Source organism: Saimiri boliviensis, chromosome 14, assembly GCF_048565385.1.
Source record: "Saimiri boliviensis isolate mSaiBol1 chromosome 14, mSaiBol1.pri, whole genome shotgun sequence".
Taxonomy (NCBI): Eukaryota; Metazoa; Chordata; class Mammalia; order Primates; family Cebidae; genus Saimiri; species Saimiri boliviensis.
This window is the reverse complement of record NC_133462.1, coordinates 8,802,639-8,924,534: the sequence shown is the minus strand read 5'-3', so window position 1 is coordinate 8,924,534 and position 121,896 is coordinate 8,802,639. Positions and strand designations below refer to the sequence as shown.

The 121,896-nt window shown below is 52.4% G+C and overlaps 5 protein-coding genes across 11 annotated transcripts; 3 read left to right on the top strand and 2 right to left on the bottom strand.

Annotated features, from left to right (window-relative positions):
• The first annotated feature begins 1,476 nt into the window (after nt 1-1,476).
• On the top strand, nt 1,477-5,696 carry LIN7B (lin-7 homolog B, crumbs cell polarity complex component). The gene is made up of 6 exons (XM_039466301.2): nt 1,477-1,562; nt 1,945-2,063; nt 2,356-2,427; nt 3,522-3,731; nt 5,102-5,265; nt 5,588-5,696. Exons 1-6 carry the CDS (start codon nt 1,526-1,528, stop codon nt 5,607-5,609), a joined length of 624 nt encoding a protein of 207 aa, XP_039322235.1. The 5' UTR covers nt 1,477-1,525; the 3' UTR covers nt 5,610-5,696.
• Nucleotides 5,694-6,372, bottom strand: C14H19orf73 (chromosome 14 C19orf73 homolog). The gene has a single exon (XM_010351182.3). It carries the CDS (start codon nt 6,369-6,371, stop codon nt 5,694-5,696), a length of 678 nt encoding a protein of 225 aa, XP_010349484.3. The 5' UTR covers nt 6,372.
• On the top strand, nt 6,284-40,338 carry PPFIA3 (PTPRF interacting protein alpha 3). 3 transcript variants are annotated; one of them, XM_010351052.3, is made up of 30 exons: nt 6,284-6,361; nt 14,112-14,366; nt 14,618-14,719; nt 15,112-15,276; nt 15,642-15,716; nt 16,256-16,330; nt 16,637-16,858; nt 19,497-19,643; nt 19,733-19,867; nt 20,279-20,362; nt 20,516-20,647; nt 21,123-21,185; nt 21,305-21,384; nt 22,237-22,381; nt 23,187-23,374; nt 25,184-25,406; nt 26,656-26,819; nt 26,947-27,074; nt 28,735-28,828; nt 29,725-29,806; nt 30,380-30,580; nt 35,487-35,549; nt 35,704-35,730; nt 37,463-37,638; nt 38,017-38,114; nt 38,340-38,515; nt 38,604-38,672; nt 38,862-39,033; nt 39,395-39,466; nt 39,551-40,338. In XM_010351052.3, exons 2-29 carry the CDS (start codon nt 14,127-14,129, stop codon nt 39,451-39,453), a joined length of 3,585 nt encoding a protein of 1,194 aa, XP_010349354.1. In that variant the 5' UTR covers nt 6,284-6,361; nt 14,112-14,126; the 3' UTR covers nt 39,454-39,466; nt 39,551-40,338. The 3 variants fall into 3 exon arrangements, with proteins under 3 accessions (XP_010349354.1, XP_003940389.1, XP_010349355.1); XM_003940340.4 differs by lacking the exon at nt 6,284-6,361 and adding an exon at nt 6,563-6,954; XM_010351053.3 differs by lacking the exons at nt 6,284-6,361; nt 35,704-35,730 and adding an exon at nt 6,563-6,954.
• A 162-nt stretch (nt 40,339-40,500) lies between these two features.
• HRC (histidine rich calcium binding protein) lies at nt 40,501-44,867 on the bottom strand. Of its 2 annotated transcripts, none has more exons than XM_074386088.1 (6): nt 42,663-44,867; nt 42,517-42,587; nt 41,647-41,715; nt 41,339-41,393; nt 40,824-40,895; nt 40,501-40,638 (listed from the first exon to the last, which is right to left on the bottom strand). In XM_074386088.1, exons 1-6 carry the CDS (start codon nt 44,638-44,640, stop codon nt 40,523-40,525), a joined length of 2,361 nt encoding a protein of 786 aa, XP_074242189.1. In that variant the 5' UTR covers nt 44,641-44,867; the 3' UTR covers nt 40,501-40,522. The 2 variants fall into 2 exon arrangements, with proteins under 2 accessions (XP_074242189.1, XP_039322234.2); XM_039466300.2 differs by having other exon boundaries at nt 40,824-40,860; nt 42,663-44,866.
• A 25-nt stretch (nt 44,868-44,892) lies between these two features.
• Nucleotides 44,893-93,479, top strand: TRPM4 (transient receptor potential cation channel subfamily M member 4). 4 transcript variants are annotated; one of them, XM_003940341.4, is made up of 25 exons: nt 44,900-46,734; nt 47,034-47,101; nt 53,451-53,625; nt 54,604-54,784; nt 54,942-55,105; nt 55,272-55,455; nt 60,080-60,141; nt 60,292-60,483; nt 60,714-60,813; nt 66,453-66,565; nt 67,340-67,684; nt 67,853-67,987; nt 71,767-71,896; nt 72,038-72,183; nt 73,669-73,781; nt 74,156-74,233; nt 76,754-77,188; nt 86,555-86,687; nt 86,882-87,056; nt 87,660-87,837; nt 91,737-91,939; nt 92,228-92,360; nt 92,644-92,716; nt 92,804-92,909; nt 93,139-93,479. In XM_003940341.4, the coding sequence occupies exons 1-25, from the start codon at nt 46,444-46,446 to the stop codon at nt 93,141-93,143; spliced, it is 3,918 nt and encodes a 1,305-aa protein (XP_003940390.3). In that variant the 5' UTR covers nt 44,900-46,443; the 3' UTR covers nt 93,144-93,479. The 4 variants fall into 4 exon arrangements, 3 of the variants coding, with proteins under 3 accessions (XP_003940390.3, XP_074242187.1, XP_074242188.1); XR_012513796.1 differs by lacking the exon at nt 92,644-92,716 and having other exon boundaries at nt 44,893-46,734; XM_074386086.1 differs by lacking the exons at nt 53,451-53,625; nt 54,604-54,784 and having other exon boundaries at nt 46,638-46,734.
• Nucleotides 93,480-121,896: the final 28,417 nt, after the last annotated feature.

The window sequence follows — 121,896 nt, the reverse complement described above, 5'->3', positions numbered from 1 at the left end:
TTTTTTTTTTTTTTTTTTTAAACTCTCTTATAGTTTCTCCCACCTGGGTTTCCTCCTACATTTTAGGCCATTCTCTGCTGTCTCCCTTTTAAGTGTTAGAGAGGTTTGGGGACCAGTCCTAGGCCCTCTTTATATTCTCTTGCCCCTGACGTTCTTATCCACTCCTGTGGTTTCATTTACCACCTGTGCCCCAATACTCAAGGATGCCTGAAGACCAGGTTGCTCTTTTGAGCCCTAGACGTAGATCGACTGCTTCTCCCCATGGATTGTGCACAGGCTCCTCAAATTCAAAATACCCAGTATCCGCCGGGCAAGGCGGCTCATGGTTGTACTACCAGCACTTCGGGAGGCCGAGGCGAGCGTGGTGGTGCATGCCTGCAGTCCCAACTACTCGAGAGGCTGAGGCAGGAGAATCGCTTGAACCCGGGGGGCAGAGGTTGCAGTGAGCTAAGATCGCAACACTTCACTTGAGCCTGGGCAGCAGAGTGAGACTTCGTCTCAAAAAACAAAATATCCAGTATCCCTCCTCCCGTGTAGACCATCTTAAAAATGTCACCAAAGCTGGCCTGGTGCGGTGGCTCACGAGGCCTGTAATCCCAGCACTTTGGGAGGCCGAGGCGGGTGGAGTTTGAGACCAGCCTGACCAACATGAAGAAACCCCGTCTCTACTAAAAACAAAATTAGCCGGGCGTGGTGGCGCATGCCTGTGATCCCAGCTACTCCAGAGGCTGAGGCAGGAGAATCGCCTGAACCCGGAAGACGGAGTGGCGCCATTGCACTCCAGCCTGGGCAACAAGAGCGAAACTCCGTCTCAAAAATAAATAAATACAAATTTGAGTGCCATATTTTATACTTAGGAGTTTGCATGAAGCTCCAAATCCTCAACACACATGCCAACGCAGGAGCCCGAGCATAAACTATCCTGTCGGCCTTTTCACCTCATCATCAACGAATCCCAACTCTGCTTCCAGCCACGTGGGCTCTTTCTGCGTGCTGGGGGTGTTCATCTTACCTCCCAGGACTCTGTGAAGTACCTCCTCTAGGATTTCCTTCGTCTTCTGGATCATCACCTCCCCACTCAGCTCTCATCACAGTCGTGGTTGGCTGTTTACCGCCCCCATAGACTGGAAGCTCCGTTCGGGCCGTGGGCTTGGCTGTCTTGCTCACCACGGTGTCCATGCCTTGGGCCCAGAAATGTTTCACAAGAGTTTGTTGAATGAATGTGGGAAAAGGATGGACAGGGGGTAGACAGGTGTGGAGGGCAGGCAGACAGGGATCGTGAAAGGGACGCACAGACCGAACCTGCAATGGGAGGGCTCGCCAACAGGACCGACCGGCCGGGACGGAGGGCAGGGCTGCGGGTGGCGCGCGGCAGCGGGTCGGGGCGGTCCGGCGTGGGGGAGCGGGGCGCTCTCCCGGCTGCGCCTCCGCAGGGGGCGCCCGTGGCCCGGGGCGTGGCCTCGCGCAGCCCCGCCCCCCTCGCAGGCGCCGGGGCAGGCGGGCGGCTGGCAGCGGTGGCGCCGACATGGCTGCGCTGGTGGAGCCGCTGGGGCTGGAGCGGGGTAAGCGCGCGCCAGGGGGCCCTGCCCACCGCGGCCTGCGTCCCCAGTCCCCGGTCCCCTCCCTTCCCGGGCCTGGCCGGCGCGGGTGGGCGGGGCGGGCGCCGGGGCCGGGCGGTCGGGGGGTGTGGGAGGCTCCTTGGGCGCGGGCCGGGGCGGGGGGCGCCCGCCTTACACCCCGGCCTGTGGAGCGGTCCCGGGGCCGCAGGGCGCCCGGCTGGTGGCGGTTTCTCCTGCGTCACCCTGGACTCTGCAGGGCGTCCGACTGGGCTTCGGCCGTCCTCCCAGGGCTGTGCGCTCGCCCTCACTCCGCCGCTCTCCTCGCTCCTCTGCGTCTCGGGGTCTCTGACACTCGCGGTCTCTGCGCCCCGCCCCCGCCCCGCAGACGTGTCCCGGGCCGTCGAGCTCCTCGAGCGGCTCCAGCGCAGCGGAGAGCTGCCCCCGCAGAAGCTGCAGGCCCTCCAGAGAGTCCTGCAGAGCCGCTTCTGCTCCGCTATCCGAGAGGTGAGGGGCGCGCGGCGCAGGGGCGCGAGCTGGCGACCGCCGTCCTCCTCCTCTCCCTTTTGCTCGCCTCCAGCTCGGGGACTACGCGTCCCGGCAGCTCCCGAGGCGGCCCGCCTTGGGGTGCCTACTCTTCAGCTCAGGGGCTCTTCGGTAGTTGTAGTTTCCTCGGGCTCTGGTTGCGGGGGCGGGGCGGATCCTGGCGTGGGATCGGGAGAGGGTCTAGGGGCCCGGACTCCTGTGTCCAGAGCCGGAGGGGCTGGCGGCTCCCTGATGCGGCTGCCTCTTCACCCAGGTGTATGAGCAGCTCTATGACACGCTGGACCTCACCGGCAGCGCCGAGATCCGGGCCCATGCCACAGCCAAGGTGGGCCCCTCACCCCATTCCATTGCTTCTGGTATCTGCGTAGCTGCCTGGTGGAGCTCAGTTACCTCCTTCACGCCAGTCATTTGTTTCCTCCCTCAAGATTTTTGCCAAATCTGTGTGCCGCCCTTCCTATTATTAAATAATTGAACATTTTAAACTTAAAACAAATGTCATACGAAGGTATCTTTTTAGCAACTGCAAATGGAAACCAGTGTGGCATGGCTGGCTAGAAGATAAGGTTACTTCAACATCTGTACAGTGCAAACCAGGAAAGTCATGGCGCGCTGACATCCCACTGCGCCATAGTGAGATGCTGCCACTTGCTTCTGCCCGGAGGCTCTGAGCTTCTTCCAGGCCTGGCTTTCCTCAGTTTAAAAGTAAGATGGAAGAGCTGGGTGCGGTGGCTCACGCCTGTAATCTCAGCACTTTGGGAGCCGGAGGTGGGCGGATCGCCTGAGGTCAGGAGTTTGAGACCAGCCTGGCCAACATGGTGAAACCCCACCTCTAAAAAAAAAATAAAGTAAGATTGAGGCCGGGCGTGGTGGTTTACGCCTGTAATCCTAGCACTTTGTGAGGAGCACTTTGTGAGGCTGAGATGGGTCCTGACTAGAGGTCAGGAGTTCAAGACCAGCCTGGCCAACATGGTGAAACCCCGTCTCTACAAAAATACAAAAAATTTAGCTGGGCGTGGTGGTACACGCCTGTAATCCCAGCTACTCGGGAGGCTGAGACAGGAGAATCGCTTGAACCCAGAAGGCAGTGGTTGCCGTGAGCCGAAATTGTGGCACTGCACTCCAGCCTGGGAAACAGAGCAAGACTTCATCTCAAAAAAAAAAAAAAAAAAAAAGATATGATTGGCAAGCGTGGGATATTCAAGACACACTCACACCAAATGGACAGACACATTCTCTTGCAAAGTGAAGGGAAAGGGGCGCACAGACATTTCAGGGGGATCTTGCATTGTGTCATGGCAGGTGTCCCAGGCTTGGGGATAGCAACCCAGGCTAAATCGCTGTCCTCGGTCCATATTCCCCTCTCCAGCCTTCATACCCACCTTGGAGGGGTCTCACCTCCAGCTACTTTCTCTCTCCCAGGCCACAGTGGCTGCCTTCACAGCCAGCGAGGGCCACGCACATCCCCGGGTAGTGGAGCTGCCCAAGACGGATGAGGGCCTGGGCTTCAACATCATGGGTGGCAAAGAGCAGAACTCGCCCATCTACATCTCCCGGGTCATCCCAGGGGGCGTGGCTGACCGCCATGGAGGCCTGAAACGTGGGGACCAACTGTTGTCCGTCAATGGTGTGGTGAGTGGGGGGCTGAGGCAGGGCTGGGGGACACAGTGTGTCCAAGGTACCATAGCCTCTGCTTTTGACATTGATTCAACACACACTGAGCGCTGCCTCTATGGCCAGCCCTGTGCTGGGCCACGTTACAGATCCTGAGAGACGCTGGCCTCAGCTCCTACACTCAACCTTCCCTCTGTGGGGAGGGCAGTAGGCCCTGGCTCAAAAAGTCCTAATCCAGAGACATAACAATGAGGAAGTACAAAGTATTGTGACAGCCCAGATAAGGCACCAGGCTAGTGTAGATGCAGGAAGGTTTTGCAGAGTAAGGAACATTTGGGTTGGGTGTTGAAGGATGAGTAGGAGTTCTCCAGGCAAACAAGGTAAAGGGTGTTCCTGCTGAAGGTACTGTGAAGGATACTGACTTGGCATACCTCCGAGCTGAAAAGAAAGGGCTCGGTTCTCATGGAGGTCTGGGCATGCAGGTAATTAAAATCATTGTGGTTAGGTAGGGTCCAGTGGCCCACACCTGTAATCCCAGCACTCTGAGAGGCCAAGGCGGCTGGATCACCTGAAGTCAGGAGTTTGAGACCATCCTGGGCAACATGGTGAAACCCCGTCTCTACTAAAAACACAAAAATTAGCTGGGTGTGGTGGCAGACACCTGTAATCCCAGCTACTTGGGAGGCTGAGGCAGGGGAATCACTTGAACCTGGGAGGTGGAGCATGCAGTGAGCTGAGATCGAACCATTGTAATCCAGCCTGGGTGACAGAGCGAGACTCTGTCTCCAAAAAAAAAAAAAAAAAAAAAAAAAATCACTGTGGTTAGATTTGAGGGAAGCGTAACTGGAGAGGTGGCTGGGGTCAGCCTGAGAAGCTGGGACTTTGTCCCATGGGCGCTGGGGAGCCATGGGAGGCAAGGAGTGAGTCAGGGATAAGCTCAGCTTGCAGGCACAGAAAGACCCCTCTGGGAGCCTATGGGAGATGGACTGTGGGGAGAGACTGGAGGCCAGAAGGCCAGGGAGGAGGCTGGGGTAAGACTCCAGAGGAAAGAGGACAAGGCCTGAGCTGGGGCCAGGGCTGTGGGTACAAAGAAGAGGAAGTCAGGGCAGGCAGGCATGAGTGGGCTGTGGGCAGGGAGGCCATAAAGATGGGCCTGGACGTTTGGCCAGGGACTGAGGGAATATGGGGCTTCCCCTGACATGGGGAGCCTGGCAGGTTTTGGAGGACACGGAACCAGGAGTTAATGACTCTTCCACAAGGAGGACATGAGGCATTGGCATCTCAGGGCTGGCACCAGGCTCACCAGCAGTGGGTCCCCTCTCCCTGGGGGGAGGGGGCTGGGCAAGGGCAGCCGGCCCCAGGCCCAGCATCTGTGTTGGGCACCACAGAGTGTTGAGGGTGAGCAGCACGAGAAGGCGGTGGAGCTGCTGAAGGCGGCCCAGGGCTCGGTGAAGTTGGTGGTGCGTTACACACCTCGAGTGCTGGAGGAGATGGAGGCCCGGTTTGAGAAGATGCGCTCTGCCCGCCGGCGCCAGCAGCATCAGAGCTACTCGTGAGTTCCTGGGTCACCACACCCCTGGGGCCTCCACTGGCTCCCTTTAGCCCCAGGCTCCCAAACCAGGCCAGTGCTTCCTGGACATTCCAGCCCTGGCCCCTCCTCTGGGATCCTGACCCTTGACCCCTGGCCCAGGCCCTCACCCCAGGCTCTTCTGGCCGAATCCCCTGGGGACCTCTTAGCTTCCTTCCATCCCAAGATGTGGAACCTACCGTGGCTGGGATCCCTCAGCCCACCCACCTTGCTTCTGCGTCCCCAATCCTGCCTCTCTACCCGGAGCCCCCGTTGAACCCAGGTCCCTTCTCTAACCCCCTTGCAGGTCCTTGGAGTCTCGAGGCTGAAACCACAGATCTGGACGCTCACGAGCACCCTCTCCCTGTACAGTATTTATTGTCCCTGGCACCTTATTTAAAGATCTTTGACCCTCACTGAGTGTCTGTGTGTCTGTCCCGCACCCCTGTGTTGGTGTGTTGAGATGTAGGGGAACGTGAGGAGCTGAGGTCGGGCCAAGTCTTTTGAGAAGCCCTTTTCGGAGTCTGACAGCAGAGGTTGAGACCTCTCCCTAGGTCTAAAGGCGGAGACAGGCCGGCTTCCAAGGGGCTAGTCCGAGGGCGGAGGCCGGGACCCCGTCTGGGTCTGAGTGCAGGGGAAGAACTGAGGACAACGCCGCCTACCCTTAAGAGCGTCTGAGGGCGAAGGCCAAGTCCCATCCTCCGGAGTCCTGAAACGCAGCCGGAGCTAGTGGGCGGCCTCTGTGTGGGCGGGGCGGAGCGAACCATTAGCCTCTTCCGCCGGGGGAACCCTGCAGGCCGCACTACCGTCTGCGTGGGAGTCGCGGGTGGAGGTGCCGCGTGCAGTTCCCGAGGCGGGCGCAGGGGTGCAGAATGAGGTGCCCTCGCCCACCAGGCGCTCACTCCACCTTCCAACCAGAGCGCGTCTTTCCGGAAGCTGCCTCCGCCTTGAAATCCAACCTCTAGCCTCAACCCGCTGCCCGCCCAGCCCTCGTGTCCCGTGCGGCGCGAGGGCCGGCGCGCGCCACTGCCGGGAGCCGGGGTCGCGACACGCGTTCCACGCCGCGCGCTACTCGCTCCAGGTGACATCATCCCCCTGCCGGGCTCCGCCCCCCGCCCCAGCCGCCTCACGCCGCGCGCCTATTGGCAGACAGGCCTTATGCCCCGCCTCTCGCCCTCCGCCCGCGCGACCCCTCCCTGCCGGTGTGGAGGCGGGGTCTAGTCGCCGGCCGGCGCCGACGCTTCCTCCCATTGGCCGCTTGTCGCCGTCTGTCAGTCTCCTGTTAAAGGGGCCACGACCGCCCGGGAGCCGTGGTGGGGGGAAAGGGGGAGGGAGGAGAAATTTTTTGGGGGGGAAGGTGGGATTTGGGGGGCGCTGGTGGGCACCCCTGGATCTGGCGGCTGCGGCCTCGCGGGGGGAGGCTGAACAGTGACAGGGGCAAGGGGCTATTTTGGGGGTAGAAGGCAGTGAGAACGTGAGGGGGAGGGGGGTCCCCAGCGCCCGAGCCGGAGCCAGAGACGCGGAGCCCGCGCGAGCGGCGGAGACAGGGCTCCAGGGCTCCGGAGCGACAGAGCCGGGCCCCGGCCGCTGCCAGGGGCCCCGCCCGGCCCCCGCACTCCACCCCAGGTCCCTCCTGCAGCCCAGCTCCGCCCGCAGCCGCCGCGGACCAGGCAGGTAAGAGCCCGGCCCGGCCCTCCTGGCAGCGCCCACCCCGGGGACCCCTTGGCGAGCCTCCCCCGCCTCCCCGAGATCCCTGATTCCCTTCCTCATCCCCGGGGACCCCCGAGCCCCGATTTCACAGCCCAACCCTGGGGACCCAGGCGTGCCCCTCCCGGCGCCCAGAGTCCCCGACCGAACCCTAGAATCCCGGGCGCACCGCCGCCTCGCGCCTCCTCCAGGGCCCAGGAGCCTGGATTTCCCGGTCCAGCCCCGGGACCCCCTTGAGCCTAGATCCCCCTTCCCGGCCCTGTTCGGGGAGCTCCAGACGCCCGCCGCGGCGGTGCCAGACTCCCCCGGTGCGTCCGCATCGTCCCCGCTTCGCGAACCCCGTCTCCCGTCGTCAGCCTCGGGCTTGCACGGCCGGCCGCGTCTCTCGGTCCAGGCAGGCTCGGCGGCCGCCCTGGACACAGGCCCGCTCTGGAGCTGTCCATGGTCAGCGCGCTCGGCAGCCTTGCCTCCCCCCACCGCCCGCCGCCGCCGCCGCCGCCGCCGCCAGGGAGGGGGCGCAGGCGGCGCGGGGATCCCCCCCGCCGCGTCTTTGACCCGGGGATACCCGGGCCCTCCCCGACCCGGGCGCCCCGGCCTCGGGGCTCCGCCGGCCAGGCTCGTGGCCCGGTCCTCGGCACCCCAGGTTCCTGGGACTCCAGCAGCTCCCTGAGGAGCCAGCGCTTCTGAATTTTCCTGTTCTGGTCGCCGTGGGGACCACGGCACCCGGGCGTGCGGCTCCCACCCTGTTCGGGAAGCCTGTCCGTGCCTACTCCTGTGCTGGCCCCAGGTGGTAGCCCTCACCCCGTCAGAACCTAGGAATCCTGTTCCCCAGCGTTGCTCTGTTTAGAACCTGGTTCAACAGCCCTTGTGTCCCGCAGACCCATAGACTCAGGCTCCTGGCACCCAGCATCTGCTCCCTGAGGGACTCAGGCGCCATGACTCCCTTCCTTTGGGGGATCCGGAATGTGATTCTTAATGCAGTTCTCTGATTTCTGTTTACACTCTCCCTTGGGAACCTAAATGTCCCGGACCCAGTCTTGTATCCTCTCAGGGACCCAGGAGTTCAGACCCCAGCTTCTGTACTGCCCACCAGCTTTTACCGAGGCTGTCCGCCCCAAACCCTCTCTCCAAACAAGACCTCAGGCTGTCAGCTTCCAATCCCTCATCATTTACCTTCACAACGATTCAGGAGTCCAGGCTCCTAGCTCTGTCCACTGCCTTCCCCAGCAGGTATCTGGTTCCTCAGCTCTCGCTTTTACGGACCAGGTCTTCTTCACACCCTCATCATCCTGGCCCATCAGCTTCACATCTCCTGTGGCCTTAACAAACCCCTGTCTCATCCTCATGTCACCCCAGGTGGTGGCTTTGGAAGTCTCTACTCTCTCTCCCAAGACTCAGCTTCTTGAGATGTTTCCAGCACTCCATTGCCCCCTGAGGCCCGTATGAGTTCCCATTCTCCGCGTACACGCTCCCAGGCCAATGAGCCGAACACACATCACTTCCTCCACATGTATTCGGTGGCGTGGGCTCATAAGGAAATAGAGAAGCGACCTACCATCATCCAGATTTCTTTCTTCTTTCCTTCCTTCTTTCTTTCTTCTTTCCTTCTTTCCATTTCTCTTCCTTCTTCTTTTCTTTTCTTTCTTTCTCTTTGCCTCCCTCCCTTCTTTCTTTCTTCTCTCTCTTTTTCTTTCTTTCTTTCTTTTCTCTTTCTTCCTTGACAAGTTCTCTCTCTATTGTCCAGCCTGGAGTGCAGTGGCATAATCACAGCTGACTGCCGCCTCCACCTTGCCGGGCTCAGAAGATCCTCTCACCTTAGCCTCCTGAGTAGCTGGGACCACAGGCACACATCACCAGGCCTGGCTAATTAAAAAAAAAAAATTTTTTTTTTTTGGTCAGGTATGGTGGTTCACACCCAGCAGTTTGGTAGGGCTAGGCAGGCAGATCGCCTGAGGTCAGGAGTTCAAGACCAGCCTGACCAACATGGAGAAACCCTGTCTGTACTAAAAGTACAAAATTAGCTGGGCATGGTGGCGCATGCCTGTAATCCCGGCTACTTGGGAGGCTGAGGCAGGAGAATCGCTTGAACCCAGAAGGTGGAGGTTGCAGTGAGCCAAGATCACGCCATTGCACTCCAGCCTGGGCAACAAGAGTGAAACTTTTGTAGCGATGGCGGTTTCGCAATGTTGCCGACTGGTCTCAAATGCCTGGGCTCAAGTGATCCTTCTCCTGTGGCTCCCCAGAGTGCTGGGATTACCGGTGTGGGCCCTCGTGTTCAGTCCAGCCACATTTCCTGTTGCACATGTGCTCTTGCATTGCTCCGTGTTCTAGACTCCTTCTAAACACAGGAACACTCCCAGTTGATGTCTGTTCTGTGTTCCACTCTCACTCAAGACATGGTCTGAGTTCTAGGCCAGATGCCAAAGTCTAGGCATGTCTTTTCTCATTTGTTGTTTTCAAATATTTAGATAAGACCCCTGAGCCAGATTCTGATCCCACTGTCTCCTCAGACATGTTCCAAAGTTCTAGCAACCAGTCCTTCCTTCTTTGCTAAATGTTCACTTTAAGTGTGTTCTAGGTTCTAGCCACATTTTTCTAGATTCCATTCTCTTCCGAGAGGCAATCTAACTTCTAAAATGTGTGTGTTCTAAGTATGTACCCTAGGCTTCCTAATTTGTGCTGTTGATTCCAGAATGCCCTTCCCTGTTTCCCTGTTTTACGTTCTAAGCTCCATTTAATTGCACATGATTTGTTTGTTGTTGTTTAGTTTTTATTTTATATTATTTTGAGATGGAGTCTTGCTCTGTCACCCAGGTTGGAGTGCAGTGGTGCTATCTCGGCTCACTGCAACTTCCGGCTGCTGGGTTCAAGCAATTCTCCTGCCTCAGCCTCCTAAGTAGCTGGGACTACAGGCACATGCCACCACGCCTGGCTGATATTTTTGTATTTTTAGTAGAGATGGGGTTTCACCATGTTGGCCAACCTGGTCTTGAACTTCTGACCTAAAGTGATCCTCCTGCCTCCCAAAATAGTGGGACTACAGGCACGAGTCAATGTGCCTGGCCTGTGGTTGTTTATACATTGGGTCTCGCTATGTTACTGAGGCGTTGTCTCGAACTCCTGGGCTCAAGCGATCCTCCCACATTGGCCTTATAGGCATGAGCCACTGTGCCTGGCCCTAATTTCACATTCTGAAATGTAAAAGATTTCCAACGAAGTGCTCTACATCATGTTTTCCTTCCCCAGTTTCCAGGTTCTAGGACCATTCATTTTCTGTCAGTTTTTCCCCAGTGCAGCCTTAGTTTAGAACTTGTCCCCTGGTAGATCGTGGGTTTTCTCCTCCATCTGCCACTCTGGCATTCTAAGCTTGTTCTAGGCTCTCTCCGCTTCTGGAGACTTCAGCCTAGAAATGTTCTTATTTCCAGAACAACCCCCCTCCTTTGCCAGCTCAGTCTTTATTCCAGGAAATGCTCAATTCTCAACGTGCATTCTTTTGATCCGTCCCCTGCCCCTCCCCATGGACACTTCTAAGTTCCTAGCAAACTCTTAGGCACATGATAAAACCAAGGATGTGACCCCTGCTATATTCTTTTGAAAAAAATGTAACTAAGGCCAGATATGGTGGCTCACACCTATAATCGCAGCACTTCAGGAGGCAGAGGTGGGTGGATCACCTGAGATCGGGAGTTCAAGACCAGCTTGACCAACATGGAGAAACCCCGTGTCTACTAAACATACAAAATTAGCCAGGTATGGTGGCACATACCTGTAATCCCAGCTACTTGGGAGGGTGAGGCAGGAGAATCGCTTGAACCCGGGAGGCAGGACATTGTGGTGAGCCGAGATCGTGCCATTGCACTCCAGCCTGGGCAACAGAGGGAAACTCTGTCTCAAAAAAAAGAATGTAATTAAATTTTTCAAAAAATCTATTTATTTATTTATTTTGAGACTGGGTTATGAGACTGGATAATTTTTTTTTTTTTTTTTTTTTTTTTTGAGATGGAGTTTCACTCTTGTTGCCCAGGCTGGAGTGCAATGGTGTGATCTCGGCTCATTGCAACCTTTGCCTCCCTGGTTCAAACAGTTCTCCTGCCTCAGCCTCCTGAGTAGCTTGGATTACAGGCATGTGCCACCACACCGGGCTAATTTTGTATTTTTAGTAGACACAGGGTTTCTCCATGTTAGTCAGGCTGGTCTCGAACTGCCAACCTCAGGTCATCAGCCCATCTCGGCCTCCCGACGTGCTGGGATTACAGGTGTGAGCCACTGCGCCCTGGCCCCTGCTATATTCTGTTATACTTTCATCCCTAGTAGGTTCTGAGTTCTAGATTGTATCTGCTCACTATGTTTGTTATGTATTGCATTAGGTGTATTTATGGGTCTCATGTATGTCGGGTTCTGGGGTGACCTGGACATTAAATTATGGGGTTGCTCTTGGCTGATTCTAGATTACAGGCTTCAGAACTTAGTTCTAGAATACACCCCTCTACTTAGTCCTATGGGCCGTTGTTACCCAAAGTCATTGAAAGCGTGGAAGCATTCTGCACCCTGTCCTGTGTCTTCATGCCAGTAGTTTTTTAGGTTATATGTACAGCCTTGCTGTGTTTTATTTCCTTCTAGGGGAATTTAAGGCTCTGGGACAGCCTCCCTAAAACATCTGTGTTGCATCGTCTGAGTGAGTTGCTGGTTTTGGATATCATGTTGGTTTTTGGCCGAAGGCTGGCCTGCCCTCTTAGAATCGTTTTCCTGAATCTTTCCTCTGAGTGCTGGGATTCACCTGTCTAGATTCTCAAACGCACCTCTTCCAACAACCAAGGGGACAGGAACCCAGCTCCCTCTTCTCCCAGGGCCCAAAGCCCTCAGGCCCTCAGGCCCTCCTCTCCTCACGGGAGTCCGAGGCTCCGGTACCAGGCTTTGGACACAGTCCGCATATTGGGCGGGGCTGGGAATTATCCAAGCTCAGAACCGGTTATGTGCCGCCCGCAGGGGGAGAAGGAAAGGAAGGAACTGAGTGAAAGTCCCTCCTGCTTTCTGCCGGGCCAGCTGGACCCGTCGGACCTGATGTGTGCGGAGGGAGCGGTTCAGGGGGCCTGGCTTCATCTCCGCCCTGCCCCTGGCTCCAGGGACCCAAGTCCCGCCTTCTCGCCCAGAAACCCCGCCCCTTTCTCCTCCCCCGCCTCTGGCTATAGCCCCAAGGTGGCTGGGGCTGGGGTTGGGGGGCAGCTCCCAGAATTCCTGGGTCCTGGAGGAGTAGCTGTGCCCCAGCGGCCGGAGGGAGGAGGAGTCTGAAGGCTGGGATTTCTGGGTCTAAGCGAGAAGGCCGAGAGCCCAGACTCTTGGGTCTTAGGGGAGGAGAGGGGTGCCGTCTCCGACTCCTGGGATTCGGGAGGTGGAGGCTGGAGGTTCAGCCTCTTGGGGTCTGGGGGAACCAAAGGGACCGGGGACCTGAACTCCTGTGACCTGAGGGAGGCGGGAGGTAGTTCTTGGACTTCTGGGTCATGAAGAGGGAGGTGACTATAGTGGTCTTGGCCATGCCGGTTTTTTTTTTTTTTTGGAAATGGAGTTTTGCTCTGTCCCCCAGGCTGGAGTGCAATGGCGCGATCTGGGCTCACTGCAACCTCCACCTCCCGAGTTCAAGCGATTCTCCTACCTTGGCCTCCTGAGTAGCTGAGATTACAGGCTCCAGCCACCACACCTGACTAATGTTTGTATTTTTTTTTAGTAGAGACGGGGTTTCTCCATGTTGGTCAGGCTGGTCTTGAACCTCCAACCTCAGGTAATCTGCCCACGTCGGCCTCCGAAAGTGCTGGGATTACAGGCATGAGCCACAGCTCCCAGCCACCCTGTGGCCTTCTTAAGGCATGGTTCTGGTCTGGGCGTCAGTTTTCCTACCCATGCAGTGGGTTGAGGGTAGAGACTGATTTTAAACACGCATTCTCTCAGACAATGCCAGGGTCACCCAGCCGTTGTTCCTTTGAGTGGGCCAGGCCTAAGTTTGCTGCTGCCAGTGTCTGATGGAGTCTGACTTCAGTTTTCCTAAATCCTCTCAGCCAGGGCTTACCTAGAAGTTTCAGTTTATCCTGGGCCACGATTAGAATGGCTAGGCCTGGCCAGGTGCGGTGGCTCATGCCAGATAAATAGATGGCTCAGGCACAGTGGCACACTTTGGCATGCCGAGGCGGGAGGATCCCCTGAGTCCAAGAGTTTGACACCAGCCTGGGCAACATAGTGAGATCTCGTCTCTACAAAAAAAAAAAAAAAAAAAAAAAAAAAAAGTGGGGCGCGGTGGCTCATGCCTGTAATCCCAGCACTTTGGGAGGCCGAGGTGGGCAGATCACGAGGTCAGGAATTCAAGATCAACCTGACCAACACAGTGAAACCCCATCTCTACTAAAAATACAAACAGTAGGCCGGGCACGGTGGCTCACGCCTGTAATCCCAGCACTTTGGGAGGCCGAGGCGGGTGGATTACGAGGTCAAGAGATCAAGACCATCCTGGTCAACATGGTGAAACCCCGTATCTACTAAAAAATACAAAAAATTAGCTGGGCGTGGTGGCGCGTGCCTGTAATCTCAGCTACCCAGGAGGCGGAGGCAGAATTGCCTGAACCCAGGAGGCGGAGGTTGCGGTGAGCCGAGATCGCGCCATTGCACTCCAGCCTGGGTAACAAGAGCGAAACTCCGTCTCTAAATAAATAAATAAATAAATAACAAGCAGTAGCTGGGCATGGTGGCGAATTCCTGTAATCCCAGTTACTCGCGAGGCTGATGCAGAAGAATTGCTTGAACAGGGACCTGAGAGGTGGAAGTTGCAGTGAGCCGAGATTGTGCCACTGCACTCCAGCCTGGGCGGCAGAGTGACTCTGCTTAAAAAAAAAAAGAATAGGCCTCAGTTTCCCCTGGCAGCACCTGGTGGCCAGTATTTGGTTTTCCTAGTGGAGTGACAGGTTGGTGTTGCCTGTTTCCCTGTGTCATAATCAGAGTGGCTGGGCCTCAGTTTCTTCTGTGCAGTGCCTGCTTTGCCCCAACTGTTTCTCCTACGTGGTATCCGAGTGGCGGTGTCTCAGTTTCTCCGTTGTGCCTTGACGAGGCCGGTGTGTTCCTTGCCCCACCCCGCCCCGCAGGCCCGCACCGCCGCCATGATGTGCGAGGTGATGCCCACCATCAGCGAGGATGGCCGGCGGGGCTCGGCGCTGGGCCCGGACGAGGCGGGCGGGGAGCTGGAGCGCCTCATGGTCACGATGCTCACGGAGCGCGAGCGCCTGCTGGAGACGCTGCGCGAGGCACAAGACGGGCTGGCTACGGCGCAGCTGCGGCTGCGCGAGCTCGGCCACGAAAAGGACTCGCTGCAGCGTCAGCTGAGCATCGCGCTGCCCCAGGTCTGGGAGGGGCAGGGGCGGGGCCCGAGGGGGCGGGGCCTCGGTGGAGAGGGCGGTCCGGAAGGGGCCGGGCTTGGCGCCTGGCAGGGAGGAGTCTGGGCGAGGCTTGCCATTAATGGGCGGGGCGTGAGTGGCAAGGGAGAGCGGGACTTAGCAGGGTGGGCGGGGCTCTCAAACTTCCAGTCCCAGGGAATGGAGGAGATAGGGAAAGGATTGAGCTGAATGTCCTGATCCTGCCAATGTCTGGACAGGAGTTTGCAGCTCTGACGAAGGAGCTGAACTTATGTCGGGAGCAGCTGCTGGAGAGGGAGGAAGAGATTGCAGAGCTGAAGGCGGAACGGAACAACACGCGGGTGAGGGGTGTTGAGGGCGGGGCCTAAGTGGGGGCGGGGCCTCGCCGTGTTGAAATAGGGGGCGGGGCCTCGCGGTGTCGCAGCCTGACCTATTTTTCCCTCCATCTCGCCTTCCTGTCTTTTCTTCCCTGCTTACATTTCCTGGCTGGTCTCCCACTCCGGTCCCACTCCTTCCTCCCTGTCTCCATAACTTTTCTCTCTTCTGTATCACCCCTTCCTTGACCCTGACTCCACCTCTGCTATCCTCCTCTTTCCCTGACCTGTCTCTCTCGGTGCTCCTTTGTTTGGCTCCATGTTTTCCTCCATGTGTCCGCCCTACCTGTCACCCTTCCTCTCACCCCTGCCTCCTTTCCCTTGCCTCTTTTCCTTGACCCCATGTCCTGTGCCTGTAGCTGCTCCTGGAACACCTGGAGTGCCTCGTGTCCAGGCACGAGAGGTCACTGCGCATGACCGTGGTGAAGCGCCAGGCCCAGTCCCCGGGAGGGGTCTCCTCGGAGGTAGAAGTGCTCAAGGCTCTAAAGTCCCTCTTCGAGCACCACAAGGCCCTGGATGAGAAGGTATGAGAACTGGAAGAGCAGAGGTGGAGAATGGAAACCCTTAGTTGACTGGGGCTGTTCTGAGTGGGAGAGGTTCTGGCTGTGATTGGTTGGGGATGTGCTGAGTTGGAAGAATGTTGACTGCGATTGACCGGGACAGGCTACAAAGACTGGGACCTGACTGGTTGATAGCAGAAAAATAAACCAGGATGGGGGCTACCAGTGGATGGGGCAGCCTGGTAGCTGGTTGCGGCTGCATACCGGTTATGGAGAGAGGAGCCCCAACGCTGCCCTGTCAGACCCGTCCTAGGGGTGTTCTGGGCCAGGAGCAACTGTCCTAAATTGGGTTTGGTCTCCAGCTGACTATTGCCCTGCCCCATCCCCAGGTCCGGGAGCGGCTGCGGATGGCGCTGGAGCGAGTGGCAGTGCTAGAGGAGGAGCTGGAACTGAGCAATCAGGAGGTGTGGGTGTGGCCAAGAAGGGAGGTTGAATCCAAGGGGAGGGGCTAAGGGACAGTCCAGTGGGGCGGAACCGATTGGGTGGGTTCCAGAGGGTATCTATTGGGGCAGGACTGGGGCAGACAACCAATGGAGTTGGACTATGGACAGAAACCAGTGGGTTTCCTAAGTGGGCACATGTTGCGCAGGGCTCCGGGGAGAACTTCCCGGTAAGAGTGAGATTAAGGGTAGAACTAGGGACTGGGGCTCAGGCTGGGACTAAGGAGGAAGTGATTGGATGGGGAAAGGTAGGGCTAAAGCGGAAACCTTCCCCCAGAGGCTAAGGGGAGGAGTAAGGGTAGACGCCCTCCACGGTGGCGGCTAAGGAGGGATGTAAGGAGGGTACGGGGCCTAAGAGTAGATCGTGGGGTAGGTATCACCCCAGCAGGAGCAAAGGCATTTCAGATGGGGTCCCCCATCCCCTTAGAGGGCCAGTGCCAGTGGGAAGTAGAACTGGGGGTTCAGGGAACCCCTGTGCTCTGAATTCCCTTTGACGCTTCCAGACTCTGAACCTTCGAGAGCAGCTGTCTAGGCGGCGGTCAGGGCTGGAAGAACCGGGCAAGGATGGGGACGGGCAGGTGAGACATGGAAGTCCCCTCCCCAGGAGCTCCATTCCGCTCCCTGATTTCGTGATGGTGTTTGCAGGGTTTGGTGTGATCCAAACACTTAGACGGCTGTACCTCTAAGACTGTCACAAACCTTTGACCTCTGATCCCGGTCACCTAGCTAACTTCTGTGACCATCTCACTGATCCCCGTGGACTCTGACCTGCATGATCCTTATCGATCTTTGATCGACTTTCAGCTGATTGACTTTCTCCTTGCATTCCCTCTGTGTCTCTGGGAGACACTCTGGGATGTTGTCCCTTGCTTCTCTCCCTCCAGACTCTTGCCAATGGCCTGGGTCCTGGCGGGGATTCCAACCGGCGCACAGCAGAACTGGAGGAGGCCCTGGAGCGGCAGCGTGCTGAGGTGTGCCAGCTGCGGGAGCGCCTGGCGGTGCTGTGCCGTCAGATGAGCCAGCTGGAGGAGGAGCTGGGCACTGCACACCGTGAGCTGGGCAAGGCAGAGGAAGCCAACTCCAAGTTGCAGCGCGACCTCAAGGAGGTGAGGCCCAGGGAGGTGGGCTGCCTTCCATAGCTCACCTTTCTGTAGCCCTCTCTCTTGTGCATTGCTCATGAATGGTGGAACTTTGATTGGTCCACAGGCTGGGTGGCTCCTCCTCTCAGATTCAGTTTCCTTAACTGTGAAAGGAGATGTGTGATTCTCAGAGGGTGAGCCTGTGGCGCAGAGTAGGTGCTCCATAACTGCTCGTCATTACTTTGTTACCTCTGGGTCCTTCTCTGGTGCCTCTAAATTAATTATTATTATTTTTTTTTGTTTTGGGCGGGGACAGAGTTTTGCTACATAGCCCAGGCTGGAGTGCAGTGGCCTGATCTCAGCTCACTGCAACCTCTGCCTCCTGGGTTCAAGTGATTCGCCTGCCTCAGCCTCCTGAATATCTGGGATTACAGGCGGGTGTCACCATGCCCAGCTAATTTTTGTATTTTTAGTAGAAATGGGGTTTCATTGTGTTGGCCAGGGTGGTCTTGATCTCTTGACCTCGTGATACGCCCACCTCAACCTCCCAAGGTGCTGGGATTACAGGAGTGAGCCACCATGTGCCCAGACTGTTTTTTTGTTTTTTGTTTTTTGTTTTTTTTGAGATGGAGTCTAGCTCTGTCACCCAGGCTGGAGTGCAGTGGTGCGATCTTGGCCCACTGTAACCTCACTGTAACCTCTGTCTCCCAGTTCAGGCAATTCTCCTGCCTCAGCCTCCTGAGTAGCTGGGACTACAGGTGTGCCCCACCACTCCTGGCTAGTTCTTGCTTCTTTTTGTTTGTTTGTTTGTATCTTTAATAGAAATGGGGTTTCACCATATTGGCCAGGCTAGTCTCGAACCCCTGACCTGAAGTGATCTGCTCACATCAGCCACCCAAAGTGCTGGGATTACAGGCGTAAGCCACCTCGCCCAGCCTGTAGCTGGAATCTTTTGTGGTTATTTCACCCCTTCCTGGCTTAGGCCCCTTTATTCTAAACCTGGTGACCCTAGGGAGCTTCTGGGATATTCGGAACTGGGTTTTTATTTATTTATTTATTTATTTGAGACCGAGTCTTGCTCTGGAATGCAGTGGCGCGGTCTCGGCTCACTGCAACCTCCGCCTCCCAGGTTCAAGTGATTCTCCTGCCTCAGCCTTCCGAGTACCTGAGATTACAGGCATTTGCCACAACGCCTGGCTAATTTTTTGTATTTTTAGTCGAGCCGAGGTTTCACCATCTTGTCCAGGATGGTCTCAATCTCTTGACCTTGTGATCCACCCGCCTCAGCCTTCCGAAGTGCTGGGATTACAGGTGTGCGCCACCGCGCCTGGCTGGACCTGGATTCTTGACGGCAGTGGATGAGCACTAGGACTAGGCTGGGCAACATAGCGAGATCCCTTCTCTATTTAAAAAAAAAAATTAGCCGGGTGTGGTGGTAGGGAGGCTGAGGCATGAGAATCACTTGAGCTTGGGAGGCAGAGGTTGCAGTGAGTGGAGATGGTACCACTGCACTCCAGCCAGGGTGATAAGTGGGACTATCAAAATCCAGCCAGGGTGACAGAGCTACACTGTCAACAACAACAGCAACAATAAAGAGGCCAGGTGCGGTGGCTCACGCCTGTATTCGCGGCACTTTGGAGGCCGAGGTGGGTGGATCACTTGAGGTCAGGAGTTCAAGATCTGCCTGGACAACACGGTGAAACCCCGTCTCTGCTAAAAAATACCAAAATTAGCTGGGTGTGGCGGCATTCCCCTGTAGTCCCAGCTACTCGAGAGGCTGAGGCAGGAGAATCACTTGAAACTGCTAGGTAGAGGTTGCAGTGAGCCGAGACTGTGCCACTGCACTCCAGCCTGGGTGACAGAGCAAGACTCCCTCTCAAAAAAAAAAAAAAAAAAAAAAAAAAAAAAAAAGGGCCGGGCGTAGTGGCTCACGCCTGTAATCCCAACACTTTGGGAGGCCGAGGTGGGTGGATCACTTGAGGTCAGGAGATGGAGACCAGCCTGGCCAACATGGTGAAACTCCATCTTAAAAAAAAAGAAAAAGAAAGAAAGAAAAGAAAAGAAAAAACGAAGAGAGAAAGAGATAGACAGCCTTCATGTGGGATTTTAAGCCTGGATAGCTGCGGGGGCTGCTGGGAAATGTAGCATGTAGCCCACCACGTGGGCTACCAGATTGAGGGTCCACCTGTCATGAGACCTTGGAGCACCTCTTTTGGGGTTCTAAGCCTCTGCTACCCTTGTAGCTCTTGGGAGGTGTTGCCTTCTAGGTAAAAGGGATCCTTATTTCTCAGGAGACCCCGGGACACTGGTCTTTGATTCTAAGTCTGCGCTGTTCCAGAAATTAGTGAGAAATCTAAGGCCTGGGTTTTGAGGAGACGGCTGGAGTGGAGCCTTCACATCCCAAGGGCCTCAGACCCTGTACACCTAGAGGATCTGAGCCTGCAGTGCCCTAGAAGCTCATGGGAGGTGTAGCACCAGCATTTTAACTCGCAGGTGGCAGGGACTGAAGATGGGCGATTCCGGGGAGCTCTTAGCAGGTGTATTACCACCATTCTGACTCCCGTGTCAGGGCACTTGGTTTCCCAGGGCACCGCGGGGTGCCTCGTCCACTCCCCCAGGGGCTGACAGTCCACACGGCCTTTTGCCCCTTTTGCCACCTCCGCAGGCGCTGGCTCAGCGGGAAGATATGGAGGAGCGGATCACGACGCTGGAGAAGCGCTATCTGAGTGCCCAGCGCGAGGCCACGTCTCTGCACGACGCCAACGACAAACTGGAGAACGAGTTGGCCAGCAAGGAGTCGCTGTACCGGCAGGTGGGGGCTCAGCCCGGGAGGGGCGATGGGGGCGGCGCTGGGGCCCAAGTAACCCAGCCTGTCTTCTCCCCCGCCTCTCCCTCCCTCAGAGTGAAGAGAAGAGCCGTCAGCTGGCCGAGTGGTTGGACGACGCCAAGCAGAAACTGCAGCAGACGCTGCAGAAGGCGGAGACCTTGCCGGAGATAGAGGCACAGCTGGCGCAGCGCGTGGCGGCGCTCAACAAGGTGTGGGGACGACTCGGGTGGGGGACGGGGCGGGGCCCAGAGGAGGTGGGATGGTGAATCTGGAAGGGTGGGAGCGAGGCCGAAGCCTGGATTTGGGGGAAGAGGTAGGGCCCAGGGAGCTGGGAAAGGGACAGAACTTAGAATGGGGAGAGCCTGGAGGTTTGCACGGGGGACACATGAGAGCCGGGTTCTCTAACCTGGACTGAAAGGACGGGTGGCCTGGGACCTGAGAGGGAAGGACCAGGTCCTGAAAAAGTGGACTAGACGCAGGTGGGGCCTGAATCAGCGGTGCAGGGGAGGAGCCTGGTGCTTTGGGGGCGGGGCCTGGTGTCCATCCTTGGAGGAGGTGGGGCTCGGAGCCTGACTGATCCTGGAAGGGTAAAGCCACAGGCCATGGGTTCCATCCTCTAGGCCGAGGAACGTCATGGGAATTTTGAGGAGCGGCTTCGGCAGCTGGAGGCCCAGTTAGAAGAGAAGAATCAGGAGCTGCAGCGGGTGAGGGGGCAGAAGGCTGCATAGAGGGTGGGGCTTCGAGGCTGGGGCGGAGCTTAGTGGGGTTGGGCGTGGCCCGGGGGCGGGGCTTAGAACGAGGGCGGTGCTCTGGGCGGGGTGGGCTTGAGCACCGCCGCCCCACTCTGCTATGCGCAGGCCAGGCAGCGGGAGAAGATGAACGACGACCACAATAAGCGGCTGTCCGAGACGGTGGACAAGCTGCTGAGCGAGTCCAACGAGCGCTTACAGCTTCACCTCAAGGAGCGCATGGGGGCGCTGGAGGAGAAGGTGCGCCCCCACCGAGGACTGTGGGGACTCGGAATTCTGGGACTACCTCTTGCTGGAATCCTGGGTCCTCAGGCCTTTCCCCCAGATCCGTTATTGGAGGCCTCCCTAAACCCCAGCATCTTGAGTCGGGCAGGCTTCTGTGCTCTATTGCGCAAACCGCTTTTTCACCTATTCTAGACGTTTGCAAGAGCCGAATTCTGGGGAACCCATGCCTTGAGTCCTTGAATTTTCCCAAAGCCTCCAACCCCATGGGCCCCCAACTCTGAACCCTCTGAGATTGCACAGGATGTCGCATCCCGAGGCTTCTCTCCCCCGAAACATTGTTGCCTCTGCTCCCCCGAAACTCACCATTTGTCTCCATCTCATTCTTCCTGGGTCCCCTCAGGCCCATCTGTGCTCCTTGGGAGCTGCCTGCAGCTCCAAGGACGTGCCCCCCCTCAGGCCCCACCCCCTCACTTCACCTCTGTCCCCACAGAACTCTCTGAGTGAGGAGATTGCCAACATGAAGAAACTTCAGGATGAGCTGCTTCTCAACAAGGTAGGGTGCCTGGGGGAACAGGAGGAGGATGTGGGGCAGGGGTTGCTGAGGCTATGGCAGGGACTGTTCCTCCCGGGTGGAGCAGATGCTAACCCGACACCTCCAACCCCGGCCCCCAGGAGCAGCTCTTGGCCGAAATGGAGCGGATGCAGATGGAGATCGACCAGCTGCGAGGGAGGCCGCCATCCTCCTACTCCAGGTGACAGCAGCCCTCCTGCCCTGCCTCTGCCACTGAGCCTTGTTGGCCAACCTCCTGCCTTCTGATCCCTGCTTCCTGTCCTCCCAAGACTTCCACTGACCCCTCTGTTTTTGTTGTTTTTTTTTTTTTCCCCAGACACAAAGTCTTACTCTGTCACCTGAGTTGGAGTGCAGTGGCACCATCCTGGCTCACTGCAACCTCCACCTCCCAAGTTCAACTGATTCTCATGCCTCAGCCTCCCAAGTCGCTGGGACTACAGGCATTCGCCATCACAGCTGGCTAATTTTTGTAGTTTTAGCAGAGATGGGGTTTCGCCATGTTGGCCAGGCTGGTCTGGAACCCCTGACCTCAAGTCATTCTCCACCTTGGCCTCCCAAAGTGCTGGGATTACAGGTGTGAGCCTCCATGCCTGGCCCCCTCTGATTTTTGACCCTGACTTCATTTTTTCTTTCTTTCTTTCTTTTGAGATGGAGTCTGGCTCTGTTGTCCAGGCTGGAGTGCAGTGGTGCAATCTCAGCTCACTGCAACCTCCATCTCGCCTGTTCAAGCACTTCTCCTGCCTCATCCTATGGAGTGGCTGGGATTACAGGTGCCCACTACCATGTCGGGCTAATTTTTTTATTTTTAGTAGAGACACGGTTTCCCCATGTTGGCCTGGTCTTGAACTCCAGACCTCAAGTTATCTGCCCACCTCAGCCTCCAAAAGTGCTGGGATTACTGACCTGAGCCACCGAGCCCGACCCCTTGGCCCTAACTTTATGACCCCTGACCCTAGGTCTGTCTCTGCGACCCCTTACCTCTGTTCCCTTTTCCTGATCCCTTGGTCCCTGACTGCCTTCCTCATGCCCACAGGTCTCTCCCTGGCAGTGCCCTGGAGCTCCGTTACTCTCAGGCACCCACATTACCTTCTGGTGCCCACCTGGATCCGTATGTGGCTGGCAGTGGCCGGGCAGGCAAGAGGGGCCGCTGGTCGGGGGTCAAGGAGGAGCCCTCCAAGGTTAGCAGCTGCCTCTGGGGCCTGGACTGGGCAGGGCTTAGGCCGGCAGCGGTAGAAAGTGGAGCTAAATCCGTGGGGTTCTGGGAGGAAGCTGGGTTGAGAGGCAGGATCTCCTGGACTCACTCACTCACCCTTTCTTCTCTCCTTCCCCGAAATCGTATCATCCCCTCTTGCCTGGATTTCTCCTCACATGGATGTACTGCCACCTGGTGAGAACCTGACAGTAATGAGACAGGGAGGGGCGTGCAGAATCCCAGAGTGGATGGGGTTAGATGAAGAACATGAGCCGGCTGAGTCTTAGTAATCAGGGGAGGGGGTGGAGTCATGGGTGTGGGTGTGGCTTAGAGAGGTTTGTGGGAAGAAGAACAAAGGACCTGCCAAGAGAGGAACTTGGAGGCTGGGCGCGGAGGCTCACACGCCTGTAATCCCAACACTTTTGGGCACTGAGGCAGGCAGATCACTTGAGGTCAGGAGTTCCAGAGCAGCCTGGCCAACATGGCGTCTCTACTAAAAATGCAAAAGTTAGCCGGGTGTGGTAGTGGGTGCCTGTAATCCCAGCTACTCAGGAGACTGAGGCAGAAGAATCGTTCGAACCTGGGAGGCGGAGATTGCGGTGACCCAAGTTCGCACCACCATGCTCCAGCCTGGGCGAAAGAGTGAGACTGTCTCAAAAAAAGAAAAAGAAATAGTGTTGGGCTGGGAAAAGCATTAGTGAGGTCGGACAGGGTTAGGGTTATGAGTGAAGACCCAGTGCCAGCCTCGGCCCCCACCCACCTTATGTCCCTCTGTCCCCACACAGGGACAGGATTGGGAGCGATCTGCCCCCGCGGGCTCCATACCACCCCCGTTCCCTGGGGAGCTGGATGGCTCCGATGAGGAGGAGGCGGAGGGGATGTTTGGGGCGGAACTGCTGTCCCCCAGTGGGCAGGCCGACGTGCAGACGTTGGCCATCATGCTTCAGGAGCAGCTGGAGGCCATCAACAAGGAGATCAAGTGAGTCGTGGCCCTGCCCCACCCCACCCTGCCCCACCTGAGCTGACTCCATAGCCCTTTTGGCTCTGGAGATCCTGAAAGCCTGATTCCATCTCCTCTTACACCATCAAGGAATTATTCCAGCCCAATGCTTGTCCAGGCATCCCCTAGGATACACCCAGAAGTCTTCCATGTGCTACCTATATGTATATCCCCTGGCCAGTACTCACCAGTCCCCAACACACCAAAGACCACATCCCAGAATACCCCAGTTTCATTCTAGATGCATCAAGAATCGTCCATTAGGCCAGGCGCGGTGGCTCACGCCTGTAATCCAAGCACTTTGGAGGCCAAGGCGGGTGGATCACCTGAGGTCGGGAGTTCAAGACCAGCATGACCAACATGGTGAAACCCCATCTTAAAAAAAAAAAAAAAAAAAAAAAAGAGACTCTTCCATTACACCATAGATTTTGTGGCTTCACATAACCAGTGCCCAGAGTCTCCCCCACTACCCCAAGAATCTCAAGACAACACAAGGTTCCCAACCCCTAACACCAAGAATGTCATCCTAACACATTAATCAATACCTTCAGCTCCATATACGAAGAATTTTTATTTTATTTTATTTTATTTTTTGAGACGGAGTTCCACTCTTGTTACCCAGGCTGGAGTGCAATGGTGCAATCTCAGCTCACCGCAACCTCCGCCTCCTGGGTTCAAACAATTCTCCTGCCTCAGCCTCCTGAGTAGCTGGGACTACAGGCGCGTGCCACCACGCCCAGCTAATTTTTGTATTTTTAGTAGAGATGGGGTTTCACTGTGTTGACCAGGATGGTCTCGATCTCTTGACCTCGTGATCCACCCGCCTCGGCCTCCCAAAGTGCTGGGAGTATAGGCTTGAGCCACCGCACCAGGCCCTCCAAGAATTTTTAGTATAAAAAAGTCTCCCATGGGGCTCTGTGGCTCACACCTATAATCCCAGGACTTTGGGAGCCCGAGGCAGGCAGATCACCTGAGGTCAGGAGTTTGAGACCAGCCTGGCTAACGTGGTGAAACCCCGTTTCTACTAAAAATACAACAAATTAGCTGGGCATGGTGGCACATGCCTGTAATCCCAGCTACTCCGGTGGCTGAGGCAGGAGAATTGCTTGAACCTGGGAGGCGGAGGTTGTGGTGAGCCAAGATTGTGCCATTGCACTCCAGCCTGGGCAACAAGAGTGAAACTCCATCTCAAAGAAAAAGGTCCCTAACTTATTAAGACGCCTTCAGTGATGTAAAGTCTACCTGGATTCACCAGCTGTGTCCATAGTTGGCAATTCTTCTACAACACACTCCCCAGAAGCCTTTGGCAAATATACCAACATGATATGTGACCACTGTCTTCCATCCACACTGACTTGACGCTCCATTCTCACATACTGAAAGACTCCATCCCCTTCCCAGGTCCTGGATTAACCCGAGTCCCTGATCTCAGACTGTTCCTGTTACGACCTTGCTCTTGCAGACAATCTTGAACTTGACCTTTTCTCCATAGTAATCCCTTCCTGATTTTCCAAACCACTTGGCAGTCATATCAGGGCCACCCTGATGCAGACCCCAGTCACCTTGACAGCCCTAATCCCGCCATGACTTCCCGAGACTATCATGACCTCTTGACTCTCCTTGAGCCTGGGAGGCCTTCAGAAACCCACCGAGGCCCTCTGATGTCATTGCACCTTCCCCAGAATGCCCCTTGCCCCACCAAGCCTTTCTGGCCCACCGTCCTTCTGGATCCTCTCTCCTGCTGTCTGCTGCAGCTCCTTACCCCATTTCCCCTATATTCCTCCTCAGGCTGATCCAGGAGGAGAAGGAAACAACAGAACAGAGGGCAGAGGAGCTGGAGAGCCGGGTGTCCAGCTCTGGCCTGGACTCATTGGGCCGCTACCGCAGCAGCTGCTCCCTGCCTCCCTCCCTCACCACCTCTACCCTCGCCAGCCCCTCTCCTCCCAGCTCTGGCCACTCAACACCCCGCCTGGCACCCCCTAGCCCTGCCCGTGAGGGCACCGACAAGGCTGTGAGTGTTCTGAAGTCTCCCCGGCCTGGTGGGGGGAGGGAAGAGGTCAGAAGCAGGGCTCCCCAGAGAACAGCAACGATAACCGCTCCCACCAGTGGTTTTCCAAAGCAACCTCAGCTTTCCCTAAAGGTTCAAACTCAAAGGACAAAGGCAAGGCTGAGTCACTGGGTTCTTGAACCCTAACTTTTACTTTAGTCAGTTCTGGTCTACTTTTATTTCTTATGCATCAAGTTTCTGCTTAAGATTAAAAAAAAAAAAAAAAAAGTTGGGCACAGTGGCTTACGCCTGTAATCCCAGCACTTTGGGAGGCCGATGCAGGTGGATCACGAGGAGTTCAAGACCAAATTGGTGAAAGCCTGTCTCTACTAAAACAAAAAATTAGCTGCGCATGGTGGCAGGTGCGTGCATTCCTAGCTACTCCGGAGGCTGAGGCAGGGAACTGCTTGAACCTGGGAGGTGCAGGTTGCAGTGAGCCGAGATCACACCGTTGCACTCCAGCCTGGGTGACAGAGCAAGACTCCATCTCAAAAAAAAAAAAAAAAGTTTCTGTGACAACTTGCATTTGAGAACTACAAATTAGATCCTCAGAACTGACCTTTGGTGAAGGCAATGAGATATTGGCCCTATCTTACTCCCTTAAATTCAGCTTTCCTGTGTCCAGAACCTGTGACTCATTAGCTTGCTTTGAGGCCAAGCATTTCCCAATCCTGACAACAGAAGTGAAGATACTATACCTGTGAGCTTGTGAAGCTCCAGGGGACCTACAGTCATCGCTTTTCTGCAACTCAGGCTGGGGGTGGTGGCTCATGCCTGTAATCCCAGCACATTGGGAGGCCAAGGCAGGTGGATCACCTGAGATCAGGAGTTTGAGACCAGCCTGGCAAATACGGTGAAACCTCATCTCTACTAAATACAAAAAAATTAGCCAGGTGTGGTGGAACATGCCTGTAATCTCAGCTACTCAGGAGGCTGAGGCAGGAGAATCTCTTGAACCCAGAGGGCAGAGGTTGCAGTGAACCGAGACTGTGCCATTGCCCTCCATCCTGGGCAGCAAGAATGAAATTCCATCTCCAAAAAAAAAAAAAAAAAAAAAAGCTGTAACTCACCCTGACTTGAGCTAGGCTACCTTTGGATACTGTGTTCTAAACCAAGGTCACCCCACACACCCCTTAGTAGACATCCCAGTTAATAAGGAGCCCCCGACATGACTCCTTGAACTCAATCCAGCATCTGTGCCCTCTGTCCTCAGAATCATGTCCCTAAGGAGGAAGCGGGAGCTCCACGAGGGGAGGGACCAGCCATCCCAGGAGACACCCCGCCACCCACTCCCCGCTCTGCTCGTCTTGAAAGAATGACCCAGGCCTTGGCACTGCAGGCGGGGTTGCTGGAAGATGGGGGACCCTCACGGGGAAGGTCAGCAGGGACAAGGCATAGGGACGGGGAGAGACTTGGAAAAAGATGAGAAGGGAGCGGACAAGGACTTGGGAGGAGAGGGGGCATCCCAGCCAGGATATGCACTCATTGACTCCTGCTTTCCCAGTGAGGGCACCCCAGATTCCCTGCACAAAACCCCCAAGAAGAAAAGCATCAAGTCATCCATAGGCCGCCTCTTTGGCAAGAAAGAGAAGGGACGGATGGGGCCCCCGGGCCGGGACAGCTCTTCTCTGGGTGAGTGCCCCACTCCTTTGTTCCTGCCTCTCTTCCTCCCTCCCTTTCTTTCTTCTTTGAATATTCATTTGACATTTATTCATGTCTTCATTCATTTAGCGATTCATTTAGAATTTGGAAGGAACACAGCTTGCTAAGGTAGAGGAGGAGGAGGAAACGGGCACTCTGGGGCTGCTTGGGTGACTGGGTGGGCAAATGAACTTACTTCATCTACCTATTTTTGTTGTTGTTTTTTCTGTTTCTGTTTTTCTTCTTCTTCTTTTTTTTTTTTTTTTTGAGACCAAGTTTCGCCCTGTTGCCCAGGCTGGAGTGCAGTGGCAGAATCTTGGCTCACTGGAATCACCACCTCCTGGGGTCAAGCGATTCTCCCGCCTCAGCATCTTGAGCTGGGACTACAGGCGCCCAGTACCACACCTGGCTGATTTTTTGTTTCACCATTGTGGCTAGGCTGGTCTTGAACTTCTGACCTGAGGTGATCCACCCACCTTGGCCTCCCAAAGTGCTGGGATTACCAAGTCATTTCCCTTTTTTTTTTTTTTTTTTGAGACAGCATCTCACTCTGTCACCCAGGTTGGAGTTCAGTGGTGCAATCTCAGCTCACTGCAACCTCTGCCTCCCAGGTTCAAGCAAGTCTTCTGCCTCAGCCTCCTGAGTAACTGGGACTACAGGCATGCGTCACCATACAAAAATTAGCCCAGCTAATTTTTGTATTTTTAGTAGAGACGAGGTTTCACCTAATTGGCCAGGCTGGTCTCGAACTCCTGACCTTGTGATCTGCCTGCCTCGGCCTCCCAAAGTGCTGGGATTACAGGTGGATTTCCTGACCTCATGATCTGCCCACCTTGGCCTCCCAAAGAGATTACAGGCGTGAGCCACTTCGCCCAGCCTTGTTTATCTTTTTTTTTTTTTTTTTTTTTTTGAGACAGAGTTTTGCTCTTGTTCCCAGGCTGGAGTGCAATGGTGTGTTCTCGGCTCACCGCAACTTCCACCTCCTGGGTTCCAGTGATTTTCCTGCCTCAGCCTCGCGTGTAGCTGGGATTACAGGCATGTGCCCCATGCCTGGTTACTTTTGTATTTTTAGTAGAGACGGGGTTTTCTCTATGTTGGTCAGGCTGGTCTCGAACTTCTGACGTCAGGTGATCCACCTGCCTCAGCCTCCCAAAGTACTGGGATTACAGGCATGAGCCACCACAGCTGGCTATTTACCTATTTTTTAAATAGAGGAATAGGGTGGGGCATCTTCAAGGCAGGGCACCGTCCTATGGTGTCCTGGAGCCTGCTTGCACTGGCTCAGGAGATCCGCTATTTCAGGAACTGGCTGATAACACACTGGGAGCTTGAAATTTGCCATGGTGGGATTATCTACACCATGGAAATTGGCAAATGCTACAAATCAGGGCTACCCAAGGAGCCACTTGTTAGGCATTTACCAGCACACACTGCCACCTCACCAAGGCCAGCCCAGTGCATCCAGCCGGATTTTGGGGATGTCTCCAATTCATGGGCACTTCTGTCTGGCTGTATCGCTTCCTTGATGTGGCCTCACTCCCTACTCCCTCAGGACCTCTGCCTTTCTGGCATTTTCCTCATCACCTCGAGCATGAAAGATTTTACCTCCCCATTGAGATTTTTCCAAATTTTTACCCCTCCCTGCCTCCAGCTGGAACACCCTCAGATGAGACACTGGCCACTGACCCTCTGGGACTAGCCAAGCTGACAGGCCCAGGAGACAAGGACCGAAGGAACAAGAGGAAGTGAGTGTGTGTGTGAGTGTGTGTGTGTGTGTGCACGCGGGGGTGGTTGTAGTGAACAGAAATGAGAATTCAATGCTGGAAGTGGGTATCCGTGATTCTGAACTTGCTCGCCTGGAAATCTAGGAACTCCTGGAGTTTTTCTTTATTTTCTCTCTTAAAAAATTTTTCATCATGATCATTATTGTTATTATTTTGAGACAGAGTCTCACTCTGTCGCCCAGGTTGGAGTGCAGTGGTGCATTCTCAGCTCACTGCAACCTCTGTTTCCTGGGTTCAAGCAGTTCTCCTGCCTCGGCCTCTCAAATAGCTGGGACTGCAGGTGCGTATCACTATGTCCAGCTAATTTTTGTATTTTTAGTAGAGATGGGGTTTCACCATGTTGTCCAGGCTGGTCTGGTTCTCTTGAACTCGTTATCCGCCCACCTTGGCTTCCTAAAGTGCTGGGATTACAGACGGATTACACTCCGTCCTGCTGTTTTCCTTCTTTCATTTTTTCTCTTTTGATAGGGGTTGATGGGGAGAGGAATTAGAGATTCACATGTATTTTTGACCTTCTGCTATGTTTTTGTTGTTGTTGTTGTTGTTGTTTTAATAGACGTGATTTCACCATGTTGGTCAGGCTGGTCTTGAACTCCTGACCTCAGGTGATCCGCCCGCCTTGGCCTCCAAAGTGCTTGGATTACAGGTGTGAGCCACTACGCCCGGCCTTTTTCTTCTTTTCTTTTCTTTTTTTTTTTCTTTTTATAGGACCTTCTGCTATGTTTTATACATTCATAAAACGTGCGTGCCTGCGTGCGTGCGTGCGTGTGTGTGTGGTGGTGGTGATGGGGGCCATCCACAGGGCAGAGCTGTCTCCACCCCTGACAGCTTCTATCCCGGCCCCTTCACCCCCACAGGCATGAGCTTCTGGAGGAAGCCTGCCGCCAGGGCCTGCCTTTTGCTGCCTGGGACGGGCCCACCGTGGTGTCCTGGCTGGAGGTACTGGGGCCCAGAAATGCCCTGACTGTTGGTCCTCAACCCCTCGGACGGCCCCAGTGGTAGGGGCTGCCTGGTCCTCCTGGCACCACCCTGCTTCTAGCCTAGAGGTGGGGTGGCCATGGGCTGGGCAGGTGAGGACCCGGGAGGGCTGAGCTTCCTGTTCATCTAAACAGCTTCTTTCTCCTTCCCCGTCCCCCCCTGCCGTCCTGGCCTTGCCCACCCGGGTCATGGTCTCCTGTCGTTCTCTCTACTCTCTCTTTCTGGATTCTGTCTCTATTTTTCGGCATCTCTGACCATGCTTTTGTCATTCCCCATATTTCTCCTCTTGTCTCCGACGGCCTTGCTGACGTCCGTCTCCCCCTTCCTGTCTCTCCCCACCCTCTTTCTTCCCCCCCCCGCCCATTTGTCTCCCTCGGACTCTGCCTTACCTTGTCCACGTGTCTTCCTCGTCCTGTTTTTGCTCCCTGTGCATTTTCCCGTGCATCTGTTTCGCCTCCCCTTGCCTGTCCCCACCTGCCTGTCCCCCATCTCTCTGGTTTTCTCCTCCTCTGTCCCTCTGTCCCTCTGCTGCAGCTGTGGGTAGGCATGCCTGCCTGGTATGTGGCCGCCTGCCGGGCCAATGTCAAGAGCGGTGCCATCATGGCCAACCTGTCAGACACAGAGATCCAGCGTGAGATCGGCATCAGCAACCCGCTGCACCGACTCAAGCTACGCCTCGCCATCCAGGAGATGGTCTCGCTCACCTCGCCCTCGGCCCCCGCCTCCTCCCGCACCGTGAGTGTCCGGCGGCCAATCCCAGCCTTCGCTTCCTCAGGGCCCCGCCTCTTTTCCTCAGTCTAGCCAATCCTGGGCCTGCTCACTCCAGCTTTGTCCCACGACCCTGCTTCCCATTGGTTCTCGGCCCCCTCAGGCTCCCGTTTGCTCCCAACTCCGCCCTGTGGTCCACCTGGCCTCTTCCCTGACTCTCCCTCTCCTCGGCATTTGCTGTCCCACTCAAATGTCACCACCTCCAAGAAGCCTCCCTTAAGTCATCAGCTAAACTAGTTTCCTTCATCATTTTAGCACATCAACACCTTCTAATTTTCTCCATAGCATTTATTGCCTTCTAATTATTTTATCTTTTTCGTTCCAACTTTTTGTTAGGAGAAATTTCAAACATACAGAAAATCATGTGTACCCAGTTCAGCAATTCTCAACCCTTTGCTGTACTTACTCTGTTGTGTATGTTTGGTGGGGGAAGTGGAAAGTACGGGTTGAGTATCCCTTAGCTGAAATACGTGGGACAAGAAGTGTTTAGAGTTTGTGATTTTAAAGTTTTTCTGGAATATTTGCATATAAATGAAATATCTTGGGGTTGGAAGCCAAGTCTAAACATGAAATTCATTTATGTTTCATATGCATTTCATACACATGCCTAAAGGGAATTTTATTATACAATGTTTTAAATAACTTTGTGCATGAAACAAAGTTTTGACTGCATTTTGATTGTGACCAGTTGGGGGATTTTCCTCTTGTGGCCTCATGTCAGCGCTTAAGAAGTTTAGGGGCAAGTGCCAGGGCTCACACCTGTAATTCCAGCCTTTTGGGAGGCCGTGGGTGGCTGATCTCTTGAGCCCAGGAACTCAAGAACAGCCGGACCACATGTCGAAACCCCGTCTCTACTAAATGTAGGGCTGAGGGCCCCACGGGGTCGTGGGGTGAGCCTTATGCTCTGCTGAGGCGCAGGATCCAAGAAATAAAGAGACAGGACACAGAAGTACAAAGAAAACGCAGCTGGGCTCGGGGCCACGCCACCTATGAGTGGAGTCAGGTGAGGCCCCGAATATCCAGAAGCACGAGTATTTATTGTGCATAGGTTAGAGGGCAGGGCAGTGAATGAAATCATCTTTAAGGATTGTGATAGGGTTCGTGAGCAATAAAACATGGGGTCCACCCCTATTAGGTCACCTAGGCCAGGAGGTGGACAGTACACAGCAAGAGGTCCGTTCCCATGAAGGCAAGGGCCGTGTGCAGTAAGGGGTCCACCCCCATTAGGTCACCAAGGCTTGAAGGTGGGCCGTGCACAGCGAAGAGGATGCAGTGTGCGATACTTCTATCTATGGGAAACTACTTCTAAGAAGATGTATAGGAGGATGCTTTAAGTCACGTAGAAGTGACAGAGCTGTCAAGGTTACTGCCACCTGCTGGCAGCTTCCAATGGCTTCTATGGGAAGATGCTTTTCAAGCAGCACAGTAGCAAGAGCTGATAAAGTTCACAGTCACCAAGGTGGATTGCCCGTCTGAGGGCAGCCTTCCCCAGAACTGGAGCAAGGTCCTACAACTCCTTTATCAGGAGGAGCGGCTCTCGCCCCAAGCCTGCCATACAGCGGGTATCTTTACGATACTGAACGCTGCCGCCTGGGCCATGGATTCTTGTCCTGGTAAAACTGTTTTTCCCTTAAATCATGCTCTGCACTGTGTCTGCTCTAGGCATTCCTCTGATTATAAGCTGCTTGTTCCTTAATTCATGCACTGTACTGTGTCCACTCTAGGCATTCCTCCGATTATGAACTAAGAAAGAGTTATAGGTATATATGTAGGGAAATATTCTTTTTTTTTCTTTTTTCTTTTCTTTTTAAAAGATGGGGTTTCACCATGATGGCCAGGCTGGTCTTGAACTCCTGACCTCAGGTGATCCACCCACCTTGGCCTCCCAAAGTGCTAGGATTACAGGCGTGAGCCACTGCACCAGGCTGGGAAATATTCTTTAGGCACTCATACTATCAACTATTATATGATCATATATAGAGGATTATATAAAGGGATTCTTCAAGCCCTATTTCTATAAACTAATATATGATTATGTAAAGGATTATATAAAAGGAAATAGCTGAGTAGTAACACTATAAAGTGAGATATTCTTCAAGCCTTAACTGTGCCAGGGTTCTGCTTAGCTCTCATTCCTGGGTGCCAACACTAAAAATACAAAAATTAGGGCAGGTGTGGTGGCTCGTGCCTGTAATCCCAGCATTTCTGGAGGCCAAGGCAGGCAGATCATGAGGTCAGGAGATCGAGACCATCCTGGCTAACACAGTGAAACCCCCGTCTCTACTATAAATACAAAAATTAGCTGGGTGTAATGGCACACGCCTGCAGTCTTAGCTACTCCAGAGGCTGAGGCAGAAGAATCAGGTGAACCCAGGAGGCGGAGGTTGCAGTGAGCAAAGATAAAGCCACTGCACTCTAGCCTGAGTGACAAAGCAAGATTCCGTCTCAAACAAACAAAAAACAACAAACCCCCCCCCCCCAAATTAGTTGGGCATGGTGGCTCACACCTGCAGTCCCAGCTACTAGGGAGGCTGAGATGGGAGGATCTTTTGAGCCCAGGAGGTCAAGGCTGCAGTGAGCTGTGATTGTCCCACTATACTCCAGCCTAGATGACAGAGAAAATCTGCATCCAAAAAAAAAAAAAAAGTTTAGAATTTTGGAGCATTTTGAATTTTACATTTTCAGGTTGGGGATTCTCACAGACCTATGCTTGAATGTAATTTGAGGATATCATAACAGTTTAGCCCCCAAAATTACTTTAGTGGGTCTTTTTCTTCCTCATAAACACCACATTCTTTATTAAACGTAAGGGCATTTGCATTGTTAATTTTTTTTTTTTTTTTTTTTTTTTTTTTTTTTTTTTTTTGAGGCAGAGTCTCACTCTGTCACCCAGGCTGGAGTGCGGTGGTGTGATCTTGGCTCACTGCAACCTCTGCCTCCTGGGTTCAAGTGATTCTCTTGCCTTGGTCTCCTGAGTAGGTCTCCTGAGATTCTCATGCCACCATGCCTGGCAATTTTTTTTTTTTTTTAATTTGAAACAGAGTTTTGCTCTTGTCGCCCAGGCTGGAGTACAGTGGTGCAATGTCAGCTCACTGCAACTTTCACCTCCCGGGTTCAAGTGCTTCTCCTGCCTCGCCTCCTGAGCAGCTGTGATGAAAGGCATGCACCACCATGCCCGGCTAATTTTGTATTTTTAGTAGAGATGGGGTTTCTCCATGTTGGTCAGACTGGTCTCAAACTCCTGACCTCAAGTGATCCGCCTGCCTTGGCCTCCCAAAGTACAGGGATTACATGTAGAAGCCACCGCACCTGGCCTAATTTTTGTATTTTTAGTAGAGATGGGGTTTCACCGTGCTGGCCAGGCTGGTCTTGAACTCCTGACCTCATGTGATCTACCTGCCTCCACCTCCCAAAGTGCTAGGGTTACAGGTGTAAACCGCCATGCTCAGCCTAATTTTTGTATTTTTAGTAGAGACAGGGTTTCACCCCGTTGGCCAGGCTGGTCTCAAACTCCAAAAGTAATGTGCCCGCCTCAGCGTCCCAAAGTGCTGGGGCTACAGGTGTGAGCCATTGTGCCCAGCCACGGTTGTTAATTTCATCTACTATTCAGTCTGTATTCAAATTTCCCCAACATACTTACAATATATTGATTGTTTCTGCCCGACTGTGATGAAAGGGTCTGTTGTGCCCCTTGCCATATCCCACACCTTACTAACAGTGACTGGTGACTGTGCCTGACACTCACCAGGAGATACGTAAATGTTTTTATCCTTGCATGGATATCTAACTCGTGGGGTTGTTGGGAGCAGTAGCTCAAAAAATGTGAAACCTCCCCACCCCTGAAACGTTTGCCCCATGACTGTGTAGGTGTCTGCCCCGACTTCTTTTTTTTTTTTTTTTTGAAAGTAACAGTTACTATTTACAGGACCTAGCATCAATCTCCAAAGTCCCGGTATTTTTTTTTTTTTTTTTTTTTTGAGACGGAGTTTCGCTCTTGTTACCCAGGCTGGAGTGCAATGGCGCGATCTCGGCTCACCGCAACCTCCGCCTCCTGGGTTTAAGCAATTCTCCTGCCTCAGCCTCCCTAGTAGCTGGGACTACAGGCGTGCGCCACCATGCCCAGCTAATTTTTGTATTTTTAGTAGAGACGGGGTTTCACCATGTTGACCAGGATGGTCTCGATCTCTTGACCTCGTGATCCACCCGCCTCGGCCTCCCAAAGTGCTGGGATTACAGGCGTGAGCCACCACGCCGACTTTTTCTTCTTCTTCTTCTTCTTCTTCTTCTTTTGAGACAGTTTCGCTCTTGTTACCCAGGCTGGAGTGCAATGACACTATCTCGGCTCACCGCAACCTCCGCCTCCTGGGTTCAATTCTCTTGCCTTAGTCTCCTGAGTAGCTGGGACTACAGGCACGCGCCACCATGCCCAGCTAATTTTTGTATTTTTAGTAGAGACGGGGTTTCACCATGTCGGCCAGATCATCTCGATCTCTTGACCTCGTGATCCACCCGCCTTGGCCTCCCAAAGTGCTGGGATTAGAGGCATGAGCCACCCTGCGCGGCCTTGCCCCTGACTTCTGAATCTTCACTCTGTACCTCCGTGTGAGTTCAGCGAGGTGACATCATTTGCACAGGGCCACACAGCAAAATGCACAGCAAGGTCCCAATTCTGACCTGAATTTATTCAACTCCAAAGTCACATTGCCTGGTACATGGCAGGTGCCGTATAAGGATCACTCATTTTCTCTGTTACGGTTTGTCCCAGAAAGCAGGAGGGACATGAACGAATGGCCTAGAGCATAGGAGCCCACCCTCCTTCCTTTACCCATGCGAAGCCCTCTCCCACCATCCATTAACACTCTCTGCCCCTCAGTCCACAGGAAACGTGTGGATGACACACGAGGAGATGGAGTCCCTTACAGCCACGACCAAGCCCGTGAGTGACCCCTGCCGGCCGCCTTGGGGGTGGCACTAACCCTCTTCGGGGGTGGGGGCGGGGACAGAGTCTGTGGCCATCCCTAAGTGTGCTCCCTGAGTCCTCCTCTGCCTGCCCCTTAACTCACCCTTCTCTCTTCCTACTAACGGGTCAGGAGACCAAGGAGATCAGCTGGGAGCAGGTAGGGGGCGCGGGGCGGGGCGTGAGCGCATGAACAGGCTGTGCACGATGCATGGTTGCCCCTCCTCCGAGCCCTGCCCCGTTCTCACCAAAACATGCCATCATCCCCATGGGGGGGCGCCGTGCTGAGCTCTGGACTGTTCCACTATGGCTTGGTGGAGGGAAGGGTAGAAGGGATGCGATGTGGAAGCCCAGACTGTTGCATAGTCAGCCTAATGCATGAACCATTGCATAATCGTGGGTTGCGGGGGCTCTAAGGCGCTTCAGTTCTGTAGGTCAGGAGAGAGGAGCAGCCCGTGTCCCTGTGTGGAGGGGGAGGGGGCTACAATGGACTGCTCAGTGTACCAGAGCCAAGGAGGAAGCATTGGTTGTGGTGGTGGTGAGGTAGCCAGGCTGAATGAGAAGTGGGAGAGGAGCAGCTACACTTTGTTCTCAAGCGACAAGAGGTGGCCGGGCGCGGTGGCTCACGCCTGTAGTCTCAGCACTTTGGGAGGCTGAGGCGGGCGGATCACCTGAGGTTGGGAATTCGAGACTAGCCTGGCCAACATGGCAAAACCCCGTGACTACTAAAAATACAAAAAATTAGCTGGGCACGGTGGCCAGTGCCTGTAACCCCAGTTACTTGGGAGGCAGAGATTGCAGTGAGCCGAGATTGAGCCATTGCACTCCAGCCTGGGTGACACAGTGAGACTCCGTCTAAAGGGTGTGGGAGGGAACCAAGAGGCATGAACGCCCTGCCCACGGAGGAATTATAGTGGGTTGGCCCGTGATCATGGATCACATATTTCCAGCCAGGGAGAAGCATGGATTTTGTGCTGATGCTGAAAGGGGTGGCGGGTTTGGGACTCATCTGGAATGTTGTCCTGGGCCAGATATAGCATTAGACTAGTATTGCAAAGGTGATGGCTCTTTCTTAGTGGGAGAGCTGCCCTGAAAGAATCCATTGCCCTGACTTGCGGGTGTAGCAACGTTGGACTGCAGTGAGACAGAATTAAAGCAGTGCTTCCCAAAATTTAATGTATAGTGGGGTGGCACGCACCTGTAGTCCCAGCTACTTGGAGGACTGAGGCAGGAGGATTGCTTGAGCCCAGAAAACTGAGGTCAACCTGGGCAACATAGCAAGACCCTGTCTCTAAAAAATAAAGAAATACGGTCAGGTGCAGTGGCTGATGCCTGCAGTCCCAGCACATTGGGAGGCTGAGGCGGCTAGCTCCATTGAGGTCAGGAGTTCGAGACCATCCTGGCCAACATGGTGCAAACCTGTCTCTACTAAAAAATACAAAATCTCAGCTACTTGAACTCAGGACGGGGAGTGTGCAGTGAGACGAGATCGTGCCACTGTACTCCAGCCTGTGTGACAGCGAGATTCTTTCTTAACAATAAATAAATAAATATAATGTATATTTCAAGTCACCTGAGGGTCTTGTGAAAATGCAGATACCGACTTCAGTAGGTGTGGAATAAGCTCTGAGATTCTGCAGTTCCACCAAGTCCACAGGTGATGGTGACGCTGCAGGTCTCAGGACCACTGTTTGAGTAGCCAAGAGTATATGCTGTCACGAAGATCTAGGAGACAACTCTGCATCAGTCCGTTATCCTGAGCAGAGATGGGTCATTATCCTGCTATTGGGTGGGCAAAAAACCTTGGACAGGGGGGCTGGACTGTACCCCTGTCATGCACCTTGGAAGGGGCCAGAGGGCCTGACTCCTCCCTCACCTGCCCATGGCCCCAGATCCTGGCATATGGCGACATGAACCACGAGTGGGTGGGGAACGACTGGCTGCCCAGCCTGGGGCTGCCCCAATACCGCAGCTACTTCATGGAGTCGCTGGTGGATGCCCGAATGTTAGATCACCTTAACAAGAAGGAGCTCCGGGGCCAACTCAAGATGGTGGACAGCTTCCACAGGTGGGGGCTGCCTGGTCAATGGGGATAGTCCAAAGGGAAGCCCCGCCCCAGAGATTCCTAGGCTTATCTTGGCCCTTTTAGCCTGGGTTCTCAGGATATCCTGACTCTGTGTCCCTTTCACCAACGCGATGGTCCACAGGAAAAGTTCATTCAGATCCTGAGACGGCTTGGCTAGTTAACCCCGTACCCCTTTCCAGGCTGGCCAATAGGAATTGCCTGCTGAAAATGCCTCACCTCCAGAGGGGGTCAACAGTCAATAAAACTGATCAGCTCTCTACCCTTTCCAAGAAGAGCATAGTCAGTGGGGAGGGACCCGTAGGATCAGCAGCCAGGGGGATTGGAAGGCTCATCCGTGACTCCCCTTCCCCTGCTGCTCAGGGTGAGTCTACATTATGGGATTATGTGCCTGAAACGGCTCAACTACGACCGGAAGGACCTGGAGCGGAGGCGGGAAGAGAGTCAGACCCAGATCCGAGGTGAGTGGAGTGTAAGGGTCCCTCTGGGAGCCAGGTGGAGGTTGTGGAGCTGGATGGGGAGGAGACGTGGGGCGGGGGGTGGGGGGAGGCCGGAGAAGAAGATTGGCACGTGGAACCAGTGTAGGGGGCGTGACCCGAAGAGAGGAAATGGAGGTGGAGGTATGGGCTAAACTGGACTCTCCAGGCCACGGGACGGACATGGCTGAGCGTCCCTTCCATCCCCAGACGTAATGGTGTGGTCCAATGAGCGGGTCATGGGTTGGGTGTCCGGGCTGGGCCTGAAGGAATTCGCCACGAACCTCACGGAGAGCGGGGTACACGGGGCACTGCTCGCCCTGGACGAGACCTTCGACTACTCCGACCTGGCCTTGCTCCTGCAGATCCCCACGCAGAATGCACAGGTGAGCTGCCGCTCGGCCCGGAGCATGCTGGGCGTCCCCAGCTCGCAGACTGCACGCTCCAACCGCCCCCTCCACCTCCCCTTTCCAGGCCCGGCAGCTCCTGGAGAAGGAATTCAGCAACCTTATCTCCTTAGGCACAGACCGACGGCTGGACGAGGTGGGCGCTCTGCTCCCAGCGGCGAGCTGAGGGGGCGGGGCCTGACTTAACAAGGCCCAGTTGGAGGCGGGGCCAGGAGAGGGGCGGGGTTAAGGGAGAGGTGAGACCCTGAGAAGGGTGGAGTCAAAGGAAGGGGCGGAGTCAGACGAGGCCCGAGTTCCTCACCGGCTGCCCGGCTCCTATACCTAGGACAGCGCCAAGTCCTTCAGCCGCTCCCCATCCTGGCGAAAGATGTTCCGGGAGAAGGACCTTCGAGGCGTAACTCCCGACTCAGCTGAGATGTTGCCCCCCAACTTTCGTTCGGCTGCAGCAGGAGCCCTGGGCTCTCCAGGTCTCCCTCTTCGCAAGCTGCAGCCAGAAGGTGGGGGCTCCCAAATGCGACAGCCCCTCCTCCCTTCCCTAGGGTGGGATATGGACCACCTCAGTAGTCTGGGTTCTGGAATGGCCTAGTCCTTTCTCCCCTACCCCTGAGGAATGGACTGCTCCAACGTTCCGGCCTCCCCACTCAGGATGGAATGGATGAATCCCACTCTCCCTTCCCAGGGCGGAGCGTGAACTCGCCCAAAGCGAGTTTGAGTCCTTGGCTGCAGGGAAGGGAGGGAAACCCACGTGGAGCCCGGCGAACGTTTTGACGTCGGGAGGGGAAGTCCAAAGGGAGGACTCCTGGAGAGGAACAGGGAGGGGGGTGCTCCAGGCTGAACCGCTGCTCGCTCTCCCTCCAGGTCAGACTTCTGGGAGTTCCCGGGCAGACGGCGTTTCGGTCCGGACCTATTCCTGCTAGTGCAGGCCTCCAGGTGAGGACCGCGCTGGGCGACCTTGGGGGTGCGGGGCGGCACGGTGGGTCTTCACTGCTCCACGCGCTGCCCGGCGTCATGCAGGTGACCTCACTCGGACGGAAGGATCTTCCCGAGGCTGGGCTGTTCCCTCTCCTGCCCAGTGTGGCCTCGCCGGGGAGAGCGGGCGGGGGAGCTCGCGCCGAGGACTGGACCATCTGTACAGCCCAGCGGGAGTTGCGCGCGCCCGCCTCGCACACGGCCGGGGCCTGGACCAAACCACATGAACTGTACTGAGAGGGGGAAGAAGCGGGCAGGAAGCAATCCCGCCCCAAACGTCCGCCTTCCTTTTCTCTACTTTGTAATTTATTGATCAGTTTCTGTTGGGAGACGGGTGTCCTTACCCGCGGGAAGTGGGCGAGACTTCCCTCCCGGGCCGCATGCGGGGAGAGGCTGCCCCCTCCCCTTTTCCTGCCCAGTCGCGGGGCCCAAGTCTTCCTTCTTCGTCCGAAAGGAGGGGAGGGGGGACTCGCTGCTACAAGCCTCGCCCCCTGTGCCACTCAGCCCCGCCCCGCCGCGTCCGGTCGCCGGTCCCCCGGGTCATCTGCGGGCGGGGTCCCCTCTCCCTCCCCCGTGTCTCGTGTCCCCGGGGCCTCACCGCCCCCAGTGCTGTGGCCATGTCCGTGCCCCGGGGGTAGGGGGCGCTGAAGTGCTCTCCCCCTTCCCCTCTGGCTCCGGGGTTTGCATGGGAGAATCCTCTTTCCACGATGCCGCTGGGCGACATGGCGTGGGGGCAGGGGGATGGTGGGGGAGCCCTCGCCCCCGACTCTTGGTCGGCCTCCCCGCCCCAGGCGTCACTCAGTGATCACGGGTAAAGAGAACTGTTTCAAAAAGCTCCCTTGTTGACTGATTTTTTGGGGGGCGGGGGGGTTCAACCAAGAACTTCGAGGAGCCAGGATTCCAGGCCCCTCATCCCTCAAGTCTGGGTCCAGGTCCCTAGACCCTACCCGCATTCCCTGATGCCCTCAGATTCTCACACCCCACGTCTGACAATGGAGTTTCGGGGAGCACGTTTACTCAGAGAAATAAATATGGCTCGTGGAAAGGGCTTGGAAAGCAGAAGGAGGTACACCTGCGTCGCAGCCGCGCAGCTGGGTCAGGGTTCCGGTGTTTCCAGCATGTCCGCCAGGGCTCTGGAGAGGAGGACGCCAGAAGTTAGACAGTTGGTGTCCAAAGCTCACCCCAGGACGCTTAGAGATCATCAACCTGCCCATTCCACGGACGGGGAAATGGAGTCCCAGAGCCATCCATTAACTCATAGCGAGACAAGCACTTCTCTAAACTGGGCTTTTACACTCCCCCCAGCCCATACACTTACTGATACAGGGAGGAGGAGAAATAGTCGACGTAGCTTCCTGTGGGAGAGCAGAGAAGAGAGGCTTGTGGAGTACTGCACGAGCAAAATTAGGGGGGCACTCAGTATGGCGTGCGAGATTATTGCTAGCTCCACGGGCTTTTCCCTAATTCCTTCTTCAAACTGAATCATCTTCTACCGGACTGCTTTGGGGGCACGCCCCTTTTTCGTTCTCAGTGATTCCGTTATCCAGTGACCCCGCCCCTTCGATTCCTACTTGAGTTGGCCTTGCCCATTAGGTTGTAGGCCCGCCCCTCAACCCTCCACTGATTTCTGTCCCTTGGTTTCAGCAACTCCACCTGGGTTCCTTGGGCCAAGTCCCGACCCACGTGCTCACAGCCTTGGCCACGCCTCCCTACTTGGCCCCGCCCACAACCCTTCCGGGCCAGTCCCTCAGGTTTGGCTCCGCCCCCACCAGGATTCCCCACACTGGGCCTGGCCCCCGCCTCGGGTTTTTCCAGGGCCCCTCCCATGCTCACCCGGAGTGCAGACCGTTTCGCAGACCAGCGGGCAGAGATAACAGAACTGACAGTGCTGGGGGGCGGGGGACAGGGAGAGAGACAAGTGAGCGTGCGGCGTGGCCGGGGCGGAGCTAGGACGGGGCCGGGACCAGAGCCGGACAGAGGAGAGGTCTAGGTTAAGGTTGGAATCAGGATTGCTTGTGGAGTCGGGGTTGCATCAGGGGTAAGGGGTTGGGTCAGAGACCAGGATTTAGGGCTGGGGTCCTCAGAGCGTCCCGGTGCATTGTGAAGCCCAGTGGAGCCTTGAGTGTGAGGTGAGGTCTCACCTGGCACTGGTCGCAGTGCTCACCCATGCTGTCCTCATCACAGTGACAGCTCTCGCATTCCGTGCAACGCTGCGGACCAGGGGAGCCTGGTTAGACGGAAAGTCTAACCCCACTTGGGACATACCCGCCCCTGGTACACTCTTGTACCCTGGACGTTTCCCCAGACTCTAACCTCTGCAACCTCCGCCTCCCAGGGTTCAAGCGATTCTCCCACCTCAGCCTTCCGAGCAACTGGGATTACAGGCGCACACGACCACGCCTGGCTAATTTTTGTATTTTTAGTAGAGACAGAGACGGGGTTTCACTGTGTTGGCCAGGATGATCTCAATCTCTGACCTTGTGATCCACCCACCTCGGCCTCCCAAAATGCTGGGATTACAGGCGTGAGCCACCGCCCCCAGCTGACCCTACACTCTTTACCTCCAACACTGAGCTCCGTATCTGCCCCGGAAACCAGCCTCTCTCTCCTCTCCAGCCCCTGGTTTTCTATCTCAAGGTGACCCCATCTCCCCCAGTCAGGGTGGGCTGGACTTCAGATACTCTCTCTCTCCCTATTCTCCCCCTGGCCTTTCAGCTCCTGTGCCGTCCCTCTTGCCCTCTGACTCTCTTTGCCACAGACCCCTGTCTCTGTCCCCACATCCTCAGATGCAGCTTGCGTCTTGTCCTTTCCTTCCCGGACCATTGCTCCAGCCTCTTCCCCAGCCTCTAGCCTCCGGTCTGTCCTCACCTCACGTCCCTGCAGGAGTATCTCCTTCCACTCAGAACTGACCCTGGCCCGCTCTTGCTCTGAGGCCTCCCATGGCACTACCCCAGGGCCCTGGGACAGATTCTGGGGACACCTTGGTGGGTGGATCTGGGCTGGGGACATACATTGCAGAAGGAGCAGTAGCCACACAGGGACCCTGGCTGGTAGTTCCCGTACTCCTGAGCATCCTGTGGACCTGCGGGGACAGGAGGGCAGCAGTGACCCAGGCTGACTCGGTTCCTCCCCACCCACACCGGGCTGGGCCATTTACCTGTGTCCTGCCCGCTTTCCTCCTCACTGGAGGCACCTCCAGCCTCCTCTCTCCCCTCCAGTGGGTTGGGGATGATGGTGAAGGGGAGCTCATCTTCCTCCAGCCCCTCCTCCTTCTCTTCTTCCTCCTCCCTGTGGTCTCGGCTTTGTGGGGCCCCAACCTCAGCCCTCTCTTCCCTCCTCTCCTCCCCTTCCTCCTCCTCCTCGTCCTCCTCTTCTTCCTCCGCCTGGTTCAGGTGGAGGCCATGACCTTCCTCCTCATCGTCCTCATCTTCCTGATCCTGGCTGCGATGGTGGGTGCCTTTCTCTTCCTGCTCTGAGCTTTCATCATCTTCCTCATGGGAGCTGGGGTCCTCTTTCTCCTTTTCCACCTCAGAATCATCCTCCCTATGGTTTCTATCCTTAACCGCTATGTGTCCTGGGGGGGGGTGGCTCATCTCTTCAATGGACTCTGCTTGACCGTGGCCAGTTTCTTCATCTTGGTGGCTTTGCTTGTGGCTGGGGGCCTGGTGGCCAAGCTCAGCAGAGATGTCCTCATCTTCCCTGGGGACCCTGTGGTGGTGACGGTGAGGGACTTCTGTTTTATACTCCTCTAGGGTGTCCTCCTCACCATGCTTGTGGCCTGCAGGTCGGTGGCTTGCAGCATGGTGGCTGAACTGGACTGCGATCTCCTCTTCTTCCTCCTCCTCATCTGCAAGGCCATGGTGGACATGGGGGCCCTGGCGCCAATGTTCAAGGAACACATCCTCATCTTCTTCCTCATCTCTGTGGCCTACATGCTCGTGGTCAGGGACGTGATGATGGTGGTGTTCACCTGACACAGCCTCGTTCTCTTCCTTTCTGTGGCCTCGGGGCCTGTGGGCCTGGTGTCCATGCTCAGCGGAGACGTCATCATCATCATCATCATCATCATCATCAACATCATCATCTTCTTTGTGGCCTCGGTGCCTGTGGCTGGCGCCATGATGGTGGTGTCTCTCTGAGATATTCTCATCCTCTTCACTCCCGTGGCCTTGGTGCCTGTGGGCCTGGTGTCTATACTCAGTGAAGACGTCATCATCATCATCATCATCATCATCATCATCATCATCGTCATTCTCATCTTCTTCGTGGCCTCGGTGCCTGTGGCTGGCGCCATGATGGTGGTGTCCCTCTGAGATATTCTCATCCTCTTCACTCCCGTGGCCTGGGTGCCTGTGGGCCTGGTGTTTATATTCAGTAGAGACATCATCATCATCGTCATTGTCGTCATCTTCGTGGCCTTGGTGCCTGTGGCTATGGTGGTGGCATCCATCTGAGACATCCTCATCTTCTTCAGTCTCATGGCTTCGGTGCCTGTGGGCCTGGTGCCTATACTCAGTGGAGACCTCCTCCTCCTCTTCCTCCTCCTCTTCCTCCTCCTCTTCTTCTTCATCATCTTCAACATCGTGGCCTCGGTGTCCATGCCTGAGGATATGATGGCGAGGCTCATGGGACACGGCTTCGTCCTCATCCTCGTCTTGGTGGCTGTGGCGCCTGTGGCCGGGGGTGTGATGCCTGTGCTCCGCTGAGTCTTCCGTGTCTTCACTCTCATGGCCTCTGTGCCCATGGGCCTGCCCACCATGCTCTGCGAAGACCTCCTCACCTGAGACATCCTTGTCTCTGACCTCGTGGTCTTGGGACCTGTGGTCTGTGGCGTGGCCGTATTCCTTGGAGACATCCTCATCCTCCTCTTCACCGTCTGGATGACCCCAGAAGTGATGCCCCTTCTCCATGGAGACATCCTCGTTCTCGTCTGGATGGTCTCTAGGGCTGTGGAGGGGGTGGCCAAGCTCTGCCGATGACTCCTGGGAGGGCCCAGCGGCTCCAGCATTGTTGTTCCGGTTGCTGAAGCCCAGCCCGGCCCCTCTTAGCTGCTGGGTCACGGCCGGGGGGAGGAGCAGGCTGGCCACTGCAGCCCAGAGGACAGAAGTGTGCAGCCATGGCCTACGGTGGCCCATGGGGACGGACGGGCAGCAGAGCTTCTCCTATAGCAGCGGCTCCAGCTGCCTCTGCGGCTCCGTGGATGAATATTGGGGTCTGTTGCTTTGGGGTCTGTCTCTTTTTTTCTCTGTGTCTCTGCTTAGTCCTCTCAGTCTCTGTCCACCTTCCTCTGGTCCTTGCTGCCTAGCTCTGGACACCCCTCTGAGGCTGACTCAGGGCCCCCTGACCCCCCTCCAGGGCCCTCCCTCCCCACTCCCCAGCCAATAGGGCCTTTCCCCTCCCCTCTCTCCAGCTAAATTTACTCTCAGCCCTGAGTTATTCTGGGTCAGTCCCCCGCCTGCCCGCCTCCTACTCCTCCTCCTCCCAGCTGGGGAGGGGGCCTGCGGAGGGGTCTCTCCCTGGCCAGGAGATGGAGATCAAGGGGCTTGACTCTGGCCTGCCAGCAAGCTCATGCTCAGCAGCTGCAAAGACAAAGGCTAGACTTTTAGCAGGTCAAGTTCAGGGACCCTGGGGTACCTGGGGGAGGCAGAGGGGAGAGACCCCAGCGATGGAAGGACTGGGGGTTGGATTGCGGGGAGTTTCCAGCCAGAATGACAAGTGTTGGTGAGAAAGTGATGTCAATTTCAAGGCCCTGGAATTGGGAGAAGGAACATGGCCCTCAACACAGGCACCCATGACCTCCTGTCCCTGGAACTCAGATCTGGGGGCAGGGACTGGGCCCGGCCAGGGCTATAAATATAGCTGGGAGGGCTGGGGGGGACTCAGGTTACGGAGGCCACAGCTGTCCCCATCATAGAGGGCTGGCAGGAGACACGTGGCTTTGCCCGTCTCTCTGTCAGTATCTCCCCTCCTCACCTGTCGTGACTGCCCCACTCAGGGTCTCCTTTCCTGTTCATGGGTCCTCCTCTCTCTTCCATTCTATCACCTGCTCTCTCATGGTCCCTGTCCCCCTCCATGGGACTGCCTCTCCCTCTCACTCTGGGCTCTGTCCCCCTCTCATCTGAGTGTCTGTCCTTCACCCAAGTCTGTGTCCCCCTCTCTCCTCTCAATCTCTGTCTTCTCCTTTCTGAGTTCTTGCCCTTCGCCCCACTCTGGTTTTTCACTACCCTCTGCCCCTTGTCTCAGTCAAGGTGGCTCCTCTGCCATCGCTGGCATCCACCTCTCTGGGTCCAAGTCCCCCTCTCCCTTCATCTCTGTCCCCACCTCTGAGTCTCTGTCCCCGCCTTGTTGAGTCTCCATCCCCCTCTCTCTGGGTCTCTGTCCCTCTGTCTCTGGGTCTCTGTCCTCCTCTCTCTCTGGGTCTCTGTCCCCCCACCCCGGGTCTCTGTCCCTCTTTCTCTCTGGGTCTCTGTCCCCCTCTCTCTGGGTCTCTGTCCCTCTCTCTCTCTGGGTCTCTGTCCCTCTCTTTCTCTCTGGGTCTCTGTCCCTCTCTCTCTCTCTGGGTCTCTGTTCCCCCACCCCGGGTCTCTGTCCCTCTTTCTCTCTGGGTCCCTGTCCCCCTTTCTCTCTCTGGGTCCCTGTCCCCCTTTCTCTCTCTGGGTCCCTGTCCCCCTCTCTCTCTGGGTTTCTGTCCCCTTCTCTCTCTGGTCTCTGTCCCCCTCTCTCCCTGGGTCTCTGTCCCCCTCTCTCTCTGTGTGTCCACCTCTGGGTCCTTGCTGCCCCACCCTCTGACCCCTGCCCCTAATCTCTGTCTCACTCTCTTTGGGTTAAAGTATCCCCTCCCTGTCTGGCATCCCCCTTTCTGATCTCTGTTCCCTCTGCGCCACCGGCCCCCCCACTCCTTCTGTCCCCCTCTTGCACTGTCCCTCGGAGTCTCCCCTATGTGTCCCTCGCCCCCCACAGCCCCCCGGCCCGGGCCTCTGCGTCCCCGGGGTCGCGGTCCCTCGGTCCCTTTATCGCGGCCTCGGGCCCGCCCTCTCTCCGCCTCCCGCTTTGGCGTCTCCAAGACTCCCCGCCCCTCAGACCTCGCCCCGCCCAGGCTGGGCTGGAAAGTGGCGGATCCGGTTTGTCCTGGGCGGGTCTGGAAGCGGAGCCGGCGGAGGGAGCGCTGGGGCCCGGGGCTACCGGAGGTTGCGGACCACGGCAGCATGGTGGTGCCGGAGAAGGAGCAGGTGAGCCCCGGACCGGGGTCTGCGGGAGCGCGGAGCTGGGGGCCTTACCCCTAGGTTCTCAGTGAGGAGGGCGCTGGACACCCGATTCCTGGGTCAGACGCTGGAGGGGGATGGGAGGGTCGGGGTTCCAGGGTCCCGGGCGTGGGGGTCGAGACTCCTGAGTCTGGAGCAGGAGGGCGCTGGGGGCCCGGACTCCTGTGTCCGTGGGGAGCGCACGGGGTGGGTGGCTCTGTGTCCCATAGGGCAGAACGGGGGGCCCCCCACCCCACTTCCACCCCGACACTTGTTCCTGTGCCCAGAGCTGGATCCCCAAGATCTTCAGGAAGAAGACCTGCACGACGTTCATAGTCGACTCCGCAGATCCGGGGTGAGGAGTTCTCCCCGGGACTGACCCCGGAGGGTCCGCAGCCCACTGACCCCGCCCACAGGCCACGCCCACCACGGGGCCACGCCCCTGTCACACCCCTTTCCCCATTCTCGGACTCGGGGACCTTCCCAAGGGCGTTCCCTGCCGGCGCTCTCCATCTAGGAAGGTTTGGCTCTGTGTAGACACCCCCCCACACACTGCCCATTTGCCATTCTCCCGCCCGGGGTCCCTGTAGACGCTCCAGAGCTCGGTTCTGTTTCTTTCCACCCCAGTGTCTCTTCTGTGTGTCTCTGTCTCTTCGTGTCATTTTTGGTGTCTCTTGTCTTTCCCTTTTGGGTATGTCTGTTTCGTTCATTAGTTTATTCATTCATTCATTCATCCATCCATGCAAGAAACCCTCACTCAGCGCTCCCAAGGGAGGAGGTCCCTTTAGTCTGATTCAACGGCCCTGCCAGGGTTCAAATTTCCCTTAGGACACGTGCCATGTGGCTTTGGGCAAATCATTTCACCTCTCTGGGTCCTGTTTCTCATCTGAGCTTAAAAAGAGGCTTGACCTCCTGGGGTTCTTATGAGAATTAAACAAGTTAATGCTTGTGATATTCCTGGAACAGTGCCCAGCGCAGAACATGGGAAATCTCTGCAGTTCCCGCTGGGAGGTGACAATTATTACTGCCTCCTGACCTGGCCCTGTGCTGGCCCGGCCCAGAGGCAAGCCCTGTGCTGGGTGGCCAGGGAAGCCACTTGACCTAGATAGGGTGTGTGCATCCTCTAGGAGCTCCTGGCCTTCAGTGATGGCCTCTGAACCGGATTCAGGCTTTCTAGTTTTTTACATTTTTTTTTTAAGACATTCTGGCTCTGTCGCCCAGGCTGGAGTGCCATGTCACGGTCTCGGCTCACCGCAACATCCACCTCCTGGGTTCAAGCAATTCTTGTGCCTCAGCCTCCCAAGTAGCTGGGATTACAGGTGCCCACCGCCACGCCCAGATTATGTATTTATTTATTGAGATGGAGTTTTGCTCTTGTTGCCCAGGTTGGAGTGCAATGGCATGATCTCGGCTCACTGCAACCTTGCCTCGAAGGTTCAAGCGATTCTTCAGCCTCAGCCTCCCTAGTAGCTGGGATTACAGGCATGCGTCACCACGTCTGGCTGATTTTCTATTTTTTAGTAGAGATAGTGCTTCTCCAGCCAGAGTTTGCCGGGTATCAGAGGTCATCCTGAGGGGCTGGGACTTTGTCCTCGGGAGCTGGGGCGTCACCGCAGGGGTGGGGTTGGCTCTGCATGTGGAGAAGCCTTCCAGGGCTGGGAGAGGATGAACAGGAGGCTGGATAGAGGGTCCGAGCAGGAGGTGAAGTGGCCTGAGCCAGCTCAGAGCTTTTGGGACACAGACAGGAGGGGACGGGGCGAAGACTCAGGGGACAGGAAGATAGAGCTTGGGGACTGATACAAGGGAGAGAGGCGCACCCATCGATGGATGGCTCCCGGAGGATGTGTGGTCTGCTGACTGGGACACGGCGGGGCTGTTCCTGAGATGGAGAACTCGGGAGCATAAGCAGGCCTGGGAAATTGTCGCTGAGTGTAGCCTGGGACTCTGTGCGCATGAGTGGCCCTGGGGGACCCGGGGGCATGTGGAGACTGAGACTTGGGAAAGGTCTGGACTGATGTCCAGGATCTGAGAGGTCCGAGTTGTAGATGGTAATTGAAACTGAGAGTAGATGAGATGTCACGCGGGAAAAAAACGTGTCAAGTCAGGGGAGTTGCAAGCTGGCGATTCTATGGCCAGTTTGTGTGTATGTGTGTTTCGAAGAGCATTTAGGCCAGGCGCAGTGGCTCATGCTTATAATCCCAGCACTTTGGGAGGCCAAGGCAGGCATATCATGAGGTCAGGAGTTCGAGACCACCCTGGCCAATATGCTAAAACCCCATTTCTAGTAAAAAATACAAAAAATTAGCCGGGCATGGTGGCAGATGCCTGTAATCCCAGCTACTCAGGAGGCTGAGGCAGGAGAATCTCTTGAACCTGGGAGGTGGAGGTTGCAGCGAGCTGAGATTGTGCCACTGCACTCCAGCCTGGGTGACAGAGTGAGACTCTCTCTTAAAAAAAAAAAAAAGCACTTAAAAATATCTGCTTTCTGTCTCTCTTTTTTTTTTGAGACAGGGTCTCGCTCTGTTATCCAGGCTGGAGTGGCACGATCATAGTTCACTGTGGCCTTGACCTGCTGGACTCAAGCAGTCCTTCTACATGAGCATCCCCAGTAGCTGGAACCACTGCCATGACTTGCTAATTTTTAAATTTTTTGTAGAAAATACTCGGGTGTATTTTTTTTTTTTTTTTTTTTTTTTTTTTTTTTTTTAGTCTTCCTGTGTTGCCCAGAAGATATCGAACTGATATTGAACTCCTGGGCTCAAGCGATCCTCCCACCTCATCCCACCAAAGTGCTGGAATTACAGGCGTGAGCCACCACACCTGGCTACTTCTTTTTTTTTCTTTTTCTTTTTTTTTTTTTTGAGACGGAGTCTTGCTCTGTCATCCAGGCTGGAGTGCAGTGGCACAATCTCAGCTCACTGCAACCTCTGCCTCCCAGGTTCAAGCAATTCTCCTGCCTCAGCCTCCTGAGTAGCTGGGATTACAGGCGCCCGACACCACACCAGGCTGATTTATGTATTTTTAGTAGAGATGGGGTTTCAGTGTTGCCCAGGCTGGTCCCGAACTCCTGACCTCAAGTGATCTGCTCGCTTCAGCCTCCCAAAGTGCTGGGATTAAAGGCGTGAGCCGCCACGCCTGGCCCTGGCTACTTCTTTCTGTTGAGTTACTCGCCTGGCCTCTGCAAGCATCGAGTTTGAGAATCATGTGGAATCATGTAATTATCATGAAAATCATGTAGTGTCATGTAATCATCATGGGAATCATGTGAGCGTCACACTGGGAATCCCTACACTCAAGGGAGGTGAAAAGGAAGAGAAAGCCACAAACGAGGCAGGCGTGTAGCAGCCGGGGCGGGAGGAAGGCCAGCGAGGCAGGCGTACCCTGCCAAGGAAAGGGTTTTCCAGAATGAGAGCCTTTCAGCTGTGGCCAGAGCCACTTGTGATGCAGTCAGATGAGATCTGAATAGGGGCTGTTGTGTATGGGACCAGGCAGGTAATTGCTGATTTTTATCAAGAACAATTTCAGGCCGAGCGCGACGGCTCACGCCTATAATCCCAGCACTTTGGGAAGGATCACAGAGACAGGGTTTCACCATGTGGGCTGGACTGGTCCTGAACTCCTAATATCGGGTGATCCTCCTGCCTTGGCCTTGCAAAGTGCTGGGATTACAGGCGTGAACCACTGCACCTGGCCTGAATTTTTTATTTGATTTTAATTTTAGCTTATGAGAATGGACAGAGCCCCATGGATATAAAGAACCCCATGTGGCTATTGTATTGGACGCATAGGCTCTGGACCATTCCTTGAAGACCTTTTAGTTAATTAATTAATTTATTTTATTTTTATATATTTTTTTGAGATGGAGTCTTGCTCTCGTCGCCCAGGCTGGAGTGCAGTGGCACCATCTCAGCTCACTGCATCCTCCACCTCCTGGGTTCAAGTGATTCTCCTGCCTCAGCCTCCCGATTAACTGGGACTATAGGCGTGCACCACCACGCCCGGGTAATTTTTTGTATTTTTAGTAAAGACGGGATTTCACCATGTTAGCCAGGATGGTGTCCATCTCCTGACCTCGTGATCCACCTGCCTCCGCCTCCCAAATTTCTGGGATTAGAGGCGTGAGCCCCCTCACCTGGCTATTTTTGAGATGGAATCTTGCTCTATCACCCACCCAGTCTGGAGTGCAATGGTGTGGTTTCAGCTCACTGCAACCTCCGCCTCCTGGGTTCAAGCGATTCTCCTGCCTCAGCCTCCCAAGTAGCTGGAACTACAGGAGCATGCCACCACACCTGACTAATTTTTGTATTTTTAGTAGAGATGGGGTTTCGCCGTGTTGGCCAGGCTGGTCTTGAACTCCTGACCTCATGATCCACTCGCCTTGGCCTCCCAAAGTGCTGGGATAACAGGCATGAGCCACCACACGCAGCCTATTTTTTATTTTTACTTTTAGTGACATGGTCTTGCTCTGTCACCCAGGTTGGCCTGCAGTGGTGTGATCGTGGCTTACTGCAGCCTTGAACTCCTGAGCTCAAGCGATCCTTCAGCTACTGTCTCCTGAGTAGCTGGAACCACAGGCTTGCACCACCACACCTGGCTAATTTTTAATTTTTTTTTTTTTTTGTAGGGATGGGGTCTTGCTCTTTTGCCCAGGCTGTTCTCAAACTCCTGGGCTCAAGCGATCCTTCTGCCTTGACCTCCCAAAGTGCTGCAATTATGCCCAGCTGTCCTTGAAGTTTTGCTCAGAAGAGCAAACTTCCCGGGAAGTAGCTGCCGGGGAACTGGGAGGTCCGAGGATGGAGCTGAAATAGGCGACAAAGTGGGCAAACTGAGGCATGCCAGGGCCCTGGAGGTAGCTCTCGCTGTGCCCGGACCTGGCCTACGTGTGCTTGGTTCATCCCGCGTGTGGATCGGTCAGCTGCTTTAGTGTCTTTACGGTTTTGGTGAAATCCTTGTAGCACCTCTGCTATCCCTTCTGCAAAATTGCTCTTAAATCCGCTCACACGGTTTGCGTAAATACAGGTCTCACAGGACTCCCCCGATAACTGAACTCCTGGAATCGGGCACAAAAGAAATTAGATACATTTTTCCTCTCTCCCTCTCTCCTTCCCTCCCTCCCTCCCTTCCTTCTCTCTCTTTCTCCCTCTCTTCTTTCTTTCTTTCATTTTTCTTTTCTTTTCTTTCTTTCTTTTTTTTTTTTGAGACGGTTTTGCTTTTTTCACTCAGGCTGGAGTGCAGTGGTGTGATCTCAGCTCACTGCAACCTCTGCCTCCCAGGTTCAAGTGATTCTCCTGCCTCAGCCTCCCGAGTAGCCCTTGAGATGACAGGTGCCCGACACCATACCCAGCTAATTTTTGTATTTGTTAAGTAGAGACAGGATTTCGCCATCACCATGTTGGCAAGGCTGGTCTCGAACTCCTGACCTCAGATCATTCACTCTCCTCTATCTCCCAAAGTGCTGGGATTACAGGCGTGAGCCACCGCACCCGGCCAACTTGTGCATTTTTTTTTAGTCAGGGGAAAGTTTTTTATGTGATCACCATAAATGGAAAACTTCTTCCATTTGCTGGAAAGAGAAAGAAGCCACACAAGCCAAACACAATGAAAAGCAAACAAAGGTGTTTCCCTCCTAGCTAGATGGCTGTTGCCGGCTCAGGTTTTTGAGCCCGAAGCCTGCTTTTCTCCTTAAAAAGAGTAGCAAAGGGTTAGGCATTCAAAAATATTCTGACACCCGGCTCAGCCTCTCTCCTTGACGGTCGTCAGGAGAACTGAAAAAGGAATGACTTTCTTGCTGCGTTATTCAAGGTTATTTAAAGCTGTGTGAAGTTCGCATCGCGTTGCCTCTGGCTGGGACTCTGGCATGCCAGTCTCATTTCAGAAAACTGCGTTCTTTCCCTGGCTCCTCATAGCTCTGTAGAGTAGGCTGCGCTATTATTGTGTTTTCATCAGGAGGAAATCTAGGCTCAGAGAGGTGAAGCCGCTCACCCAGAGTCACACAGCCGCATCTGCCCCTAGCATATGGGCTCTCCCTGAGTTAATCCCTGGATCTTTCTTTCCTTTTCCTTTTCTTTTTTTCTTATACGGAGTCTTGCTCTGTTGCCCAGGCTGGAGTGCAATGGCACAATCTTGGCTTACAGCAACCTCCGCCTCCCGGGTTCAAGCAAGTCTCCTGCCTCGACCTCCTGAGTAGCTGGGATTACAGGCACCTGCCATCACGCCCGGCTAATTTTTGTATTTTTGGTAGATATGGGGTTTCCTCATGTTGGCCAGGCTGGTTTCGAACTCCTGACCTCAGGTGATCCGCCCGCCTCAGCCTCCCAAAGTGCTGGGATTACAGGCGTGAGCCACCGCGCCCAGCCTCGATTTTCCTTTCCATGGTGAGCACCACGTGTGTGGATGGGGGATGGCGAGGACACCCCCGATGGGCGTCTGCCTTTCACTTGAGGCTCTGCAGGTGACAGTGACTGACCTCTTCATGTTCAGACTTTCTGGAGTCACTGGCTTCCTTCTCGTGGGGAAGGGGGACTGTCCTCTGCTCCAGTCTCTCCCTGGGGTGGTCGGAGCCAGGGTCAGGGGCAGAGCGGACTCTGACTGCCTCTGGATATGGAGTCAGTATAGACAGCCCCTCGACAGAAGTATGAACATGCAACAGAATGCTGGGGCGGGGAGGGCAGCCCTGGGTTCACACTCCGCCCTCAAACCCCCAGAGGGACCTTGTGCCAGTGTGGGCGCCCCCGGACCGCCCACCCTGCCGTGGCCACGGAGGATGCCTTCGGGGCAGCCGTGGTGACCGTGTGGGACAGCGATGTGCACACCACGGAGAAGCCCACCGACGCCTACGGAGAGCTGGACTTCCTGGGGGCCACCCGAAGGCACAGCCATGTGAGGCAGCCTGTCTGCGGGCCTGGGTGCTGGAGGGCTGCATGCTCAGGGCTCAGAGTGGAGCCGGGACCCCCAAACGCTGCCCCTCCGCCCACCCTGTCTTTGCTCTCTGTGTCCCCTGCACCCCACCTGTCTTCTCTCCGACGGGATCCCCTTCCTCTCTCGGTCTCTGTGCCTCCTCGTCTCGCTCTCCCCCTGTCTCTGTCCTTCTCTCTCTCCGGGTCTCTGTCCCCCTCTCTCTCTGGGTCTCTGTCCCTCTCTCTCTCTGGGTCTCTGTCCCCCTCTCTCTCTGGGTCTCTGTCCCTCTCTCTCTCTGGGTCTCTGTCCCCCTCTCTCTCTGGGTCTCTGTCCCTCTCTCTCTCTGGGTCTCTGTCCCCCTCTCTCTCTGGGTCTCTGTCCCTCTCTCTCTCTGGGTCTCTGTCCCCCTCTCTCTCTGGGTCTCTGTCCCTCTCTCTCTCTGGGTCTCTGTCCCTCTCTCTCTCTGGGTCTCTGTCCCCCTCTCTCTCAGGGTCTCTGTCCCTCTCTCTCTCTGGGTCTCTGTCCCCCTCTCTCTCTGGGTCTCTGTCCCTCTCTCTCTCTGGGTCTCTGTCCCCCTCTCTCTCTGGGTCTCTGTCCCTCTCTCTCTCTGGGTCTCTGTCCCCCTCTCTCTCTGGGTCTCTGTCCCTCTCTCTCTCTGGGTCTCTGTCCCCCTCTCTCTCTGGGTCTCTGTCCCCCTCTCTCTCTGGGTCTCTGTCCATCTCTCACTAGGTCTCTTTCCCTTTCTGTCTCTGGGTCTCTGTCCCCCTCTCTCTCTGGGTCTCTGTCCATCTCTCTCTGGGTCTCTGTCCCCCTCTCTTTCTCTGGGTTTCTGTCCCTCTCTCTCTGGGTCTCTGTCCCCCTCCCTCTCTGGGCCTCTGTCCCCCTCTCTCTCTGGGTCTCTGTCCCTGTCTCTCTGAGTCTCTGTCCCCTCCCTGTGTCCCCCTTCCCATGTATCCACAGTTTCTCCGGCTTTCTGACCGAACGGATCCAGCTACAGTTTATAGTCTGGTCACACGCACGTGGGGCTTCCGTGCCCCAAACCTGGTGGTGTCAGTGCTGGGGGGATCAGGGGGCCCTGTCCTCCAGACCTGGCTGCAGGACCTGCTGCGTCGTGGGCTGGTGCGGGCTGCCCAGAGCACAGGTGACCGAGTGGGTGGGGCCGTCTCCCAGGCCTCTGTCTGCCTGCCATCTCCCCGCCATGCTGCGGGTCTCCCCCACCCCCCAGTCTCTCTGTGTGTGTCTCTGTCTGACTCTTGGTTTCTCTCCCTCTGTCTCTGCATGTTCCTCGGTGTCTGTAGGGGCCTGGATAGTCACTGGGGGCCTGCACACGGGCATCGGCCGGCATGTTGGCGTGGCTGTGCGTGACCATCAGACGGCCAGCACTGGGGGCACCAAGGTGGTAGCCATGGGTGTGGCCCCCTGGGGTGTGGTCCAGAAAAGAGACATCCTCATCAACCCCAAGGTATGACCCAGGGACTTGGAAAAGGAGGGGCTGGGGCCTGGACTCCCGGGTCTGAGGGAGGAGGGGCTGGGGCCTGGACTCCCGGGTCTGAGGGAGGAGGTGGGGCTTGTGTCTGTCCTTCTGGCCCTGACTCGGAGGCGCGCTGAACTGGCCGTTTTTCCCTTAGGGCTCGTTTCCTGTGCGGTATGATTGGCATCACGACCTGAAGGACGGGGTCCAGTTTCCCCTGGACTACAACTACTCGGCCTTCTTCCTGGTGGACGACGGCACGCACGGCCGTCTAGGGGGCGAGAACCGCTTCCGCTTGCGCTTGGAGTCCTACATCTCCCAGCAGAAGGCGGGCGTGGCGGGTGAGTGGCCTCTGGAGACCCACCGCCCACGACCCATCGCCCATGGCCTGGCGCTCAGGATGCCAGTAGTCTGGTCTGGTCGAAATTTGGGGAATTAAGTGTCTTTCCCCATCATTTTTCAGGCTTTTTTTTTTTTTTTTTTTTTTTTTAAGACAGGGTTTCGCCAGGTGCGGTGGCTCAAGCCTGTAATCCCAGCACTTTGGGAGGCCAAGGTGGGTGGATCACTAGGTCGAGAGATCGAGACCATCCTGGTCAACATGGTGAAACCCCGTCTCTACTAAAAATACAAAAAAATTAGCTGGGCATGGTGGCGCGTGCCTGTAATCCCAGCTACTCAGGAGGCTGAGGCAGGAGAATTGCCTGAACCCAGGAGGCGGAGGTTGCGGTGAGCCGAGATTGCGCCATTGCACTCCAGCCTGGGTAACAAGAGCGAAACTGTCTCAAAAAAAAAGATGGGATTTCACCATGTTGGTCAGGCTGGTCTTGAACTCCTGACCTCAGACGATCCGGCCGCCTTGGCCTCCAAAGTGCTTGGATTATAGGCATGAGCCACCACTCCTGGCCCATTTTTCATGCTTTTACAAACCTCTATGTGTGAGTGAGGTAGCTCACATCCATAATCCCAACACTTTGGGAGGCCAAGGCAGGAGGATTGCTTGAGGCTGGGAATTCAAGACCAGCCTGGTAACAGAGCGAGACCTCATCTCTACCAAAAAAGTAAAAAATAAAAAAAATTACCCAGGGGTGGTGTCATGTGCCTCTAATCCCAGCTACTCAGGAGGCTGAGACAGGAGAATCGCCCGAACCTGGGAGGTAGAAGTTGCAGTGAGCCGAGGTCACGCCATTGTACTCCAGCCTGGGCGACAGATCGAGACTCCATCCCAAACAAACAAACAAACAAACTTTATTTTGGAATCTCTCATGCCTGCAGAAAAATGCGGGAAGGTGGACGAGGGCTTGATGTGTTTTTTTGTTTTTTTTTGTTTTTTTTTTTTTGAGATGGAGTCTTACTCTGTCACTCAGGCTGGAGAGAAATGATGTGATCTTGGCTCACTGCAACCTCTACCTCCAGGGCTCAAGGTATCTTTTCCACCTCAGTCTCCTGAGTACCTGGAACCACAGGTGCCCATCATCATACCACGCCCGGCTAACTTTTTGTATTTTTGGTAGAAGTGGGGTTTTGCCATGTTGCCCAGGCTGGTCTCAAACTCCTGACCTTGTGATCCACCCACCTCGGCCTCCCAAAGGCTGAGATTACAGGCGTGAGCCACCATGCCCGGCAACAAAATGTAAAAAGCTACATTTATATGGTGTCTATTGCTATAAAAAACGGCTACCATTTTTATGGGGTTAGATCTCTGTTTTGTCTCTTTTATAACCTCCTTGGTTGCCTGTCTTAGAAAGGCCCCTCCCACTCCCAGACAAGCGTTCTCTTCAGTCTTCTTTTAATATCTCATAGTTTTATATTTAAACCTCTAATCCATCTGGAAATGATTTTTACATATTTTGAGGTCAGGCATCTATATTTCTTTTCTTTTCTTTTTTTTCTTTTTTCTTTGAGACGGAGTTTCGCTGTTGTTACCCAGGCTGGAGTGCAATGGCGCAATCTCGGCTCACCGCAACCTCCGCCTCCTGGGTTCAGGCAATTCTCCTGCCTCAGCCTCCTGAGTAGCTGGGACTACAGGCACGAGCCCCCATGCCCAGCTAATTTTTTTGTATTTTTAGTAGAGACGGGGTTTCACCATGTTGACCAGGATGGTCTCGATCTCTTGACCTTGTGATCCACCCGCCTCGGCCTCCCAAAGTGCTGGGATTACAGGCTTGAGCCACTGTGCCCGGCCCCTTTTTTCTTTCTTTCTTTTTTTTTTTTTTTTGAGACAGAGTCTGGCTCTTATCCAGGCTGGAGTGCAATGGCATGATCTCAGTTCACTGCAACCTCCACCTCCTGTGTTTGAGCAATTCTCCCCTCTCAGCCTTCCGAGTAGTTGGGATTACAGGTATATGCCACCACGCCCAGCTGATTTTTTGTATTTTTAGTAGAGACGGGGTTTCAATATGTTGGCCAGGATGGTCTCAATCTTCTGACCTCGTGATCCCGCCTGCCTCAGCCTCCCAAAGTGCTGGGATTACAGGCGTGAGCTGCCACGCCCTGCCAGGAGTCTATATTTCTGTTCGTCCAAATGAGAAGCCATTTTCTTTATGACCATTTAGTAAATAAACCATCCTTTCCTAGCTGAATAGAAATTCTTTTTTTTTTTTGAGACGGAATTTCGCTGTTGTTACCCAGGCTGGAGTACAATGGCACGATCTCGGCTCACTGCAACATCCGCCTCCTGGGTTCAAGCAATTCTCCTGCCTCAGCCTCCTGAGTAGCTGGGACTACAGGCACGCACCACCATGCCTAGCTTATTTTTGTATTTTTTGTAGAGACGGGGTTTCACCTTGTTGAGCAGGATGGTTTCGATCTCTCGACCTTGTGATCCACCCGCCTCGGCCTCCCAGAGTGCTGGGATTATGTAGAAATTCTTGCAGTTGTGTATTCAGATCCTTCATCTGCTGAAATCTGTTTCGAAAACTTTTTTAAAAAAATTTCTGTACTTATATATTCCTGTGGCCAAACTATGCTTTGATTCTAGCAGTTTAAAGAGGTTTTCAGGGCAGGTGTGGTGGCTCAGGCCTGTAACCAGCACTTTGGGAGGCCAAGGTGGGTGGGTCACTTGCACTCAGGAATTCAAGATCAGCCTGGCAACATAGCGAAACCCCATCTCTACAAAAAATAAATAGCCAGGCATTTGGGCACATGACTGTAGTCCCAGCTTCTGGGGAGGCTGAGATGGGAGGATCGCTTGAATTCAGGAGGTCCAGGCTGCAGTGAGCTGAGGCGGCATCACTGCATTCCAGCCTGGGTGACAGAATGAGACCCTGTCTCAAAGATATACATAAATAAATAAATAAAGATGTTTTAATATGGGTTAGTGAAAGCTCCTTCTCACTGTCCTTTCTGAAAAATTTCTTGGCTCTTCTCTGACATTTATTTTTCCATTTGAAGTTGAAAATTATTCTGTTTTATTTAAAATAGGGTAAGCACCTCTAAACGTCCTCTCATACCCCCTCCTTCCCGGGGCTGTATTGAATTAATGTGTTAATTCGTGACAAGTTGACTTACTGTTAGTTTTTCCGCTTATTAGAGTCCCACTCTGTGCCCAGGATGGAGTGCAGTGGCGCAATCACAGCTCACTGCAACTTCTGCCTCCTGGGTTCAAGCGATTCCCCTGCCTCAGCCTCCTGAGTAGCTGGGACTACAGCCACCCTCCACCACTCCTGGCTAATTTTTGTATTTTTAGTAAAGAGTGTTTCACAATGTTGGCCAGGCTGGTCTCCAACTCTTGACCTCAGATGATCACCCCCCTCGGCCTACCAAAGTGCTGGGATTACAGGCGTGAGCCACGAGACCCGGTTTACTTTCTAATTTTAATGGGTATAGAGTTCACATAGTAGTATCTTTATGGTGCAATTGGGCTTTGGTGAATATCTAGATTGTGTTTGGTTAGTCCTTTCTATTCCTATTTCCTTCACTTTCTATTTGAACTTTCACCCCCTCATGCTCCTGGATGGTTAATCAATTACAGGATTGACTTATTCAAGAAACACCTGCCCCATTCAGGGACTCAGGAGTCCAGACCCTCAGCCCCTCCTCCCTTGGGAAGTTAAGCATTACTGTCTTCAAAATCTAGCTCCCTCCTGAAGGAGGGAGGTGGCCAGGTGAGGTGGCTCATAGCTGTAATCCCAGCACTTTGGGAGGCCAAAGTGGGAGGATCCCTTGAGCTCAGGAGTTAGAGACCATTCTGGGCAAGATGGCAAGACCTCTGTCTCTGCCAAAAATTATAAAATCAGCTGGGCATGGTCGTGCCTGCCTGTGTTCCCAGCTGCCTAGGAGGCTGAGATAGGTTGATCAAGACTAGTGAGGTGTGATCGTGCCCCTGCACTCCGGCCTGGGCGATAGAGAGACCCTGTCTCAAAAATTAGGCTGCTGCGGTGGTCCATGCCTGTAATCCCAGCACTTTGGGAGGCCAAGTTGGGAGGATTACTTAAGGCTGGGAGTTTGAGACCGCCCTGGCCAACACAGCAAGACCCCCATTTCTAAAATAAATACATAAGAAAAAGAAATGACAGGCTAGGCGCTGTGGTTTACACCTGTAATCCCAGCACTCTGGGAGGCCAAGCATGGCGGATCACAAGGTCAAGAGATGAAGACCGTCCTGGTCAACATGGTGAAACCCTGTCTCTACTAAAATAGAAAAAATTAGCTGGGTGTAAGCTACTTGGGAAGCTGAGACAGGGGAATCACTTGTAGTCCCAGCTACTTGGGAAGCTGAGACAGGGGAATCACTTAAACCTGGGAGGTGGAGGTTGCGGTGAGCTGAGATCGCACCCCTGCACTCCAGCCTGGGCAACAGAGCGAGACTCTGCCTCAAAAGAAAAGAAAAGAAATGACAATTCCAATAAACAGAGGATTAGGAAAAGGCTGATGTTTGCCCCAGGGACTCCTGGGAAATGTGGTTTTCTCCTATCTCTAGCAAAGGCTGATGGGAGGTAACCAAGCCCCCTTCTCTTCTTGCCTCAGGGACTGGAATTGACATCCCTGTCCTGCTCCTCCTGATTGATGGTGACGAGAAGATGTTGATGGTATAGGGGCCTGGATGCCTGGGTCTAAGAGGGAAGAGGGTGGGGGCCAGGACTCCTGGGTCCTGAGTCTTGGGGAGGGTCTGGGAGTCTGACCCCGGGTAGGGTGAAGAACCTGCCTTCTCTGACATGACTCTCCCCTTTATTCTGTAGCAAATAGAGAATGCCACCCAGGCTCAGCTCCCCTGTCTCCTGGTGGCTGGCTCTGGAGGGGCTGCAGACTGCCTGGCGGAGACCTTGGAAGACACTCTGGCCCCCGGGAGTGGGGGAGCCAGGCAAGGTGAAATCCAAGATCGAATCCGGCGTTTCTTTCCCAAAGGGGACCCTGAGGTCCTGCAGGCCCAGGTAGGACATTAGGGGCTCAACTCTGGATCCTGAGATGGGAGGGAACTCGGGATTTGGGCTGCTGGGTCTGAAGGAAGCGGGGCTGGGGGTTGGACTTCCAGGTTCAGAGAACGTGCTGGGCGCCTAGACTGTTAGGTCCTACAGAGCAATGGCCTCCTCCCTCCCTTTGGACAGGGCCCGCAGGATGGGGATGGGGCCTGGCTAGGGATGCAGAGTTTGCTGTTCCACAGGTGGAGAGGATTATGACCCGGAAGGAGCTCCTGACAGTCTATTCTTCTGAGGATGGGGCTGAGGAATTCGAGACCATAGTGTTGAAGGCCCTCGTGAAGGGTAAAAGTTGTACCCTCCGGCCCTCTCTTTTCTCAGTTCAGCAGCTTCCCCGGCCTGCCTGGGCACTTCATCCACCTGCTCTAATCTGAGGCCTATGGCCCCCTTCCCTCTCTTATGGCTTGACCTTTGGGGCTTTGCATGGTGTTATGTGGGCAGCTTTCCCACATACTTTGATGATGTTTCATTATCCAAGGGGCACATCGAGCTTTCCATCTCTTCACCCACCCATCTTTCCAGTCATCCTTCGTTCCTCCACCCATCTATCCTTTCACCTGTCTATCCACACATACACTGACAATTCCATCCACCCACCCGTCCCTCTATCCATCCATCCATCCATTCTTCCATCCATCCATCTTCTCACCTGTCCATCCACAGATCACTGACAATTCCATCCACCCACCCGTCCATCCATCCATCCATCCATCCATCCATCCATCCGTCCATCCATCCGTCCATCCACCCACCCGTCCATCCATCCATCCATCCATCCGTCCATCCATCCATCCATTCTTCCATCCATCCATCCATCTTCTCACCTATCCATCCACAGATCACTGACAATTCCATCCACCCACCCGTCCATCCATCCATCCATCCGTCCATCCATCCATCCGTCCATCCATCCATCCGTCCGTCCATCCACCCACCCGTCCATCCATCCATCCATCCGTCCATCCATCCATCCGTCTTTTCACCTATCCATCCACAGATCACTGACAATTCCATCCACTCCTTCTAGCCATCCATCTTTCATCCATTTAGCCATCTAAACGCTGGATTCGATCTACCTGTCCATCTTTTCATTCATCCATCCAATGTTCTTCCATCTATGCATCCACCTACCCGTTCTTCCTTTCCTACCTGCCTCTGTGTGAAGCACTCTAGTTAGAATGAACAAAGCACTGTCTCCCAGTGAAGAAGTCCAAATATTTCACTAGGAATGGCAGCCTGAAGGACTGAATGATGAAAACCAAGGCGGGAGCATAATGGAAGAGGCTGGGGTGCGGGGAGGGTCCTTATTTATTTATTTATTTATTTATTTATTTATTGAGACAAGGAGTTGCTCTGTAACCCGGGCTGGAGTGCAGAGGCTGTCATGGGGTTCCTTTACTTATTTATTTATTGAGACAAGCTGTTGCTCTGTAGCCTGGGCTGGAGTGCAGTGGTGTGATCATGGCTCACTGCAGTCTCCACTTCCCAGGCTCAAGTGATCCTCTCACCTCAGCCTCCCGAGTAGCTGGGACCACACCTGCCTGCCGCTACACCTGGCAAATTAAGTTTTTGTTTACAGGCTGTGGTAGGGTAGAAAGAGCAGTTACTTTCGACTTTGGAATCAGACGAAGCTGAATTTAAATACCAGCTTGGGCCGGGCGCAGTGACTCACGCCTGTAATCCCAGCACTTTGGGAAGCTGAGGTGGGTGGATACTTGAGGTCAGGAGTTCGAAACGCCTAGACAACATGCTGAAACCCCATCTCTACTAAAAATATAAAAATTAGCCAGAGTGGCAAGTGCCTGTAATCCTAACTACTCGGGAGGCTGAGGTAGGAGAATTGCTTGAACCTAGGAGGGAGAGGCTGCAGTGGACCCGAGATGGCGCCATTGCACTCCACCCTGGGTGACAGAACGGGACAAAACCCAACAAACAAAAAAACCGGCTTGGCCCCTTCCTTGCTGTGTGGCCTTCAGAAAGTAGCTTCCCCTCTCTGAGCCTCAGTTTCTCTGGAAAATGGGGATAGTATTTTGCAAGAGTGTTGTAAGTCTCCAAGACAAGGTGTAAGTTGTGCCTCCTCCCTGGTGGGGGCTCAAGAAGAGGGAGCTCTTCTTTTTTTTTTTCTGGAGACGGAGTTTCGCTCTTGTTACCCAGGCTGGAGTGCAATGGCGCGATCTTGGCTCACCACAACCTCCGCCTCCTGGGTTCAAGCAATTCTCCTGCCTCAGCCTCCTGAGTAGCTGGGATTACAGGCACGCGCCACCATGCCCAGCTAATTTTTTTGTATTTTTAGTAGAGACGGGGTTTCACCATGTTGACCAGGATGGTCTCGATCTCTTGACCTTGTGATCCACCCGCCTTAGCCTCCCAAAGTGCTGAGATTATAGGCGTGAGCCACCGCACTGGCCGGGAGCTCTTCTTAATATGATTCGGTTTCCTCTGGGGGCACATCCTTCAATATAAGATAACTCTCAGTAGGCGAATCCAATTCACTCTGCGGAGGTTAACCTGGCAGCCTCCTGGGAGAAAATAAGGCAGTTCTGTACGATGTGGTTTGAGGGGGTGGAGTTGTGGGCCCGGCAGAAGTGGAAGTGATCGCAGTTCACTGGGGAAATTCGAGATGGCTGATGGGCTTGGGGATAGCAGAGTTGAATGGACGGAGTTTCAGCAAGAAGGAGGAGGCAAGGTCATGAACGCTTCTTAAGAGTCTAGTGAGGGCTGGGCGCGGTGGCTCAAGCCTGTAATCCTAGCACTTTGGGAGGCCGAGGTGGGTCAGGAGTTCAAGACCAGCCTGGCCATCATGGTGAAACCCCATCTTTGAAAAAAAAAAAAAAAGTCTAGCATAGGCCGGCCCGGCGCTGGGGAGCTGGGGTGCTCTTCTCTCCTTCGTCTCCCTTCCCTGCCTGCAAGGATTTTCACCCCATTTTGCAGCTGAAAACACTGAGGCTCAGAGAGAGGAGAAATGGCTTGCCCAAGGTCGTCAGCTCGTAGCAGGGACCAGGCTTTTCCTGCAAGTCTGTATAATTCTCAAGCCCATTGCAAGGGGCGTGTTGGGAGAGAGGTCAGGGGCTCACAGGGTTGATACGTAGCACTGGCATGAGGGGATTGTTGGTGACAAGGCCAGTGAGGCGGGTGGGTGGGGGGTCCAGGTGACAAATGGTGCCAGATTAAGACAGGATATAAAGCAAGATATTATTATTATTATTTATATATTTTTTGAAGGTGGAGTCTCACTCTGTCACCCAAGGCCGGGGTGCAGTGGTGCGATCTCAGCTCACTGCAACCTCTGCCTCCCGGGTTTAAGCTATTCTCCTGCCTCAGCCTCCCAAGTAGCTGGGACCACAGGTGCATGCCACCACGCCCGGCTAATTTTTTGTATTTTAGTAGAGACAGAGTTTCACCATGTTGCCCAGGCCGAGCTCAGGAGTTCAAGACCAGCCTGGACTTCAGATGGCAGGCAGAGGAGCTAAAGGCTGTCCTTGAGATGCAGCAGAGGGCCAGGGTCAGTTGTGTGGATGAAAAAGACTCTGATGCCGAGCATGGTGGCTCATGCCTATAATCACAGCACTTTGGGAGGCCAAGGAAGGAGGTTTGCTTGAGCCCAGGAGTTTGAGACCAGCCTGGGCTCAAGCAAACCTCCATAGTGAGACCCCATCTCTATAAAAAAATTAGCTGGGTGTGGTACTGTGTGCCTGTAGTACCAGCTACTCAGCAGGCAGAGGCAGGAGGATTGCTTGAGGCTGGGAGGTCTCAAGGCTGAAGTGAGCTGTGCTGGTGCCACTGCACTCCCGCCTGGGTGACAGAGGGAGACCCTGTCTCAAAAAACAAAAACAACAAAAGGCCCTCTGTGAGTTGGTGGGGGCAGACTGGAGAGGAGAGAAGAGGCTGCAGGGATGGTGGTGGTGGGAGGGGGCGAAGCTTGAGCTGCAGCTGGGGCCAGGGGACAGCAGGGGAGGCTCAGCAGAGAGTCAGGAGGGTGGACCTGGGACACGGAGCTTGGGGGCTGATGGCCTGTGATGTGGGGGACGGGAGGGGACAAGGACAGTACCTGGGGGTCTGTCTCATTGACTGGGTGGATGGAGGGGCCTCTCCTGGGATGAGGACATAGGGAAGATGGGTTTGAGGGCTAGACGCTGAGTTGAGTATGGGACATGGTGAGTATGAAGGGATGGGGTGGGGACAGGGTCGGGTGTCCAGGTGACAAATGGTGTCAGATGAAGGCAGGATATAAAGCAATATATTATTATTATTTATATATGTTTTGGAGACGGAGTCTCACTCTGTCACCCAGGCTAGAGTGCAGTGGTGTGATCTTGGCTCACTGCAACCCCCACCTCCCGGGTTCAAGTGATTCTCCTGCCTCAGCCTCCCAAGTAGCTGGGACTACAGGCAGACGCCACCGTGCCTGGCTAATTTTTTGTATTTTAGTAGAGACGGGGTTTCACCATGTTTCCCAGGCTGGTCTCCAACTCCTGAGCTCATGGAATCCACCCACCTCAGCCTCCCAAAGTGCTAGAATTTCAGAGAGCCATCACGCCCAGCCTATAAAGCAAGATATTATAAACTATTTTCTTTCCTTCTTTGGAACCATGGGGAAGGCAGGGGAGCTTCATAGACTCGTAGAAAATCACAGAAAAGCCTGCTCTGAATGGACATCTGGGCTTTGGAGAAGCACATAAAGCCACGTGGTCTTCGCCACGTTTCTGCCTTTCCTGGGGGTTCTGCTTCCTCAGCTACAGCCTTAGAGATGACACTGGCCAGGCTGCAGAGTCAGCGTGGAACTTCTTCCCACAGTTACTATCACTGATCACGGTGCTATGAAGGGGGTGCCACTGTTCCCACTTAATAGTTGAGGAAACCGAGGCTCTCAAGGTTCAATGGCTTGCCTGAAGTCAGTCAGTCAGTGTTGGCGGACAGGGGATTGGAACCCGTGTCTGCCTGCCCCAGAGCCCAGCGCTCATCTCCACTACAGGAGATTATGTCTTCCTGTGCTACCAGTTTTTGGAGCAACTGAAATGAGATGAATTTGTTTTGGAGATAGATTTGGAGCAAGTGAAGGCAGAAGGAAAACCTAACTCCATGTCATAACAGATGCCCTTCAGGACTTTTCATGCCCCGGTTGACTGTACGTGTTTGGATCCCCTAAATAGCTGGATCGAGTTTTTAAAGGTTGCTTGTTCTCGCTTGAGGTTTCAGTGCCCTCCAGGGTCTCTCGGAATCACTTTCATGTTCAGATTTTTTTCCAATCTCATTTTCTGCTGTCGTCGCCTCTTTCCCTTACAACATACCCCGTTTCAGAAATCAGAGTGACTCTCATTTGTCATCGGCTGCTGTGTTTTCTCGTACCCCACCTTGGCTTCTGCTGTTCCTGCTGCTTTGTACGCTCTTTTCCCACCTTAGACACACACCTCCCGATGCTGGTAGTCTTTCAAGGTGCTGCCTCAACACGTCTCCTCCAGGAGCTCTCTTGGGCCACTCTATACCTCTGTGACCGTAGCCTCTTCTGAGCCCTCATCATATTTACCCACCTCTGAGGGCACCATGCACTCTGAGGGTAGTTATATGTTGGGGAGACATATTTCCCCTGATAGAACCAGCTCCTTCAGGGTAGAAACTGTATCCGACTTCTCTCTCCATCCCCTCTACTGCCTGGTCCATAACATACCTCAATAAATACTAAATGAATAAGTGATTCCCTTTCTTTCTTCTTGGGGGCTGTAGCTAGTGGTCTGTGCTCTGGCCCTCAGCCAAATGACTTTATGCCTATGATAACCTGACTGCTTAAAGACCCCCATGCTCTGCCCAGTAGCACCCCCTTTACGCAGAGTTTAAAAGTCAGGCATGCAAAATAGAAATAAAATAAACCTTCATCAGATGTCCCTCCTCCCCTGACTTCTTGACCCTTCTCCCTCTCATCCTTCCAGCCTGTGGAAGCTCAGAGGCCTCAGCTTACCTGGACGAGCTGCGTTTGGCTGTGGCTTGGAACCGTGTGGACATTGCCCAGAGTGAACTCTTTCGGGGGGACATCCAGTGGCGGGTGAGGGGTCAGGGCCTGAGGGTTGGGCATCCTGGCAAAGGGACTGTGCTCTCCTCCCTCCCTGTCTTCTTGGGCACCCCTCCACCCTGCCTTACATTATGGCCTGTCCAGCCTTCCCGTAACTGTCCATCGATCTCTGATTGTCCATCTGACCTCTCCTGTTTCCTCTCTCCCCATCCATCTACTGTCCGTCCATCTATCTATCCACTCTGTATGTCCATCTATCCATCATATTTTCATTCATCCATCTGTTCATCCATCCACCCATCCATTTGTCCATCCATTCATCCATCTGTCCATCCAGCCATCCATCCGTCTATCCATCCATCCATTCATCCATAGTTCCATCCATCCATCCGTCTGTCCATCCATCTGTCCTTTCGTCCATCCATCCATCCATCCATCATCTATCTGTCCATCCATCTGTCTGTCTGTCCATCCATCCGTCTATTCATCTGTCCATCCATCTATCCATCTGTCCATCCATCCATCCATCTGTCCATCCATTCATCTATCCATCCATTCATCCATATTTCCATCCATCCATCCATCTGCCCATCCATCCATCCATATTTCCATCCATCCATCCATCTGTCCATCCATCCATCTGTCCATTCATCCATCTGTCCATCCATCCATCCATCCATCCACCTATCCATCCATCCATCAATTCATTCATCCACCCATCCATCTGTTCCTCATACCCTTGTACCCCTGTCTCTTGTCCTCAACCTTTGAGCTAATCTCTTCCCCCATTCATCCCACCCCTGCCAGTCCTTTCATCTCGAGGCCTCCCTCATGGACGCCCTGCTGAATGACCGGCCCGAGTTCGTGCGCTTGCTCATCTCCCACGGCCTCAGCCTGGGCCACTTCCTGACCCCAACGCGCCTGGCCCAACTCTATAGCGCGGCGCCCCCCAACTCGCTCATCCGCAACCTTTTGGACCAGGCGTCCCACGGCGCAGGCACCAAAGCCCCAGCCCTAAAAGGGGAAGCTGTGGAGCCCCAGCCCCCTGATGTGGGGCACGTGCTGAGGATGCTTCTGGGGAAGATGTGTGCACCGAGCTACCCCGCCGGGGACACCTTGGAACCTCACCCAGGCCAGGACTTCGAGGAGAGTGTAAGGACTGTGCAAAGCTGGAGTGGGGACCCCTGGAGGGACATGGAGCAGGACTACATCAGGGACGGGGCATGGCCAGAGCAGGGGGTGTGGCCAACCAGGGGCAGAGGTGGCAGTGGCCAGTGTTGGGGAGTGGCTAGTCCTCACGACACCTCCTTTTGCTGGTAGATGTGTCTACTCCTGGACAAGGCCCCCTCAAGGCCCTCGCTGGATGCTGGCCTTGGGCAGGCCCACTGGAGTGACCTGCTCCTTTGGGCACTGCTGCTGAACAGGGCACAGATGGCCATGTACTTCTGGGAGAAGGTGAGTGGTGACTTAGTGCTCCCGCATCCCTGTCCTTTAGCCCACTGGATGCCAGTGTTCACCATGCAATTCCCAGACCCCTTACATTACCTGATAGCTGCCCCATCCTCCATCCCTGATAAATGCCTCCAACTGCTTCCTTTTTCTTTCTTTTTTTTTTTTTTTTTTTTTGAAATGGAGTCTTGCTCACTGTCCCCCAGGCTGGAGTGCAGTGGCACAGTCTCGGCTCACTGCAACCTCCACCTCCCGGGTTCGAACGATTCTCCTGCCTCAGCCTCCTGAGTAGCAGGGATTACAGGTGCATGCCTCCATGCCCAGCTAATTTTTGTATTTTTAGTAGAGATGGGGTTTCACCATGTTGGCCAGGCTCATCTTGAACTCCTGACCTTGTGATCCGCCCACCTCGGCCTCCCAAAGTGCTGGGATTACAGGTGTGAGCCACCGTGCTCGGCCTGCTTCCTCTTTCTTTTCTCTCTCTCATATCATGCATTATTTTTAAATTTTTATTTATGTATTTTTTGAGATGGAGTCTCACTCTGTTGCTCAGGCTGGAGTGCACTGGCGTGGTCTTGCCTCACTGCAAGCTCCACCTCCCGGGTTCGAGTGATTCTCCTGCCTCAGCCTTCTGAGTAGCTGGGATTACAGGCGTTCGCCACCACTCCCGGCTAATTTTTGTACTTTTAGTAGAGACGGGCTTTCACCATGTGGGTCAGGCTGGTTTTGAACTCCTGAACGCATTATCTGTCTGCTTCGGCCTCCCAAAGTGCTGGGATTACAGGCGTGAGCCACTGGGCGCAGCCCACCGTGGCTACAGATAGAAGCAGTTTTTCAATACTTAGCCACGCTGTTTACAATTCTGCTTTCGTCTTCACTTTCTGCTTGATCAGAGCCTAAAGTTCAGCTTCAGGTTTTCTCTGGTATTTTCTGAGCATGCCTCGAGCCCTAGTCATGCATCAAGCCTTCTGGATTTCCTGGTACACAAGGAAGCGTTTCAAAGCCCTTATTCCCCCAAGTATTTCCTTTCACGGCCTCTTTCTTCCCAAGCTGCTTAGTATATCTGTTGCTGCCTCTGCTGGGATTTCTTGCCTCAGGTGGCTGTGGTTAATTCATCTGCCTTAAAAGATTTTAATACACACTGCTTCTTCTCTGGGAAAGTCCTAAGGCAGGTGAAGCAAAGTCAAGCCCTTGAGGTCCACACACCACACTTTTTAGGGAGGAAGGTCTGAATTGTGCCCTCTAGTGCCAGCGACCCACACGAGGAATGTGTCTGTCTTCAAGGCTGCCTCTGAGCTGGGGATCTGGGGACTAAGTCGTTAGGTTCAAATGTCACAGTGCCCTCTTACTGAAAGTTAGTAGTTTCTTCATTAAGCATTTTCTTTTCTTTTCTTTTCTCTTTTTTTGAGATGGAGTTTCGCTCTTGTTCCCCAGGCTGGAGTGCAATGGCATGATCTTGGCTCACTGCAACCTCTGCCTCCTGGGTTCAAGAGCTTCTCCTGCCTCAGCCTCCTGAGTAGCTGGAATTATAGGCCTCTACCACCACACCTGGCTAATTTATTTATTTATTTATTTATTTTGAGACGGAGTTTCGCTCTTGTTACCCAGGCTGGAGTGCGATAGCGCGATCTCGGCTCACCGCAACCTCCACCTCCTGGGTTCAGGCAATTCTCCTGCCTCAGCCTCCTGAGTAGCTGGGATTACAGGCACACGCCACCATGGCCAGCTAATTTTTTGTATTTTTTAGTAGAGACGGGGTTTCACCATGTTGACCAGGATGGTCTCGATCTCTTGACCTCGTAATCCACCCGCCTCGGCCTCCCAGAGTGCTGGGATTACAGGCTTGAGCCACCGCGCCGGCTAATTTTTTTATTTTTAGTAGAAACAGGGTTTCATCATGTTGGCCAGGCTGGTCTCAAACTCCTGACCTCAGGTGATCCACCTGCCTTGACCTCCCAGAGTGCTAGGATTACAGGCATGAGCCACCGCGCTGGGCCTCATTAAGCATTTTCTTGTTTTTTTGTAAGTTTTGGATTAGATTCCAAAATTCTAGAAAAGTTGATTCTGGCGGTTTTTGATAGGTATTGATTGCTTTTGTGGAAAGGTAAGGTTTTGAAGTCTTCTACACTGCCAATTTTGGTCACCTCTCCAAGTGCTTTCAAAAACTTTGTTAGAGACAGGGTCTTCCTCAGTCATCCAGGCTGGAGTACAGTGGCACGATCATGGCTCATTGCAGCCTCAACTTCCTGGGCTCATTCTGTCTTCCTACTTCAGCTTCCCCAGTAGCTTGGACTACAGGAGCACACCACCATGCCTGGCTAACTAAAACAAAAAAATTTCTTTTTTTTTGTAGAGATGGAGTCTCACTGTGTTGCCTAGGCTGGTCTTGAATTCCTGGGCTCAAGCAATCCTCTTGCATTTGTAATCGTCCCGTGGGTTCACCTTGCCCACTGCCTAGACAGAGCCGATTTATCAAAACAGGGAAATTGCAGTGGAGAAAGAGTAATTCATGCGGAGTTGGCTGTGCAGGAGACTGGAGTTTTATTACTCAAATTAGTCTCCCTGAGCATTCGGGGATGAGAGCGTTTAAAGCTAATTTGGTGGATAGCGGCTTGGGAAGTGGGGAGTGCTGATTGGTCAGGTTGGAGATGGACTCACAGGAGGTCTCACTGTCTTCTATTCCTGGACAGGATGCAGAACTAGTTGGGCCAGATTACCTGTCTGGGTGTTGTCAGCGGATCCATTGAGTACAGGGTTTGCAAAGTATCTCAAGCACTCATCTTAGGTTTTACAATAGTGATGTTATCCCCAGGAGCAATCTGGGAGGTTCACACTCTTGGAACCAGAGGCTGCATGACCCCTAAACTGTAATTTCTAATCTTATAGCTAATTTATTAGTCCTGCAAAGGCAGACTGGTCCCCAGGCAAGAAGGGGGTCTTTTTGGGAAAGGGCTGTTATCAATCTGTTTCAGAGTCAAAACCAGGAATGGAATTCCTTCCCAAAGTTAGTTCAGGCTACACCTAGGAATGAGCAAGGGCAGCTTAAGGGTTAGAAGCAAGATGGAGTCAATTAGGTCTGATTTCTTCCCCTGTCATAATTTCCTCCGTTATAATTTTTGCAAAGGTGGTTTCACCTCAGCCTCCCATTGTGCTGGGATGACAGTCATGAGCCACTTTGCCCAGCCTCCAACTGGGTCTCCACCTGTCCGTGGCTGCGGGATTTATTCTACCCCCAGCCCAGCCCCTGACTTGTATCCCTGGTCTCTGAGCCACCTCCTGACTTCCGATATTTTCTTTTTTTTTTTTTTTTTTTTTTGAGACGGAGTTTCACTCTTGTTACCCAGGCTGGAGTGCAATGGCACCATCTCGGCTCACCGCAACCTCCGCCTCCTGGGTTCAGGCAATTCTCCTGCCTCAGCCTCCTGAGTAGCTGGGATTACAGGCATGTGCCACCATGCCCAGCTAATTTTTTGTATTTTTAGTAGAGACGGGGTTTCACCATGTTGACCAGGATGGTCTCGATCTCTGGACCTCGTGATCCACCCGCCTCGGCCTCCCAAAGTGCTGGGATTACAGGCTTGAGCCACCGCGCCCGGCCTTGACTTCCGATATTTTCAACTGACATTCAGTTTCTTCCAGATCCATCTCCAAACATGACTTCATCTTTGGCCTCTGATGACTCCAGTTAGCTTCTGACCTCTGGCTCTGTCCCTTCCCTTGACCTCAGGCTTTCTCCCCCTCTGTGACCCCTCTCTGACCCATTCATGCCCTCTTTGTCTCTCCAGGGCTCCAATGCAGTTTCTTCAGCTCTTGGGGCCTGTTTGCTGCTCCGGGTGATGGCACGCCTGGAACCTGATGCTGAGGAGGCGGCACGGAGGAAAGACCTGGCAACCAAGTTTGAGGGGATGGGCGTTGGTGCGTGGGGCATGGTGCCTGGGAGCAGGGATGGCTCCTCACATATCCCTGTGCCATCCCCTTAAATTCCCTTTCCTCTCCCTTCACACCCTCACCCTACTCCTTCCCAACCCTGTCACATAACTAACAACTTACCCCTAGACCTCTATGGTGAGTGCTATCGCAGCAGTGAGGTAAGGGCTGCCCGCCTCCTTCTCCGTCGCTGCCGGCTCTGGGGGAATTCCACTTGCCTCCAGCTGGCCATGCAAGCTGATGCCCGTGCCTTTTTCGCCCAGGATGGAGTACAGGTGAGTATCTGCAACACCAACGTCCCAAACAGTCTCCAAGCCGACTCTGGGAAGTATGGGGATGAGCCTCTGCCATTGGGAACGGCCATGGTCTGGACCAGCCCCTCTCCCTGGAGACTACCCAGAAAGTCTCTCTTCTCTCTCAGAAAGGCTGCTCTTCCCATAAGAAGCCTCACTCCCTTCCACCAAAAGCCAACCTTCCCATGGCAAAGCCCATTTTCCTAAAAAGTTCTACTCCAGATAGAGAAACTCTTGATGACCCTATCAGGAAGTTCTACCTTTAACCTAGGAAGTCCTTCCTGCTTCCACAGAAGAGCCCATTTCTTTCAAAGGAAGTCCTAGTTCATCCACAGGAAGTCCTGCCTCATCCATAGGAAGTCCCGCCTCATCCACAGGAAGTATTTTCCACTTCCTTTAGAGGTCCCTAGTTCCAGTTCTCAGCAATTAGAATGGTCTTACTGGACAATCACATATATATATATATATGGTTGTTTTTTTTTTTTTTTGGACATAAAGTTTGGCCTAGGAAATCTCACCCTTCCTATAGGAAATCATCTCCCTTGGGAAGCCCTACTTGCTCCCAGATCTCTCCAATTTCTCAGTATTTTTAATTTAACTCTGTATTTTAATGTTCTCAGTATTTTTAATTTAACTCTGACAGGGGCTTAGAGCCCCACCTCAGTACAGGAAGTTGTGCCCACCCAACAGAAAGTCCCATCCTCCTCTGTTGAAATGGTTTAGCTGACATTTCAAACAGCTACCCAGAGTCCCTTGCTGTGGATAGTGGTTAAACTCATGGATTCCAGCTCTACCTCATACAGGCTGTGTTTCTTTTTTTCTTTTCTTTTTTTTTTTTTCTGAGACAGAGCCTTGCTCTGCTGCCAGGCTGAAGTGCAGTACTACAATCTCAGCTCACTGCAACCACCACCTCCCTGGTTCAAGCGATTTTCCTGCCTCAGCCTCCCGAGTAGATGGGACTACAAGTGTGTGCCACCACACCCGACTAATTTTTGTATTCTCAGTAGAGATGGGGTTTCACCATGTTGGCCAGGATGGTCTCGATCTCCTGACTTCATGATCTGTCTGCCTCAGCCTCCCAAAGTACTGGGATTACAGGCATGAGCCACGGCGCCCAGCCAAGGCTGTGTTTTTTCAGGTCATTTCCTTAACCTCTCTGTGCCTCATGTGTGTCAAGGAGGAGATAATAGTAGACACCCCCTTGTGTGTCAAGCGTTGAGTGAACGAATCTACATAAAGTGCTGAGTTCTGTATCTGCCATATCGTGTCAGTAGTGTTGGCTGTTTACTGCCAGACCCTGGCCCAAGTTTTCTTTGCCTTTCACCAACATTCCCCTACCTCAGTAGTTGTGACTGTGACATTGAGCACTTGCTCTATGCTCTGAAGCTGTGGTCCAACCCTTGTTGGGTGTCTAAGGGAGGGAGCTATAGGGGAGATTTGGATCCTAATCCTGCCCACCCCCCACAGTCTCTGCTGACACAGAAGTGGTGGGGACACATGGCCAGCACCACACCCATCTGGGCCCTGGTTCTCGCCTTCTTTTGCCCCCCACTCATCTACACCCACCTCATCACCTTCAGGTCAGTCCCCTGGGGTGACGGTGATGGGAACGGGGGTGGAGTGCTCAGTTTCTCCTTCCCGCTTGCTCCGCCCACCTTTCTTTCCTGGTCTGCCCATTAGGCTCCTTCCCTGGGAATGGGACTCTCTCTCCCTCCACTAAGGGAGTGTTGTGGGAGGTGAGTTTTGGGGAGATCCTCCCTATGGTGTCTCTTGCAGCAGTTTCTCTGCCTTTCTGGCCCTGGCTCTCGAGGAAGCTCGCTTTTGGGTGACTTTAGGGGGCCACCTCTCTGTCTCTCTGCCGTGTGTCCAGGGGAAGAGGTTTGAGTTTTTCTGGAGAACTCCTCTCCACCTTCTCTTCCCCTCATTTCTCACTCTGTGCCTCCCTCCTTGCCAGGAAATCAGAAGAGGAGCCCACACAGGGGGATCTGGAGTTTGACATGGATAGTGCTGTTAATGGGGAAGGGCCTGTCAGGTGAGTGGACCCCCCAGCACTGTGTGAGGTGGAGACACCCTGGGCAGCTTCAGGACATGTGCCACTTCCACGCTGTTAGTCCCCTCTTGAGTTGCTACAAAGGAATACCTGAGGCTGGGTAATTTATAAAGAAAAGAGGTTTCATTGGTTAATGGTTCTGTAGGCTGTACAGGAAGCATAGTGCTGGCATCTGCTACTGGTGAGCCCTCAGGACACTTCCACTCATGGCAGAAAGTGAGGGAGGAGTCAGTGTATCACACAGTGAGAGCAGAAGCAGGAGTTAGAGGGTGGCCACACACTTTTAAACAAACAGATCTCATATGAACTAACTGAGCAAAAAGTCACCAAAGGGACGATGCTAAGCCATTTGTGAGGGACCCACTGCCAGGACCCAGACGCCTCCCACCAGGCCCCACCTCCAACATTAGGGATTACATTTTTCCCCCCTTCTTGCCTCCCTCCCTCCCTCCCTCCCTCCTTCCTTCCCTTCCTTCCTCCCTCCCTCCCTCCCTTCCTTCTTTATTCCCTCCCTCCCTCTCTCTTTTTCTTTCTTTCTTCTTTCTTTTTCTTTCTCTTTCTCCTTCCTTCCTTCCTCCCTCCCTCCCTTCTTCCTTACTCCCTCTCTTTTATTTCCTTTCTTCCTACTTTCTTTCTATCTTTCTCTTTCATTTCCCTTCCTTCCTTCCTCTCTCCCTCCCTCTCTCCCTCCCTCCCTCCCTTCCTTCCCCCCTTCTTTCTTTCTTGTTTTTTTCTTCTCCCTCTGTGGCCCAGGCTAGAGTGCAGTGATGCAGTCTCAGCTCAATGCAGCCTCTGTTTCCTGGGTTCCTGATCCACCTGCCTCAGCCTCCCAAGTAACTGGGACTACAGGCGTGCGCCACCACACCTGGCTAATTATTGTTTTTGTTTTGAGATGGAGTCTCACTCTGTTGCTAGACTGGAGTGCAGTGGCGCCATCTCGGCTCATTGCAACCTCCGCTTCCCAGGTTCAAGCGATTCTCCTGTCTCGGCCTCCCGAGTAGCTGAGATTACAGGTGTGCATCATTACGCCCAGCTAATTTTTTTGTATATTTGATAGAGATGGGGTTTCACCATGTTGGCCAGGCTGGTCTCCAACACCTGACCTTGTGATCCATCTGCCTCGGTCTCCCAAAGTTCTGGGATTATAGGCGTGAGCCACCACACCTAGAGATTTGGAAGGAATAAACATCCAAACTATATCACACGTCCCATCAGGGACTGAGATACTGAGGAAGCTTCCCAAATGCCAAGTTCAAGGCTTGGCTCAAGATGTGGTTCTGTCACCAAGGAGGCCATCACTAGAAACTGATTTGCTTCATGCTACAAGTACTTCCATTCCTCTGTAGCAAGCAGGATCAGTTCATTTAGGGATTTTTAACCTACTTTTCTCATGGCCCCAAGGCCCCTGCTTCTAATCACTATGCTATGGTCCCCATAAAAGTGTTTTAAAATTGAGGCCTAAGCAAATGAAATAGAATATTTATCAAACTTTCTTTTTCTTTTTTTGAGATGAAGTCTCACTCTTGTTGCCCAGGCTGGAGTGCAGTGGCGTGATTTCAGCTCAGTGCAACCTCCACCTCCCGGGTTCAAGCAATTCTCCTGCCTCAGCCTCCTGAGTAGCTGGGATTACAGGCATCTGCCACCACACTCACTAATTTTTGTACTTTTAGTAGAGATGGGGTTTCGCCATGTTGGCCAGGCTGTTCTCGAACTGCTGACCTCAGGTGATCCACCTACTTCGGCCTCCCAAAGTGCTGGGATTACAGGTGTGAGCCACTATGCCCGGCCCTTTTTTTTTTTTTTTTTTTTTTTTTTGAGACAAGATCTCACTCTGTCACCCATTCTGGACTGCAGTGGTGTGACTATGGCTTCTTGCAGCCTTGACCTCCTGTGCTCAAGTGATCCTCCCCTCTCAGCCTCCCAACTAGCTGGGACCACAAGCATGTGCCACTGTACCTGGCTAATTTTTAAAAAAAAATTTTCTAAAAGTCTGGGTCTTGCTAACTCCAACTCCTCAGCTCAAGTGATCTGTCCACCTTTTGACGGGAGATCTCAGAAGTCAGAGGTTAGATACAAGAGAAAAAGCTGAGAAGGTGGTCTGGGCCTGTAATCGCAGCACTTTGAGAGGTCGAGGCGGGCAGATTACCTGGGGTCGGGAGTTGGAGACCAGCCTGGTCAGTATGGTGAAGCCCGGTCTCTACTAAAAATCCAAAAATTAGCCAGCTGGTGGTGCGCACCTGCAGTCCCAGCTACTCGGGAGTCTGAGGCAGGAGAGTCGCTTGAACCCAGGAGGCGGAGATCTCGCTCCAGCCTGTTGACAGTGAGACTCCATCTTAAAAAGAAAACAAAACAAAAAGCCAAGAAGGGGGATCTGGGCAGACTGAGTTTTGAGTTTCGGGTCAGGCAGGGTCCGACGTGGCAGTCCAGAAGTCCCCATCATGGTGGAGATCAGGACTCAGGGGTCAGAGCGAGGCCTCCTCCCTTCTCTTCTGTCCCCCACAGGCCGGGGAACCCCGCGGAGAGGACGTCGCAGGGGGTCGCACACGAGCCGGGCCGCCGGGGCTGCTGCAGGGGCTGCTGCGTGGGGCGCGGGTACCTGCGCCGCTGGGCGCACTTCTGGGGCGCGCCGGTGACGGTCTTCATGGGCAACGTGGTCAGCTACCTGCTGTTCCTGCTGCTGTTCGCGCGGGTGCTGCTCGTGGACTTCCAGCCGTCGCCGCCCGGCGGCCTGGAGCTGCTGCTCTACTTCTGGGCTTTCACGCTGCTGTGCGAGGAGCTGCGCCAGGGCCTAAGCGGGGGCTGGGGCAGCCTGGCCAGCGGGGGCCCCGGGCCTGGTCATGCCTCACTGCGCCAGCGCCTGCACCTCTACCTCGCCGACAGCTGGAACCAGTGCGACCTAGTGGCCCTCACCTGCTTCCTCCTGGGCGTGGGCTGCCGGTGAGTGCCCCGGGGTCCTGGAACCCCGGGCCCTGGCCACCTCTCATCCTCCCTGCCCACTCCGGGGTCTCCACTCCCGGGTCTCCACTTCTGGGTTCCCTGAAGCTGGGCAGCAGGTCAAGCCAACCCAGCTGACTGGAGAAAAACAAAACTCCCTAGGAAAGTTGGGCATGACGATTGCCCCAGGGTAATTGGCTGGCACCTGGAGATCCGGCTTCAGGGACGGCAGGATTTTAGAGAAAGCCCCACTGTCCGCCACTCAGCCTCTGCTATTTATTGCTAGGTCTGAAAGTTACCAGATATTTCTGGGAGGCCCTACCTTACCCCCTCCCTCCCATTCATTCGCACAGCTTGTATGTCTCAGGCCTTACCCTCCGGCTCCCAACTTTCTTTCTTTCTTTGTCTTTTTGTTTTTGTTTTTGTTTTTGTTTTTGAGACGGAGTTTCACTCTTGTTACCCAGGCTGGAGTGCAATGGCGTGATCTCGGCTCACCGCCACCTCCGCCTCCTGGGTTCAGGCAATTCTCCTGCCTCAGCCTCCTGAGTAGCTGGGATGACAGGCACGCGCCACCACGCCCAGCTAATTTTTTGTATTTTTAGTAGAGACGGGGTTTCACCATGTTCACCAGGATGGTCTCGATCTCTTGACCTCGTGATCCACCCGCCTCGGCCTCCCAAAGTGCTGGGATTACAGGTGTGAGCCACCGCGCCCGGCCTTGTTTTTGTTTTTTTTTTGAGACGGAGTCTCGAGACTCCGTCGCCCAGACTGGAGTGCAGTGGCGTGATCTCGGCTCACTGCAACCTCTGCCTCCCGGGTTCAAGAGATTCTCCTGCCTCAGCCTCCCGGGTAGCTAAGATTACAGGCACCTGCCACTACACCTAGCTAATTTTTTTGTATTTTTAGTAGAGACGGGGTTTCGCTATGTTGGCCAGTCTGGTCTCAAACTCCTGATCTCATGATTTGCTCACCTCGGCCTTTCAAAGTAGTGGGATTACAGGTCTGTCTGTCTTTCTTTTCTTTCCTTTTCTTCCTTCTTTCTTCCTCTCTCTTTCTCTCTCTTCCTTCCTTCTTTCTTTTCTTTTCTTTTCTTTTTTTGGATGGAGTCTTGCTCTGCTACCCAGGCTGGAGTGCAGTGGTGTGATCTTGGCTCACTGCAACCTCTGCCTCCTGGGTTGAAGAGATATCTGATATTTTAGCCCTCCAAGTAGCTGGGATTTCAGGCGTGCACCACCATGACTGGCTAATTTTTGTATTTTTAGTAGAGTTGGGGTTTCACCATGTTGGCCACACTGGCCTCGAACACCTAACCTCAGGTGATCCGCCCACCTTGGCCTCCCAAAGTGCTAGGATTACAGGCGTGAGCCACTGGGACCAGCTTTTTTTTTTTCTTTGGTAGTGATGGAGTCTTGCTACGTTGCCCAGGCTGGTCTTGAACTCCTGGCCTCCCACATTGACCTCCCAATGTGCTCGGATTACCAGCATGAGCCACTGTGCCCGGCCCCCTGATTGATTTTATATTCAGGGCAGTTAAAGTCATTTCAGTTATTTTCATTTTTACTTTATGAAATTATTTCAACTTAGTTAATTGTTATTGGGGTTAGTTTTATAACACATTTGATTCCTCATTCATGTTTTGGTTCGTACTGAATTTTGTCAAAGTCTAGGGTGTGTCTGTCAATTGCCCTTGGTGCCTGTTAGCTGTTTTGTGTCCAGTTTTCCTGGGTCAGATTTCATAGCTTCAAATTTCATCAGGGAGGCTGGAATGCTCTGTCAACTTTTTTTTTTTTTTTTTTTTTTTTTCGAGACAGAGTCTCGCTCTATGGCCCAGGCTGGAGTGCAGTGGCTCGATCTCATCTCACTCCAACCTCCACCTCCTGGGTTCAAGCGATTCTCCTGCCTCAGCCTCCCGAGTAGCTGTCTTGCTATGTTGGAATTACAGGTGGGATTACAGACACCTGCCACCACGCCTGGCTAATTTTTTTGTATTTTTAGTAGAGACGAGGTTTCACCACATTGGCCAGGCTGGTTTTCGAACTCCTGACCTCAGGCGATCCACCCCTCTCTGCCTCCCAAACTGTCAAGTTTTTAGTCATGAAACCCTTGGCCGTTTCTGTGTATTTCTTAGCTAAGTCTACACAAAAAACCAGTTGTGAGGAATTTTCCTCCACTGTTTTCTGTTGCTGGGACTGGGCTGTGTGGTGTTAGCTCACTTCTTCCCCAGGTTCCAGACCATATCGTTAGTTCTCGAAGCGAGGGGAAGGTGCAGGTCAGAATGTCCTTGGGAACAAATCACCTTGTCTTTGGGTCTTGCCACATGCTGTTCCCATTCCTGAAACTCTTCCCTTCTCTCCTCTGCCAAGCCAAGTCTGACCCTTCCTACAGACGTCATCTGCTGTCCCTGCCTTTGGAAGCCTTTCTTACCCTCCTTCGACCCTAGGTCCCTCTCTGGTGGTGCCCTGTGTCCTTGGATGAGGTCTGTGCAAACCTACCTTTGAAGGCCAAGGGGAGCTGAGAGGCTGAGGAAAGAGGCTGACAAATTCAGCTTCTCAGAAATAAACATTCCCTGAGGATGTATGAACAGAAGCCCTGTCTCAAGGTGGATCCCTCAGCCCACCCTCCAGAAAATAATCATTCTAATTTTTTTTTTTTTTAAGATGGAGTTTCACTCTTATTGCCCAGGCTGGAGTACGACGGCGCGATCTCAGCTCGCCGCAACCTCTGCCTCCCAGGTTCAGGCAATTCTCCTGCCTCAGCCTCCCGAGTAGCCGGGATTACAGGCACGCGCCACCACGCCTGGCTAATTTTTGTTGTTGTGGTTGTTTTGAGACAGGGTTTCGCTCTTGTTGACCAGTCTGGAGTGCAATGGCATGATCTGGGCTCGCCTTAACCTCTGCCTCCCAGGTTCAAGTGATTCTCCTGTCTCAGCCTCCTGAGTAGCTGGGATTACAGGCATGCGCCACCACGCCCAGCTAATTTTGTATTTTCAGTAGAGACAGGGTTTCTCCATGTTGGTCAGGCTGGTCTTGAACCCCCGATCTCAGGTGATCCGCCAACCTCAGCCTCCCAAAGTGCTGGGATTACAGGCATGAGCCACCATGCCCAGCCTCTGAATTTGCTTTTTAAAGATAAGACACCAGGTCTCACTAGGTTGCTCAGATTGGTCTTAGGCTCCTGGCCTCAAACAGTCGTCCCACCTCGATTTCCCTAAAATGTTAGGATTATAGGTGTGAGCCACTGTGCCCAGCTCAGAAAGTAGTAAGCCTTTTTTTGTACAACACATGCAGCTGGTTTAGAGGGTTTGTGAAACTCTGGCCACTGGGGAAGTTAGATAAGCATCTTTATGAGGGGTTATCTCTGCCACAGGCATTATTTCATGACGGAGGGGTTATCTGTACAGAGATCATGGGTCATTGAAGCCTCGCCCAAGATGTCCTGCTGCCTCAGCCTCTCGTAAGAATAGTTACGACTACAGGCACGTGCCACCGTGTCCAGCTAATTTTTTTTATTTATTTATTTTTTTTCTTTTGGTAGAGATGCAGTTTCACCATGTTACCCAGGCTATAACATTTTAAAATTTTAATTTGATATTTTTATAGAGGCATGTCTTGCTCTGTTGCCCAGGCTGGAGTGCAGTGGCATGATCATGGCTCACTGTAGCCTCAACCTCCCTGGCCCAAACCATCCTCTACCTCAGCCTCCCAAGTAGCTGCGATTGCAGGCACGCACCACCACATCTGCCGAATTTTTGTTTTTTGGTAGATACAGGATCTCAAGATCTTATTATGTGCCCCAGCTGGTATCACACTCCTAGCCTCAAGGGATCCTCCTGCCTCAGCCTCCCAAAGTGTTGGCATTACAGATGTAAGCCTTTGCACCCCGCAACACCTTTTAAATATCGGTTATTACCAAAGAAATGCAGAAATAACGGCCCCATTGAGCAAGAGGAGACAAATGAAGGACACAGAATATAAACCAAAGATTTTCCTCCACTGTTACAAGCATCCTGCTTTTCTCAGCGGTTACCTCCATCAGTAGTCTGGTGCACATCCTGTCTGTTCTTTTTCTATTCATTTACATGGACAAGTACACAGAATTCTCTTTACACCAATTACATGGTATTTATGTATCTTCTAGTAACTTTTTCTTTCTCTTTTTCGGAGACAGAGCCTCACTCTGTCACCCAGGCAGGAGTGCGGTGGCACGATCTCTGCTCACTGCAACCTCCGCCTCCCGGGTTCAAGTGATTCTCCTGCCTCAGCCTCTCGAGTAACTGGGATTACAGGCATCTGCCACCACATCCAGCTGACTTTTTGTATTTTAGTAGAGGTGGGGTTTCACCGTGTTGCCCAGGCTGGTCTCAAACTCCTGACCTTGTGATCCGCCTGCCTTGGCCTCCCAAAGTGCTGGGACTACAGGCATGAGCCATTGTGCCCAGCCTTTTTCTTTTTTTAAAAGACTGGGTCGTAAATAAAAAAAAATTAAAAATAATAATAAAATAAAAGACAGGGTCTCCCTAAGTTGCCCAGGCTGTTCTTGAATTCCTGGGCTCAAGCAATCCTCCCACCTCAGCCTCCAAAAACATTTTCTTTTTCTCTGCAGTGTGTCCTGAGATTCTTTCTATGTCAATACAGTATTTGCAAATGTACTTTATTTTTTGAAAACGCCACATCAGATTCCAGAAGAAAGAATTTTAGCCATCCTTGACTAAAGATCAGATGAGACACACTTCTTGACAGAATTTAAGGAATGTGGTGTTTTCATAAGGCAGTGAAACAAAAATTCTGACCTTCAGGAGATAGAAATCAGCCTAAGAATTTCTCAACAACATCTCTTTCATTTTCTACTCCGGATAATATGAGGGCAAGTGTTGTGGCTCACACCTGTAATCCCAGCACTTTGCAAGGCTGAGGAGGGAGGGTTGCTTGAGGCCAGGAGTTTGAGATCAGCCTGGGCAACATAACAAATCCCTGTCTCAACCAAAAATTTAAAAAGCGGGCTAGGTGTGGCGACTCACTCCGTAATTACAGCACTTTGAGAGGCTGAGGTGGGTGGATTACCTGAGGTTGGGAGTTCGAAACCAGCCTGACCAACATGGAGAAACCCCATCTCTAATAAAAATACAAAATTAGTGGGGCATGGTGACACATGCCTGTAATCCCAGCTACTCAGGCTGAGGCAGGAGAATCAATCACTTGAACCCTGGAGGCAGAGGTTTCGATCAGCTGAGATTGCGCTACTACACTCTAGCCTGGGCAACAAGAGCAAAACTCTGTCTCAAAAAAAGACAAAAAAAAAAACTGAGCCAGGCACAGCGATATGCCTTGTAGTCTCGGGTACCTGGAAAGCTGAGGCTGGAGCCCAGGAGTTTGAGGCTCCAGTGAACTATGATTGTGCACTGTACTCAAGCCTGGGTGACGGCGAGACCCTGTCTCTTTAAAAAAAAAAAAAAAGTAATATAAAAAGACTTTTTTTTTTTTTTTTTTTTGAGACGGAGTTTCGCTCTTGTTGCCCAGGCTGGAGTGCAATGGCGCGATCTCGGCTCACCGCAACCTCCGCCTCCCGGGCTCAGGCAATTCTCCTGCCTCAGCCTCCTGAGTAGCTGGGATTACAGGCACACGCCACCATGCCCAGCTAATTTTTAGTATTTTTAGTAGAGACGGGGTTTCACCATGTTGACCAGGATGGTCTCGATCTCTCGACCTCGTGATCCACCCGCCTTGGCCTCCCAAAGTGCTGGGATTACAGGCTTGAGCCACCGCGCCCGGCCTATAAAAAGACTTTTAAATTTATTTTGTATTTTTATTTTTTGAGACAGGATCTCAGCTCTGTTGCCCAGGCTGGAGTGCAGTGGTGTGATCTTGGCTCACTGCACGCTCTTCCTCCCGGGCTCAAGCGATCCTCTCACCTCAACCTCCGGAGTAGCTGGGACTACAGGCACAGGGCACCACAGCTGGCTAATTTTTATATTTTTTTTTGTAGAGATAGAGGCTGCCATGTTGCCCAGGCTAATATAAAGTTATGATCAGACAATTACTGCTCTGTTCCAGTTCTCTGCTGATGGGGTCCCCTCCCTCCCTCCGTTTCTTCCGTCCGTCCTTTTTTTTTCTCTCTCTCTTTCCCTCTCCCCACTCCCTCTCTCCCTCCCAGCTACTAGGACACTCCTCCTTTTGAGGAGAGCAAACAGAAAACTTTGTGGACACAACCTGGTGACTGGTTTTGTTCGTTTGTATTTGTTTTCTTTCTTTTTTTCTTGAGACAGAGTTTTGCTGTGTTGCCCAGGCTGGAGTAGAATGGGACAATCTTGGCTCACCGCAACCTCCACCTCCTGGGTTCAAGCGATTCTCCTGCCTCAGCCTCCTGAGCAGCTGGGATGACAGGCACGCGCCACTACATTCAACTATTTATTTATTTTTTTTTTTTGTAAAGTTGGGATTTTGCCCTGTTGACTAGGTTGATCTCAAACTCCTGGCCTCAAGTGATCCACCCACCTTAGCCTCTGAAAGTGCTGGGATTACAGGTGTCGGCCACCGGCGCCCAGCCAACAACCTGGTGACTCTTTACAAGGGACCTGACATGTCCTGAATGGTGGATGGTGATGACCCCCTACTCAAGCTTTTCTCAGTAGACACACGGAGAGGCAGGCTTCCTCTAAGCTGCGTTACGAAGTGATTCAACATAAATAATTTCTTTAAGCAGGGAACAAGATATGAGAGTTTCGCAGAACACGAATACTTCCGTTTATCCTTTGTTGTATTTGGATAAAGTGATTTTTGAGATGAAAGCGCTAAGGCCATTTGCTACCGTGCTCTAGGATTGCCAGCGATATTTTGGACAGTTTATCAAGCCCAGCACTTTCGAAGTGAAGGAAGCAGCATTACATGAGAAAAATGGAGAGATCTCAGCTTACAAGAGAGAAATGTCTAATCATCATCAGAACTGAATGGATGAATCATCCTTATTTGCCAATTCCCTCTACATGGACACTTAGGTTATTTCTCCTCCTCCTCCTCTTCCTCCTTCTCCTTCTTCTTCTTCTTCCTTCCTTCTTTCCTTTTTTTTTTTTTTCCCAATCAAATGGCCTTGCTGTAGTCTTTCTTCTTTTTTTGTTTTAAATAAGATGAAGTCTCACTGTGTTGCCTGGGCTGGTCTTAATTTCCTGGGCTCAAGCAATACCTCCTCTTTGGCTTCCCAAAGTGCTGGGATTACAGGCTTGAGCCGCCGTGCCCAGCCCTGTTTATAGGATTATTATTCCAGAATAATAAAAGTTTACATCCCAGATGTAAAGTTCCTGGGTCAAAAGGTACATATATTCTTGACATGATAAGATTTCCTGCGAAGTAGCTTCACCCATTTCCACGCCTACCATCAGGGCGAGAGAGTGCCCCCTAGAGGACATGCTCGACAATGCCTGATACTTTGACTTAGAATGTAGCTCTCCTAGTTCTAATTTATGCACTCTTGACTTCCAGGTAGGTAGGACATCTTTTCCTAAGCTTAAAGGTCACATGTACTTTTGTCAGTTGTCTTCTTTGCACCCCAATTTTTAAAATTGGGGTTCATTGATTGTATATGTAATACATATAAAATCATATATATATTTATATATGAGGATATTATACATACATATATATATATTTACACATATGTAAGTGTGTCGCTGTTCTCCTTGTACTCTGGATCCTAATCCCTGGTAGTTTTGTTAGTCTTTTTTTTTTTTTTTTTGCGACGGAGTTTCGCTCTTGTTACCCAGGCTGGAGTGCAATGGCGCGATCCCGGCTCACCGCAACCTCCGCCTCCTGGGTTCAAGCAATTCTCCTGCCTCAGCCTCCTGAGTAGCTGGGATTACAGGCACGCGCCACCATGCCCAGCTAATGTTTTGTATTTTTAGTAGAGACGGGGTTTCACCGTGTTGACCAGGATGGTCTCGATCTCTTGACCTCGTGATCCACCCGCCTCGGCCTCCCAAAGTTCTGGGATTACAGGCTTGAGCCAAGTTTTGTTAGTCTTAATGTCTTCATCTCTTCTCGAAGTTTGTGGCTTGTCTTTTCACTTTCACTTTTTTTTTTTTTTTTTTTTTTTTTTTTTTTTGAGACAGAGTCTCACTCTGTCGCCAGGCTGCAGTGCAGTGTCATGATCTTGGCTCACTGCAACCTCCTCCTCCCGAGTTCAAGCGATTCTGTTGCCTCAACTTCCCAAGTAGCTGGGACTCCAAGCACGTGCCACCACACCGAGCTCATTTTTGTATTTTTAGTAGAGATGGGGTTTCACCAGGTTGGCCAGGATGGTCTTGATCTCTTGACCTCGTGTTCTGCCCGCCTCGGCCTCCCAAAGTGCTGGGATTACAGGTGTGAGCCACTGCACCTATCCATGTACTAGGTTTTTAATCCATCCAAAGTTTAAATACTTGAGGATGCAAAATAGGGGTAGAATTGTTATTTTCGCCACGGGAATGACTGCTGTTTACTGGCCATTTGAAGTTCCTCTGTGAATTGTACTTGGTATCCTTTATCTGGCTTCCTTCCTTTTGTTTATTGGTTTGCATGGTCTCTGTATGATTTGCCTTTTATAGATTGGACAGCTATTCTGGCAGTTTTTCCAGCTTGATTCTTAAAAGGACCAGCTCTTTGCTGAGACCATTGTTCATCAGTCATTACTGAATAGGTACAGCCATTTTATTTCTTCTTCTTCTTCTTCTATTTTTTTTTTGAGACAGGGTCTCGCTCTGTCACCCAGGCTAGAGTGCAGTGATGTGATCTCAGCTCGCTGCAACCTCCGCCTCCCAGGTTCAAGCGATTCTCCTGCCTCAGCTTCCTGAGTAGCTGGGATTATAGGCGCCTGCCACCATGCCCAGCTAATTTTTGTATTTTTAGTAGAGACGGGGTTTTACCGTGTTGATCAGGCTGATCTCGAACTCCCGACCTTGTGATCCCCCCCACCTCGGCCTCCCAAAGTGCTGGCATTACAGGCGTGAACCCCCGTGCCTGGCTGTGCAGCCATTTTAAAAATAGGTCCCAGGGCCCTGTGTGGACCAGCACTGAGTCCACGCAGGGACTGAGTCTCTGTCCCCACTCCCTGGGACTCTGTACCCCTGTTTCTAAGAAAATGCCTCTGTCTCTCTGAGTCTCTGTCTCCCTCTTTCTCTGAATCTCTGAGTGACACCCCACATCCTCCGCCATCATCTCTCTGAGTCTCTGTCCACCCCACTCCCTCTTTCTTTTTTTGAGTAAACCTCGGGTGACTTGGAGGGTCCTGGTCCTGCCCAGTGGAGGCTGCGGCTTTATCTGAAGCATGGCATTGGGGAGACTCAATTTTTCTTGGCATCTTGTGACATTTGAGTGACCCTTGCGGTATCTCCTCACACCCCAGGCTGACCCCAGGTTTGTACGACCTGGGCCGCGCTGTCCTCTGCCTCGACTTCATGGTTTTCACGGTGCGGCTGCTGCACATCTTCACGGTCAACAAACAGCTGGGGCCCAAGATCGTCATCGTGAACAAGATGGTGAGTGAGGGGCGGGGCTGAAGTGGGCAGGGCCAGAGGGAAAGGGGTGGGGCCAGGGAAGCAGCGGTGGGTGGAGAAAGGGCGTGACTTCAGGGAGCAGGGGCGTGGCTTTGGGATATAGTGGGGCCAGAGTAGGGAGGGGTGGGGCCAGAGTAGAGAAGGGCGGGGCCGGACTCAGCCACGCCTCCCCGCAGGTGAAGGACGTGTTCTTCTTCCTCTTCTTCCTCGGCGTGTGGTTAGTGGCCTACGGCGTGGCCACGGAGGGGCTCCTAAGGCCCCAGCACAGTGACCTCCCAAGTATCCTGCGCCGTGTCTTCTACCGTCCCTACCTGCAGATCTTCGGGCAGATCCCCCAGGAGGACATGGACGGTAGGGAGAGATGACAGGGCCTGACAGCCTCCCTCTAAGCTTCTCTGTCCCCGCACCCTGGGTCTCTGTACCCCTGTCTCTAAGAAAATGTCTCTGTCTCTCTGAGTCTCTGTCTCCCTCTTTCTCTGGATCTCTGAGTGACACTCCACATTCCCCTGCCATCATATCTCTGGGTCTCTATCCACCCCACTTCTGTCGTTTCCTTCTTTCTTTTCCTTACTTCCTTCTTTCTTTCTTTTCTTTATTTCTGGTTTGAGATGGATTTTTACTCTTGTTGCCCAGGCTGGAGTGCAATGGCGTGATCTCTGCTCACTGCAACCTCTGCCTCCTAGGTTCAAGCAACTCTTCTGCCTCAGCCTCCCAGGAAGCTGGGATTACAGGCACCCATCACCACGCCCAGCTAACATTTTTGTTACTTTTAGTAGAGACGGGTTTTCATCATGTTGGCCAGGCTGGTCTCAAACCCCTGACTTCAGGTGATCCGCCTGCCTTGGCTTCCCAAAGTGCTGGGATTACAGGAGTGAGCCACTGGGCCTGGCTGTCTTTCTGTCTTTGTTAGATCTTTGTCCCCTTCGCCCCATCTCTGAGTGTCTCCCTTTACAGTGGCCCTAATGGAGCCCAGCAACTGCTCATCAGAACCCGGCTTCTGGGCGCACCCTCGCGGGACCCAGGCGGACACCTGCGTCTCCCAGTATGCCAACTGGCTGGTGGTGCTGCTCCTTGTCATCTTCCTGCTTGTGGCCAACATCCTGCTGGTCAACCTGCTCATCGCCATGTTCAGGTGAGACCTGACGGCTCTCCGATCTGACCCCACCCAGCATGACCCATGACCCTCTCATGACTCTCAAATCCTGTCTAATCAATTTCTGTCTTTTTACTTCCTGAACTCTGATCAAATCTAATGCTTCCTTCTCCCCAAATCCAACCAGGCCCTTCCTGGTACAAGCGATTCTTGTGCCTCAGCCTCTGAAGGAGCTGGGACTACAGGTGCATGCCACCACACCCAGCTCAGTTTTTGAATTTTTAGTCGAGATGGAGTTTTTCCATGTTGGCCTTGAACTTTTGACCTCAAGTGATCGGCCTGCCTCAGCTCCCAGAATTGTTGGGATTATAGGCATGAGCCACTGCGCCCAGCCAACATTGTTTTTTATTGTGGTAAAATTATATAAAATTTGCCATTTTTGCTTTTTTTTTTTTTTGAGACAGTCTCGCTCTGTCACCCAGGCTGGAGGAGTCTGGTGGCACTATCTTGGCCCGCTACAATCTCCGCCTCCCAGGTTCAAGGGATTTTTCTGCCTCAGCCTCCTGAGTAGCTGGGATTACAGGTGTGCGCCACCATGCCCAGTTCATTTTTGTATTTTTAGTAGAGATGGGGTTTCGCCATTTTGGCCAGGCTGGTCCTGACCTCAGGTGATCCACCCGCCTCAGCCTCTCGAAGTGCTGGGATTATAAGCATGAGCCACCGCGCCTGGCCCATTTTTAAGTATACAAGTCAGTGACATCAATTACATTTACAGTGCTCTGCAGTGGGCTGTCGTGGCTAATGTTGGTTGGAGCATTGGCATGGAAGTATCTATTTGAACGCTTGTTTTTATTTTCTTTGATTGTATATCTCAAAGTGAAATTCCTGGGTCATATGGTAAATCTATGTTTAGCTTTTTGAGAAACCACCAAACTGGTTTCCACAGTAGCTGCACCGTTTTCTATTCTCACCAGCAGTGTATGAGGATTCTAACTTCTCCACATCCTAGCCAACACTTGTTATTGTTCTTTTGTAAAAATTACAGTCATCCAGCTGGGTGTAGCGGCTCATACCTGTAATCCCAGCACTTTAGGGGGCTGAGGTGGGAGGATTGCTTGCGCCCAATACTTTGAGACCAGCATGGGCAACATAGCGAGGCTGCTGTCTCTACCAAAACGCAGGAAATGAGATATCACTTCACACATGCAACCTCAAGCTCCTGGGCTTAAGTGATCCTCCCGCCTCAGCCCCCCAAGTAGCTGGGACTACATTTACGTGCCACCACACCTGGGTAATTTTATTTTTATTTTTAAATTTTATTTATTTATTTATTTATTTATGATGGAGTCTCCCTCTGTCACCAGACTGGAGTGTACTGGCGCAATCTCGGCTCACTGCAGCTTCTGCCTCCTGGGTTCAAGCAATTCTCCTGCCTCAGCCTCCCGAGTAGCTGGGACTATAGGTGCATGCCACCACACCCTGCTAATTCTATGTATTTTTAGTAGAGATGGGGTTTCATCATCTCAGCTAGGATGGTCTCGATCTCCTGACCTTGTGGTCCACCCGCCTCGGCTTCCCAAAGTGCTGGGATTACAGGCATAAGTCACCACGCCTGGCCCGCTGTAGGAATTTTCACAGGGATGATGTTGAATCTGTAGATTGCTTCAGATAGTACTGATATTTCACGTAGGTGTTCTTTTTAATGCGTTTCCAGCATTATTTGGTCATTTTTAGGGTACAAGTCTTTCACCCTTTGGGTTAACTTTATTCCTAGGTGCTTTCCCTTTAGCTGCTGTTGTAAGTGGAATTGCTTTCTTAACTTCTTTTTGGATTGTTCATTACAGTGTGTAGAAACAAAACTGAGTTTTGTGTGATCTTGGACTCTGCAACTTTGCTGTATCTGTAGCTCTAGAAGCTTTCTTGTGATTCTGTGGCATTTCCTATATATAGGATCATGTCATCTGTGAATAGAGATATTTTCACTTCTTCCTTTCCAATTTGGAGGCCTCTAATTTTTTTTTTTTCTGTTTAATTGTTCTAACCAGAACTTCTAGTACAGTGTTGAATAGCAGTGGTAAAAGTGGATGGCTTTGTCTTTTTCCTGAGTTTAGGCAGAAAGCTCTCAGTCTTTCACCACTGGGTATGATGTTAGCTGTGGGTTTTTCAGAAGTACCTTTTCTCATGTTGAGGAAGTTTCTTTCTATTCCTAGTTTATGATTTTTAAAAATTATTGTGACTGGGCATGGTGGCTTATACCTGTAATCCCAATACTTTAGGAAGCCAAAAAGGGAGGATTGCTTGAGGCCAGGGGTTCAAGATCGATCTGAGCAACATAGTGAGATCCCATCTCAATAAAAAAACAAAAAATTGGCCAGGCATGGCGGCTCATGCCTTTAATCCCAGCACTTTGAGAGACTGAGGCGGGTAGATCAAAAGGTCAGGAGTTTGAGACCAGCCCGACCAACATGGTGATACCCCATCTTTACTAAAAATACAAAAAAAAAAAAAAAAAAATTAGCCGGGTGCGATAGCGCATGCCTGTAATCCCAGCTGCTCAGGAGGCTGTGGCAGGAAAATCGCTTGAATCTGGGAGGTGGACGTTGCCGTGAGCCAAGATCACGCCACTGCACTCCAGCCTGGATGACGGAGTAAGAAGAAAAAAATAGCCAGGCATGGTGGCGCATGCCTGTAGTCCCAGCTACTCAAGAGGCTGAGGCAAGAGGATGGCTTGAGCCCAGGAGGTCAAGGCTGTGGCTGCAATGAGCCATGCTTGCACCACTGCCATGATCGTGCTGGCAACAGAGTGAAATCTTATCTCAAAAAAAAAAAAAAAAATCAGTGCAGTGTATTACATTGATTTTTGTATGTTTAACTACCCTTACTTTCCTAGGATAAGTCCAACTTGGTCATGGTGTAAAATCCTTGTAATATGCTCCTGAATTGGATTTGTTAGTATTTTTTCAGGATGTTTACATATATATTCATAACTACTTTTCTTGTGATACATTTATCTGGCTATGAGGCAATGCTGGCCTCATAGAGTGAATTAGGAAATGTTCTCTCCTTTACAATCTTTTGGACAAATTTGAGAAACATCAGTGTTATTATAATGCTTCTTTAAATGTTTGATAGAATTCATCAGCACAGCCATCCAATTTTGGGCATTTCTTCATTGAAAGGATTTTTATTCCATCTCTTATAATATATCTGTTGAGGTTTCTGTTTTTTCTTGAGTCAGCTTAGGCAATTTATGTGTTCCTAGGAATTTGTCCATTTCATGTACCTAGATTGTTGACATATAATTGTTGATAGTATTTTCTTACAGTCCTTTTTGTTTCTGTGAGGTCAGTAGTAATGTCTCCATTTTCATTTCTGATGTTAGTTATTTGTGTCTAGGCTAACTTTTGAGCCCAATTCTAACTTGACTTCAACCTCCACCTTAAGCCATGACACCATCCCCAACTTGACCTCTGATATCTGACCCTTGGCCCTTCTAAACTGACTTCGTGTGTGTGTGTGTGTTTTCTGTCTCCCAGGCCAGAGTGCAGTGGCTTGATGTTGGCTCACTGCAACCCCCACTTCAAGTGATTATCCTGCCTCAGCCTCCCCAGTAGCTGGGATTACAGGCACCCACCACCACACCCAGCTAATTTTTGTATTTTTAGTAGAGACGGGGTTTCGCTATCTTGGCCAGGCTGGTCTTGAACTCTTGACCTCAGGTAATCCACCCGCCTCAGTCTTCCAAAGTGCTAGGATTACAGGCGTGAGCCACAGTGCCCTGCCCTAACCTGACTTCTAATCGCATCCTGTAACCTCTGACTTTAGTGATCTTGACTTCTGTCCGCTGCCATGGACTTTGAACAATTATTACCTGGCATGCAACCTTGCCCCCGGCAGGGCTCTGACCTGAAGTGACCTTTGACCTCTCGCCTCTGCAGCTACACGTTCGGCAAAGTACAGGGTAACAGTGACCTCTACTGGAAGTCGCAACGCTACCGCCTCATCCGGGAATTCCACTCTCGGCCCGCGCTGGCCCCGCCCCTTATCATCATCTCCCACTCGCGCCTTCTGCTCAGGAAATTGTGGCCGCGCTCCCGCTCCCGGAGCCCCCTGCCGCCCTCCCCGGTCATCGAGCATTTCCGTGAGAACAGAGCTTGGCTTAAAAAGGAGAAATACAAGGGACCGGGAGCCTGGAAGGCAGGGGATGGGGGCGTGCCCCTAATGACTAGCGGGCGTGGCCTAGGTAGTGAGAGGCGGGGTTAAGCAGCACGGGGCGGTGCTTAAGTCCTGAGGGGTGGGGCTTACGGGTGAGGAGCGGGGCGGGTTCTCGAAACACCTGGTGCCGGGTCTGGGAGAGGGTGCTCTGATGGGACGGCTGGACTTCGGAAGGGGCGTGGCCTGAGCCCTCTGACTCCGTCCGCCCCTGCAGGAGTCTGCCTTTCTAGAGAGGCCGAGCGCAAGCTGCTGACTTGGGAATCGGTGCAAAAGGAGAACTTCCTGCTGACACGTGCTCGGGACAAGCGGGACAGCGACTCCGAGCGTCTGAAGCGCACGTCGCAGAAGTGAGGGGTGGGCCTGGTCGGGGGCGGGGCTTCTGGCCTTGGGGGGCATCCCGACTTCCGCCGAGGGGGGAAGAGGGCGGAACCTGGGAGGGAGGGAGGGCGGAGCCTGGGAGGGAGGGAGGGCGGAGCCTGGGAGGGAGGGAGGGCGGAGCCTGGGAGGGAGGGAGGGCGGAGCCTGGGAGGGAGGGAGGGAGCTGGGAGGGAGGAAAGAGGCCGAGGAGCAGGCGGAGCTCCGGGTGTGGGTGGGCTGCGGTGCCCCCCGTAAGCGGCCCTCCCTTTTCAGGGTGGACAGTGCGCTGAAACAGTTGGGACACATCCGCGAGTACGAACAGCGCCTGAAAGTGCTGGAGCGGGAGGTTAGGGCTTGGGGCCTGGCTGCGGGACTGTGGCGGGGGTCGGGCAGGGGTTCGGTCTCCTGCTCTGACAACCCTCGCGCTCCCCAGGTCCAGCACTGTAGCCGCGTCCTGGGGTGGGTGGCCGAGGCCCTGAGCCGCTCTACCTTGCTGCCCCCAGGAGGGCCGCCACCCCCCGATCTGCCTGGGCCCAAAGGTCAGTGTGTAGGATGAGCCTGTGCAGCTCCAGCCTCTGTTCCTGCATTTTTTGCGTGTTTTTCTCTCTCGGCGCCTTTCCAGTGGCCCTGGGTCACTCTCTCGGTCTCCTTTGGGCATTTTGTCCTCCTGTCTTCGTGTTTCTTTTTCTTTTTTTTTTGCCAGTCTCCCAGTTTTTATATCCCTCCTTCCCCGCCAATCACCTGTTCTTTCTTCTGTCTTCCCGCTAGACTGAGCCCTGCCGGCGGACTTCAAGGAGAAGCCCGCTCTAGGGTTTTGCTCCTAGAGTAAGGCTCATCTGGGCCTTGGCCCCCGCACCTAGTGGCCTTGTCCTTGAGGTGAGCCCCGTGCCCATCTGGGCCGCTGTCGGGACCACCTTTGGGAGTGTCATCCGTACCAACCACAGCATGCGGCTCCTCCCAGAACCAGCCGCAGCCTGGGAGGAGGAAGTCCTGGAGCCCCGGCTGTAGTCCAGGGACGGGCTGGAGGGTTCTTGGGGTAACAGGGACCACAGACCCCACTCGCAGATTCCTCACACTGGGGAAATAAAGCCATTTGAGAGGAATCGTGTCCGGAGGCTTGATTCTTGGGGGAACTGGTGGGTGTCTAGATCCTTCCAGGATGGGGGCTGGAGCTGGGGTGGTGGGTTTGGGGTTCTTGATGGGTTTGCTGCTGATGATATTTTGGGGTCCCTTTCCTCCTCTCAGGCCTAGTGTTTCTGCCTGACTGAGACCCAGCACTTTCTGTCTGCACGGTTCTGGCGGCTGTCACTTCTGTAGGACAAGACCCCAGGTGTACCCCCTCCCACCCACTTTCAACTTTCCAGTGGAAAAACAACTCATTGATCATAAGTGAATTATCTCCTGAAGAGGGGCCCGGCGGGTGTTGTGGACATCTGCTTTGGCAATAGGGAAACGGGTGACACAAATTTCGATAAATGCATACGTGTCTTTAAAAAGTCTAATTAGTGGGAAATTGCAGGCTAGGCGTACACAGGGGTGAGGCAAACAGGCATGATTATACATGCAGTTTAACTAACCTGTAGCAAGCTAAACTGGTAATAACAAGGCTGAACTGACAGCAATTATTAAATAGCAAGAAAGCCACCAACAACCAACACATCCAAAAATCAAACCCCAAACATCCTTCCTCCTAATTGGAGGAGAGCCAAGTATCTGTCACTGTGGGTGCAGAGTAGCTCTAAAACATTGCCAAGTGTGGTGCTGCGACGGCGACATCTCTGGGAGATGCTGTGTTAGCTCTCACCGGCCCAAGTAGTAATAAAGTAATAATCACCTTAATGAGGATGGCACAGCAGCAACTTCCTCCCTCCGTCCCTGCCTCCCTCCTTCCTTTCTTCCTCCTCCTTCATCTCTCCCTCCTTCCTTCCTTCCTCCATCGCTGTCTCCTTCCTCCCTGCCTCCCTCCTCCCTCCTCTCTCCCTTCCCCCCTTCTGTAGGGCTGAGGGCCCCACAGGGTCGCGGGGTGAGCCTTATGCTGTGCTGAGGCGCAGGATCTGAGAAATAAAGAGACGGGACACAGAAGTACGAGGAAAATGCAGCTGGGCTCGGGGCCACGCCACCTATGAGCGGAGTCAGGCGATGCCCCGCATGTCCAGAAGCGTGAGTATTTATTGTGTATAGGTTAGGGGGCAGGGCAGTGAGTGAAATCATCTTTAAGGATAGTGATAGGGTCGTGAGCAATAAAACATGGGGTCCACCCCCATTAGGTCACCTAGGCCAGGAGGTGGACAGCGCGCAGCAAGGGGCCCGTTCCCATGAAGGCAAGGGCCGTGTGCAGTAAGGGGTCCACCCCCATTAGGTCACCGAGGCTTGAAGATGGGCCGTGCGCAGGGAAGAGGGTGCAGTGTGCAATACTTCTATCTATGGGCCAGCTACTTCTAAGAAGATGTATAGGAGGATGCTTTAAGTCCCATAGCAGTGACAGATGTCAAGGTTACCACCACCTGCTGGCAGCTTCCAATGGCTTCTATGGGAAGATGCTTTTCAAGCAGCACAGTAGCAAGAGCTGATAAGGTTCACAGTCACCAAGGTGGATTGCCGTTCTGAGGGCAGCCTCACAAGAACTGGAGCAAGGTCCTACAACTCCTTTATCAGGAGGAGTGGCTCTCGCCCCAAGCCTGCCATACAGCGGGTATCTTTACGATACTGAACGCTGCCGCCTGGGCCATGGATTCTTGTCCTGGTATAACTGTTTTTCCCTTAAATCATGCTCTGCACTGTGTCTGCTCTAGGCATTCCTCTGATTATAAGCTTCTTGTTCCTTAATTCATGCTCTGTACTGTGTCCACTCTAGGCATTCCTCCGATTATGAACTGACATATAATTATAGATATATATGTAGGGAATATTCTTTAGGCACTCATACTATCAACTATTATATGATTATATATAGAGGATTATGTAAAGGGATTCTTCAAGCCCTAATTCTATAAACTAATATATGATTATGTAAGGATTATATAAAAGGAAATAGCTGAGTAGTAACACTATAAAGTGAGATATTCTTCAAGCCCTAACTGTGCCAGGGCTCTGCTTAGCTCTCATTCCTCGGTGCCTATATGGGGGGTTTCCCACAAGGCTGGTCTCGAACTTCTGACCTCAGGTGATCTGCTGGCATCGGCCTCCCAAAATGCTGGGATTACAGGCATGAGGCACTGTGCCCCGCCACTTTTTCTGATTTTCTTTCAACAAGGTCTCACACTGTCACCAGGCAGAAGTGTAGTGATTCAGTCACAGCTCACTGCAACCTCCACCTCCTGGGCTCAAGCAATTCTCCTGCTCAGCCTCCTGAGTAGCTGGGACTACAGGCTCACACCATCATGCCCGGCTAATTTTTTGTATTTTTGGTAGAGATGGGGTTTTACCATGTTGCCTAGGCTGGTCTCAAACTCCAGGCCTCAAGCGACCCACTCACCTCAGCCTCTCAAAGTGCTGGGATTATGGGTGTGAGCCATCACGCCCGGCCAAGTACTTTCTGTATGTGTTCAGCATTGTTTTAAGTGCTTCACATGCACTAAATCAGTGAATCCTATGCTAACCATACAAGGTAGGCACTATTATTGTCTCCATTTCGCAGATGAGAAAACTGAGACAGAAAAGTGGCTCAAAGTCACACAGATAGTAAGTGGCTGAGTTGGAGGGTGGGCGGGAGGCCAGGCGGGTGGATCATTTGAGGCCAGGAGTTCAAAACCAGCCTGGCCAACATGGCAAAAACCTGTTTCTACTAAAAATGCAAAAATTAGCCAGGTGTGGTAGTGGGCACCTGTAGTCCTAGCTACTCGGGAAGCTGAGGCAGGAGAATCACTTGAACCCAGGAGGCGGAGGTTGCAGTGAGCCGAGATCGCACCACTGCACTCCAGCCTGGGCGACAGAGCCAGACTGTTTCAAAAAATAATAAAAAATCGAAAGTGGCCGAGTTGGAACAGAAATCTGGGTAATCCAGAGAGCATCTGTAATGCAGGATTTTATATTTGGAAATGTCAACTGCGGTGCCGCCACAGGAACTCACTCAGTCCACGTGTGAGTGTGAGCTTTTGTCTCTCAGCTGCAAATCCGCCCTGGTCTCAACTCTGTGGTGCTGGGGCGGAGCCTCTGCAAGCCACGTTTTTGCTTTGCCAGCTGGGTTGCTATAAGGCCCCCCCCTAAAGAGGGCGCTGTCGGAGACTGGTGATGGGAGGAGGAAGCAGGGATTTGCTCTGCCCACTTCTCCAGGCTTCCGAGCGAGCGTCGCCCCAGAACAATGCTCTGACTGCAGGGGTAGCTTCCAGGTTTTAAGTTTTCCTTTTTGGCACTTCCATAACCCGTTTCTTTTTCTATTTTTGAGACAGGGTGTCACTCTGTTGCCCAGGCTGGAGTGCGGTGCTGCCATCTTGGGCTCACTGCAGCCTCGACCTCCCAGGCTCAAGCCATCCTCCCGCCCCAGCCTCCAGAGTAGCTGGGACCACAGGTGCATGACACTACACCCAGCTAATCTTTTCTTTTCTTTTCTTTTCTTTTCTTTTTTTTTGAGACAGAGTCTCACTCTGTCACCAGGCACCAGGCTGGAGTGCAATGGCACGATCTCGGCTCACTGCAACCTCCGCCTCCCGGGTTCAAGCAATTCTCCTGCCTCAGCCTCCCGAGTAGCTGGGATTACAGGCACACGCCAGCACGCCCAGCTAATTTTTTTCTATTTTTAGTAGAGATGGGGTTTCACCCTGTTGGCCAGGATGGTCTCGATCTTGACCTCGTGATCCGCCGGCCTCGGCCTCCCAAAGTGCTGGGATTACAGGCAATTATTTTTTTTAATTGTCTTGTAGAGACATACTGCCCAGGTTGGTCTGAAACTTCTGGGCTCAAGCAGTCCTTCCACTTTGGCCTCCCAAAGTGTTGTGATGACAGGCGTGAGCCACCGCACCCGATGCCATGACCCGTTTCACCATCAGCCTCCTGCCACACCAGCGCCACCCAGGTAGCCCCTGGTTCTGCCCTGGGTTTCGGTTTTGCAGGGCGGCTGCTTGAACATTTTAGGTTCTGATAACTCTGTTCTCAGTCCTGGAGTGAAAGCTGGAGCCTGCAGTTGCTATTTTTATACGGGGCGCTTGCTATTTCTGCGCTGTTTCTTCTCGTTGCTTTCACGGTTTCCTGAGACCTGTTTAGTTTATCTGAGACCTGTGTATTTGTTCATCTCTGTTGAAACATCTGTACAGCAGGAAAGCGCCAGGTCAAGTGTGTAGAAATCCGACATGAGTCATCAAGATGGAGAATTTGCACAAATTTCACACGTAAACCGATTTGGAGACCAAAAGTTCCTTAGCTGGAGAGGAGGCTGGTCCTCTTGAGGAATGACCCTAAAATAACCGCTCCAAGTTTGTATTTTGCATTTTCCCTTCAAAGGGACCTTGTCTCCATCTCTGCAGTAACTGTGTATTGGGGAAAGGAGAATACTCAGACCTTTTGGGGATTAGCAGACACTGGCCCGGGCTGTTTATTCATTTTTGAAATGCAGGCTTACTCTGTTGCCCAAGCTGGAGTGCCATGGTGTGATTACAGCTCACTGCAGCCTGGCTCAAGTGATCCTCCTGCCTCAGCCTCCCAAGTAGCTGGGATCACAGGTGCATGCCCATGACATGCCCACCTAATCTTTAAAAAAAATTTTAGGCCAGGTGCAGTGGCTCACGCCTGTAATCCCAGCGCTTTGGGAGGCTGAGGCAGGTGGATCATTGTAGCCTCCACCTCCTGGGCTCAAATGATCCTTATTAACCTCCCAAGTAGCTGGGACCACAGGCATGCACCATCACACCCAGCTAATTTTTTTTTGTTTGTTTTTTTGAGATGGAGTTTCCCTCTTGTCACCCAGGCTGGAGTGCAGTGGCGCAGTCTCAGGCTCACTGCAACCTCCACCTCCCGGGTTCAAGCGATTCTCCTGCCTCAGCTTCCTGAGTAGCTGGGATTGCAAGCACCTGCCACCACCACCATGCCCAGCTAATTTTTGTAGTTTTAGTAGAGATGGGGTTTCGCCATGTTGGCCAGGCTGGTTTGAACTGGTGACCTCAGGTGATCCACCTGTCTCGGCCTCCCACGGTGCTGGGATTACAGGTGTGAGCCACCACCCCCACCCAGCTAATTTTTAAATGTTTTGTGGAGACGGGGTCTAGCCACGTTGTCCCCTGTTGTCTCAAACTCCTGGGCTCAAGCAGTTCTCCTGCCTCAGCCTCCCACGGTGTTGGGACTAAAGGTGTGAGCTACAACACCTGGCCTCCTAATACCAATTTGTAAAGATCTCCAGAAGCAGGCGGGGTGCTGTGGCTCATGTCTATAATCCCAGCACTTTGGGAGGCTGAGGCAGACGGATCGCCTGAGGTCAGGGATTCAAACCACCCTGGCCAACCAGCGGCACCACGTTCCGGAATGCTCTTTGAAGCCACCAGGCTCCCAGGCCCCTGGCCCTGGCCACTGCCATCTTCATCTTCTTCACGTTTTCCTTCTGCCCTCCCTTTTTGTTTTTTTGAGACAAGATCTCGATCTGTCACTCAGGCTGAAGTCCAGTGGTGTGATCATAGCTCACTGCATCCTTGAATTCCTGGGTTCAAGCGATTCTCCCACCTCAGCCTCCTGAGTAGTTGGGACTACAGTTGCATGCCACCATGCCCAGGTAAGTTTAAAATATTTTTTTAGTAGAGACGGGATCTCACTCTGTTGCCCAGGCTGGTTTCAACTCTTGAGCTCAAGCCGTCCCCCTATCTTGGCCTCCCGAGTTGCAGGGATTACAGGTGCACACCACCATACCTGGCTAAGCTTTAATTTTTTTTTTTTTTTTTTTAATAGAGATGGGGTTTTACTATGTCGCTCAGGCTGGTCTCGAACTCCTGGGCTCAAGTGATTCTCCAGCCTTGGCCTCCTAAAGTGCTGGGATTACAGGTGTGGCCCACTGTGCCTGGCCTTAAGTGTTCTTTGGAAGAAATGGCTTTTGGGTAATGGCTTGCACTGTGGTGTTGTATCAGCCACCATCCAATCGCAGCTAACGAAGGGCAGGTGAGTGCTGAATGCAGACAAGGCCCACCTGCTCCTAGTTCGCTGTGGCTGGGATAACAAAGACCTCGCTATCGCGATCATCATCACCACGAGGACTAGCTGGGCTGCTGCTTAAAGGGACATTCCATAGCTTAAAAAAGACAAACTGCTGGCCCTGCCACCTCCAGCGACAAAGGTGTCATCACAGCTGATAAGCCTGCTTGGGTCATGAAGACGGCACATCCCACGTGTGGAAATTTCACGAGCGCCCCTGTAGCAAGTGACCTGACAGGTGGCCGTGTTTGAGTGGGAGCCTCTTAAGCAAGAGCTTTTTAAAATCGAGCTCCACCCAGGAGCTCTTTATCTCTTTCAGAACCCACAGGATTACAGGTGTCTGAACCAGCCCCGTGGGACCTTGGAGTCCGGGAGAACGCTTATGCTGCCTGCTGGGTGGTGAGTAATACAGTCCTTTGCCTCCGGGACAGGAGTCTAGTGTCTTCTGGCAACATCTGTGAAACAGTAATGGGTTAGCTGGTTTCATTTTATTTTTAGTTTTTTGAGACGGAGTTTCACCCTTGCCCAGGCTGGAGCGCAATGGCGTGATCTCTGTTCACCACAACCTCCACCTCCCAGGTTCAAGAGATTCTCCTGCCTCAGTCTCCTGAGTAGCTGGGATTGCAGGCATGTGCCACCACACCCAGCTAAGTTTTGTATTTTCAGCAGAGACTGTGTTTCTCCATGTTGGTCAGGTTGGTCTTGAACTCCTGACCTCAGGTGAACTGCCCGCCTCGGCCTCCCAAAGTAATGGGATTACAGGCGTGAGCCACTGTGCCCGCCCTTAATTTATATTAATTATTTTATTGATTGATTGATTGAATTAGAGACAGGGTCTCATTCTGTCACCCAGGCTGGAGTGCACCATTGCACTCCAGCCTGGGCTCAAGAGGTGTTTCCACCTCAGCCTCCCGAGTAGCTGGGACTGCAGATGGATGCTACTATGCCCAGCTGATTTTATTTTTTGGAGAGACAGGGTCTGGGTTCATTGCCCAGGCTGGTCTCAATCTCCTGGGCTCAAGGGATCCTCCTGCTTCAGCCTTGCAAGGTGCTGGGATTACAGGCACGAGCCACCGCACCCAGCCCAGGCTAGTTAATAAGTGGGACAAAATGAAAGCTCAGACCTGGGGGCGCTGGTGAAGAGGATGGGTGGGGAGTCAAGGGCGTGGCTTTCTGGAGTCGGAAGGACAGGGCCTCCACGGGTCTGGTTGAAGAATATGAGAAGAATCCCTGGGATCCAGTAGGAAATTCTTTCATCCACGTGGAGGAGGATGGCCAGGAATAGGGGCCCCCACTGTCCAACCTGTTAATGAGGTTCGGTGGCCGGAGATAGGGTCAAACCAGTGGGCAGACGGTGCCCAGCTGCCCCTGGGATGTTTCCTGTTCTTCTCCAGGCAGGTGGAACACGAAATGTGATCGTGAAAGTGAGCCACCAAGGCCCAGGGGCGCAGCCACAAGGCAGCGTGACCGTAGCCATGGCCGCTGGGTCCGAGGGTCTCTGAAACTGACATGATACCCGCAGCCAGGACCTTGTTACTTGTTTCTTTGTTCTGAGACAGGGTTCTTGCTCTGTCACCCAGGTTGGAGTGCAGTGGCGTGAACATGGCTCACTGGAGTCTCGAACTTCCAGGGACAAGGGGTCCTCCCCGCTCAGCCTCCTGAGTATTTGGGACCACAGGTATGTACTACTACACCCAGCTAATTTAATTTTTATTTATTTACTTTTGAGACGGAGTTTCACTCTTGTTGCCCACGCTGGAGTGCAACGGCGTGATCTCCGCTCACAGCAACCTCCGCCTCCCAGATTTAAGCAATTCTCCTGCCTGAGTCTCCTGAGTAACTGGGACTACAGGTGTGCACCACCACAGCCGGCTAATTTTGTATTTTTAGTAGAGATGGGGTTTCTCCATTTGGTCAGGCTGGTCTTGAACTCCTGACCTCAAGTCTTTGGCCCACCTCGGCCTCCCTAAGTACTGGGACTGCAGGCATGAGCCACTGCACCCAACCAACAATGAATTATTTCCCCCTGCTTCTGCCATCGCCCTAGGGCACAACCCAGCCCCCAGGGCTGAGGCTGTAGCCCCTGACCCACAGACTTTGTGGTCCAAGCGCCTGAATTGAATGAATCAGGCTTCAGGTGGGAAGGGAAGCTGAAGTGATCTAGTTGGGTGTGGTGCTTTGGGCCAATTTAATGTCCTGTTACATGGTTTCCACGATGGCGCAGGTGTCATTGATACTGACGTCTTCCATGCCCCAACTAGGAGCACCCCGTAAATATCAGTGGATTCTACCGGTCAGGGCCTTTTGCATGTGCCTTCCTCTTCGCCTCTTACGGAAACATTTCATTACTAAATGGCTGCTCCAGTCCTCAGGAAGCTGTTTCCGGTGCTACAGTGCCACCTGCCCGACATGGTCTCCAAGTACACCCCTTTTAAGAAAGGGCAGCTACTGGGTGCAGTGGCTCAACCTGGAGGCGGGCAGATCCCTTGAGTCCAGGAGTTCGAGACCAACCTGGGCAACATAGTAAAGCCCCATCTTTATTTATTTATTTTTTGAGACATAGTTTCACTCTTGTTGCCCAGGCTGGAATGTAATGGCATGATCTCGGCTCACTGCAACCCCCGCCTCTCGAGTTCAAGCGATTCTCCTGCCTCAGCCTCCTGAGTAGCTGGGATTACAGGTGTGTATCACCACACCTGGCTAATTTTGGATTTTTAGTAGAGATGGGGTTTCTCCGTGTTGGTCAGGTTGGTCTTGAACTCCTGACCTTAGGTGATCCGCCCACCTTGGCCTCCCAAAGCACTGGGATTACAGGCATGAGCCACTGTGCCCAGCCCTCTGTTTTAATAAATGATAATAAAAAGAAAGGGCTGCTGTGAATTGCTATTAAGCTCTCCTTGAAAGGAAACAACTGGCCTGTGGAGGCCTTTGACTCCCGGCCTGACATCCTCATTCTCAGGCCAACTGGAACCTCATTAGTGCTGAGATTGGAAATGGCCAAAGAGCACATCTGGTCTGGTGTTCAGGCCATCTACGTGGTTTTGTTTTGTTTTGTTTTGTTTTGTTTTGTTTTTGGCAGAATCTTGCTCTCTCACCCAGGCTGGAGTGCAGCGGCACGATTTCTGCCCACTGCAACCTCTGCCTCCCAGGTTCAAGTGACTCTCCTGCCTCAGCCTCCCGAGTAGCAGGGATTACAGGCACCCACCACCACCCCTGGCTAATTTTTAGAGTATTTTTAGTACACAAGGGGTTTTACCATGTCAGCCAGGCTGGTCTTGAACTCCTGACCTCAGGTGATCCACCTGCCTCGGCCTCCCAAAGTGCTGGTATTACAGGCGTGAACCACTGTGCCCGGCAGTGATATAAGTTTTACATACAAAAGTCGCAGCTACCCCTGTTTCCTGGGTTTTCTGTTTTGAGACGGTCTGGCTGTGACGCCCAGGCCAGAGTGCAGTGGTGTGATCGTGGCTCACTGCAGCCTGCAACTCCTGGGCTCAAGCGATCCTCCTGTTTCAGCCTCCCTAAGTGCTGGAATTACTGGTTCGAGCCACCGCACACAGCAGCAGCTACCCCATTTGGAGAAAACTCTGCTCCATTCCCCTGCCTAAGGCAATTTTTCTGGCTCAGTGGGGCCCCCAGTTTACAAGGGTTCCTTTAAACGGCTGGATGCGTTCCACTCTGTTAAACCTAAAGGTGTCCACTAGGGGGCAGCAACCACCTAACCCGAACACCAACTCCAGAAGTCATTGCTGTTGAGTTGGTAGTTAAGGTATTCGATGGGACTTTGCAATTTTCTCGCTCTCTGTGGGTGTCTGATATTATTGATTGCTGGATCATCTTCCTCAGGAATCAGCTCAAAAAGGTTTCTGGTTTCCCCTTCCACCTCTTCCTGATCCACACGCTTTTTTTTTTTTTTTTTTTTTTTTTTTTTTTTTTGAGACGGAGTTTCACTCTTGTTACCCAGGCTGGAGTGCAATGGCGCGATCTCGGCTCACCGCAACCTCCGCCTCCTGGGCTCAGGCAATTCTCCTGCCTCAGCCTCCTGAGTAGCTGGGATTACAGGCACGTGCCACCATGCCCAGCTAATTTTTTGTATCTTTTAGTAGAGACGGGGTTTCACCATGTTGACCAGGATGGTCTCGATCTCTCGACCTCGTGATCCACCCGCCTCAGCCTCCCAAAGTGCTGGGATTACAGGCTTGAGCCACCGCGCCCGGCTACGCTTTATTTTTTTATTTTATTTATGTTTTGAGACAGACACTATGTCACCCAGGCTGGAGTGCAGGGGTGTGAGATCTTGGCTCACTGCAACCACTGCCTCCTGGGTTCAAGCGATTCTCTGACCTCAGCCTCCCGAGTAGCTGGGACTACAGGCGCCCGCCACCACACCCAGCTCATTTTTGTATTTTTAGTAGAGATGGGGTTTCACCATGTTGGCCAGGATGGTTTTGATCTCCTGACCTCAGATGATCCACCTGCCTCAGCCTCCCAAAGTGCTGGGATTACAGGCATGAGCCACTGCGCCCGGCCCCAGTTTGTTTTTTTAATTTTAAATATGTTTTTGGTATTTTAGCAGACTAGTCTGAACTTCTCTGGGCTGCTTGTAATGGATACTAGAGTAACCTTAGACTATATCCCAGCTGTCCAAAATAAGACACACTGGTCCTCTGGGACCAGTTTTTATTTATTTATTTTTTTGAAGGGGTTTCGTTCTTGTTGCCCAGACTGGAGTGCAGTGGTGCAATCTCTGCTCACTGCAACCTCCGCCTCCCAGGTTCGAGCGATTCTCCTGCTTCAGCCTCCCAAGTAGCTGTGATTACGGGTATCTGCCACCACAGCAGGCTAATTTTGTATTTTCAGTAGAGACAGGGCTTTTCAATGTTGGTCAGGCTGGTCTCGAACTCCTGACCTTGTGGTCAGGGTTACAGGTGTGAGCCCCTGCGCCCCGTCTGAAGTGATCGTATTCCAGCCTGTCAGTCAGATGAATCAGAGCGGCTGTCAGAGTGGCAGGGTCATGTGAAAACCGGCCAGAAGCTAAGATGGTACGGGTCTGGGTGGGTATTGCTGGGAGGCTGTCCTCCACAGTTGTCTTGTGTGCCTACATCTTGTGTCGGGTGTGCATGGCTGCAAGGCTCTGGTCACTGTTCCTTCAGGGCTGTTGATGCAGCTGGCGGCCTCGAGCCATGAGACAACTCCTCCCCTCCCACAAAGAGAGGCTTGGTTGTGGACTGCTGTAAAGCAGAGGGTTCCCCAAACCCAGTGCTCCTCTGCTGTAATACAACCCTCTGTACGTGCAGGCATCCACCGGGGCCCTGGGGTTGCCCTTACAGAGTTTGGAGAGAAAGGGGAACCAGTGAAAACATGCTGTGTGTTTGCTCCTGGCTGTACTGGGAGGAATGCGGTCTTTTGTCTCTGACCTGGGAGTCTCATGTCTTCTGCCAAGACAGACAGAGAGACAGACAGACAGACAGACAGACAGAGACAGACAGACAGATAGAGACAGAGAGACAGCACAGAGACAGAGAGACAGCACAGAGAGAGACACAGACAGAGACAGAGACAGAGGCAGAGAGACAGAGGCAGAGAGACAGAGGCAGAGAGACAGAGAGACAGACAGACAGAGAGACAGACAGACAGAGACAGACAGACAGAGACAGACAGACAGAGAGACAGAGACAGAGAGACAGAGACAGAGAGACAGAGACAGAGAGACAGAGACAGAGACAGAGAGACAGAGACAGCACAGAGACAGGCAGCACAGAGACAGACAGCACAGAGAGAGAGAGACAGAGACAGAGACAGAGAGACAGAAAGACAGAGACAGACAGAGAGAGAGACAGAGAGACAGAGACAGACAGACAGACAGATAGACAGATAGATTGATGGATCAATTCATTTATTTATTGAGACGGAGTCTGCCTCTGTCACCCAGGCTGTTTGTTTTGTTTTTGGCTCACTGCAGCCTCTACCTCCTGGGTTCAGGTGATTCTCCTGCCTCAGCCTTGCAAGCAGCTGGGATTACAGGTGCCCACCACCACGCCCAGCTAATTTTTTGTTTTTTTACTAGAAACGGAATGTCAACATGTTGCCCAGGTGGTCTCAAACTCCTGACCTCAGGTGATCCGCCCTCCTCGGCCTTCCAAAGTCCTGGGATTATAGGCGTGAGCCACCGCACATGGCCAGATGCCACTGTGAAGTGGGAAGAGGTTGCTCACGACTTCCTTTTGTACAAGGCATGCTTGCGTTCTATTACATGGAAGCATCATGTTATTTTCTTGTTGTACGAAAGTTAAATATGGGTAGATTGGGGTGAATGGATACCGAGTAGCCAAAATGGTTGGACACTGTTGCTTCTCGGTTCCACGTTCTTCCTTATTCTCTTCTCTTGACCTCGTGATCCACGCGCCTCAGCCTCCCAAAGTGCTGGGATTACAGGCTTGAGCCACTGTGCCCGGCCCTTTTCTTCTCTTTTCTATCTATGGCCAGGCTAGGAAGCCCGGAAGACACTCTCCAGACTCCTGTGCTGTTTGGTCAGTGACGCACATTGCCTTATGCTGCTTTAAATGCTGTGAACACAGTCCTTTTTTTTTTTTTTTTTTTAAGATGGGGTTTCACCATGTTGGTCAGGCTGGTCTCAAACCCCTGACGGTGATCTGCCCGCCTTGGCCTCCAAAGTGCTTGGATTACAGGCGTGAGCCACCGCGCCCGGCCTGTGAACACAGTCCTAACCTCTCTGCACTGGATGCCCGCACTTGGTTCAGCTCTGTGTCTGCTCCTTGGGATTCTCTCTTGAGTTGCAATTATCTTGATTTTTTTTTTGTATGCTGAGCAATTTTGGGTTGTATTCTGGACATCTTAAATATTATCTGATAATGGCCGGGCGCGGTGGCTCAAGCCTGTAATCCCAGCACTTTGGGAGGCTGAGGCGGGTGGATCACGAGGTTGAGAGATCAAGACCATCCTGGTCAACATGGTGAAACCCCGTGTCTACTAAAAAATACAAAAAACTAGTTGGGCATGGTGGCGCGTGCCTGTAATCCCAGCTACTCAGGAGGCTGAGGCAGGAGAATTGCCTGAACCCAGGAGGCGGAGGTTGCGGTGAGCCGAGATCGCGCCATTGCACTCCAGCCTGGGTAACAAGAGCGAAACTCCGTCTCAAAAAAATAAATAAATAAATAAAATAAAATAAAATAAAATTATCTGATAAGGTACTGGGTCTTGTTTAAATTCTGTGCAGATTGAGAATACTTTTGGGTATTTGGGGGGGATATGGGGGGTTTTGTTTTTGAGATGAAACCTCCGTCTCTGAGGACAAGTGCAGTGGCATGGTCTCGGCTTACTGCAACCCCCGCCCTCCCAGGTTCAAGAGATTGTCCCACCTCAGCCTCCTGAGCAGCTGGGATTACAGGCGTGCACCACCATGCCCGGCTAATTTTTGTATTTTTAGTAGAGATGAGGTTTCATCATATTGGTCTGACTGGTCAGGAATTCCCAAACTCAGGTGATCCACCCGCCTCGGCCTCCCAAAGTACTAGGATTACAGGGGTGAGCCACCCACGCCCAGCCTGTTTTTGTTTTGTTGAGACAGGGTCTCCCTCTGCTGCTGAGGCTGGAGTGCAATGGTACGACCTCAGCTCACTGCAGCCTCCACCTCCCGGGCTTAAGCGATCTTCTCACCTCAGCCTCCCAAGTACCTAGGATTGCAGGCACATGCCACCATGTCCCACTAATTTTTGCATTTTTTGGTAGAGATAGGGTTTCACCATGTTGGCCAGGCTGGTCTTAAACTCCTGACCTCAAGTGATCCTCCTGCCTTGGTCTCCCAAAGTTCTGGGGTTACAGGCATTAGCCACCACATGCAGCAACACTTTGGTTTTGACAGGTCACCAGCCTCGTTCGCCTCAGGGCCTGTGTTCTGAGTGGCCTTCTGTGGGTTGTGCTTTGAGGCCAGTTCTGACTTTAAAGCCGTTGCAGTGACTTTCTGATCTGTCTTCCCCATGGACCACCTACTGGCCAGACTGGGACCCGGCCGGTGTTGAGTCCCTTCATTGTGTCCTCAGTGTCTTTGGAATGCTGTCTAGGCACATGCAACTTGGGGCAAACAAAGAAATTCATCAAAACAACTCTTTTTTTTTTTTTTTTTTTTTGAGATGGCGTTTCGCTCCTGTTACCCAGGCTGGAGTGCAATGGCGCGATCTCGGCTCACGGCAACCTCCGCCTCCTGGGTTCAGGCAATTCTCCTGCCTCAGCCTCCTGAGTAGCTGGGATTACAGGCACGCGCCACCATGCCCAGCTAATTTTTTGTATTTTTAGTAGAGACGGGGTTTTACCATGTTGACCAGGATGGTCTTGATCTCTTGACCTTGTGATCCACCCGCGTTGGCCTCCCAAAGTGCTGGGATTACAGGCTTGAGCCACGGCGCCCGGCTTTTTTTTTTTTTTTTTTTTTTTTTTGAGACAGAGTTCTGCTCTTGTTACCCAGGCTGGAGTGCAATAACGTGATCTCGGCTCACTGCAACCTCCGCCTCCTGGGTTCAAGTGATTCTCCTGCCTCAGCCTTCCAAGTAGCTGGGATTACAGGCACGCGCCACCACACCTGGCTAAGTTTGTATTTTTTTAATTTTTTTTTTTATAAAGACAGGGTTTCTCCATGTTGGTCAGGCTGGTCTCGAACTCCCGACCTCAGGCGATTTGCCCGCCTCGGCTTCCCAAAGTGGAACACGGGTTTCTTAGGTCACTTTCCCGACCCCTTCCTTCTCCATGGTTCTTTCTGGTCCTCTCCCCTTTGTTGGTCCTCCAGCCAGAAAGTTGGGGCCTTAGGTACCCCACTTGCCTCGCACTTCCTGCGACGGTACCTGCATCCAGGGCCAGCGGGTAGGCGGCCGTGGGGGAAAAAGGCAGCACTGGGGATGGCGCTGTCGCCCGGGGGGGCCACAGAACCTTCAGGGAGGAGCTGTCCCTCCTTCAGAGTCCTCAGCATCAGAGAACAGAGAACGAAACAGAGGAAGAAACAGAAAGAAAGAAATGAGGGATTCCCCCACCCTCTGAGCGTTAGGAGGCCATTATTAATTAATTAATTATTATTATTTTTTTTTTGAGATGGAACCTCGCTCTGTCACCCAGGCTGGAGTGCAGTGGTGGAATCTCAGCTCACTGCAACCTCTGCCTCCCGGGTTCAAGCAATTTTCCTGCCTCAGCCTCCCGAGCAGCTGGGACTACAGGTGCCCACCACCACGCCCATCCAATTTTTGTATTTTTTGGTAGAGACGAGATTTCACCATGTTGGCCAGGCTGGTCTCGAACTCCTGACCTCAGGTAATCCGTCTGCCTTGGCCTCCCAAAATGCTGGGATTACAGGCATGAGCTGCTGCGCCTGGCTGGCCCTTAATGCTGTAATACGATAATGTATTTATTGAACTTAGGGCCTTAGGACTTTATTTTTTAAAGATAGTGTTTCACCATGTTGGTCAGGCTGGTCTTGAACTGCTGACCTCAGGTGATCCACCCACCTTGGCCTCCAAAGTGCTTGGATTACAGGCGTGAGCCAGCACGCCCAGCCAGGACTTTTTTTTTTTTTTTTTTTTTTTTTTTTTTTTAAAGAGTCTTAAAATCTTGCTCTGTTGCCCAGGCTGGAGTGCTGTGGTTTGATCATAGCTCACTGCAGCCGTGACCTCCTGGGCTCAGGTGACTCTCCCGCCTCAGCCTCCCAAGTAGCTGGGACCACAGGCACCTGCCCCACACTGAGACAATTTTAATTTTTTTCTAGAGATGGGAGGTCTTGCGATGTTGTCCAGGCTGGTGTCCAATTCCTGGGCTCAAGCAATCCTTTCACCTCAGGCTCCCTAAGAGCTGGGATCACAGATGTGAGCCACCATGCCTGGCCCTGAAAACTGTTTGCAATGAACAATTTTAAGAGATTGGGTGTTATTTTCAAAGTGGAATAGTAGCAAATAGTCTTATTTTTCTGGAGTATAGTCATGTGATCTCAGCTCCCTGCAACCTCTGCCTCAGCCTCCTGAGTAGCTGGGATTACAGGCACCCCCCCACCACACGTGGCTAATTTTATATTTTTAGGAGAGATGGGGTTTCATCATCTTGGCCAGGCTGGTCTTGAACTCCTGACCTCGCGATCCACCCACCTTGGCCTCCCAAAGTCCTGGGATTACAGGCGTGAGCCCCCACGCCCGGCCCACATTGCTTTTTGTTCCCAGCCCTTGACATACATATCTAGAAACACAAGTTCAGCGAGAGCTAGGATTTTTAACTGTCCTGTTTCTGGTTGTATCCCTGAACAGTTGAGAGTTCTAGACACAGAGGATGCACTCCATAAATATTTTTAGGCTGAGCATGGTGGCTTGCGCCTGTAGTACCAGCACTTTGGGAGGCAAAGGAGGGAGGATTGCTTGAGCCCAGGGGTTTAAGACCAGCCTGGGCAATGTAGGAGATGCTGTCTCTACAAAATAAAAAAATAGCCACGCTTGGTGGAGGGCATCTGTCGTCCCAGCTACTTTGCAGGCTGAGGTGGGAGAATCGTTTGAGCCCAGGACTTGGAGGCCGCAGTGAGACATCACTACACCACTGTATTTCAGGCTAGGTGACAGAATTAGATCCTGTCTCTAAAATAAAATAATTTAAAAATTGGATCAATGAATGAATGAATAAACGAATGAAAAGAAGTTTGGGGCTGGGCACGGTGGCTCATGCCTGTAATCCCAGCACTTAGGGAGGCCAAGGCAGGTGAATCACAAGGTCAGGAGTTTGAGACCAGCCTGGCCAACATGGTGAAACCCTGTGTCTATGAAAAATGCAAAATTTAGCTGGTGTGGTGGGAGGTACCTGTAATCTCAGCTACTTGGAGGGTAAGGCAGGAGAATCACTTGAACCTGGGAGGTGGAGGTTGCAGTGAGCCAAGACTGCACCACTGGACGCCAGCCTGGATAGCAGAGTGAGACTCCGCCTCAAAAAAAAAAAAAAAAAAAAAAAAGTGGAAGCTCTGGGAAGGAAGTGGTTAACTGTCTTTTGGCAGACCCCAGAAAGAACAATTTTTTTTTTGAGACGGAGTTTCACTCTTGTTACCCAGGCTGGAGTGCAATGGCGCGCTCTCGGCTCACCGCAACCTCCGCCTCCTGGGTTCAGGCAATTCTCCTGCCTCAGCCTCCTGAGTAGCTGGGATTACAGGCACGCGCCACCATGCCCAGCTAATTTTTTGTATTTTTAGTAGAGACGGAGTTTTACCATGTTGACCAGGATGGTCTCGATCTCTCAACCTCGTGATCCACCCGCCTTGGCCTCCCAAAGTGCTGGGATTACAGGTGTGAGCCACCACGCCCGGCTCCTTTTTTTTTTTTTTTTTTTTTTTGAGACAGCCTGTCACTCTGTTGCCCAGGCTAGAGTGCAGTGGCATGGTCTCTGCTCACTGTAACTTCTGCCTCCTGGGTTCAAGTGATTCTTCTGCCTCAGCCTCCCAAGTAGCTGGGATTACAGGCACCCACCACCAGGCCCAGCTAATTTTTGTATTTTTAGTAGGTTTCACCATATTGGCCAGGTTGGTCTTGAACTCCTGACCTTGTGATCTGCCCACCTCTGCCGAAAGTGCTGGAATTACAGGCATGAGCCAATGAGTCTGGCCAGACTTTTCACTTTTTATCTACCCCTAAGGATGAGTTGAGAATTGAGCAGATGGAGAGAGGAAGGTCGCTCCAGGTGGAGGGAACTGTGTGTGTGTGTGTGGGGGGGGGTGGGGGGGTGCTGAGGCAGGGCGCTGGGGGTGGAGCTTGGCTCCTAAGTCCCTGGGGCTGCGGTGCAGAGCATGATTGGCAGGTCGCACAAGATGAGACACAACAGACTTGATGAGGTCATCAAAGTAGAGAAGCTGCGGAGTTTTCCTGGTACACTGGGGAGCCGTAGGAGGAATATGAGCAAAGCGTACCAGGCTCCTCTCTGGGACCATTTGGGGAGTGGGCTAGAGGGAAGAGAGTGAAGGCTGGGAGGCCAGGGCGGAGGCTGGGTCGGTGGTCCAGGCAGGAGACGGTGAGGTATGAATGAGCTGGGGTCTGGGTGTGGGGATGGAGAAGGTGGAATTGGGCAGAGAAAGTCAGGGGAGTGGCAAGGATGGGGCTGGGGCTACTGGGTTGTGGGGAGCCCAAGGGGAGGAAAGGGGAGAGGAAGGTGCCTGGGGCGTGGCCTAGTGCCTGGGCAGACAGTGGCTCCACCCCTGAGAGGTACAGATTCTGGGAGAGTGGGGTGTGGGAGGCGGATGCTGAGTGCAGGAGACTGTGGGGAGGTAGGGGGCCAAGAGCTTTTTAATTTAATTCAGAAATTCTGTGTTTTAAAGAGAGCAGCTGTACCAGCCAGAGTGGCAGGGTGTGTAGTTTGGCGGGAAGGACGTTTATGGGTGACTGGAGCAGGTAGCCAGGGGTGACCTGGGTCAAAGCAGGTGACTGGAGCAGGTGACCGGAGCAGGTGACCGGGATGAGTCAGGACAGAGCAGGGAACTGGGGGAACAGATGTGAACTACTGCTTAGAACTCGTGGAGAAGGTTGTTGACTGAAACTACAAGGAAATTAAACTTTAGAACAAAGAACTCAACACACTGATGCTTTGAAGAGAAATCTGGAACTCATTATATCCAACACTGTCTCAAAAGAGAAACAACAGGAAAAACCCCCAAACAACAACAAAACATTTTATCACGGAAAAAGTTAAAACCTACAGAAAAGTAGAGAATGAGATGAGGAAACCCCATGTGCTCATCTTTCGGCTTCAGCATGAAATACTTTGCTGTTCCTCTTTTGTTTACGATTCCACCCGAACTTAATTATATTTTGCTGCAGCGTTTAATAGCACATCTGGTGCTGCTTAAAAATGGAAATGATTTTGTTTTGGCGGCAGTAATGGCATGATGTGTTCTCTAAAGGATTGATACTGTGCTGAAAATACAAAAAAATAGAACATAAATGGGTTGGGTGCAGTCGCTCGTGCCTGTAATCTCAGTACTTTGGGAGACTGAGGGAGGAGGATTGCTTGAGCCCAGGAGTTTGAAACCAGCCTGGGCAACAGGGCAAAAACCCCATCTCTACAAAAAATAAAACACAAAAAATTAGTCAGGTGTGGTGATGTGTGCCTGAGGTCTTGGCTACTGGAGAGGCTCAGGCAGGAGGATCGCTTGAACCCTGGAGTTTGAGGCTGCAGTGAGGTGAGATTGTACTGCTGGATTCCAGCCTGAGCAACAGAGCAAGAACCCCATCTCAGAAAAAATAAAACCAATATAAATGTCATTCATCATTGCAATTCTCATGCAACTGATGTTAAGGTTTGGTTCTATATCCTCCTAGACACTTTACACAGATATTTTTGCAAAAGTAGGAGTGTACCATTGTAACAGGAATGCCACGCCATGAGAACACCTCACCTGAGTGGCCCAAGAGCATCTAGAGGCATCTCTCTCACCCTGCAGACTGGGCGCCCCACTTTCCTGCCGCTTCCTTGAAATAGACCATTCAGACGTTCGCCTGTGAACTTAGAAGTGACCCACATCCTTTCCCCTGTACACCTACTCTGCTAGCTGCCACGCATTCTTGCTCGCTGTCTGACTCTGATTCCTGCCTTGCAGGACCCAGGGATGGAGCACTGTCCTCCCCCATTGCACCTGCCCTTCCCAGGGTCTGTCAGTCATAAATCTTTGACCTTATTTTCTTTAAAAAAAAAAAAAAAAAAAAAAAAAAAAAAAAAAAAAAACTTGGCCAGGCGCAGTAGCTCATGCCTGCAATCCCAACACTTTGGGAGGCTGAGGCAGGCAGATCACCTGAGGTCAGGAGGGAGTTCCAGACCAGGTTGAGCAACATGGTGAAAACCCGTCTTTACTAAAAATACAAAACATTAGCTGGGCGTGGTGGTGCGGGCCTGTAATCCCAGCTACTAGGGAAGCTGAGGAAGGAGAATCGCTTGAAGCCAAGAGTCAGAGGTTGCAGTGAGCTGTGATCGCACCATTGCACTCCAGCCTGGGCCACAAGAGGGAAACTGTCTCAAAAAACTTTTTTTTATTTGCATAGGTTATTGGGGAACAGGTGGTGTTTGGTTACATGAGTAAGTTCTGTAGCAGGGATGCGTGAGGTGGGTGCAGCATCTCCTGAGCAGTGTACACTGCACCCAATCTGTGGTCTTTTATCCCTCACCCCTCCCACCCTGAGTCCCCAAAGTGCACTGTGTCATTCTTATGCCTTTGTATCCTCACAGCTTAGCACCCATTTATGAGTCAGAACATATGATGGTTGGTTTTCCATTCCTGAGTTACTTCAGGAAGAATAATAGTCTCTAATCCCATCCATGTTGCTGTGAAGGCCATAAATTCATTCCTTTTTATGGCTGAGTAGTATTCCATTGTGTGTGTGTATGTGTGTGTGTGTATATTGTGTGCGTGTATATATATATATATACACATATATATACATATATAGATTATAGATGATATACATATGTATATATACACGTATAGAATATAGATTTTAGACTATATGAATATATACATATATAGATTATATATACATGTGTATATACATGTATAGAATATAGATTATAGATGATATACATATGTATATATACATTTATATAGATTATAGACTATATACTTATGAATATATATATATAGATTATAGATTATACATATGTATATATACATGTATAGAATATAGATTATAGATGATATACATATGTATATATACATTTATATAGATTATAGACTATATACTTATGAATATATACATATATAGATTATAGATTATACATATGTATATATACATGTATAGAATATAGATTATAGATGATATATGTATATATACATGTATAGAATATAGATTATAGACTATATATATGAATATATATATAGATTATAGATTATACATATGTGTATATACATGTATAGAATATAGATTATAGACTATATACATATGTATACATATATAGATTATAGATATATACATATGTGTATATACATGTATAGAATATGTAGATATACACATATGTATATGTGCATATATGTGCGTATGGGTGTATATATGTGTACATGGGTATATATGTATGTATATATGTATACATACACAGACATACATATGGATATAGATGCATATACATATATACACAGCATACACACGGTAGATACATATGTATACAGGACAGGAGGAGAGCTTGGTGTGATGTCCACGTGCATCCATAACTAGGTGTGTATTTCTCAGGATACTTCCTCCACGTGGTGGATGACCTAATGCCCAGTTGTCTGACATGACCAGGGATCGCTCACACAGAAAGCTTGTTCTACTGCAGACACCAGAAACCGGACACAGGTGGTTTGTATACGTTTACGTATGTATATATCGTGCATCTATCATGTATATATGTATATGGATATCACACACACACACACACACACACACACCCCATAGTTACCTTATCCACTCATTGATTGATGGGGATTTGTGTTAGTTTCAGTTTTTTTTTTTTTTTTTTTTTTTTTGAGACAGTCTCGGTCCGTTGCCAGGCACCAGGCTGGAGTACAGTGGTGCAATCTTGGCTCACTGCAACCTCCGCCTCCCTGGTTCAAGCAATTCTCCTACCTCAGCCTCCAGAGTAGCTGGGACTACAGGCTAGCACCACCACGCCCAGCTAATTTTTGTATTTTAGTAGAGATGGGGTTTCACCATGTTGGCCAGGAGGGTCTCGATCGCTCTTTTTTTTTTTTTTTTTTGAGGCGGAGTTTTCGCTCTTGTTACCCAGGCTGGAGTGCAATGGCGCGATCTCGGCTCACCGCAACCTCCGCCTCCTGGGTTCAGGCAATTCTCCTGCCTCAGCCTCCTGACTAGCTGGGATTACAGGCACGTGCCACCATGCCCAGCTAATTTTTTTGTATTTTTAGTAGAGACGGGGTTTCACCATGTTGACCAGGATGGTCTCGATCTCTCGACCTCGTGATCGACCCGCCTCGGCCTCCCAAAGTGCTGGGATTACAGGCTTGAGCCACCGCGCCCGGCTCTCTTTTTTTTTTTTAATGGTGAAAAGATAGGCATATATTTAGAATTAGCCAGCCGGACTCAGTTTAGGTGATCCCAATTTTGTTGGCAACATCCAAACCTTCATAACCAGGAGTCAATCGAACATATGCCTTCTTCTCTCCATCAGGCCGAATCATGTGCTGACCTTGGCCACATCCATGCCCTGGAGCTTCTTCATGGCCTGTTTGATCTGGTGCTCATTGGCTTTAACATCCACAGTGGACACAAGTGTGTTGTTGTCTTCTACCTTCTTCGTGGCGGACTCAGTGGTAGGCGGAAACTTGATGATAGCATCGTGGTCAAGCTTGTTTCTCCTGGGGGCGCTCTTCTGAGGATATTTGGGCTGCCTCCGGAGTCGCAGAGTCTTGGGCTGCCAGAAGGTGGGTGATGCGCGGATCTTCTTTTTTTGTGTGTGTGGCTGCGGACACTTTTCAACACTGCCTTCTTGGCCTTTATTGCATTTTAGGTTTTGGGGTACATGTGAAGAACATGCAAGATTGTTGCATAGGTACACACGTGGCACTGTGATTTGCTGCCTTCCTCCCCATCACCTATATCTGGCATTTCTCCCCATGCCATCCCCCCAACTCCCCACCCCCTGCTATCTCTCCCGTTTCCCTCCAACAGACCCCAGTGTGTAGTGCTCCCCTCCCTGTGTCCGTGTGTTCTCGTTGTTCAACACCCTCCTATGAGTGAGAACATGCGGTGTTTGATTTTCTGCTCTTGTGTCGTTTGCTGAGTTCGTGTCCTTTGTAGGGACATGGATGAACCTGGAAGAAATCCTTCTTGGCCTTCAAAGCCTTCGCTTTAGCTTTGGCTTTAGGAGGGGCAGGAGCTTCCTCCTTTGCTTTCGGCGCCATCTTGTGAAAAGGGTCCGGTCTTGATCTCTTGACCTGGTGATCCGCCTGCCTCCACCTCCCAAAGCGCTGGGATTACAGGCCTGAGCCACTGCGCCCAGCTGGTTTCATATTTTTGCATTTGCAAATTGTGCTGCTATAAAGGTGTGTGCAAGCATGTTTTTCATAGAACTTCTTTTCCTCTGGGTGGATAACCAGTAGTGGGATTGCTGGATCCAATGGTAGCTGTACTTTTCAGTTGTTTAGGGAATCTCCCTGCTGTTTCCCACAGTGCTTGTGCTAATTTACGCTCCCACCAGCTGTGTAGAAGTGGTCCCTCTTGACGGCATCCATGCCAACATCTATGATTTTTTGACGATGGCCATACTCGCAGGAGTGAGGTGGTATCACCTTGTGGTTTGGATTTGTATTTCCCTGCTCATTAGTGACGTGGAGCATTTTTTCACCTGCTTGTTGGCCTTTTGTGTATATTCTTCTGAGAACTGTCCATGCATGCATGTCCTTGGTGGGACTGTTTGTTCTTGCTAACTTGAGTTTGCTCTGGTTTCTGGATATTGATATTAGTTGTTTGTCAGATGTCTAGATTATGAAGATTTTCTCCCACTCTGTGGGTTGTGTATTTCCCTGCTGACTGTTCCTTCTGCTGTGCAAAACCTCTTGTTGAGTGAAGACCCAGGCCGGGCGCGGTGGCCCAAGCCTGTAATCCCAGCACTTTGGGAAGCCAAGGTGGGTGGATCATGAGGTCAAGGGATCGAGACCATCCTGGTCCACATAGTGAAACCCCATCTCAACTAAAAATGCAAAATTTAGCTGGGCATAGTGGCGCGTGCCTGTAGTCCCAGCTACTTGGGAGGCTGAGGCAGGAGAATTGCCTGAACCCAGGAGGCGGAGGTTGCAGTGAGCCAAGATCGCACCACTGCACTCCCAGCCTGGTGCCTGGCAAGAGACTAAGACTCTGTCTCAAAAAAAAAAAAAAAAAGACCCAGCAATTTAGCTTTGTTTTTATTGCATTTGCTTTTGGTCTCTTGGTCAGGAAATCCTTCCCTAAGCCAGTGACTAAAATGGTTTTTTCAGTGTTATCTTTTAGAATTTTTATGGCTTCAGGTCTTGGATTTAAGTCCTTGATCCATCTCTGTTGATTTTTGGATAAGGTGAGAGATGAGGGTCAATTTCGTTCTCCTGCGGGTGGCTAGCCAGTTATCCCAGCCCTGTTTGTTGAACGGGGTGGCCTTCCTCCACTTGGTTTTTGTTTGCTTTGCTTTGACCTTATTTTATTTTTTGAGATGAAGTCTCACTCTGTCACCAGGCTGGAGGGCAGTGGCACGATCTCGGCTCACTGCAACGTCCGCCTCCCAGGTTCAAGTGATTCTCCTGCCTCAGCCTCCCCAGTAGCTGGGATTACAGGTGCACGCCACCACGCCTGGCTAATTTTTTGTATTTTTTTAGTAGAGATGGGGATTCACCATGTTCACCAGGCTAGTCTTGTACTCCTGACCTCAAGTGATTCTCCCACCTCAGCTTTAAAGTTCTGGGATTACAGGTGTGACTCACTGTGCCTGGACTCTTTTTTTTTTTTTTTTTTTTTTTTTGAGTCAGTCGGACTCTGTTGCCCAGACTGGAGTGCAGTGGCACGATCTCGGCTCACTGCAACCTCTGTTCCTGCCAGATTCAAGTGATTCTCCTGCCTCAGCCTCCCAAGTAGCTGGAATTACAGGTGCCTGCCACCACACCCAGCTAATTTTTGTATTTTTAGTAGTGACGGGTTTTCATCATCTTGGCCAGGCTGGTCTCAAACTCCTGACCTCGTGATCCACCCGCCTCAGTTTCCCAAAGTACTGGGATTACAGGCTTGAGCCACCATGCCCGGCTCAGGCTCCATTTCAAATTCGAGTTTCCTTGCTATTTCCACTACATCTGCAGTGATGATCTCCACTGAGGTCTTGAACTCAAAGTCATCTATGAGGGCCAGAACTACTGTCTCCCAAACTCCTCTTAATGTTGATATTGTGACCTCCTCCCATGAATCATGAATGTTCTTAATGGCATCTAGAATTGTGAATTCTTTCCAGAAGGTTTTTAGTTTACTTTGCCCAAATCCATCAGAGGAATCACTATCTATGGCAGCTATGTATAGCCTTACAAGTGTATTTCTTAAATAATAAGACTTGAAAGTAAAAATGACTTGTTGGTCTTTGGGCTGCAGACGGATGTTGTGTCACCAGGCACGAAGACAATGTTCATCTCCTTGTAAATCTCCATCAGAGCCCTTGGTTGACCAAGTGCATTATCAATGAGCAGTAATATTTTGAAAGGAGGCCTTTTCTGAACAGCAGGTCTCAACAGTGGGCTCAACAGGGGCCTTTTCAGTAAACCAGCCGGGCGTGGTGGCTCACGCCTGTAATCCCAGCACTCTGGGAGGCTGAGGCAGGTGGATCATGAGGTCAGGAGATGGAGACTATCCTAGCTAACACCGTACAACCCCGTCTCTACCAAAAATACAAAAAATTAGCTGGGCATGGTGGCATGCGCCTGTAGGTCCCAGCTACTGGGGAGGCTGAGGCAGGAGAATTGCTTGAACCCAGGAGGCGGAGGTTGAAGTGAGCAAAGATCAGATTCTTAGACTCACAGGATGTTCATAATGCCCACTACAGTTTTTTGTTTGTTTGAAACAGAGTTTCACTCTTATTGCCCAGGCTGGAGTGAGACGGCATGATTTCAGTTCACTGCAACCTCTGCCTCCTGGGTTCAAGCAATTCTCCTGCTTCAGCCTCCTGAGTAGTTGGGATTACAGGTGCACCCACCACGCCCAACTCATTTTGTAGTTTCAGTAGAGAGGGAGTTTCACCATGTTGGTGGGGCTGGTCTCGAACTCCTGACCCTCATGATCCGCCCTCCTTGGCCTCCCAAAGTGCTGGGATTACAGGAGTGAGCCACTGTGCCTGGTCCACAAATGGCTATTAAAATTAAATTTTAAATTCAGTTCCTCAGTCTCATCTGCCCTTATTCATTGAATTCAGCAGTTTTTTGTTTGTTTGTTTTTGAGACGGAGTTTCGCTCTTGTTACCCAGGCTGGAGTGCAATGGCGCAATCTCGGCTCATCGCAACCTCCACCTCCTGGGTTCAGGCAATTCTGCCTCAGCCTCCTGAGTAGCTGGGATTACAGACACGTGCCACCATGCCCAGCTAATTTTTTGTATCTTTAGTAGAGACGGGGTTTCACCATGTTGACCAGGATGGTCTCGATCTCTTGACCTCGTGATCCACCCACCTCAGCCTCCCAAAGTGCTGGGATTACAGGCTTGAGCCACCGCGCAAAGTGCTCAGTAGTGTCATGTGCATACATAGCCCATTCCTAACATCGCAGAGTTCCACTTTAACCAGGCGTCCCCAGATTTTTACACAGGGGGCCAGTTCACTGTCCCTCAGACCGTTGGAGAGCCGCCGCATACTGTGCTCCTCTCACTGACCACCAATGAAAGAGGTGCCCCTTCCTGAAGTGCGGGGTGGGGGCGGGGGCGGATAAATGGTCTCAGGGGGCCGCATGCGGCCCGCGGGCCGTATTTGGGGACGCCTGCTCTTAACAGTGCTGTCCTGGGAGGTGACAGTTCTCAAATGAGGCTGCTCATTGGAATCACCTGGAAGCTTTTTAAACCACAAAACTCAGGTTTTTTTGTTTGGAGACAAGGTCTTGCTCTGTCACCCAGGCTGGAATGCAGAGGTGTGATAATAGCTCACTGCAGGCTCAGCCTCTGGGCCCAAGCAGTCCTTATGCTCAGTGTCTTGAGTAGCTGGGAGCGCAGGCACGTGCCATCGTGACCAGCTAATTATTTTGTGTGTGTGTGTGTGTGTGTGTGTGTGTGTGTGTGTGTGGACACAGGGTCTCCCTATGTTGCCTAGGCTAGTCTCAAACCCCTGAGCTCAAGTGATCCTCCTGCCTTGGCCTCTCAAAGTATTGGGATTACAGGCATGAGCCTTCATGACCAGCCATAACTCAGTTTTCATTGAGCTGTAATTTACAGACAAAAAGCAGATATTAAATCTATACTTTAATGAGTTTTGACAGATGACCCACGTCACCAACTCCCCAATTTCCATAACTCCAGAGAGTTACTTTGGGTTCCTTTCTCTTCACCCCAGAAGCAATGACTGATTTACATCACTGGATGTTCGTCTCACCCGTTCTTGGGTTTTAGAGAAATAGATTCATACAGTATGTAGACATTTGTGTCTGGCCTGTTGCGTTTCACATAGAGCATGTTTGCTAACCCCAGGGTCATAAAGACATTTTCTTCTAGAAGTTTCTAGTTTCGGCATTTAAATTTAGGTCTTTGGTTCCTATTAATTGTGGGGTGGGGGTATGGTATGTGGCAGGGATAAAGGTTTATTTTTTTCTGTATGGCTTTATGGTAGTTACAGCACTGTTTGTTGAAGAGAGTTTCCCTGACCCACTAATGGCTGTGGTATCTGCATTGATCATATGTGCACAGGTGTATTTCTGTTCTTTTCTATTGATCTTTTGGGTTCTCTTTAGCCCAATACAACACTGCCTTGACTTCTGTAGCTTTATAGTAAATCTTGAAATTAGTATGGGTCTCCAATGTGTTCTCAAGATTGTTTGGAATAATTTAGATATTTTGGATTTTTTTTTTGAGATGGAGTCTTGCTCCGTCGCCCAGGCTGGAGTGTAGTGGTGCGATCTCAACTCCGTGCAACCTCCCTGCCTCCTGGGTTCAAGTGATTCTCCTGCCTCAGCCTCCCGAGTAGCTGGGATTACGGGCGACCACCACCACACCTGGCAAATTTTTAATTTTCTGGAGAGATGGGGTTTGCCACGTTGGCCAGGCTGGTCTCAAACTCCTGACCTCCAGTGATCCTCCCGCCTCCGCCTCCCAAAGTACTGGGACGACAGGCGTGATCTATTGCACCTGGTCGGTCCTTTGCATTTTCATATACGTCTTAGAATCAGCTTGTCAATTCCGCAACAAAGCTGGCTGGAATTTGAAATGCCACTGTGTCGAACCTGTAGATCAGCTCTGGGAGAACAAATATCTTAACACTAACGATTGTTTTGTTTTTTTTGAGATAGCGTCTCACTCTTCCACCCAGGCGGGAGTGGAGTGGTGCCATCTCGGCTCACTGCAGCCTCAGCCTGGTGGGCTCAAGCGATTCTCCTACCTCAGTCTCCTGAGTAGCTGGGATACAGGTGCGCCCACCTAAATTTTTGTGTTTTTAGCAGAGACAGGGTTTCACCATGTTGGCCTCAAATTGCTGAGCTCAAGTGACCTGCCAGCCTCAGTCTTAGCCTCCCAAAGTGCTGGGATTACAGGCGTGAGCCGCCACGCAGCCTACACTAATGATTCTTTGAATTCATGAACAAATCTTTCCATGTATGTAGGTCTTTAATTTCTCTCAAGAACACCTTGTAGTTTTCAGCGTAGAGATTCTGAATATCTTTTGTTAAATATAGTTTTAGCATTTGATTTTTGAGGCTACCGTAAATGGTTGTTTAAAAATTTCAT

What these genes read in the sequence shown, in the direction of transcription:
- LIN7B (XM_039466301.2), top strand. Translation starts at nt 1,526, where the DNA reads ATGGCTGCGCTGGTGGAGCCGCTGGGGCTGGAGCGGG. An exon ending in GCCGCTGGGGCTGGAGCGGG is followed by an intron (nt 1,563 to 1,944) that starts GTAAGCGCGCGC and finishes CCCGCCCCGCAG; the next exon opens with ACGTGTCCCGGGCCGTCGAG. An exon ending in GGGCCCATGCCACAGCCAAG is followed by an intron (nt 2,428 to 3,521) that starts GTGGGCCCCTCA and finishes TCTCTCTCCCAG; the next exon opens with GCCACAGTGGCTGCCTTCAC.
- C14H19orf73 (XM_010351182.3), bottom strand. Translation starts at nt 6,371, where the DNA reads ATGATGTCACCTGGAGCGAGTAGCGCGCGGCGTGGAACGCGTGTCGCG.
- TRPM4 (XM_003940341.4), top strand. Translation starts at nt 46,444, where the DNA reads ATGTGTCCCTCGCCCCCCACAGCCCCCCGGCCCGGGCCTCTGCGTCCC. An exon ending in CTGAGGTCCTGCAGGCCCAG is followed by an intron (nt 60,484 to 60,713) that starts GTAGGACATTAG and finishes GCTGTTCCACAG; the next exon opens with GTGGAGAGGATTATGACCCG. An exon ending in AATGGGGAAGGGCCTGTCAG is followed by an intron (nt 74,234 to 76,753) that starts GTGAGTGGACCC and finishes TGTCCCCCACAG; the next exon opens with GCCGGGGAACCCCGCGGAGA.
- PPFIA3 (XM_010351052.3), top strand. Translation starts at nt 14,127, where the DNA reads ATGATGTGCGAGGTGATGCCCACCATCAGCGAGGATGGCCGGCGGGGC. An exon ending in GCGTGGCGGCGCTCAACAAG is followed by an intron (nt 19,868 to 20,278) that starts GTGTGGGGACGA and finishes TCCATCCTCTAG; the next exon opens with GCCGAGGAACGTCATGGGAA. An exon ending in TCCCCACGCAGAATGCACAG is followed by an intron (nt 38,516 to 38,603) that starts GTGAGCTGCCGC and finishes TCCCCTTTCCAG; the next exon opens with GCCCGGCAGCTCCTGGAGAA.
- HRC (XM_074386088.1), bottom strand. Translation starts at nt 44,640, where the DNA reads ATGGGCCACCGTAGGCCATGGCTGCACACTTCTGTCCTCTGGGCTGCA. An exon ending in GCTACTGCTCCTTCTGCAAT is followed by an intron (nt 41,716 to 42,516) that starts GTATGTCCCCAG and finishes CCTGGTCCGCAG; the next exon opens with CGTTGCACGGAATGCGAGAG. An exon ending in AGCACTGCGACCAGTGCCAG is followed by an intron (nt 41,394 to 41,646) that starts GTGAGACCTCAC and finishes CCCGCCCCCCAG; the next exon opens with CACTGTCAGTTCTGTTATCT.